The 107,354-nt window shown below is 41.2% G+C and overlaps 2 protein-coding genes and 1 long non-coding RNA gene across 11 annotated transcripts; 2 read left to right on the top strand and 1 right to left on the bottom strand.

Moving 5' to 3' along the window:
- Positions 1 to 363: 363 nt before the first annotated feature.
- LOC118494647 lies at positions 364 to 3,671 on the bottom strand. Its single transcript, XR_004896775.1, has 2 exons — positions 3,293 to 3,671; positions 364 to 771 (listed from the first exon to the last, which is right to left on the bottom strand). It is a non-coding gene; the product is annotated as an uncharacterized LOC118494647 (long non-coding RNA).
- A 2,964-nt stretch (positions 3,672 to 6,635) lies between these two features.
- Positions 6,636 to 51,753, top strand: rhobtb4 (Rho related BTB domain containing 4). Of its 8 annotated transcripts, none has more exons than XM_035994188.1 (13): positions 6,719 to 6,861; positions 7,229 to 7,541; positions 7,616 to 7,726; positions 31,413 to 31,614; positions 32,381 to 32,484; positions 36,324 to 36,509; positions 36,894 to 37,713; positions 37,898 to 38,117; positions 39,175 to 39,293; positions 44,783 to 44,933; positions 45,178 to 45,266; positions 45,488 to 45,593; positions 46,156 to 51,753. In XM_035994188.1, the coding sequence occupies exons 4-13, from the start codon at positions 31,423 to 31,425 to the stop codon at positions 46,332 to 46,334; spliced, it is 2,166 nt and encodes a 721-aa protein (XP_035850081.1). In that variant the 5' UTR covers positions 6,719 to 6,861; positions 7,229 to 7,541; positions 7,616 to 7,726; positions 31,413 to 31,422; the 3' UTR covers positions 46,335 to 51,753. The 8 variants fall into 8 exon arrangements, with proteins under 8 accessions (XP_031164937.1, XP_031164932.1, XP_035850081.1 ...); XM_031309071.2 differs by having other exon boundaries at positions 7,616 to 7,743; XM_035994195.1 differs by having other exon boundaries at positions 7,598 to 7,726.
- A 9,170-nt stretch (positions 51,754 to 60,923) lies between these two features.
- On the top strand, positions 60,924 to 97,971 carry si:dkey-40c11.2 (drebrin-like protein A). 2 transcript variants are annotated; one of them, XM_035994172.1, is made up of 17 exons: positions 60,924 to 61,288; positions 81,001 to 81,056; positions 81,318 to 81,430; positions 82,294 to 82,368; positions 88,100 to 88,243; positions 88,479 to 88,556; positions 88,731 to 88,882; positions 89,007 to 89,061; positions 91,368 to 91,442; positions 91,642 to 91,750; positions 93,065 to 93,598; positions 94,161 to 94,556; positions 94,733 to 94,831; positions 94,954 to 95,087; positions 96,613 to 96,664; positions 96,779 to 96,953; positions 96,988 to 97,971. In XM_035994172.1, the coding sequence occupies exons 1-16, from the start codon at positions 61,197 to 61,199 to the stop codon at positions 96,913 to 96,915; spliced, it is 2,301 nt and encodes a 766-aa protein (XP_035850065.1). In that variant the 5' UTR covers positions 60,924 to 61,196; the 3' UTR covers positions 96,916 to 96,953; positions 96,988 to 97,971. The 2 variants fall into 2 exon arrangements, with proteins under 2 accessions (XP_035850065.1, XP_031164928.1); XM_031309068.2 differs by having other exon boundaries at positions 96,779 to 97,971.
- Positions 97,972 to 107,354: the final 9,383 nt, after the last annotated feature.

Here is a 107,354-nt window from a genome sequence, read left to right as displayed (position 1 = left end):
GTGCCCATATATACACACCCACACACACTATTTTAAACTTTAATTGACTGGCTCTGAATTAATTATTGTCAGTTAATTGTTTTTTTTTGCTAAACTCCCTGGACATGAACTATAAATGACACCTTTGAAAAGTGTGCGTCATAGTATCATGTATCAGTACTCTCACATGGTGTATAAGAGAGCGAGGCTGGGAAAGAGTCTTGCCTCTGGCTCTGACTGTTATATTGGAACTTTTGTACTCTTTGTGCTTCATCTGCATAGGGTAAATCGTTTTAATAGAGGATTTAAACTCCTCTGATAATGCCAATAATGCCAAAACATTCAGAGAGGTTACTGTATGAAGGAGGTGTTTTAATATTCCTGCTGAAATTATAACATATTTAATCACAATGACAATGCTTAAGATGGGCAAGAAAGGCTGGAGGAAGAGAAGGATGATTATCATGAAACTCTAAAAGCAGGGATCTGTGTCAAACACACACTCTGCAGGAGATTAAAAACTTCAAAACCACAATACTGGGTAAAGGATGCAGCTTTTGAGTAAATCCTGTCTTTTAGTTTATTTTTATTAACTTAGTACCTGTCCCCTCCACCCATTTGGCCTCCTGCCTGCCAGCCAGGACACAGTCAATGATATGTGGTAAATGGAGCAGAAGTACAAACACTGCAATCTGCTCATTTGTCCTGAGAAAGCTGTCCGACCTCTGTGAAAAACGCAGTGATCCACTGTTCCACCCTTCCATTATGGCCAGTCACTCTCACACCACATGACTGCTTGGATGGAGGGAGGGAGAGGAAGAGAGAGAGAAGTTTGGCTATGAGAGAAAGTCAGAGGAGAATAGAGATGTGACAGACCTCTTGCTCGACTCACCGGTGAGAATATCATGACACACACACACACACACACACACACACACACACACACACACACACACACACACACACACACACACACACACACACACACACACACACACACACACACAAACACTTAATCCAAAGGAGACTTGAAGGACCAGACCGTGCATAAATATACACATCTCCACTTCATGGGTGTGCCCCTGTATTTTTCATTAGAAGAATGAGAACAACAAAGACTTTAACAGCTCATAAATATAAATCCCTCTGGATAGAATCTCAAACCTCCTGTTCCCTGCTGAGCGTCATAGTCGCATAAACAAGAGACAGAGAAACAAAAAGAAAGAAGGAAGGAAAGAAAGAACGACAGAAAGAAGAAAAGGGAGAAAGATGGGAAAAGAAAGACAGGAGCAAATAGAGAGAGAGAGAAAGAGATCAGAGTTTGTCTGAAAAACACAACCAATGGATGTCAGGGCAGAGGGAGCTGTGCTCGTCCCTGTTTCCATGGCAACCCAAATGTGCTGTCGTTGCAGTGACGCCAGTTGGGAGCATTGCGTTGCGGCCGTGCTGATATGAGCCACACGTGCCAATGTCCAGCTGACAGCACTGAGCATACGCCCGTGTCTATTCATAGCACCTATAAGTGACACTCGGGATGGACACAAACAGCCCAGAGTGTGGCCCAAGGAGGCCAGGTGCCCAAAACTGAGAGGGTGCCGGCCCAGGATTGGACAGCACCCCTTTATGGAGGTGGATGGATGCATGGAGAGGTTGAGGGATGAACTCATAGTAGGGGTTATGTCATCCTTTCTCTGATCTCTGTCCACACTGACAAAGTGATATCTGGCCCCTCAGTCATCACAAATAATTGCACAAATCCCTGCTTTTTGGAGGTCTCTAAACATATACGCACATGCAGAAATTTGTCATGAGGGGTCAAACAACATTTGTTTAAGGCCCAATGGTTCAGGGTTTAAGTTCAGCTTTATTTGGGGCAAGGTCCAAGTCAGATGCAAAAAAGTAGCATATGAAAATGCACAACATACTGAAATATAGACAACATAAGAACATGGTGCAGAAAACATACTAAACTTAGCACAAAAAGTAAGGAAATTTGTGTTTGGTAGATTATTTCTCTTTGGTAATAATGCTTTTTGGTAATAAAAAATAAATCTTAAACCGTTGGAAAGCCTGTTTAGTTCCCTTTCAAATAGTGCCCCATTTGTAAGGAACATGCATTTGGGTTGTGCCCATGAAGAATTTGCCAAATCTTCTCTGCCATTGTCAAACAGGTTATTTTGGTGTTGCTACTGACACTTGTTTTGAGGCTTGCCATCATTGGAGGCAATCTCAATGCAGAGAGATATAGAGATGAGATTCTACAACCAGTGGCAATCCCATATCTCCACAGTCTGGGATTGAACTCTATCCTCCAAGATGACAACGCTCGCCCCCACAGGGCGGGGTTTATCAGAGACTACCTCCAGAATGTGCGCAACCCACATACTCAACGCTGCTGCTCATCCCATGTTCCTTACAAATTACCATGGGTACCATTTGAAAGGGAACTAAACAGGCTTTCCAACGGTATAAGATTTATTGCCAAAAAGCATTGTTACCACAGAGAAATAATCTACCAAACACAAATTTCCTTACTTTTTGTGCTAAGTTTATATATGATGGTATCGCAGAAAAAATAAAAATACATAGCACCAATCTAGGAAGTATTAAAGCAGATAAGGAGGGTGTTGTAGAGTTTAAGGGGAGGGTTTTTCCAAACTGCCAGTTCCTGGAATAACAGTTTAGTGACCTGTAGTTGATTATTATTTAGGACTCTAATGACCCACCACTTCCTAACTCGGCAGAACACTGGGGTAAGAGATGGTTGTGCTTTCTCTGTGTATGACTCAAAGTCATTACTTCATTTTAGTCATATTTCCTGTTTTGTTCTGGGATGTGTAATTGAAAAAGATTAACATACAAAGTATTTTTCTTCTACGTGTTCTTGTCTTTTGTCTTCAGAATCATGTTTTGAATCAAATTAAATCAGCTTACATTTAATTGTGTGTAAATATAAACATCAAAAATATGGAGAGCAACTTACATTTTAATGCCCCTCCTCCCTTCAAAGCAGAGACTCAATGTACGAATAAAAGTAGAAAGAACTGTTCTTCTGACAAGATGCCAAAAATAATGCTACACTCACTCAAAATGTAACAGTAAGTACATTATTTTTTCTGACATGCACACAAAGTATTTAAATAATTTTGTATTTAAAAGAAATTTGATTTAAAACATATCCATTTTCTCTTGAGACTGTGGCTCAAATCAACTGGAAAATCTCATGAAATAATTGTTTACAAATCAATAACCATGCCACAAAGTGAAGTCGTAATCATCTTTCTGAGCACGGCTGAATATGATGCCAATTTACCTTCACACCACACAAATGTGGTACAGTTGGCAAGAGGGCTGGAAACACCAAGTCAGTGCCTCCTTTGTGAGCGATTGTTCAAGCTCAATTGATACTTCTGTGACACTGCTTTGTCTGAGAGATCAGGCAGAAGAATAGCAGAGGCTCTGAGGCGAAGAAAGGCCCATTGTGGTCAGTCAGTGTCCAAAGTTCGATGGCTGGTGTCGAAGGCCATTGTGACTCCTAACATGCCACAGTGGAGGTACAGAGTTGCTGAGTGAAATCGATCTGAGCGGGGACAAAGATCGCTGTTTTGTGTGCATGCGCTTGTATGTGTATTTGTATGTGTGAGTCTGTGCTGTGTGCTGTGTTTGTTTGTCGAAATTCAGCCGACGCAGGCCTTTCACTCCCCTGGGATCAGCAGTTTGCCCTCTCAGGAGAGAGACTGACAGAGAGAGGGGTGAACCATGTGGACGCCCCCATTATGCCCCTATTGTGCCCATGTGGCTGCATCAATAGTGCTATAGCAGAGGCCACTGGCAGTGGAAAAGTGCTGTACAAGACACTTTGAGATAAAGGTCCATTACACCTGTGTGCTGCATGAAGAAGAGAGGGGACAAAGGGCCTAATGAGAGCAGAGAAGTGGACAGACTGAATACACCCAGTCACATGACCGTCAGTGTGTCATACTGAATGTCAGCAGAACGCAGTAAACAAAGTTTGTAGAATTGAAATTAGGCATATTTTTTTTTTTAGCATTCACAGTAGTAGTTCATCTCAACGGTATCCATTTGATGGTTACAGCAGGATGTCCCACCACCCGTCTATACTAGTGTGTGTGCATCTGCGTGTACGTGTGATGAATCCTCCGTGCCTGCTGGCTACAGCCTGAGGATGGTTGCCTAGGACTTGCATGCACGCAAGTGAGATCAGAGCAAGCCTGGGCAGGTCGCTTCATTCCCTTCACAGGACAATGGCTATTTCAGACGCTTGGCTGAGCAGGAGTCTTAGAGAATCTTTGAGACACAGGAGGCCTCTCACAGCCCCAGCCTGACATTTATGTTTTTGCCAAGTTCAAGACAGAGTACATGCATACACAGAGAACAGCATTCTTTTTTTTTTTTTTTAGAAAGGCTAATGGAGGCTAATGCTAAAATGCTTTTCTGACAGCTCAAATAAAAAGGTTGACACTGAGGCCTGAATTAGAGTGCTGATTTTTTCTTGTGTCATTTTGTACATTACGTCCTGTTCCTGCCTGTTTCTAAGTGGAAAATGAATACTTTGTAATTTGATTAGATCTCCATAACTGAGTTCAGCAAAACCTTGAAAACACCAAAAGAGTCTATAAGCTTCACACAAGCTGTCTGGCTGTTGTTAGAACGTGATGACTGCAGAAGTCGCTCCATTCAAAGGGACCCAAAGGAACCCATACAGAAGGATGTTGTGTACTGCTGTCATGAGGCTGACACTGTTCCAGAGGAGATGCTGGGGTTTTACTGGGCATCTCCTGGGTATCAGTGTCAGAAGAGCCAATTAGGAATGTGTTCAAAACAATTAATCTTCTTGAATTTCTAAAATGTCTATATCTTGATTAGACTAAGCACAAGCTGGGAAACCAGTGGTGATTTTAGACCCTTTTTAGGGGGGCTCAAGACCCCCTAAATTTCATCTTAGCTCCCCTAAAAATTATAATAAAAACAAATTCTATTCTAATTTTTTTTTTTTAAATCAATTTTAGTGCTTCAAGTTAGAGTTCTCAAAGTTGTCTGTTAGTGACAGAGGACAAACAATTACAGGTTCAAAGGGCTTAATATCCTGTGTCGCTGTCACTAATGCTATGCACCTGTAACCCAGTCAAGGAAAGTTTTATTTTTTATTTAGTTATTGTTTACATCTCATTATCAATTAATTTGATTCTGGTAGTCCATAAAGGGACTTCCGTAGTTTTTTCACATGTTCAATATTTTACATTTATCCTCTGTTATAAAAAATAAATACATTTGTTGCTATCCAGTGAAATTACTGATTTAGCAGGGAGGGGGGACGTGTCACATTCTCATTAGGGGCTGAGCCCCCCTAAAGGTCTGATCCTAGAATCGCCCCTGTGGGAAACTAAACTGTCTGAATAACAGTCAGAACACACATCATTTCTAGTTATACTGGTACACCACAGTATCTGAACTGAACAATGGCTGTGGGCAGCATCCTCCCTGAGAAGGGTGGTGACCTACTGTACTATACAATAGCATTTTTCTAGACTTGAACATCCGCCCAAATAGATTAAAAATGAAATGAGTGGGTAGTTTTAAGAATAAAAAAAAGGTATGGAAATGCTGTTACGCAACCTTGCACAAACAGGCAGGTTCGGCAAGTGGACATGGTGAAGTCAGCAGTGTGGCTGACCGAGCAAGTAGGACCTGCTTTCAAGCTATAGAGGCGCTGAGCACCAGCCCATCTGAAGTGCTCTTGAGCAACATCACAACATCTTCCTGTAAATTTTCACACTATATTATGTACACATGTGTAATGATATTACAGTATATTAAGTGTTACATTATATTGTGGATAAGGCAGCTAGTAACAATTATTGTTGAGTAAGCCTACGAATATTTTCTTGATTAATCGATTCATTATTTGGTCAATAAAATGTCAGACAGCTATCACAGTTTCCCAAAGCCTAGAGCCTAAGGGGATGTCTTCAAATGTCTTGTTTTGTCCAACCAAAACTTAAAGATATTTTGTTTACCATCATAGTAGACTAAGAAAACAAGTGAATATTCACATTTAAGATAGTGGAAACAATAAATATTTGGCATTTTTGATTGATTGATTATCAAAATGTTCCATCACTAATCAATGAATTGTTTTCAAGCTTTAATTAAAAAGTTTAAAACATACACAGGTCGACTAATATAATGAAATTTAGCCTACTAATTACGTTACATTATTGCATAAAGCCTAAGCCATAATGTAGGTCTACATGTAGATAGCCGATACTGTAGCAGGCAGCTGCCACATTTCTGATCAAAAACACATGCTTGTAGTATCTGAAAAATCAAGGTTTTCATTCTTCTGAAAAATGACTTTTCAATTTCTTAAGATGATATGAGTCATAAAGTGCTACAAATATACTATACAATTCCTAATTAGAATATGAGACGCACACATAGTATGAGGCATATGTGGCACATGAGTCCCAAAATGATATCATAACCATTTTATATGTCCCTATAGGAATATGATGGATCTTCTACTAACTCCTTGCTGTGCGCACTGCCTGGCCTGGAGGCTGGCACTCTGTCTACTTTATGAATGGATGGGTGTGACACTGGTGACTAGCAATGAGGCTGTCGTCACTGCGCTCGTTGATTGGCGCTGGCGTGCAGCGGCTGAAGGCTGGTCTAAAGTGAGACATAACTGGGCTCTGCCACGGCATGGGAGAGACAACGAGAGAAGGAAAGGGGAGGAGAGGAAAGAGAGAGAGAGAGAGAGAGAGAGAGAGAGAGAGAGAGAGAGAGAGAGAGAGAGAGAGAGAGACAGCAGCGTCAGCCCACTCCCCAGCGAGGACTAAACTTCTGGCGAGAAATTTGGTGAGACAGGGGACTATAGCATAAAAACATGGGTGCGGTAGAATAAACGGCAAACTGACTTTTATTTTAGGATGTGTTATTTTTTTTTTAACATTAGAAGTAATAATAATATTAGCCTAATAAATATAAATAATTAGAGATGAGGTGAGATCAGACAGATGCGATAAGGATGCAATGCATGCGAGCTGATAGAAAATCGTGGGGAAATCCCTCGTGCATCTGTGATGTAAGGTCAGAGTCGAATCATTATTTAAGAAAAACAGACTCATCCAGTCATACCGAGCAAGCTCTGCTGTGTAAAAACAAACAGACAGACAAAAGAAAGTCGTGGTAAGGGCTCCCTCCTCCATGTGCTCCCTCCTTGTAGGTGTGACAGAAACAACAAAGGGACGTGGAAAAAGCTCGCATCAGGACCACAGGCGGACAACAGCCCAGACAGATCACAGAGCACAATTGCGGGGGCCCGCAAACAAGAGCATGTCTGCTGCTTTTTTTGCAATATGCAGCAGTCTTCATGTAGCCTAATTACATTCCTCCTGGCGTCTCTCGGCTGCAACAGTCGGGAGTCTTTTTCTTCTGTCAGTCCTGTCAGATCTTCAACAAACAAACGCATTTAGAAGCGAAGCCGATAATTTGACGACGTTCAAGTCCAGGCTGGGACGGAGCAAGTGTTAAAACATGTGAGTTATGATTAGATGTTATCATACAGAGATGAATGCTCTGAAGTGATGCCTAGTGTGTTTGTGCCTTGCAGGAGAAGCAAGAGACGAGCGCTTCCCTGAATAAACTGAAAGGAAAAGAGCAGCGGAGAGGTGTGAACTGAAAGTGGACGTCGAGGGGAAAGACACCTGAACTGATTCCAGAGGTGAATGTCTTTTGAAGGTAGGAGGCACGGGAATCATTGCCCTGTGTTTTAACTTGTAATGCTTGCAACAAAATGGTCTACAGCGCAGACCACATGTGGAGAGATAAGCTAAGGATTGCATAACGGTACAGATAGTTTGGGTTGTTCACAGTTTTAGCACTTATGGACCAACCATAGGTTGAACTTGCCTGATTTTTTGTAACTTCGGACAGAATTTGTTAACATGTTTGGGAGCTAAGACCCTAAAAAAACGCATGCTTAGACCATGATACAAACTAAAGTGTATGAACTCAATTAGGGTGTGTCACTTTAAGTCAACCCAAGGCAAAAATCTGCACATGTGACTTCTGACCTAAAGGGGCAGTTTTATTTTATGGCAAGTCAATCTTAATTGCCTTATATGCTTTTGTTCTTAATTCTTTTTAAAGTATAGAGATATTGAGTTAAAAATGACTACTCACAAAATGATATTCCAAAGATATCATACAATGTTACAGTGAGGAAAGATAGTGGCCTGGGGATAAATATGTTTTAGAAAAAGCCAATACACATGACTTTTTATAAAAATCAATGAGGATGTGATACTATACAGTATGCAGTCAATATTATAAGGGTTCTTTTAGAACAATGATACCAAAATACTTAAATTGCCACAATCTTAATACCATCTCACTGTAAGTACCTCACACTCCGCGTATTTCCCTGTGGGGATATTTAATAAAAGGTTGGCTAAGCCCAGGTCAGCTTTATACTACTATAATCAGGTTCTCTTTTGCGATACAGTAAACAATCAGTGAGTTAGTCTGTGCTTCGCAAAAGTTTAGTTTGCTTGGCTTGGTTCCAGAATCAGATATCTCCACCACCTGCAGCCTGGATGAGTGAGTCCAGATTGAAGGCATAGCTGAGGCGTGGAGTCACTCAGGGTCCACAGAGCCAAACAGTGGCTACTGTAAGCCAAAGAACACAAAGGCCAAAGCATGGGAGGACACTTGGTATCTCTGACTATGGCTCAAACAGCATCCATTATCAGCTCCACCAGCAATGCCCACAAGAATTTTTTTTGTTCCTTCCTTCCTCTTCATTTTTCTGACACTGTAAGCACAGAACAGATGGTGGGTGTGAGGGGATGGTCTGATAGAGTTGACATCAGTTCCTCCGCTCTGTCCCACTCTTCTGTGTTTTTCTATCAACTGTGGAATTTGAACCATTCTTCCTTTGGGGTGAGGCCTGTTCCTCTGTCTGCCCCTACTCAAAAGAATAGGGTTGTCTCCAGAGGGGGCTGTGAGCGAGTGTGTGTGTGTGTGTGTGTGTGTGTGTGTGTGTGTGTGTGTGTGTGTGTGTAACTGGGGCTTTCCAGGAGAGTTGCACACCAAACATTCCTGGCTGCTGGATGGCCATCCAGCAGGCCAAGTCCACACAGCTGGGAGTCATAGAAGAAGCTGTGTCTTTGTGTGAGTTTAGCAATATCGCTCACACACATTCGGTCACATGCACACACCTGCTGACACACAGAAACATACACATTCAGAGTCTGCTTCGAGCCCACACCTACCCTCAACTGGATCTGGAATGACTGGAGGCTGTGAGATGTGTGCTCGGGAAGGTTTGTATTGTTTGTATGTGCATGCATGTATGGCTGCATACTGTAAATGTACGCAAGGATGTGGAGTTGTGATTATTAAAATGCTCCAGCGATCCTTATTAGATTTCTCAAATGCACATTTTTGGATGCCAACACAGGCATTCACACTTATAAAAGGAAAAAAAAACTAAACTAACAGAGACTCACAGTCACTGTACAACAGTGTCTTCTTCTCTTACCAGCACCACATGATGTTTGTCCTCTTAAGTACGTTTTGGAGAGAGAGAAAAATCATGGTGGGGGGAGAGAGAGAGAGAGAGAGGGAGAGAGAGAGAGAGAGAGAGAGAGAAGCAAGTGATTGTGTTGGTGATGGCAACTGTGCAGTTTGTTTCTCTCTTGTTGGCTGCCTCTTTGGTTTTTTTTTTAAACAGGGTGTCAGTGAGCAAAGAATGTGTATGCAAGAGCAGAAAGCAGAGCAAGATAGCAATGAAAAAGTTAAGGAACATAGGCCTTGTGTGCTGGGAGAAGAGAAGCTCAAGAGAAGAGAGAAGAAGAGAAGTAGATTGTTTGAAAATGAATAAGAGAGAAAATGAGCTGTGGAGAGTAGAATGGAGGAAAAAGGAGTGCAGATCCTGAGGAAGAGGGACACGAAGGGGTTTTGGCTGAGGGGAAACTAGAGCAGAGCAGGCTGAGGGAGTGAGAAAGAGAGCAAGTGAGAGAGAGAGTATGTCAGGCGCTAGACTGACTGTAAACATGCTAAAACCTCACATCTTCCCACCCGCATGTTTAAATAGAAAAGCAAATTGTGAAGAAAGGATTTAAATAGAAAAAATAAATTAAATAGAAACAGTTACCCTTCCTCCTTCTTAAAGAAAGCGCTTTGTTAGCTTCTCAGAGCAAAAAAAAACCTCAACTCTTTCACAACCAATTCCACACTCTTTTGAACATCTGTCTTAACTTCCTCTTATGTGATCATCCGCTGCCCTGTTTCACTAACACTATCTACTTTTACTGTATGGTTGCAAGAGTGAGTGTGATTAGTTTTATAGTCCTCTGCAGCTGGTTTGAATTACAGTGAACAAACAAATGTCATCATTACTTTGGTCCATTTAACAATCACAGCAATATTACAGTAATATGAATTCAAATAACATGCATATAAAACACACCTTTAAAAGTCCAGACAGCTCATGTGTGAGGGAATGAGCTGTTTTGTGTGTGGTGAGAGACTTGGATAAGAAGGTGTCGTGTTGTCAGCGAGGACAGGACAGGGCAGGGTCGGACCAAGAGGGCAAGTGGAGAAAAGAGAGCCAGTTCATTTCAGGGAGGGAGTCTTCGACCATTCGTGGCCGCTCAGATAGCTCCGGGCTGGGCTGAGGCCAGGGTCTGACAGGGCGTTGTGGCTAGAGATCTAGAATGGCTGCACTGATAGGTGGGTGTATTACCCACACTCTCACTGTTAACAGAAAATGGGGAAAGAGTTCTGGGCCGAAGGTTTTTACAAAGCTTCATTTTTAGTCAATGCTTTCAGAATGTAATTAATGAACAGAATCACACAATTTCATTTTTGTATGTCATAATAGTTCCTTAAATCAACCCCAAAAAGTCAACTTTACTGGTTATTTCTTAGTGTCACTTTCTGTCCTTCAGGTTCTGTGTCTTTTTCTGTCCACCGTCACCTGTAGGAAACTTTGCCTGCTCACATGTTCGACGTTGTGTGGCTTCAAAATGACAGATTACCACAGGCCTGAGATAAGACAGGGTCAGGATCAAGGTCAGCTAGCATTCCAGCTGCTTTAAAGGTCCCATGACATGGTGCTCTTTGGATGCTTTTATATAGGCCTTAGTGGTCCCCTAATACTGTATATGAAGTCTCTTTCCCGAAATTCAGCCTTGGTGCAGAATTACAGCCACTAGAGCCAGTCCCACAATGAGCTTTCCTTAGGATGTGCCACTTCTGTGTCTGTAGCTATTGAGGAGGAGAGAGGGGGGGGGGCAAGGTGGAGAGTGGGGGTGTGGCCTTGACCAACTGCCACTTTGCTCGTTTGCAAGCCATGATGCCTCTCTCTCATGGGTGGGCCAAATTCTCTGGGTGGGCAAAGCAGAGAAAGGGGAGGTAACCTTGCTCCTTTTGAGGTCATAAGGAGCAGATTCCAGATCAGCCCATCTGAGCTTTCATTTTCTCAAAGGCAGAGCAGGATACCCAGGGCTTGGTTTACACCTATTACCATTTCTATCCAATGGGGGACCATAGGCAGGCTGGGGGAATGCATATTCATGTTAAAAAAGTGAAATTTTCATGCCATGGGACCTTTAAAATTTTGAGGCTGCTTTAAAATGGTTGGTGGATTGACTGGGCATTTCCTTCCTTTACCAAATCTATGCACCCTCCTGAATACATGTTTGTGAGTACTTGCACGTGTGTTCAGAAAGAGACAGCATGTTATGCCACAGACACCAAGAGGCACAGATTGGTTGCTTGGCTGTAGCTCCTTTCTATTTGTGTTCATGTTTGTGTGCGTGTACTTCCATGTATCATAATGGTGTGGATCACTGCAACATATATATCTTCCTGTGCACCTGCGTCATTATGCATGAATATCTTTGTATGTGTGCAACTCTGTATGCAATTTGATCCCTGGGTGTCTCTTTATTTAGCATCTGCTCCTCTCATTTGTGGCGGAAAGCCGATCCACTTGGGTGAATTGGCTCCAAAGTCATATGACTGAGGATATGCCAACTAGGTATTTAGGTGTGTGTGTGTGTGTGTGTGTGTGTGTGTGTGTGTGTGCTGAAATGTTGTCCTTTCATCCCCTACAGGAGGCTGACCCACACACTAACCACTTCCCATGTCTGTTTGGGACAAACAGCCCCATATGTCTGGCTTCTGTGTCGTTCACACACAGTGGTAATCGCTAGCCTGCAAGCCTCGGCTGTCCGTCTCTCTATCTTCCTGTTTGTTTTCACATCTTGTCTGCCTGTCTATCCACCTACCTTCCTGTCATAGCTCAGAATCCAATCACACACACTATTCAGTGGCTGTGGCTTTCATTAATTGATAATTAACAAACCCAAGTTAGCACCCTTAGCAAAATCAGTGATTGGCTGTGTTTGGGTGAGGGAGCAGGAGTTTGTTCACAGTTCCATTTTCTTGTTTGTCCATGAGAGACAGTTCTGGGAGATGCCACAGCATGCTTAAAGTCACATAGACATTTGCCCTCTTGTCAGTTTAGCACTGCTTGTTGGTGTTGGGACACTTATGGATGTGATGGAGAACAGTGGTTAGGTGGTTTCTTTAGGTTTTCCATGACATTGGGTGTTGCTGTGTTTTGGCAGTTAGTTGCTTTGATTGTACCCAGAAAGCATCTCATTTCTCTGGGTGCTCTCATAATACATTTTACTCTTGCACCACTCCCCACTCTGCCTTCCTCACACCCTAACCTAACAGCATCACAGGAATGCATTCAAAAATCTTCCAACACACCCAAACTTATACACACAGACATACATATACAGACACGATGACTCAGAGAAGAACATGAACGCCTGAACCCACATTTGTAAACACCTTCATATAGACATAAACACATTGACACACGCGTATGCTCTCTGCCTGTCTACTGCCTCTGTGTCTTCTCGCTGGAGGCTTTAAACTAATCTGTAGTGTGAGAAACCCAAGGGTGCCTGCTAATCAGGGTCAGGCCAGTTTCAGTGTTGGCAAGGGGACTCATGAAACCACAGGATTGTAATCCATAGTTGTGTTAAGGTTAAGGTGTTTCTCTGTCTATTTTTATACATTTGCATTGTTGTCTTTGCGCTCATAACACCCACATGCATTTGATTGAGCAATGCCCGATTTTTGCAGTTTCAGGAGGCTGATGCAACCTGACTGACACTCTCTGTCTCTGTCACACACACACACACACACACACACACACCAGATTTGCTAGATTTGCTGGATTTGAAGTTGCACATGAGAGCTCTGTCGTCATCCCAGTCAGTGTTTCTTCAGCAGTCTCTGTGGTTTGCACCTCATGGAAATCTGAAATTGACTACACTGTATATATGTGGTTTGGTTAGCCAGTTTCAGCTCAGATCTTGTTTCAGTCATTGCATACTCCAGGAGCCATTCCCTTACAGTAATCAAAACAAATTTAAGGAAAACGTTCATAAAACGTAAAAGTCATGTTTGGTTTTTGTTTTTCAATAAATGAGACTACAATGGAAATTAGAGTAAACTGATTATATGTCAATCAACTATTTGTAACTGTAAATCAATACAATTCAATGGCAACACACTGAAACCTGGTTATATTGTGTGAGTTATAGCTCGTGTATAGATCAATCTATATATCACTTTGTAAATCAGTCATAGTCATCTAAGGACAGACCATTTTCAAATTGTCATACAGGCAATACAATATCTCCCTCTTTGTTTCTCTCTCTCTCTCTCTCTCTCATTATATATAATACATCACATTTCAACATAAATATTTAATCAAAATCATTCCTATTTAATATCATGCGCTACTTAATACCGATGCATTTCTCAACAGAGGTCATGTTATGCAGACATATTGTCTTCCTGAGTGTTCCTATGCTCCATTATGGCTGTTATAGTTTTCTGTTTAATTGCTTTATACTTCCCCCTCGCCGCGATGATCAATAACACAGTAGAGGCATACTGTTTATTTAAACTAAGTGGTTAAAACCCATAAAGAATTGTAGATACGTAAATGTTACATTTTGTGTACAAATTCCCAGAGTATCTCAGTGTGTTTCATCTGAACAGTTCTCTGGTCTCACTGACCTCTGTTCACAAGTGGTTTGGATTAGCTGGGATCAACAGTAGTGCACCATCCAAAAGAGCTTCCACTCTGTTGCCCCTTGCCCTTATTCCAATGATTAAAGCCTGTGTGGCGGCGCTGCAGCTTGGCAAATGTATGACATGTGGTCACAGTGTGAGGTGACTATTGTATGCCAGTTGTATCACCAGGCCATGGCGCAGCAGTGCAGAAATAACTGGACACCAGTATAGATTTTTCCATCACACTATTTTAGGATGCCTGCTGTGCATAGTGTATCCGTTGTGTGTGAGCATGTGTTTGCATGCATGTGTCGTCTTGTTTCATAATATATTCCCGCAATTGGAGATGCATGTTGACCTCCATTTTTGCATTATATTTGTGGTATTGCATTCCACTGCTGTCAGGTGAAAATCATATCTTTGTATCTGAGGATTTTTGTGGCCAGCTGAAGGATTACATGGCTCCTCTACCGCCTGAGAAAATGCTTTGACCTTTTGGGGTTATAAAACCCACTCAAAGCCCTGTTGAATAAAATCCAAACTGCTTTGCCATTGAGATAAATGCGTTGCTGTTTTGCTGTTTTGTCTGTGAGATGCAAGGTTTTCACCTCACAACAGGTTTGTTTTTGTTTGTGCAAGTGCAATACAATATGAGGAACTCTAGCAGAATGGATAAACAACATGCAGGCTATTTGAAGTAAACACAACAAAGGACCTTCCTGTTATGCCTCAGCTCTCTGTAATGTGGTTTATATGCCTGTCTGTAATTTGTTTGCTTTTTAGACTCCTGTTCTTCTCCTCCCCTCCATTTCCTCCTCCTCTATTTCTCTTTTTCTCTCTATTTGTGAGCAACAGTGTTTTGAAATAGAGGCAGGCTGATACAGGATTTTTTTTTAGCTTAGATATGTATGATTAGTCATGTTGAAAAAGGACAACATATTGGTATATTAACAATTGACATTACCCCAAATCCCTGAAATTTGGTTATTGTGGTTATGACAAGATACAAATGTACTGAGTTAGTTATTTTAGAGTTGATACATTTAACTTAACTTATTACAGTTAAATACCACAAGTTATTACATTTCCATATCTTGCAGCATATACAGCAATACCAATATACTGTATCTTTAATACGCCAGTAGCAGCTGATTAAAGCAGCACACAAATGTAGCATTCAGGTTGTATTCAGGTTCATGGCCTAAAGATCAGTTCTTCTTAACCTGTAGGTCATTTCTGCTTTATTTCTTATGACTTACTGGATAAGTGTCTCTCTAAACGTATACAAGTTATTCAAATAAAACTGTAACTCACTCTTAAGTTTAACTGGTCACCACTTGTGGACATATGCAACCTGTGATGAGGGGTCCGAGGTAAACCAGCCAGGTAGGTCACAAGCCAAAAAGGCTGGGAATCTCTGCTATACGGTACTTTGCAGAGTTTGCTGGGTTGATGTACCAACTGTGTGATTTTTGCTTCTCTGTGCCAGACTGATGTCCGGAGGTGTTTGTCTTGGCTTCACTCTCTGTTTGATCAGGCTGTTCCTGGAATACTGACTGACCTGTGCCGAGGCCAAATGCATCTCTCTGCTCACAACGTCAGCATTTTACCCTTACTCCTGTCCCTTCTCCTGGTAACTGTTACATTGGCCAGAACTTTGCACAATTTCACTCCATTTAAATCATTTGTAAATAATTATAAATCTAGCAATATGACTGGGCCTGTATGATAATGCATTACCAGATGATTGCAACTTGGTGGAGGCCCCCCATTATATTAATTACTTATTTTTTTAATGGTGCCTGATGTGTTTTTAACGTTTGTCTTCATGTTGTTGTTGTGTTGTCTTTTTAAGTTTTGGAGCTGGTATTGCAAGACAAATTTCCGTGCCTACACTGTAAGAAAAGATACACCATATCTACTCAATAAAAATGAGGCAACAGATTACAAGAAATATTATTAATTACATTTCACATGGTTTGGTATTGAGTAAATATGAATTAAATGAGACCCTTAATAGTTATCCATTTAATATGAGTATATTCGAATAGAAAACAGTACAGAATTAATTATAACCTAAACAAAAATATTGAGTTAATTTGAAAAAGATAAACTCCCTAATGTGTAAATAGTACTAATAAAAATTAATTTAATTCTACATATCAATGATATATAATTGAGTAATAATCATCTACATTAATCTGCACATCGATTTGAATTTAATCGATGCAATGAATTAAATCTAAATATTCTTTCTTAGGAATAACTAGTCTATGGCCCAGAAAGTACAGAACTTAACAAATACTCAAATAAGAATTTTATTAGCAATTCACTTTTGTGCTTTCGACTCATTGTAGTAGTGCTGGGCAGTATACCAGTATACGGGTATTAATTTCCCATATAATATGAATTTTTCATATACCGCAATGCCACAGAGAACGCTACGGCCGAATTGATCTGCAAGTGATTTCAGAACGGGAGCCGTGTTAACTTCGTACCCTTCTCACTCATGGTTGTAAATTTACAACGACAATTAACCCACAACTAACTCTCTTTAATAGGATAAAACACCATAGCACACAACTATTTGTGACTTTAACAATTTCTAACACTGATAATTTTACATTTAGCCTACAAATTTACACAGCCGAACTGCATGCTGGGTAACATTATAGCTGCTAGCTAGCTAGGTTGACAGAAAGTGCTTTTCAATTAAAATTAGCCTGATTACATTGATTTGAATTAACTCAATATTCTCTATATTTGTGATTACATAAATATAATGCTTATGTTTTATTTAACTATAATGGGTGGATTTTATTCCAAACATTTTTATTTGAAATTTTATTAAATATTTGCCTCAAAATCAAAAACACAATCATATTGAATATATTTTACCTAATACATTAATTAAAATCTACATGACCACAGAATCATTTCTTACAGTGTATGGACAGTAACGTCTTATCTTACCTTAAACAAGCAAACAAAATTGTATGTCCTATGCTTCAGAGAGCTCCATTTGCCCTCTCTCACCTTTTCCTGTTTGTTGTCTGATGTCAACCCCAGTCCAAAGTTTACTCTGTTACATCCTCACCTGAGTGTGAGAGTGTTTGCGGACCTGTCTAAGGTTCATAGAGGTTACCTACATTCCCAACATCACCACAGGTAGTAGTGAGGTGTCAATGCCCAGGAATGGATTGAATGTTTATTTGGAAAAACCTCCTAGCAGATGACAAATTACAGTACTTTGTTGTTGGCTACCCATTGATCTGCCATTAATGGGCTGTGCAATAATGCTCTTAAATGTAGCTTATAGTATAAAGTGCTCTAGAGCATGATGTTAGCCATAATGGTAACCTATCTGCACTGAACAGAACCATTATCTGCTCTCTGCTGGGTCAGTAGAGGCGTACAAACATTCCCCATTAACACTATTAAATATTATCACAACAAACAGCAGTTTGCAATGTATCTTGTATTGTTGTTGTTTCGTGGCATATTCTCTTATTCCTGCAAATACATGGCCAAAGTTGTCATACAATGACTATTAACAGGGCATCTACAATGAAGTTTAATAGCAAATTGTTCTTCAGCTGCTTGACAGATGATCAGTAAACACCAGGCTTTTAAATAAAAGAGATGAGCTTTTATTCTGGACATTTTATACTCGCAAACAACTGTTATTCAGATAAACATATATATCATCATCGAATAGAAATAACCTTTTTAGGCAAATGCCACAATAGGCCATACCAACGTCAAAACTAGAAGAGGTAGGATGCAAAAAGGTGTGACACCTACACAATTTTGTTTTAGTTTAACATGTGAGGTGTTCTCTTTTACATTAAAAAGCTAAGAAATGTCTTTCTAATATCCCACCCATTTACATTTTCCTGGCTATCACCATACTATTACTGTAACAAGCTCCAGTAACAAAATATCCCATCTAAAACACTTTGCAGGTAGTCCATGATAAACTTCCCTATTATCCTGGCTGATTTACTAAAGGGCATATTAAGACATAACTGGGGAATATATCTGGTGGATTAAATCAATTTCAAACTGACATTGAACCCACGTTGTATCTGGGGAGTAAGTGTTATAAATCTAATCGGATGTGGCATAGAGAACATGTTCAGTGGATTACGCTTGTTAAACTTGTTAAAGGCATGATGTAGCAGAGATGTTTGACATTGTTATGAATTTGACAGAATCAGAATTCCACCATCAAGTACCAGTCCTAGGTCTACTCTCTGATCTTCAGTGTTCAGTGCTGTGCTTTGTATTTCTGCCATTTGGTGTGTAGTCCAACATCTATATGGGAAATGTACACTGAATTGATAACTACGGGATATTCTACATCTGTATACAGGTGCATTGGGGCTATGGTATTTAAATGATAAACTTTGGTATTTAAACACTCCCCATGGGTAACATTGGACCACCAAATGCTGATTTTAGCATCAGACATCAGACTTCCAGTCTCTCTCAATTTTCTTCCTATAGTCTTTAGCTGCTTCTGCAGTCCATGTCCTTATAGGCTATGTGGTGGTTCCCTTGCTAACCTAACTTCTGTCCTCAGCTTCCTAGGTTTACTCCATCCCTGGTCCTATATCCACTTCCTTCTTGACCTTATTTCCACATCTATCTCTGTCTCATTCCTCAACCTGATTCTTACACCTCACCTTGACGTCATTTCCCGCCAGACCTTTGACCTAAGCACCTAGCTGATCCTCATCCCCTATAATGCCCTAACCTGCACAGCCAATAAATCCACCAAGGCCCCTGACTGTCTTAGCACTCACTTCCCAATGCAATTAAAGTGATCTTTCACTTTGCTGGAGCATTAGACACACAACCTAGTATACATGTATGTGCCCTGTTATGAGTCAACCAGCCACTGTGATCTATACAGAATTTATGTACATCACTATACAGATATTTGTATCTTCACTCTCCAATGGGTTGCAATTTTGGAGAACCTATTCTAGTGTGAAACCCATACATATAGTATATATATCACGTAGTATTAATTGTGCTTTAACAGGACACAACTTTCCCCAACAAAAGGGCAACACTTAAGGTTTTAAAGATTCAAATGTGCCAGTTTTCCAGCACAGTGAACTATCACTTTAAGAGTTTGGACCAGCAGCTGAAGAGAGCCTTAATAAGATTAGCCCTGCCACTTCACAGCCACAGCTTAAGAGGCACCTCTGCTGACCTGTGTGCCTCTATCCAGCAGAGACTGTGTATTTGTTTGTGCGTGTATGTATTATAAAATGATGTTTGTTCATTGATGTTAGCCGGTTCATTTGTGTCTGCATATATGCCTGTCTGTTTCATTTGATGCAAAAATCAAGAGTCAATCAAGTCATGACTATTTTTGTGTGTGTTTGCGTCTGTACATGAACTTGGGCATAGCAAGACAAGCAAGATATGCCTTTGCAACATCAATCCCCTCAAGGCAGAAAAGGCAGAATGCAGACAGTATATTAGGCCTGTGGTATGCACAGTTTGTCTATATCACAGAAGATTTATGCCACTCAAGAATTTAGAGTATGCACTCATCCCTTCAACCTCTCAACCATCCCTTCCACCTTGTCTATCGCCAGGCACTCTAGGCTACTAGGCTGTGATTTTGGATGAAACAGGCTTAAAACAGGCAAGGATTTTTAACCAACAAAAAAACAATTCGTCAAACAAAGAGCACACAGAATCACTGAATTTTCTCTTCTTAGCACTCAGAGATGTCTCAATGACTGTTGGTGCTTGAGGCCATGCCAAGGAAACCATAGCCACAAGAAAGCTGGGGTAACTTGACACGGGCACCCTATGGGCTGATGGTGGCAGATGTGCTGTTGGTTGTGTGGTTGGGTGTGTCAGATGCCACATGGCTCTAAATGGGCAGTCTGAGGGCACTTTGCGAAAGCCAGGCACCTCACTGGGAAACATTTAAGTTGGCATTAATATCATAATCAGAGGTCTGTTTATTCTCAGGTGGACAGCAGGCAGTTAAGCAATCCCCCACAAAACTACCCCACCATACACCTTCACCAGGGCTGCCTTTCTCCTTCACTCATTCGGCCCTCCATTCTTCCCTTCTATTCAGCTATTCCGACCTCTATCCAGCCTTTGCCCCAGGACCTTAAGCCACTTTACATTCCAGACATGTTTCAGCATCATGGCCCATCATCACCAGCACAGACTTGACCTGATCAAACATCAGTATTATAGTCAGTGAACACTTATCTGCAGCCAGGGAGTCAGACTCACCAACTGACTGTCATTCCACATTCTGTAGCAACAGGGGAATAATAACTGATGACAAGTTTGTTAACAGAAATAGTTTTATCTTTTGTGTCCTGTTTGGGATGCTGCAGACCTTGGGAGTTTAATAGCTCATACATCTAAATCATACAGACTTTTACTTTGTATCCATGATTGGTTTTGAGGGCACAGCTAACTCAGTATTACATCTCGCTGTACAGGGTGCACACCTCACACACACACCCTTAAGGTCAAATTCATATTTTAATTATTTATTTATTATTTTTAAATGCTGCCCAGTTTGTGGAAATTGTAATCACTCAAAATGGACATTAGATTAAAAGCATTAAAAACATTTATGAATTTGGAAATTAATATTTGGCTAATTGGTTGATTTCAAAATTGGACAGTAATTTGGAGGTCTCTGGTCCTCTAAAAGAATGCAGAAATGAAGGTGATACCTATGAAACATGAGAGTTAGTCACCGGTCTAATTAAACATGTTCTTCAACAGCCTTTTTTGACATGAAATAAATTGAACCTGCATAAAAAAGGTTTTCTAAATGGATGTGATTTTACAAGACATAACACTTACGTTATGCTTATATGTGTCGCCCTAGAACGAAATAGCATTTAAGAATGAATACATTTAATAGCTTCTGACTAATGGGCTCTGGCATTTTACTCCATTGTAGTGTTTTTCTTTCTGTTGTGAGCAATGGAGTGATATGTCTTCATTAGGATATAATGAGGCAACAACAGCTGTTCACATACATGGAGCTTTCCAACTGACTGTAGATAGGACAATCTACTGATAACTTATTAAGTAAACAATATCCAGGCCTCTCTCTCTCTTGCACTCTGTCTGTCTGTCTCTTTCTGTACTTTCTCTCAGGCCTTATCTAGCGTTGAATGTTTTTCACTTAAACTCATACTCTGCTAACATGCCCATCACCCATCGCCAAATAGGCCGGCTGTTACAAAACACTCTGTTTCATGCCAAGGTGCTGGCTCTGGCAACACATCTCAGCCACCTCCCAATGTCGTGTGTGTGTGTGTGTGTGTGTGTGTGTGTGTGTGTGTGTGTGTATGAGAGAGAGAGAGAGAGAGAGAGAGAGAGAGAGAGAGAGAGAGAGAGCGAGAGAGAGAGAGAGAGAGAGAGAGAGAGAGAGAGAGAGAGAGATTAAGAGTGGAAATGAAAAGACTCCAAGTCAGAGATTGACATAGATGTCTGTGTGTTTCTGTGCATTTGTCAGTTGTTTACTGTTCTTCTACCCGGGATCATTTAGGAATGCTCATCACTTTCACCCTTCACCTTTGACCTCTGAATTTTCTTCCCAGAGGAACACATTGAAGTTCCTGTGTTGATGCATTTTTGTCTTGTTCCTCTGCAAAACAAAAATGCTTCATCCTGCCAAACAAACAAACAAATGATCTCATACTGTAGATCTGCAGATGCACATATGATATGTCATGTTTGTTCATGTGTATGTGTGTGTGTGTGTGTGTGTGTGTGTGTGTGTGTGTGTGTGTGTCCGGGCTGAAGGTAGAATTTAATCTTTGATACTGTTATCAGTTCCTTGGTGCTGAAGGACTGTTTGGAAGACCCACTGCAGCTCTGACCTACTTGTGTCAGTGCATGGGGCTGCATGTAGACTGTTTTCATTGAGTGTGTGTTGCATGTGTGTGTTTAATAGCGCTGGGTACGGTGTGTGTTTGAGGCGAACTCTCTGTGGATGTGGGGATTGTGAGAAGCTGGGTGTTTTGACAGCTTTAGAACAGTTCCAGTACAGTGCTGAGGCAGGGGGTGTGCGGCCTGTTGGATATTTGGGCGAGCTGTAGGGGTGAGAATAGGGTCAGTGGAGGAGTGGACACGAAGGGAGGAGATGAGGAGAGAGAGAGTTTCATACTAAAATGCTCTGTGTCCATAAAAGTGATACCCGATGTCCATTGCTTAATATTAAATAAACTTATGATTTTATCTGAAATTTTATCTGATTTAATCTGAGCCCAAAGATGTTCACTTTCACCATGATATGAACAGGTAGAGGATTTTACTGAAACACCAGCAACTGTTTTGTGAAAACAGGTGTCAGATTTTTTTTACGTAAAAAGGTGGATCGTTGATTGCCAAATAAAGCCCTTCTTGAATGTTTGATGAAAAGTGAGATGAAGGCATTTACAGAGGTAATATTAAAGTATTGCAAACATTGTAAAGGGTATCCTCAGGATACCAAATTGTGATGTAATGAGTCGAACATTGTTAAAAGTACAACACTCGAATTAAGTGTTTTTGTCTAAATAAACAAATTCAACCCTTCAACAAAACTCGAGGAGCATTGGATGGCGTTGAATATACTGCAGACTAAACGGAGTTTTGTCCAAGCAGCAGGACACTACTTGTTGAGGTAGTTATGCCAAAGAATGGTCTCAGCTCATTCTCCCAACTTGAATTTCACCAAAGTGTAAAAGCATTGGGAGTAGACTTCCCACACAGTTAATAAAAGAGCGATAAAGCATGTAAACAAAGCTGCTCTGTCCTTTCCATATTACTGTAGCTGAAAAGGCCAGACATAGGCTCAGCCTGTGCTGCTTGAGAATTCTCTCACAAGTACACCTCTCTAACAAAGGGGCTGCCTCTCCACATTTCTAAGCCCTCTCAGTGCCAGTGCTGTTGAACCCCTGCTTTCTCCAGCAGCATTCCAGCCCATCTTTCATGCTGTTTCATTTTGGCCATGCCAGCCAGGTCAAGGGTCAGAGTTTTCTCAGGGCTTCAACACTGGACAAATAGATATATAAAAAGACATTTCCACTTTGTTGCACATTAAACTATTGTTCTCTTAACTGTGGTGTTGTGCTATTGCGTGTGCGCTTTTGCATATTTTGTGCAAGAACATGCATAAAAACACACATCGTTATGAGTTTGTTGGGATAGACTGAGGAGCAGAAGGGTCAGGTAATAGATTTGTGGTTTGCTATAGCATTATCCTGCTTCATTAAACTCTTTCACTCTAGACATACAGACTGGCAGCCACTGCTGATCAACACTGTCACAAAGATGTAAGCTCTCTGTGCAGTGGCCTTCAGTGACAACACTGAGCAGAGAGTGCTTATTCCTCCTTTGTTTTCCGAGAGGTCAGTACCAAATCTTACCAGTAGATGTCTGTCTTCAGTCTCCCACAGTCATGAAAGGAAGTTGGTAGATTAGACTGTCCACTGTCCCTGTATGGCCAAACACAGCAAAATGTCCAAAATGAAATGTAAGATAAAATGTAATCTAATACAAATTCCACTTTGCACCTCTTATCTCAGCTTGCAGGCATGGCTGTATATAAAATATAAATGACTCAGAAGAAGGTTCCTGTCTTAAAAACATGCCTGGGCAAAGTCTTTAGCTGGATAACATCACATTAACAAAGCAATTTAAGTTTAAAGTAAAAATAGTTTTTGCTGGCAGAATAGTGACATATTTTACCTCCTACATGGCAGCATTTTTCTTCTCTGGTACAGCCTAACATTCCAGAAATGCATTCCCAGACATTGAGATCTTGGAAAAATGTGAAGGCCAAAAAAACCTTTTTTTCTTGGCTCCTGTATTGGCTTTTGTAGAAATACACAAGTGTTGCTATGTGGTAGCCAGTTGCTATGCCTGAATACCCAGAATAACCATAGGAGAAAAAAAATCTCTTCATTGCCTATGAGTAATAACTACACCATTGAATCATTTATCCAGATTTTTGTTTGCATAGGAAATTACCTATATGAAAGGATTAAAGGAGAGTTCAAGCTAATATGAGATGGATATTTAAAATATAATTTATATTTTTGGCACATTTTTATTTATATTAGTCTTGGTAAATATGCTTTATGTTTTATTTTTTTAAATGCCCAATCCCTTGTAATAATGAGAGTCATAATGACAGAGAGTCTACACAGCTGTGCTCAAGTGTTTCACCAACAAAAGACAGCATGCTTTGTGGGCTGTATTGAGTTAACCGGATGGAAAAGCACAGTTTCGCAGGATATGATTGGCTCCTGTGTCCTAATCTCTCATGAGACATTCAAGTGGTAATTTTCAGCTCCGTCATTCGACACCTCAAGTCTTGTATTAAATATCTTTGGAGTGTTCAGTCGCTTTTGTTGGGTGATATTTGTGTTAAGGGATTCTATTTGATTGCGTTTCTCTAGCTCTAAGTCTACCAGCACAGCAACACTGAAAATGCAAGCGAAAATGCAAACATCAAGGGTTCAATTTCATGTTGGAATGAATGCACAACCCATCCGTTTTATAATATGCCTATCAAATGTTCTTATCATTAATGTCTTCTATGCTTTCTATTCTAACCCCAAACATGTCACAGCCGTGCAGCTGGGGTAGCCTATATGTTACAGTGGAGGCTTAGGTGTGCCGTTCTACTCCAAATAATATTTCTTTCTGAGAGCGCCTGAACGCAGCACAATATCAGTTGGTCGACTTGTGTCGTGCCGCGCAGTCGTGGAGGCTTGCCTCAGAGGAAATCAGCTGGGGAAACACCAACAGAAGGAGGTGGCTCAGACAGAAATATATTTAGGCCGGCTATGTTTACATTTTATCCTAAAGGTGTCTGATAAAAAACACAACAGAATATCAGGTCTGCAGCAGCGAGTCGGTAGCCTACTTGTTGAGGACTGTGGGACGCTGGGTTAAGAAGGCAACGAGGGGAAGTAAGAGGAGAGGATGTGAAAGGGCAGAGGTTCTGCATGCTGCAGTTATATGCGCTCTCTGGCGTAAACAACGGGACCACCGCGACCACGTCTTCATTCTCCGCGCGTTTTTGTCCGGTTTGAGCGACCGGCTGAACCACCAGCAGAGTGGCATGTGGGTCAATTCCGGAACCGTCGGAAGGTAGGGACCCCTCCTGCAGCAGTACAGGTCACATGCTCCCAATGCCCTTCTTGTTGTGCACTAAGCAATCCACTCAGCGCTTAATTTTAATATCCGTTACTCTAAAGATTCAGAAATCATGAGCTGTATTTAATTCATGTCATGCTCATTGTCCTTGATGGGTTTTTAATCTCCCCTTAAATCTCTATAATGTCCCTGTAATAGTCTTACAGGCTCCTATATTTGACACGTTTTACATTATTTTAGCAAGACATGTTACAATGGAAGATGTTTTCTTTAATCCCACGCGTGCTGCACAGACTGCTTTAGAGCATTTCGATTCAGTGAGTGTTGTAGTGCAGCGGATGGGCTTGGCACATTACGCAAGACTTATCACCCCATCATTTGGGATGTAGGCTGATATCTACCTTCCTTTTACAACATCGATATGTGAAATACATCTTACCGCCGTGCTAAACGTGATGTCTAACCTGCATTTTATTTCCCCACACAGGGATACTGATGCAATAGTCTAGATTGGCCGATTCGTTGAATCGAATTCCCAAAAATATGAATGAGCCAGGTAGTTATGAATGGCTGCGGGGGAGAGGGAGCGCACGAGGTGCTTTTCATTGATGAGTGTAGTGATGCTACAGCACAGTATTTAGTGGAACGGCGTGCATTGCGGATCAAAAACTGTGGCAATAGACACCGTGCAGAATCTCAGTTTGTACGAATCCACACGCACTCGTGCACGCACGCGCATGAATAGACGCACACACATAGGCTACACACACTGTAAAGAAATGTAATGCTGATCCTGTGGGTATGACGTCATCGGGGGGTTTGTGTTACAGCAGGTGGCTTGACTGCTGAAGAAGTCTTTCACTATACCTGGAAATAAATGAAAAGAATATTGTACACCAGGAGTTTTTAATCTGGCCATATATTCATTTCCAGTCATCAGCAATTAATCATATCTGCAGGATTTGGTTACATAAACAATTTGGCACACTTCTCTTCCATCTTGTGCAATCTTTGTCTTTTGGCCAATATATTTTTCTCTTGAAAAGATGTCTATTACTCTAATGGCTACCCTGTGACTAAGGCTCATCCTTTTGTGGAAACACCAACTGTTATACATTGTATTATTTATTCTAGCATTACTAAATATTCTTTCCACATCCTTGTACAAATAATTTATTAGTCTTGGTTTTAGACCTTCTATTACTAGTTCTGTTAATGAATCAATGATCAGGGCTGTCATTATGTGTAACATCAGATGGATCTAGTACAGAGCTTCTTATGGTTGGTGATGATGCCCAACCAGTTTGTCTGTGTCAACAGCTTTGAGATAACATAGTGCAGCACTGACACACCCACATGGAACGGTCAGCCCGCATTATATGACGCCTTGAATGTTCTGACCCGTTTAACAGGCTGTAGAGGAAGGTAGTGAGGGATAATAGACCTTGAAATTATGTTCTATGTGTTTTATGCTTTATGTGTGTGTTCTCTTAGGTTTGAACCCAGTATTTTATAACATAAAAAAAAGTGTTGTACTTTTAACAATGTTCAGCTCTGTTTTTGGTAGTTTGCAAATGTACTGTATTGTATTATTTTGTTTATTTATTTTGTATTATTATTTTATGTTTGATAATTAGGGTCCAGGCTATTTTGAGTTGAAAGGACCAGGGCCTTATATTCTAGCCCATTTTTAAAATGTATTTTACATTATGTTTAAATCCCCTGTTACATTCCCGAAGGAAAATGCAGCCTGGAATATCGTCTTCCAGACAGACCTAATCCACCTCCCCTTTGATAAAGTTACAGTCATATTTGGGTCACTGACTGAGTCCTTTAGCTCAATGTTTAAGTATTCACAATTGCTTTGACTCATTTTAATAGACAAAGAAGAACACTATCCGAACATTTTATATATATATTATTTTTTTCCTGTTCTCCTTAGCATAGTCAAAACAGTCACAAAGAAAGTACTGTAATGTTCAGTGGCAAAGAGAAAGTGGAGAGGTGATAGAAGAAAAGGGATCCTGGGAGATACTGACCAGAAAAATGTTACATACTGTGTGCGGATACTGGAAAAAATAAGGGCGTGAAATAGAAACGAGAAACAAGTTAAGACAGCTAGAGAGATGGAGAGAAAGAGTAGGTGGAAAATATGGACAGGGGAGGAGGAGGAAGATGATGGGGAGGGATAAAGGAAATTAGGGCATCAAGAGGAGCCTTCCTGTGTTTACAAAGCATAATTGCAGCAGAGAGAAGAGAGGAGGAAGGCTTTCTTAAGCAGGCTGACATGCTGCTCCCAAAGACCCTCTCATTCATTAGGATTGAATGCTTACATATCGCTGTCTGCCACGGGCCGCCGCACAATAATACCAGTACCAGCATCTGCAGTGGGTGAGGCAAGTACGTGCCGGCATGCATGTGTGTATGCATGTCTGTGCTAGTATGTGTGAGTCTGAGGTCTACTGTCAGCCATCCAGGGAGCCAAGCAGAGGCAACAGACCAGGTTATGTAATCAGTCTGTGCCAGCTGTGCCTATGGCAGTCACTGTCTCAAACACCCACATAACACACACACACATGCTTTCACTCCAACACACACACACACACACACACACACACACACACACACACACACACACACACACACACACCTGAAAAGCATACACCAGTACGAATGGGTAGACTTTTTCTTTCATAGGAGCAGACGTTTGACAAAAAATAGTTAGAAAAGAATTAGGTTGCATACATGACTACACATGTAGCCATCATTTCTTCCAACAATTACACATGGACACTTTGACCATGCAGTCAAGCCTGTGATAGTGTAAACTCCAAAGCTCTGTGTGAGTGCGCAAGTGTTGGCCCATGGATAAAGTGGGTTGTTATTGGGGTCATTTTGTTTTGCAGTGCTGGGTGGAGGGAGCAGAGAGGCAGGCTGCCCAGACAGGGTGTTGGGGTGAACTCTAGCCCTAAGGAAGAGGACAAAAAAGAGGCGGATGGGGGCTGCAGAGAGCATTGGGATGAGCGGTTGCTGCCAGTGGATTGCTAAAGGTGTTGCATAACAGAGAGAGGGAGACAGAGCAAACTGGGCGTGGGAGAGCTGTCTGCTTAATGCTTCTCCTTGATTGCTATCCAGAAAAGTGTGAGGTCGTAGATAGATGGATGACGTCTAATAAAAGGGGCGAAGGGGGCATGCTGTTGGATGAGACAGAAAAAACTGGGAGAGGACAAGAAAGAGAGGTGATGGAGTGAGGTTACTCAAGGACAATGAGGGAAGTGAAGGATGGAATAACTGAGCTGGAGAATTACAATTGGAGAATGAATACAGAATAGGAAGGAGAGTGGAGGGAGTTTGTGAGCGGGTCAGAATGTGTGGTTGAGTGGGCACAGCTGGGAACAAACCAGACAGACCTAGACAGACAGAATAATAAATGAAGGATTAAGAAAGGAAGTGTATAAAAAAAAACAAGAGGTAAAGATGCCAGGAACTGTGCAATGAGGTAGAGCTGTAAGCCATATCCTTATGAAACCCCCTCTGGCCTTAAAGCAAAGCCATACTGAGATGCACACTATCCAAATTATGCATGAGCTTCTTTGTCTGTCTGGTCCTCCTGCACCGAACACGCACACACTTTCCAGAGTAAACCAGAAGGTTGGTGTTTGTGTGTTGAGTGGGCGTTTGAGTTCCTGTCACAGCGTTCCTATCACTGTAGTCTTGCCTACACCTGTCAATATGCCACTATAGGAGTCAGAAATACATGCACAAAAACTGGGACAGAATCTTATTCTCTCGTTCACACGCACACATTCTGTTGTTACATGCCAACACTTCTTGCAGCCTCCTTTGCTGCCTTGTTGGGAAGGTGATGAGGTCTAGACATCTGTGTGCAGTTAACTATAGGTCATTGGCTAAAAATGAAACCTGAGCTTTGCAGCTTCTCTTTCCACTCCTCTGAGCTGCTCTGCTCTCAAAGTCTCCGGCTTCTGCTCATCCCTCCGTCGTGCAATTAAAAATAATTGTTTGTGAAAGCTTATACAGTTTAAATATAAACCTGAGAGTGGTGCATACGTATCTATCAAGTGCAGTGGTGTGCGAGTAAGCAATTGTGTGTTGACTGACGCATGACCAGCGTCTCGCTCGGAGCGCGATGCAGAGCCTCAGATGGAGGATGATATCTGGAAGCTGGGTACTCTCTTGATCCCCCTGAGAAACTGTCCACACCACCACCAACGCCACCTCCCGGTTACATCATTGCTCACATCATTCCGGCCCTAAGCTCATTACCACACGCACACACATGCATGCACACTCACATTGCCCATATGCGTACAGACTTCCAGACCGGTCTGACTTCCAGGGGTCAGTAGTAGAGGGTGTTGAACTGTACTTTTGTCTCTTTTTCTCTATCTGTCTCTATCAGCCTTGGTTATTGTTGGTCATGCCCTTTTGATCCCAGTGGCATGACTGACTGATTCTAATGCTGGGCGGACAGTCCCTCTCTTTCTCTCTAAGGCTCTAATAATCCCCTCCCTGCCTTATCTCTCTTGCATTCCCCTTTGCTTATCTACTGCTGCATTGGAAACACTAGGAATTAACAATACTATGTATCCTCTCTCCCCCTTTGCCACATATTGTGAATATTACAGAACCAATTGTGTAGTATGTCAGGCTTCATACTTGGTCCTTCATACCTCTTTTCCTAATACAGCACTAAGAGGGCTGCTGTTTTGGCAGCTGCTGTGACCATTAGGCATATAGCTGTTAGATAAGTGCAAGGTTGTGGTAACTTTTTATTGCTTCTTCTATCTCTCTCCTCTACCTGTAGTACGTGTCTCTGAAGGTGTCGCAGCCAGACAGGTGGCAATGGGCAAAGGGTATTTATAACTCTGAAAGGCACAGCTGTATCTGTTCCATATGGACCATTCAGGAAACTGCCTTAACTTTTCACTCTTTTCTTCAGCTCAGATAGACAAAGGTAGGCTCTCTGTGCTTCCTGGCTTACAAAATTGGGAATCCTTTTGACAGGAAAGATGTCACATCATTGTCTGAGGTCTGTGGGGAAGAACTTAGTTCTATCTAGCAGCAGTGGTATTATGAACAGGTTGGAAGTGTGTTTAGACACAAAGAGCAGGTCATGGTTGATTAGCAGGGTGCACACATGGCTCATGTGTCCGATGAATAGATGCCATTTTTAGCTGCTGGTGTTTGTCAGTGTTGCAGTGGCATCCACGTCAATGGAATAGCAAGTGAAGGCCTTTATGAATGTTTCAGATGCTCTATTTATGGGGCCTTGGGGTGGGTCTTTGAACTAGTTGCTAGGACGGATGGACTGATTAGCCGACTGCAGGTCTTTCGGTGTGTGGGCTGGTTATGCAATACAGCAGATTCTTTCCGGAATGTTTTAGAAAATAGGTTCAGTATTAACATGTGTTTTGACATGTCAGAAATGTTTGTAAGCAGTTTATGGGAAGGGGATTTTGATAAGCTTTTCACAGTGATGTGTGCTTTTAAAAGAGGAAGTCGGTTGAGCTGTGTGTATAACCACTTCTGTCTTTTGCTACGGTTAAGTCCGGAGTTAACTGTTGGTCAAACATGCAACAAAATGTCTGCGCCCCCCTCTGTGTAAGCCTACAATAAATATCTTTGACCCCAACAGATGATGCACATCTCCCCCTGGGCTCCTGAATGACCTAAAAAACTAATTACAAATGCATTTGTGAGGGATTGGTGTCTTTGTATTGCTGCCATGTAGATGTATCATCACATTGCATTATGTTCTCTCTGAAGTGAAGATGCTATCAATAGGGGGACAGATAGGATGATCGACAGACAAGGAGAGAAAAGAATAGAGAGCTCAAGGGAGGTCTCTCTCTTTTCTTTCTCTCTTTGCTGTTACAGAAATAGCTCTGTGGTCCCTCCATTCCTTAGCCTGCGAACCATGTGTTCTGTTGAGGAGTTTGGCAGAAGCCTCTGGTCAGTGCAGCTACGGGGGCTTGGAGCCTTAACAACGCTTCCTGGACCGGGCCAGAGTTGCCTGGTGCCAGTTTCTTTCATTGCGTTATCAATGTGATTTAAATGTTCCATGAATGTTGAATTAACATCTTTTCTTCCACCCTCTCTTTTTACCTATTCTCCAGGGCCCTCTCCATGGATATAGACACAGACTATGAGCGGCCCAATGTGGAAACCATTAAATGTGTGGTGGTAGGGGATAATGCAGTAGGCAAGACCAGGCTAATCTGCGCCCGGGCCTGCAATGCCACCCTCACACAGTATCAGCTGCTTGCCACCCACGTGCCAACCGTCTGGGCCATCGACCAGTACCGTGTATGCCAGGAGGTGGGCAGACACATACACATAAACACACACAGCCAAACACAGTGTGGAATAAGCCACATACAGACAAACTCTGGTACACTTTTGAACAGCAAAATAGTCTTGGGAAGGAACTTATTTTGGTGGAACATTTGCACCTCTTAAAAGAAAACGCTGTTAACTGTTCACACAGTACAGTGATGAAGCTATTTAAATTAGCTGGATACATTGTTGATCTTACCAGTGTATCGCCATGTGTACTTTGTCCATAGCAATTCTGTCAACCGGCCCCAAAACATCCCAGTTAGATAGTAAATGCCTTAAACAAAAATTTAAATCTTTACAATTATTCACCAAAAGAACCAAGCAGAGCTGCCTTGTTCGCTCGCATGTCTGCCTGTTAACTTCCAAATTTTGTTCAGTTTTGAGAAAGGCAACATACAAAGAGCGGAAGGTGAGGGGCAAAGCCTGACACCAGGGTTTGATGTCAGGCTTTGTCCTGGAAATGTACTTCCGTTGATCCAGACTAAAGGGGATTAAGTCGCTTTTGGAGCCAGCCTCGAGTGGCCACTCGATGAACTAGTGTTTTTGGCACTTCCGCGTTGGCTTCATTTATCAGCACAGCACGCTTGGGAAAATATCAATTTTTCAGGCCTATGAAATACAACTTAATTCTAAAAACAATGCAGTTTGAAATTGTACTTTTTGTTTCTTCCCAGGTGATTGCAAACATCAAAATGAAGTTAAGACTTTTGAACCTGCTTACATGTTACATTTGTCTGTGTTGCAGGTGTTAGAGAGATCTCGTGATGTAGTGGATGAGGTCAGTGTGTCCCTGAGGCTATGGGACACATTCGGGGATCATCACAAAGACAGACGATTCGCCTATGGCAGGTGAGCAGATGCATACACAACGACAGACCGACACGCACGCACGCACGCACGCACGCAGGCATCCAGACATTCTACAAACCAAAACCTAGTTACTGACCCAATAACACAATTACTGGCTGACCCCAAGGTTAACTACATTGCAACACATTCCTCTTTCACAATTAGTGCAGCCAAAAGAATGCTTTGCTTTGGCTGTAGAATTTGTAAAGCCTTGACACAATTTCCTTGGACAAATATGTGACCAAATTCATTCTCGGCTCATTTAGGAGAAAGTAACTTACAATGAGAATGTAACTAATCTGTCACACCCACATAAACATGCCCACATAACATTGACTTACCCAAAAGTTGTTTTTTGTGTAATCCAGCTGCCACGCTTTTTAGTTGAACTCTCTGCCCTCAAGCTGTTACATCCTTCCTCCACCAGACATGATTGGATCATCACTCTATCCTCTTACTCCCCGTCCCTTTATCAAAGCTGCTTTATTGGCATGAATTGCAAAAGTACTTATTGCCAAAGCAAAACCAGCAAATACCAATTCACATGACAGTAACACAGAAAAGTGAAGATGCCTACATCATTAAATTAGTTCTGTTAATAGACAATTCATTATTAACCCACATATTTATCTAAATACGATCATTTTGTGTTCAATATGTTTTCTTTTGTAACAATGCTGAGACATCTGGCGCCACCGTCCAATTTTTTTGTCTAGTAACTGTAAGTCTATTATCGTTTACATATTTTTTATACCACTTTATCTATTTTATGCATATCTTTCATAATCGAAAGTGTCTCTTACATAGTCATACGCCATAACCAGACACAAACATCCACACACACATACATGTACATGTTACACTGCCATCTGTGAGCTCTCTCAAGGGTGTGGGTGGATGCACTTTGTGTAACATGTCACCCTGTCACCTTTTTGCAAGTGCATCTGCTTGACAGAAGGTCCATTTGTGCATTTGTAGGTTGCGTATAGTTTCAGTGTGTGGCTCAAATTCCCTCCCCTCTGTGGTGTCCTTCCACGTTCTCAGTGTCTGTACATCTGCACAGTGATCTGCCTCTCTTTGTGTGTGTTCTGGTGTGTGTGCGCTTGTGTGTCTGTCTGTCTGAATGTCCTGTATGCTTTGTCAGCCTGCAGTCAGCTGATAAAGACACAGTGCCAGCTCAGCTGTTTTCTGCCTGCCTGCCTGCCTCCCTGGCATCTGCAGCTCCAGGCATCAACCTCCCCTCCTCCTCTTCCAGCTCTGTTCATCCACTCATTCATCTGGACCGTGCCCTCTCCTCCAACCTGCCCTCAGACTCCTCTACCTCACCTTCACCTCCCCTCTCCCTCATAATCCCGTAATTCAACTCCCATCATTTGCCTCCTCCATAGACCCTTTCAATGGAATTCCATTGCTAGGCAACAACCTGGACCCTTGTTAAACTTCATGTCCAATGGTGTCATTCACATACGCTGCAACAGGAAATCACCTTCATTGTCATTTAGAATGTTTATGTTTACATAACTGTGAAATGGTCTTTAGCCTTGACACTTTGCTGCTCCAACACCCTCTCCACACCTTCCTCCACTCTCAGCCTTTTGTTGATATCAAAACATCACATTGTTAGACAATACCCAGACTGTCACATGCTTTGTTAGGAGAGGAACATTCTGGTTGGGAAAACATTCTTGGCCTGAAAATAGGCTAAGCCAAACTTAACCTGAGCCAACCTCAACTTAATTTTTTTTTCAGTCAGCAGAAATTTATTTAAAAAAAACAAAAAAAGAGCTGTTTTGCTTTTTGGCTAAATATGCAAAACAATATTATATTGCACCTGTAAGCATTTGTTCTTGTAAGCAGTTTAAGAGGTGCCCTATTAACTTTTATAATACTGTATAGTTGTGACAGACTTAATGACGATGAGGGGTGTCATGCCAGCCTGTGTGATTTCAGAGTGATACACGTATGCCTGCATAAGACCCATTTACCAATTTCTTTATTGCAACAGAAAATCTGATTATCTGGGACATCTCTGTTGTGTTTGTGCGTGTGCGAGGGCCTGTTTCCATATACTGTATGTGTCTCTTCTTACATAATCTGGCAGCTGATGACCTTTGTAGTTTGAATCCACCACATACACACACATGCACGGTCCGCGCACACAGAAAGCAATACATAACCAGTCACTGGTGGAGCTATTTATTATGCATTTGTGTTGGTGGTAAATAATTAGTGATAGAACAGTGGACAGGTTACATAAAAATACAATATGTAGGTCATGCGGGTTGACCTCCAGGTTGAACCTGGAAATAGCTCTGCAGTGCAAAGTAGCCGTACTAAAGGATTATTCTGGTGCTCATTTTTAATTACCTCACCTTCACTCTCAGACTTTCAAATAGCTGCTTTTTATAGATAGGTCAAGATCGGACAGATTTACAGTAAAAGCCTTCTGGGGCTCATATTTCAGTAGTGTTATGCTAACAACATAAAGTTATACTGGCACAAACAATGGCAATAAATCCTAGGTATGAAAAAAGAAATCATGTAACCATGCGAACAAAGAAACGTACACATAACATGATCTCAGTCTATGCCATGGTAATGATCCTTTGACAAAGTGCTAATGGGCATTCCTGTGTGTGTGTGTGTGTGTGTGTGTGTGTGTGTGTGCGGTGATGTAATGCTTTGGTGGTGTAGTGTTATGTTATGTCCTTGGGAGTATACGCTTTTCAGAGATTACATTAGTGAAAGTAAAGTTGGACTATGGAACCTGTGTCTACACTGTAAACATATTCCTTTGTAGAGAGTCATTTGATTTAGTGCTGTTTGTGCATGTTTGTATGTAAATTAGTGTAGCCTTTGTCTACTCAACAAATAGGCCTGAAAAAAGATAAGTGTTTAAGTGGGTTTAGGTTTAACATCTCACATCTGTTGGTGTATAGTGCATGCCTGACAAATGTCAAAAACAGGATTAGACATTTAATTATCTGCAGCCTATCAATGATGGTTAATGTAGCACAAAAGTTAAACAAGCGATGCTAATGCAAAATACGCCTGGTCTTGTGCTGCTGCGGTCAAAAGCCTCGTATTGTGTTATTTTAAGAAGTAGATCATTTAGGAATTATAGATTCTTACACTGTCAGCATTGTGCTGGTACTAAATGTTCAGTCTCACCGACACAGAGCTTGATTTTAACATTACCTAGAAACAGACATATGCACAAACATGCCACATAAGTATCAGCACCAGAGAACAGCTATAAGTACTGCTGTCTGCTTGCTCAAACACATTGGTTGAGGAAATTAATTGTGTGTGTGTGTGTGTGTGTGTGTGTGTGTTCTGATATATTCTTGGCTTTCTCTTGCCTTGGAGGGCTTAGGGATATTTACGTAAGAGAAAGAGAGAGAGAAAGAGCGATGGGCCACACAGATCACCATCCCAGAGGCCCAGATACACACACACACACACACACACACACACACACACACACACACACACACACACGCGCGCACACACACGCACACACACGCACACACACACGTCTAGTGACCCCAGCTCTCTCGATGGCACTGTCCATGCTCCCACAATGCCTTGGGGCAGCTGAAAAAGCTTCTTCCATACACACGTTTTAACATAAACTGACAAGATGTTCAGTGACTCAGTATTACCCCTTTTTTCTTTTTCTCTTTTCTGTCCCCTTTAAAGACCACTTGTCTTCTCTCTGCTGACATCTCTTGCTCATGACACAACACATCAGCTCTCCTCTGCTATCTTATCTACGATTTCTGTAAGGTTGTAAGTACATGAAATGAAGATTTTTTCTCCCCCTTCTCTCCCTGTAGGTCAGACGTAGTGGTGCTTTGCTTCTCTCTGGCTAATCCCAATTCCCTGCGCCATGTACGCACCATGTGGTTTCCGGAGATCAAGCACTTTTGTCCCCGGACGCCCATCATTCTGGTTGGCTGCCAGCTGGATCTGCGCTATGCCGACCTGGATGCAGTTAACCGTGCACGCCGACCCCTAGCCAAGTGAGACGCCTTTTTCACCAAGCATCAACAGACAAACTCAGATAGAACATGTGCCACGCTGGCTTTCAGTGAAGGTTGTATGTGGGTTGCTCCAGTTAATCAACCAGCGTAACTGTAACTGAATCACTGCAAACAAGACATTGACAATTGTGCTATGTTCATTGAGTGATGATGTGACGAAAAGTGTTTTGAGTCATTTTTTGGCTGCTATAGATTTAATTCATTACCTGTAATCCCAATTGTCCCATCATGTAAATAAAGTATAGATACATGTTGTTAAAATTTGCACTGATTTGGAAACATCGGTCTTGCTTTGTGTCAATTTCTAGTATTGTTGCTCAACTTCCTACTTACTTAACATCATTATCTCTCGCTGTCCTGCAGACCCATCAAACCAACCGATATCCTTCCACCAGAGAGAGGCCACGAGGTGGCAAAGGAACTTGGGATTCCCTACTATGAGACCAGCATTGTTGCTCAGTTTGGAGTCAAAGATGTTTTTGACAATGCCATCCGAGCCGCCCTGATCTCGCGTCGTCACCTGCAGTTCTGGAAGTCCCACCTGAAAAAGGTCCAGAGGCCACTTCTCCAGGCTCCCTTCCTGCCTCCTCGCCCGCCTCGCCCCATAGTGGGCATCCCAGACCCCCCTCCCACAGAGGGCGAGGGCCCTGATTCCCTTTTCTGCCAGCCACTGTGTACAGATGTTCTTTTCCTTCTACAGGGTGGTGGTACTCGCGTGTTTGCACACAAAGTATATCTGGCTACTTCCTGCTCCAAGTTCTATGACCTCTTCACCCTCGATCTTGGTGGATCATGCATGGGGCCACAGGGGGAGGAACAAGAGAGCAAAGAAAACTTGGAGAGTGGGGAGGAAGATGAGCAGAGCAGGAGAGGAGCTAAAGAGCAAGCTGGGCGCACTAAGAGCCTGGACATTGATAAAGATGGGGTTGATGGAGGAGTGCGGGGCCTGAATCGACCCCAGTTGCTCCAGCAGGGCTCTTTGAGGACTTCCCAGAGTGATAATGCACTCCCCTCTCGATCCCACTACTCCCTGGGAGCACTAGGGACTGGCCGAGCACTGTTAGGATGGGGAAGGGGGTTCCTGAGTGTGTGTCTGGAGCATGTTGATGATCCCATGACTGGACGACCACGACTCATGACTGTGGTAGCCATGGATGCGCTTATACAGGAAGAACCATTTAAGGTGCTGGAGTTAAAAGCGACAAGATTGCTTAAAATATTCACACAGTATTGCAGAAAAGAACATACATCTGTTGATGTTTTTGATTACGATTAGAAATGTTATGCATCATTACTGCAGGCTACAAGAGTTTTTTTTTTAATGTTTTCATCGTTGTTCCAAAGCTGTACATTTGTTGTGGTTTCAGGCGGTGCTTCAGTACCTGTACACGGGCAGTCTGGACGAGGGCCGAGGGGATCTGATGCAGGTGGCCACCATCGCAGAGCTGCTTGAGGTGTTTGACCTTCGGATGATGGTGGCCAATGTTCTCAACAGAGAGAGCTTCATGAACCAGGAGATCACCAAGGCTTTCCACGTCCGCAGAGCCAACCGCATCAAGGAGTGTCTCAATAAAGGGACCTATGCTGGTAAACTACTGTGCCAACCATCCAGCGCCTCAATACTTTCAATCGGTGTCATTGTAGATTTTTTTTCCACTTAAACATCAGTATGTGTTTGTCTGTACAGTAGGTGTGTGTGTGAGTGAGTGGTGGAGGATTATGCTTAAGCTAAGGAGGAGAATGTATAGAGAGAGGCTAATTTCCAGCATTCTCTTTCAGTCTTTGGAAATGTACACTTGGTGCACATTTGATCATATACATTGCCATTGAATATTTGCTATAAAATATGTGTTTTGTATGTTGTGGTTTACCTGTTTTCTAAAGTCCTTTTTAAAGTCATCAAGTGTTTTGATGACTGTCATTTGAGTCTGCTGAGTTTTCTTGTGTTTCGCTCTTGTGTGCTTCCTGTGTCTTGTGTTTTTGTGGTGTTGTCTGTCCCCCTTAGATGTTATGTATGCATGTTGTCACAGCATTTGCTGTCAGAGCCAGACATCAGCTGTCTCTGAAAAAAGCCTGTCTCACATTCACTTCTTTCTATCCTTTCTATGTTGTCTTCATGATTTTAACAATAAGAATCTTCCTTTAAATGCTTATATTGAAAAATGAAGCTATCGGAATAATTCTGCTTCATCCCAGTTATTATTCAGTGATTGAATTAAAGATAAATTAAGTCACTTGCTTTCTGATGTAGCCAATTACAACATTATTACACTAATATAGTTGCTGTGTTCCTGATCAACACCTTCTCCGCCAAAGCTTTAGTTTAGCTTTAGTCGTGAGTCCACACATAACTTACTCCTTGACCATACTACCCTGCATCTGCTCTCTTTCACCTACTCTGTGTCAAAAGCTGTTCTGTCCTTCTGTCAATTTATCTCTCTGTCTGTCTACCTGTGTTTATGTCTCTGTGTGGTTCTGTCTGTCTGGCCTTCTGCCTGTGTGTGTGTGTGTGTGTCTGTCTGGCCTTGTGGGTGTGTGTGGGTGTGGGTGTGTGGCCGTCTGCCTTGTCTGTCTTTCCCCCTCTGTAGCCTGGGCATCTGTTGCACACCACGAGATGAATGCTCTTTTCCCACCCCGGTTTTAGATGTGGTCTTCCGACTGGACGATGGCTGCCTCCCGGCCCACAAGCCCCTGCTCATCTCCAGCTGCAACTGGATGGCTGCCATGTTCCGTGGCTCTTTCATGGAAAGCTACATTGAGGAGGTGAGTTCAGACATTCCGGGAAGAGCCCGAGGATGGAGTTACCTTTAAGTTTTGAGCAGGGATTTGGTTTCTGTGTGCTGAATACTTGGAAGTAATCTCGGGCCAGCCTTTAAGGGCAACCTTGTCACACACCTGTACTCAACAACAGCAGTAACATCTGATAAAAGAAGAGATTAGGCAAAGGTGAATGGGTTGCTTGGATAATGTTTAGGATGTCTTACCTTTATGACATTGTACAACCTGCACATGTGTGCTTCCAGTATGTGACATGGTTGTAGTTTGGAATTTTCAGTTCGTTTTTTTTTATTTTAGTTTTGATTTTTCATTTTCATACGGTTAGTTTTCATAGTGTGTTTGCTTGTTTTAGTTTAGTTTCAGAAATGTTTAGTTTTAGTTTTTTATATATTTAGTTTAAGTTTGACTGTCCAGCCCAGGTATAACATCTCAGAAGTATTTAGCTACACATACATGGCTGGGGAATGGCCTTAGTTAAATGGGATTGACACTGGGTTGACATTTGTAGTTTGTACATATTAGCATTGCGATAGTTGTTTGAGTTGTATATATGATTTAATTGTTTGAGTCATGGAGAAGGGGTAGGACTGTATGTAAGTGTATACCTTTTCCTACTCCTTTTCTGACGTGATATTTATTTGTTGTTTACTTATGTTGTTCATAAGAATTTATATATTGAGACTTTGTTTCATAATTGCTGTTCATTTTATTATTATTGATTTTTTTTTAAATTATTTCATTCGAAATGAATAAATAGATCAAATCAAAAAATATATGTTTAATCTTGTGCTACTTTAGTGTCCGATATGAAGCAATTGTGGCACAGTGCCATCTCCTAGCATGTCAAGTCCATTCAGTTCCTGTGGTTCAATGTCATAAGAAATGAAATATTATAGCAAAAAATCTAAAACTGAAATTAATTTACGTTCCCTTTTTATTTATTTATTTATTTATATATATTAGTTTTTTTAACCAGGCAATATCAAGTTTTTATTTAGTTTGAGTAGTATTTTTTACTGCTTATTTTCGTTTTAGTTTCAGTTTTAGTTTAGTAAAATAACCCTGGTATGTGAAGGTTTTACAGTTCAGGATGTCTTTTGTCAGATTGACCTACAAACCGTTGTTTCACCTGCAAATGTAGTCTCTGCAAATACCACATCCCTGGAGGCCTTGCACACACAATAACCACATATAGAATTGCCTACGTGAAAATGTACATGTACACACACACACACACACACACACACACATAGACCCTCTTTTGAGGTCAGTAGCATCCTCCAAGTGGCAGGTCGGGTTACTTTAGATGCGCTCTCACCTGAGGTTCAGCTTCCGCTCGCTTGGTGTGTCTTCAGGGCCAGTGCCTGTGCACTGGACCTGACCTTATCAAAAATAAAAGACAGGAAGTTAATGTCTGTCTTTAAGTCAGGCTCCCTGTACTGTGTTGCAGAACCAGATCCCCTGGAGTATGGTTACTTTCAAAGTAAGCAGGGTTAGGTTAAGTAGATTCAGGCCCTCAAAAGGATTGGAAGTAATCAGAGAGAGACAAGGAATACAAATGACGTGTATGCAGTTTAGGTGTGAAATTCAAGGTTATAGAGGGCACGTTGGAAGAAAACTAAACAATTTTGTTTTTTTGTATTTCCCTAGCCTGGATTTTATTCCAGAACACACCATGTGAGTGGGTGTGAAAAAAAGCCTTTGCAGCTTTTGTGGACGGTGGTGAAAACAGGACATCAGCATCACTGAGGGGGCACAGTGTTTGCTGCTGATGTACTGCCGGTGTCTATGGTTACACTAAATGGTTCATGTTGATGACCATTGTGGCATTGTTTATGGCATGAAACTGGCACAGCAAAGAAAGCAGGTGTCTTTGAGACTAAGACTCAAAGACTGACTGCACAATGAAGCTGTCAGCACTTGAACACGTGCACATGAATTTTATTTTATATGTCAATGGCAAGCTGCAGTTACCAGATTGTCTGCTGGCTCCGGAAGTTACTTCCTCCCTCCTAGGACAGGCAAAGATAAAGCCCAAAAAGTGTTGCACAGGTTGCATTTCCAGAATTGCCATGCCATTGGCTGACTACAAATCGTATTCACGGATTTCACGGATACATGCTAGTTGAGAGGCAGTGTGAGTAGTAGGGAGCTGAAATGCTTACTAAAACACTGGTCTTTCAATAGAAGCAGAAGTTTTAGAGACCTCGACAGCAGATGGTCTACTTCTATTCACTTACTCTAAAAGAGAATCAATACTGGACAAAGAATTAAAGGTGCTGTAGATAGGATTGTGAAGATCCAGGACTTAGTCAAATAATTTGAACTACAACAACTTCTCAGTCCCTCCCCCCTTTCCGCTAAAGCCCAAAAAGGTCTCCTAAGCCCCTCCCCCCACAAGGGAGAATGAATGCGTGCGCATGAGCAGTGATTTACACGCAGTTAGACACCCCCCCGGCCCTGATCGGTGCATCTGAACAGGGAGCTGTGGATTTTTGCAAATCGCACTACAGGCTGTAGGTGGTGCCAGAGGAGGCAGATTTTTTTTTAAATTACCTGCTTCATGTAGTTCTACTCGAACATAGGGTCAGTTTCAGCAAATATGACAGAAAGTTAGTTTTATAAATCTTACCTACTGCACCTTTAAGAGTTGATGTTATGAGATTTACAAAAAAAGAAGTGGAAATCTAACAATGACAAAATGAGATCTGGTAAATCAGAGCGATTCATATTGTTCATTAACTTCCAATGGAATATTATCTACATGTTATAGTGGTTATACACCTATTTGAAGGTTATATGTTTTAGCCACCTAACTGAGTGAATGAGATGCAGCTGAAGGCTACATTTACATTGCTACGTTTTGGTTTTTAAGCGTATTGAACCAAAAGCGATCTCCGTGCACACAAGTGTTTTTAGCTCCAGTAGAAGAACTAATCTGCGTTTAAACTAACACACCCAAACCGCAAATCTCATCAACGTTCTCGTATACTGGGCATGCACGTTAGTAGCTTAGTCTCAGAAAACGAGACCCAATCAGGCGGCGGAACTTTGGCGTCAGTGTTGGTGCCTCAAAAGGTCTACTTTTGCGGTCGTACAGACGGCAACAGAACCCCGGAGATTCTAAAACGAAACGGGTCAGAAGTGTTTTCAAATTTCTCCCGTTTAGGGGCTCTGAAACACCAGAGGAGTGTGAATGCGAGGTGTCAACATAGCAAAAGATATTCGTTTTTAAAACAAAACGTAGCAATGTAAATGTACCCTTAGTCCGTTTATAAATCCAATCAGACTCACAAAGCACTCATTAATGTTAACAAATCAACTATTCACTTCATCCTAGTTTTACTCATTCACTCAGTTTTTATACAGGGGAATATTCTCAAACTAAACAAAAATGTTGATTTCCACAAAATGTATTAAATTTAACTGAGTGGGTTTTGGTAATGTCAGGACACCACATGAACAACGACAGAAATGGTTAATGGGTTATGTATATGAGCAGATTGTATCATCCTATTATTGTATTGCAACTGTTCTCTTGGGGAAGATCATTATATGAAAATTCATAGAACCTGTAACTATAACTGTGAGAGTAGCATGTGATCAGCCAGTGCTTTTCTATATCCATGTTCATGTCACACTTCCTTCTCAGTATTTTTAGGCTCACACATTTCAGTGTTCATGCTGCTGTGTGATATCATGACTATTCTATTATTATTTCTTGAATTACTGGTATACAATATTTTAGACACATCGTACAATGAGCATGCCTGTGACAAACTCCATGGACCATAGTTAAAAGATGTAATCTTTTATATAGACCTAGGAGTCAAAAACCATGAATCAAAAGGCAGGATTACTGGCTCTGTAGGCTGTTATGCAAACTTACCGCTGAGTGTGTCATGGTAAACCCCTGGATTATGTTCTTGGTGTGTGGTTTTGTGTTTACCATGTGATGTGCACCCCAGTGGAGTATTACAAGTTGTCTTTAAAACTCCTGTCTCGCTCAAGATAAACAGGGACAGGAATTCTGCAGAAATCTAACTTTTCTGACGTTGAAGTTTCTTACTATTTCTTACTCTCTCTTAAACTTTGTACCTTATCTGTGGTGGCGGCTGTGTGACTCACTGCTTTTTCCTCGCCCACACATTATTTTTGAATTTTGACTATAATGTATTTCTACACTCATTACGTCTTACATTTTCAATTCTTTTGAGGTGAGTTTTTTTTTTATAAGCCTTTTAGGGACTGATATGATATTAGATTTGATCAAATAAAACAAAGTTGCACTAAACTATTAATTGAACTCTAGGACGACAGACTGAGGGGACAAAAGAACACCTGTCAGTACAGCTGATGCGTTTTTGATCCATAAATGTCCTGCGACTGTGAATGTGTCCACTCGTTAATGCTTCCTGGTCCCAGCTGGGGCTTCAAGCTCTAGAGACCACCCTTGTCTTGGTGTTGTGACTTTTTAGTGGTAACGAGAGGTCGCGCCAAGCTGACATTCTCTTAATTGCCTATGGTAGTGGAGGTTGAAGAGCGTCTCAGTGGGTGCACTCAGGAGCTCCTGGAGGGGTCAGGTCATCACTGTCATCGGCATTCATCGTCATTCACCTTCCTTCCGTCCTTCCTGGGCTTAGACTGCATTACCTGCTGCTAAATTGCTGTTTGTCTGGTTTTCAGTAATTGGGCCATAAAAAGGTCTTGCTCTTTTTATGCATTTATGTATACAACTACCCAAAGTGGAATAGAGAGCTTCACTTAAACACAGCATGACCAGTGCCTTTAGTAGTATTGAAGATATGGCGACATCTAGTGGTCATTACAGGTGATTGTTTTTTTGTTTTTTTATATAGTGGACTCTGGTTTGGCACTTTTGCCCACTATAAAACATTGCCCTAATTGTTCATATGTTGTTTTACCCTAATGTTAAACATGTCTGGAGTAGCCCAGTCATCTTTAATTATCACATAAACATTTTGGTATGTCCCATGTTCATATATTATTTTATTTTATTATAAGAGCATCGTGTGCACAATGTGATGCACTGTCTTAGGAGAACGTTGATAGGCAGACAGGTCTTATTTGGGAAAAGGGCCTGATAGCAGGGTTGCCTGTGTGTGCTTTGGGGTCTTTAGCGTTCGCCATATTGCTCACATCACAAGCCCTCAGACAGCACTTTCATCTGAGCCTAGATCGAAGAGGGACCAGGGACCAGAGCATGTCCCTGACCTTTACCTCCAAATATCCACTGCACCGCTTTCATTTGATGTTACTTTTTTTTAATACACATAATATAGCATACCAATATATGAATTTGCTACTATAATATTTTGTATCTATTTGTATACTTGGAATATAATGTTCATGAACATTATTGTCTATATATATGCCCATTAATCTTCTTCATTGACTTTTAGCCTGTCATTACTTATGTTTTTTTGTTTCCTCTTGATCTGGTCATTTTCCAGGTATCCATTCCTGATACCAGTACAGCCTGTATGCGTGGGACGTTGGAGTTCCTGTACTGTGGAATGCTGACGCCCTGTTCTGGTCTGGATCCCATGGAACTAATAATTCTCGCCAACCGTCTGTGTTTGCCACGACTTGTCGCCCTCACAGGTAAAGACTCTCTCTGCAGTGTTAGAAAGGTTGCGAAGAGAACTACCTATCAACTTGAATGTCTTGTTCTGACATCCGTGGCACAATATGGTTTCAATAGAGCTTCATCTGCCTTGACAAACTGCCTTTTATCAATGACTCAACAGAGTTAAAAGGAGATAAAAATTTGGGCCCATGTCATGTCAGTGTCAGTGCATTTAAACAGTAATATTGACATGTTTATGTACATTTTCTGCCTCTTCAGAACAGCACGCTGTGGACGAGCTTCTCCAGTTGGCAGCGAAAGGAGGTGACATTGATGGACAAGTGTTGGCTTACCTCGAGCTTGCACAGGTCTGTCCTTGCAAAATTGTCCTTTTAAATAATGGATTTATAATTTATTAATATTAAATTCTAGGTTGTATTAAAACAAATGATGAATAGTAATTCACCATAGATTGATTTGTTGATCCTAATCTGTTCAAATGTTGTCTCTTATCTCACCTTTTAAATCTTACAGGCCTCTACTGTCGAAGCTGTAATAACGCATATCTCCTTTGTTTTCCCTTTTGCAGTTCCACAATGCCAAGCAACTATCAGCTTGGTGTCTCCATCACATCTGCACTAATTATAATAGCATCTGCCGCAAGTTTCCCAAAGACATGAAGGCCATGTCTCCAGGTACAGGCACCTCGCCTCTCTCTGCTCTGATAATCTGCCCCCCTTCCCAAACCCCTTTCACACATGCAGCTTTCCCCTCAGTAAAACTCCTGCAATATTTGCTTTGCAGTGCTAGGTTGAAAAAAAGTAAGTTTTCTGGGTTAAGCACACTGCTAAGGAATTATAGCATGCTGTGACTTGTTCATAGCATTTGGTTGGAGCGGGAGAGCTGATTTTCTTTGGTCTGGAACAACACTGATGCAAGGAAGCTAAAAAATAAAAATAGTATAAGGAGAAACAGATGAGCCTCTTTTGAGCTGTTTTTGTAAAAAAAATAAAAGATTCTGTCTTGCATCAAGTACATTATAGGGAACATACATCCTCACGTTTCATTAAAGATGAGAATATAATACATTTTACACACATTTTATACATAGTAGGTTGTAATGTGACCATATGATGTATGTATGACCATATGTTAATCTACAATCCCTCGCTGTGCAATAATAATGGTCTTTGTTGATTTTTCCCGTTTTAATTGGTCCTTTTCTTAATGTTTTTAACTTTGTCCCCCTCTCTGTAGAAAACCAGAGGCACTTTGAGAAGCAGCGCTGGCCTCCTGTGTGGTTCCTTAAGGAGGAGGACCGCTATCTGCGCTCTCAGAAGGAGCGCGAGCGTGAGGAGGAGATCTTGCGCAAGCAACACACCAAACGGGGCTGGTGTTTCTGGAGACACCCGTCCTCCTCTCCGCACATCTCCTAAAGGGTTTTCCACCACTGACTTCTTTACCCTGACCTGGGTCATCCTACCCACTAACCCCCCTGTAACGCATATAGAGGAGGTCCGCTTTAAATCCTCTATCAGTGGAGAAATGACTCTCAGTGCTACTATGCCTGAATGTCAGCATGTTTGGGGGAATGTATGTGCCTCTTAATAATTGTGGGTGACTTCATTAGTGTATTCTGGTATGCTTGTTTTGGACTTAGCTGAAGGGTATATGCGTGGATGTGTGAGTGTATGTTTGTGGTTGGCATGATTGAGTGATGCTTCCGAGTTGAGTGCTTCCCAGACGCCCTGATCTATAAGGGCCTGCAGCGTCGCAGTGCAGCCCCTTGTCCCCTCCACAAGAGCTCTGTCCCTCCACCAGCACTCACAGTGTCCAAGCCTTTGAGTGATTTGCCTGGGAGCAAGGGCTCTCTCTATCTCTCTGTCTCCTTCCTTCACATTGACCTTAATGACTATTACACATTGACCACTGCAGCTTCTCTCGGGGAGCTTACCTCTGCCTTCACTTCTACGCAGACTGTTAGCTGACACACACAGACCGGTGCAAAAGATCCACCCCTCTAAAACCAGCACTGGATTCCCAGGAACTGACACTTAACAATGTAATTATTGTTTTGCTTTTATTCGTCCTTTTTATGTATTTTTGCGCCCTTCTAGGACACTCTTATCAGGGGAAACTACACTACTCCCAGGAAGTGTTGCAAACTTTGATTGCCATTGCAATGATGGGACTGTTAATCTAGAGCCCAGGTTAGGGTGTAAGGGCAACCCTAAAACCATTAGCAAGTTGGGATGCTCCAGTCAGGAGGCTTGATCATAGTTATTAGCCTCCAGTCTAGTAGTGAAGTGGTTCTTGGTGTCCATCGTTCACTCCTGTGCATCCCACCCAGTCCTCCTGCACACCACGCGTGCAAAAAAAAACAAACACGCACGCTCTCCTTGATGAGATGGATTCACCAATCTGCACTTCAGAGACATTCAAAGTGACCAATCTATAGCAATGATGGAGATGAAGAGGGCTAGCCTTCCTTGATACCTCTGCCATTGAGGAACGATGGATGCAGTATGAAACGTCCATGACCACTTGGTTGCATTGAAGCACCTCAGCCAGCCTGCCTTTACTCCCCTACACCACTAGGGGCAGCACTGCTCAGGGCCCCGGCACTAACCTTCACACTAACAGGAGTTTTTGTGCCTGTGATTGCTTCACTCTAGTTTCAATTATTAAATCAGTATAACTTCAATCCTTGCAGAGTGTTAGGAGAAAGCTAAAGCACAGTGTTGTGATGAGTAAAATGGACTGTACCTGACGATTGAGTTTTCACCTAGTTGTGAATACCAAAGCTGTGATTCTTTTGATCTCTTTCTTCCTCACTTACTTTATTTCTGCTTCCCTGCTTCCTTTATGGGCAAGAGGGGATGTAGGAGAAAAGCGAAAGTGGCTTGTGGGAGAAGGAAGCAGTATGATGTAATATTTGAATCCCTCCTAGTGGTGGTGTTTTCAGTCTGTGGTGTCAGGAGAAAAGTGTCACTGCCTTCCATTCCTCTCGCTGGAATTGAAAATGCTGCTTAAGACACAATAAGACAGTGTCCACATGAACACAGACACTCGTGATTTTATGTTCACAGTTTAAGCGTCTGTCTAGTTGTTTCGTATTTGCCTGCAATGGACGTGCAGAATAGTAATGATGGTATTAAAATGTGACACATTTCTTAAACCTTAGATTTTCTTTGCCATATGCTTACAGTCTGTAAGCATATAGTCGTAATAGGTCACTCATTTTAGAATGTGTAGATTTTACCTACAGTGGTTACAACTTTGTGATGTCTTTAACTGGTTTTGAATTCAAAAAACAGTGTGGTCTGTTATGCTTCCTTGTTAACCAGGAAAATAATATTACTTTAGATTGAATTTGCAATTGTGATGTGTTGTCTCAACGGATTTGATATATAAGCTTATATGAGTGCAAATCTGAATTTTTTGTTAAGGGTGCTAATTTCTTTGGGCTTTAGCACTGAATGTGAAACTTTGTGGTGATGAGTTTTGTATTAGCACGTTGTTCTATTTGTGGGTTTGCGCCCCTCAGCTTTACCCAGGCAACTGTAGGAGATAGATAGATTGTGTGAAACATGTGGTGCATTCTGCCGCTCTCCATGGGAGGTGTGTTAAAGTCATGCTCGACTACCCAAATAGAAGTCAGATAGGATCTCACGAGACCCAAGTGAGAATTGAGCAGATTCCTCTCTGAAAAGAGTGAAAGTGGAGTAAAAGTGAACTCCGTCTCAGTCAGCATTACATGCAACCCACATAATTTGGAATTACGCCACGGAGATTTCAAAGTCATGCCAGTGCTTTGCTCTGGGAATTTAAAAATTAAATCCAAAGAGGTGAAAGTTGGGGGACAGTTTTTTTATGGACTTCCATGGCCTCCTTTTATTTTCCCATAGAATGGAGGCTAATAGATTTGTCTTATTGATAGTTGGTATGACCCTAATAAGCTTCTTATCTTAGTCTGTGTGCCTTATAGTTGGACAAAACTAAAAACTAGTTTGGGATTTTAGCAAACCTGCAGACAGGTTCTGCAGTGGTTGACATGATGGATAGAGTAGACAATCTCTATGATAATTTTAAAACTGTAAAACAGATTATGGTGTTGCTTTATGCACTCTCAGCCATTATCCTTCCTTTTTTTGAGCAAACTGGAGCCATGCCAGTGAAGAATCTTTAGGCCTGCTGCTTGTTTTTATGGACAGACAAATGGCCTTAAATAAAACTCTTCGTAGACTGTAGTACAGTAGGTTGGTCTAATCATATAGCCTTTTGTAGTATGTTTTCTACAGTGGGAATTATTTGGATGTAAAAGGACTCGCGCCTTGGTTCGGAAATCTCCACTGACCAGGTGATTTAGAGGTAGCAATTAAATTGACTAACAGGTTGATTCCTGTAATTTAACTTCAAAACCACTGACTTTGGGAAAGCAAAGCTTTTTAATGAGCACTGGCTGGCCTGTGTGCTGGGAGAGTGCAACCACTTTGATGAAATGTGGTAAATTTGCATGGTGGCCTAACTTTGTCATTATAATGACACTTGGTGTTGGAATGTACTTTCTTCTTTTTTGTTTATGACTATACCTTTCTGTGCTTAGCATGAATTGTTCCTTATGTAAGATTTTTATTTAAACCCGAAGATTGTAGCCTGATATTTCCACTTAGGTCTTTCAAAATTTCCCACAACTCAATAACATGAATAACATGACTTGTCCAGCTTCTTGTTTAAGGCCTAGTTGGCACTGAAGCCCACAGTAGCTCTCATCTTGCTACTGCATGCGGCTTAATGCACAACTCAGTTTGCTATAATCTCAGCACAGCTCAAGGTAGCATCACTAATTATACAACTTTAAATAATATGCTGGGATATTTGCTTGAAAAAGTAATGCAGATGATCTTTATTCTGTTACTGTAGTTATTACATTCAATCAAGCTTATTCTTGGGATTTTTAAGATATTGGGAACAGGGCATGAAACTGAAAATTATAAAAAAAGTTACTACTGCTATTGTAATGAACATATTTTAAGAATGTTATAAATGGCTGAAAGCCAGGTGTAATGACAGGGGAATTGGGTAAAGCATGATGCCTGTTTCTGGGGTTACACAGAGGCTTCTGAATATCCAGAAGTGTGTTCAGTGTTTCTTAACCTTTGGTTGGGACCCTATCTGGGGTCACTTGGAATGCATATGGGGTGGTGGGAAATAAAACTGAAATAATAATATGTATTACATTAAATACTGTAGGTTTTAAATATATGTCCTAATCGCTATAATACTTATTTGGATATTTGAACCTCCAGTTCACGACAACTTGAGTATTCTCTTATTATTGGTGTAAATCCTGGGCCGGAAAAGGTTGAGAAACCCTGATATACAGAGAGGGGGAGATGGAGATGCCAAATTTTGAACCCTGTTAGCTTTATTCTTCCCTCAATATTTGCTCCACGCTGACCCCAACAGGCCAAAGTCACATTCTGATGTAGGATGTAGGGTTGTGTTATTCATCTGGATTGTCTTGTTCTATCGTATCACATCCTTTTCACTGTCACATTCTCCTCATTTATTTGAGGTGGAGCTTTTCTTCCTTTTTTCAGCAGGCCTGACCTTCCTTTTTAAATTTGAGGCCTAGTGACTGAGAGAACACATTGTTTGTAGTCGTTGGTGTCTCCTTTCCTGTGCCTTCAGTGAAATCTCACTCTTTTGGCTCCGTACAGGCTGGTGGCAATGCACCTGCAGCCTTCTGTGTTTAAAAAAAAAAAAAAAAGTTGATTAAGCCAAGAAAATACACAAGTGAGCACAGAAATAAAAGTAGGCAGCTTTCGTTAATGTACAATATCTCAGCATAGTTACTGGCTATTTGGGTCATAGTGATAACTTCCAATGATAACGCATAACGTTCAGTATGTAATATCATCTATGCTAAAACTACGCAACTTAAATTATGAAATGACCAAGAAACCCAGCAAACCAGCAGTTTTAAAACAATGTTTTCGCACTCTTTCAGGTGCCTGCACTTTCTATTATGTAGCCTAATACAACGTTTTTGATACGTATGCTAAGTCTTTATATTTACCAGTTTTCTTGATCAAAAGTATCTTATCAATTTTCCAGTTTCTCGTGATCTGTTTCTCAAATTCAATAGTATACCCTATTGCTTCCACTATTTAGCTGCAATGTATTCATGCATGAAGTCAGTGTATTCTAAATTGGGGGAGCAACATCTGGGGACTACTGGTTGGATTAAAGGCAGATATTAGCTGTGACAACTATATATATTATGCTTTAATGAAGATAGTTGTATATTATTTGAGAAAATTTGAGTCACAGCTTGAATAACCTCTCACAATAGAACTGCTCACCCTGCTGTATCTATTTGCTAGGCTAGTGTATACATAGGATTTTATGCGTAAAGAGGCCCAGGACAGGGAGAGTGTTCATATAGAGATACATGGTGTGATTAATCCCTGGTCTATACTGTAATTTTTAAGTGGATCGTATATACTGTATAGTATTGTTATGCACTTTTGTTTCCTTTGACTCATATGAGTTTTATTAACATTTACTGCTCATGGTATCGTGTGTATTACAATAAAAAGGCAAAAGAAAGAGCACATCACACTCACAAACTATTAAGGGCTTTCAAGAAAATACACAACAATCAGAATGTTTTGCTGCTGTTGCAAAAACTGTTTAGAAACTAAAAGTTTGTAATATTTTTGAACCACTGTGATTTGTACAAAATTAAAAAAAAGTTAAAAAAATGTTTTTTCCTTTTTTTTTTTTTTTTTGCCATTTCAGTATTTTGATGTTTGACATGGATTTTATTAAAACTGTTAATCTTTTGAACTTGTTTCACAAGTGTGTTATTGTGTTTTTCTGTAAAATTCATAGACTTAAAAATATATGTTTGTTCTTTGTTCCACTTAATGTTTCTAATTTTCCAGATGCAATTACATTGCAAAGAGATGGTCATCTTTAATTTATTAAGGAGAAAATATAAAATACCACTGATAGTTCTGCATGAAAAGATGAATTCAGTAACATTGGAAAAAATATCTATATTCAATATAAACATAATTTGTTATGAGTAATCTAATGATGGATTTTTTTCCACTAGGTTACCATATTGTTAAGTCTCGCTTTGCCAGACCATCCGTACGCTGCGAAGCGGACGAGGGGCTGGCTAGTCCACCCAGCATTCCGGGATGGGAGGAAAACGTGCTCTGGTTTATTGGCATTTCTTTAAACCAATCACAGTCGTCATGGGCGGTGCTAAGCTCCGCACGTAGCCGCTACAAAATAGTTGTGCGAGAGAAAATTCAGATTGGACAGATAGACTAGCTAGCTGTCTCAATTTATCATGCAGAGATCTGAGGAGCCACCACAGTCCATAGTTAACCATAGTCCTCATAAATCCACCAGAGTTTAAAATTCCAACACAAAGAAAGCGGAAGGAAATAGACTACCATATTGTAGACAGGTCAACATAATTAAATTTTAATAGAATGAGAAGGAAAACAAAAAATACAGTTGCTTCCATTCTTTCTGTGTTTTTCGTTTGTCTCTCTCAACCCTTTGTCTCACACAATGCATGCAAACTTACACACACTGCAAGTTTGATGCAACTATGCCACCTAGTGGTAGAAAAACAACTGTGCAACCTTACTGTGTGAGATACAGATTTATTTCACATGGGTTAGGTTGAACACCTAGGTCTTCTAGCAGGCTCTCAATGCTAAGTGGAGGATTCTTTGTATGATTCACGAGACCCAGAGTTAGGTTGGGGCCCTCGGACATGCCAAGGATCATGGATATTTACTGTTTCAAGGCCAGGACTGAGCTGCTGTCAGGAGTTCCCAGCATTAACTCATGTTGAGCAGCACACTGAAATATGCATGTACACCATTATCCTTTATTGGTCTTGAAATATATAAACTAAAATAAACACCTCAAACACCCTTACAGATTTTCCAAACACAATCAACCTCTGTCTCATCATTAATGCTTTATTTGATCAGTTTCAATATTAAAAAACTTCTTCGTCTTCCAAATCACCAGGCACTTGCTCTCCTTTATATTCTTTTGACATTATCTTGAAACTTTGGATGAAAGAAAGACTGAATCAGCAACTCTAACCCAGTGGCTCCCTGAGTACATGAATCATCAAGATCTAATGCAGTGAGCTGTGACTTTTAATAGAGTGTGCTGGTAAAGGATCCCAGAAAGCCACAGAAACATGGAGGGGAGTGGGTTGAGTGTTGCCATGGTGATGTTAAGTGATGTGGCTGATGATGAGTAACTTTAGAAGAGTGACGAGGGAAGGTGGCGGTTGCGGGCAGTGGAATACGTGTGTCCATGTGCCATCTTGACATGTGTGTCTGTGCATGTGTGTTACAACCAGACTCTTCTAGGAAAACACAGCAGTAAAGCTGCCTGCCATGAAACTCTTAACAACCAATGACGTACACCAGTTTCCCTCTTATTCTCTAGTAAATGGAGGAATTTACTAGCGTGCTTTTTGCAGCAGAGACCTCAGCGTCATCTATGGTCACGAGCATCAGTTTGAACACTGATTACAGACCTTTATGCTGTGTCAGCTGTTTGATCCGTAGGCTGTGTTCAAGTTTCCCACCAACCATGCCGCTGCTCTCGCACCGCAGCCTCGTAGAACACAACTTGAGAGTCACAGACACGCGCTGACATCATCACATCTGGCTCTCATTTTCCAGCAGGGTTCCCTCGGGAGCAGATAAGAAGATCTGAATTTGAGAGCAAAAGACAAAACACTGTCTTACAGTTGAGAGGAGCTCTTCATGGACCATACATGTATGACATAAGCTGAAATAATCAGATAGATGAATCTTTGCTGATGCTTGAGGCCTTGAGGAATATGATGGAGGGGTGGGAAGAAGCTTTAAATCTCTGAGAGGATGTATGACTTGAACAAACCTTGGACAGCACTATTTAATGTTCACAGTCTAAGCTGATCAGGGGCAAGATCATTTTTTCAGAGCTTTAAAGCTTTCAAGGATACAATAACACACACACACACACATACACACACACACACACACACACACACACACACACAAACACACATACACACACACACACACACACACACACACACACAACACAAGCATGCACATGCCATGGATATTTCCAAAAGAAAGTGGACCAACAAGTAACAGCACCGTACAACAGAGGTCCATTGCTTGAGGAGTGACAGACACATTCCTCCGTATATTTCACCCTCCTCCAAGAGTCATCTCATGTCATCTACATGTTATTGGTCCAGACCTCCCGAAGGTCTGCTCCATAAACAAAACTCCCCCCCCCCCCCACACACACACACACACACACACACACACACACACACACACACACACACACACATACAAACATGCATACACCTCTAAATCAGGGCCTCTCAAAGCAAAGTTTATGAATACTTTATCATCCTGACACCACGGTCTAATTTCAGGCCTGTTTTGTATGGGAAAGCAGACATGGAGCTCCTTTTTTTAACAAAGATTTGTGGTCTATTTTTGTTTCCGCATAACCCTGCTGTTTGTTTATGCTTGTCATATTTTACTGAAGCACGGCAACCTAGAAACCATGAGGAAGTCAAAGGCTTAGGTTTATTCAGTTTCAATAAGTAAAGGTGAGACAAAGTGAAGAGAGAAAGAAGCAGCACGCTGATTTTTAGGTACTTGTTTGTGTTCACTGAGGTGAGAGTGTGCTTTCAAATTGCACACAGCTCACGCATGCACACACTCTCCCACACTCATGTACACACTGAGGCTCAAGGGAAAGATATCTCAAGGTTGTTGTGGAGGCCGTTTGCAGAGCAGTGACCTCACCTGGAAACCCGATGAGAAGACACTCAGATTCACAGAGAATGTGTAAATCTCTCTCTCTCTCTCTCTCTCTCTCTCTCTCTCTCTCTCTCTCTCTCTCTCTCTCTCTCTGTCTCTCTCTCTCTCTTTCTCTCTCTCTCTCTGTCTCTTTCTCTCTTTCTCTCTCTCTCTCTCACACACACACAAACACACACACATACACATAGGCAAATGTTATGTTTGACTTTGATGTGCATTCATGCACTCTGTCTTTCTCTTTCTCTTCCCAGCAAGTGCCTTTTGTTTCCAATTTTGCCACATATCTCTGATGTTTCCTTCTCGTGTCACGCCTGTCTGACACCTGCATTGACCTCAATTGTCTTTCAGTGCTAAGTCATGGTGTTGTTAGCAGCTGATGGTAAATAAATGTGTGTGCACCACATCATATTACTAGTGTCTAACTACTATCATTGCCACTTGTAAGCCTCTCCCACATCCACCTCATTATCTCCTCCAGGAAAAGCAATAACATGACTCCTCCACTGAGCTCGCATTACCATGCAGGAGGAGTTCTTCATGTCTGCTGAAGTAAAAAACACATATATTATCTCATCTTTTGCCACAGTTAGTTAATAATGTTTTTGTGCGGTGGTATTAACTTGTTGGTCCACACACAAGTGCCCACCAGTCCACATGGACTTATAAGACACCAAAATACCGGTAAATGTGAAACATTTGTCAAGCAAGAACACAACTTCTCACATAATACCATCACATTGCAAACATGGAACCTCTGTCCCAAGCTTGACACATCAAACCTGCCATAAAAAAGATTTCCCTTCCTATTGTAAAACACAGCTCATTCACTCAGAAAAACAGGAAGCAAGGACAATTTAAGTGTAGCCTTAAAATCCTCATATAATGAGCAATATAAAATGAAATGGTTTTCTATAGCTAATGTTGGTTTACACAAGCTACAGTGCTTGATGGCTTCCATGGAATAAATATAAATGTACAGCAAAGGTCTAACTTTTAAAAAATACAACTGGCACAAATGGCACTGAAAAGGTTGGACACATTCCAGCAAGACAATGGGATAATGTCATAGGAAAGGCTATATTTACGACAACTTGAACAAAAGATTACAACCACTGCAACTGTTCATACACAAGCAAATATGACAGCACGTTCTCACACATAAGGAGTTAGGTAGATCCTGGCCTTGCACAACATGCAGAGAGGAGCAATGGAAAACATATTATTAGTGAAGTGTAGGGCAACAGGAGGACACAGCTCAAGCTGTAACCCCTGAACTCAAACACATCTTTGACCTTTTAACACCACCCATCAGGTCTGAGCACACGTAAACCTGCCAGGCAAGCCTAGCACCAGGAAAACAGGATTTGGACAAATTCATGCCTACAAGGAAGTGGCTTGTTTAGTGGCACACATTTATTTTGTCCATTCAGAGGAAGATCACATTTTGCATTTCATGAAATGCCACCGATCATTAGACAGTGGAACAGTCGCATGTACAACAAGAACTTGTTAAAAGTCAATGAATTCTCTGAGAGACTTGCTGATGAATGAAAGGGGTCGGGATTTAAGAGTGCTCTGAGAGACTATGAGAGGATGTTGCTTGTGACTGGACCACTCAACACTCTGTCACCCACACTCTGTTAGTTTAGACTATGTCAGGAAGGCAGGAAGCTGAAAAAAAAGCCTGTGACAATTAGAGGAGTTTCAGTAAATGAGGAGAAAATCCCTATGCACACACACACATACACACACACACACACACACACACACACACACACACACACACACACACCATCTCCAACTCCCCACTGGACATGCAATCATTCCCACATTTAGACCCCATCTCCAACAACAGCTGCCATCGCACCCCTGCAGAGGAAATGCCAAAGTCCTCTGAAGTGGAGCATAACAGCACTGCAATTCACATCCACAGTGAAGCAATGAGAGGCTGGAAGGGCAGGAGAGCCTCTAATAGCAGGAAGTTGTAAGAATAATAGCGGCATGGAGATGTCTTGCCCCTTGTCCCTCTGGCATGCAAGCTTTGGCCCAAACAGCATGGGTCCGAGTGTGCTGCATGCTTTCTTTACCCTCTGGGGTCTAAGCCATTTTCCCCCCAATACTTGGGTCGCCTGGTTTCCTTGTGTAATAATGCTTGTGTAACCTCAACCCTGCGATGCACAATCATTTTTTTCAGGACAACCTGGGCTAAATGGAAATTGAATCTTACAGAAATGTATTGACATCACATAGATAACAATGATGAACAAGATTTTAGGCTTCTGAAAATTGTTCTCCCAGGTCTTGGAAATCAGGGGAAATACTGTAACTAACACAAACAAAAAAACTATTTCGATTTTTTTACCAGCAAAGTCCATACGCTTTTATCCAAAAAGTTAGTTGTGTCATCTCTAATACATTTCCTGTCTGCTATATGACACATTAGGAAGCCAAATCACACTCATTTACACATCCAGGGCTGCCTGAACGACCTGCAGCTCTGCTACACACACACACACACACACACACACACACACACACACACACACACACACACACACACACACACACACACACACACACACACACACACACACTACAGGCCATCCTACTTGTATCAGGTTAGGGTTATTGACTGAGCGAGCTGCCTTTCTCCTGAAATCACTTCATGTCCATTTCTCTGTTAATAAGTCACATAAAATATGTAAAATGGAGATAAAAGCAAATGATAATGTAAGCATTATTAATTGCATTTACATTATATCATAATTTCGGCTCATTCGTTCCAGGTTTAGTATATGAAGCAGCAAAGTAACACAGTAAGAAAGTGGCAGCATCTGCAACACTGCAGCTACCGACTGCCATAAAACACCAGAGAAGAAGAAGATAGTCAGGAAGTCAGCCTTGGACTGGTCAACGCACTCAACTGACAACATTCCAAGGGGGTAACCGTGCGTTCATGGACATCGGAAAAATGTTTTTCCGAGTGAAAACGTCATCATTCACGTCCCTTCCTTCCAGTTGGTGACGTGTTGTTGACAACTGACATTTGATGTAGGCGACTTTGGTTCACTGAACATATTTCAATGACAATAAACTGTTTATTGTGTACAAACGCCTCTGCTGAGAAACATACACAGACATAACATGTTTCAAATTATTCATAAATAGGCCCTTGTATAAACAAACACACCTTATCCGTGTCCTTTCCCGTTCGTTGTCCTGCAGATAACACAAACACCTGACGATGTGATGTTTCTATGCTCGCATAAGAAAACAGCAGCAAATTATTGTGGCCTCCATGTTTTCACCATGTTTTCACACACCTGATGCTCTAGGCTACGCCCAACAGTTGGTGGCAGTCATGCAACAAGTTGTTATGCTAAATGCCAATATAACAGAAGAAGAAGAACACGCATCCCGACATGTGAACGCTGGTAGTCGGAAAAACAACGCAATCACGGGGTCGGTCCCTGTCATTCCGAGGTGGCATGAACGCGCCATTAGCTTCTCCTCGGAACGCGTAGCTCCTATGGCGCCATTTTGATGCTAACAAGCCATCACCTGCCGTTAGCATTCCATTGACTGCCATTCATTTTGGCGCCACTTTGACAGCGAATAACTTTACATCTGAAGCGTTTAAAGACTTCATTTGTCCATTGTTTATTTCTAAAGAAACACGACAATGTATAAAAGGCTCCACTACTTTGTACCTCACGTTATTGCTCTGTAGTAGACGTTTTTGTAAAAATAGGCTAACGATTGTGTCATAACCACGCGACTTACTGTCGCATAGTAGAGGAATTACCGTATAGTACAGGAGAAGCTCGCAGGCAGTTTCAACTTACATTAGCTGTTTAAGTTTCATTACTAATGTTAACTAGCATTTTAGTTAGCAATAATTAGCCTGTGCCTATGTTATCTCCTTACATATACCTACGCTCTCCATCTCTGCAAGATTGGGAATGACTGAGATTTCTCTTGGCACAGCTACCAGAATACCGTCACATTTACGTTGTCTCTCTCAGTTGGAGGCTGCGCAGTAACGCTCAGCCATCACCGGAAAAGTGCTTCTAATATTCTTCACTGGTCTCCGTCCAGAGCAACGGGATCTGTTGGTCCATTTTATATATGTCAATGCAACATTCTAGTAAAGATGGCCGTGGCTAACACCATACCTTTTCATCTAATACATCCATGCTTTTCATACGGAAAGATGAATAAATTCCATTCAGTTGTGGATTTATCGTTCTGGATTTATTGTGCAAAGTCTCTGTAAAGACACTGCAGTTCCAGGCCGGAATATAAAGCTTATGGAAGGCCAAGGATCACACAGAAGACGTCTTTGGAAAGGCCAGAATGTCATCCTTCATGCTAAACAATCAGAACGATACCCACTTGAAGCGATGTGGAGATATCAAACATTACGCAACTTGATTTATGGATTCATCATTATGGATTTATTGTACAAAGACACTGTAGTTCCAGGCTGGATTAAAAAGCTTCTGGAAGGCCTACGATTTCTCTGCTTCTAAATAAAAACAGTATGTTTCTACAATGTATTGATCTGGAAATATTGAAAATGACATGTGATGAATATGACAAGTATGTATATGATGTGTAGTTCGATGTTGAATAGTTACAGTAAGGGTTTTACCAGATGTGGGCTATTTAGGGAGAAATGTATACTTTGCCAAACAAAGAGTGATGAAGTGAGGCTTTCATGCCAGATTTATGTCACTAGTTTTACTACTTCTTTAAATTATGGCAATTTTATTATGCATCTGTAACACCAGATTTCACAGTGGCTTGCTCTTTTCTAATGTAAATACTGAAACTGTTAAAGTATATTGTATTTGAATTATAGACTTATTAATCATTTCTGTGACTCTGGCACCATTGGAAAAAAAAAGTTGCAACCCTAACAGTGAAAAATGTACCCAAGGAAGAGGACTACAAACATTTAAATAGAAACGTATTGCCTTAAAAGGATGTGGTTATTTTCACGAGTCATTGTGTCGGGTGACTGTGTCAGTCCAATATTCACCATGAGCCACTGTAAACTGTTTCCAGATCAAATCTTAGCAGTGAAAAGCATGGCATGGCATATTAAATGTTAGGAAGGTAAGGTAAGGAAGGTTAGGTCAAACCCACCCTGAGCCTGACACATTACAAAATAAAAACTTGTGACTTTTATCCTCTACATCTGTCCTGGATTATCTAAGAATGGCTGCTAAGTAAATTAGAGAGCTCAGGAACATTCCCATAATCCAAGATCTTAAACCCCCCACGCCACTGACCCACAGTCGAAGACCAGTACATGAGTGTGTATGTGCGTTTGCATGTCAGGCGTGAGTTTGTCTGGAGTTCACTGCATGTGTGAGCCATCAGTGCATGGCAGTGTTTGTGTGTGATTGTGTGGTTAGTTTGTGTATGTGTGTGTGTGTGTGTGTGTGTGTGTGTGTGTGTGTGTGTGTGTGTGTGTGTCACACTGTTGGGCAGCCATTGAACAGACCCCCAGCCGTTCTTAAACACTGAAACAGCCTCTTTTTTATGTGCAGCCTGCTTCAGACTCAGTTCCCATGAAATTGGCCCTTCTTCGTCTCGTTCAGAGATTGCCTGCACTGTAAAGGGCTTCTCTGGAGTCTGCCAAGGGCCAGTGGGGGCTGACTCAAAGACAAAAAGAGACAAAGAGAGACTGACAGATCCAAAGCTGCCGCACTGCCCCTGTAGCCCCTTTAATCAACAATTCATATTATGGACTTTAGCTCAAACAAAAGCTAAGCCATCACAATTATAAAAAATACAAAAAAATCACAACAATTGTGTATATTTTGGTGGATTGTTCTATGCTGTTGACCCTCAGCTATCATTCATTTGCTAGCAGTATTATGTAAATAGTGGTGATGTGGTGCAATAACCCCAGTGCTCTGCTTTGCTTTAACACAGTAACGTTTGTCACTCAACTAAAAAAGGCAGGCAAGTTGCCCTATAAAAGACAAGAGTTACTAAGTGAATATCAGGATATGAGGATGCCCGAGACAGTTATGATCTGTAGGTAGCTGTGCGGTTGCGTTTCCTCCAAGTGACCCAGCTAGTGAAGTCATTATGCTTTCCACTCTCTCAACGGGAGGTGGGGCTTTATAGTGAAAACGTATTCTACCCCTCTGCACAAAGACCAGTGTGCAGTCGCAGTCTCCTCCACGCTGTGAGTGCGCAGCGCCTGCACAGATCGCTCCACTTTTGGAACTTAACCACATTGCTTGAACCTGCATACCTTTACTGCTGTTTTCTCGGCCGTGAACGACCCTCAGTGTTCCGCTGTGGCTGTTTTCCAGCAGATACTCCGAGCCCGAAAACCGTCGGGACCAGTGAAGAGAGAAGCTGCGGAGTGGTCTGGAAACTTTTGCCATCATGAGCTCGCAGACGGTCAACCTTGATACCTACAGCCTGTCGTTGCTCACGGCCAAAGAGGACATCCTCAACCCCCGTTCCTCCACCAACTGGTAACACATAGTGCTCCTGAACCAAAAATTACATAGCTGCCTTCCATACCAGAATCCTATTCTTCTGCATCTTAACAACAATATTACATTTCTTCATTATGCTGCGTCAATATGATGCGAAATTACGAGTACGAGTAGAGTTAGTAGCTTTCATGAAACTTTCAGGTTCTCCATCTTGTTTTACTGAGTGAGTCGTAGCTGTTAACGCATAACCAGGTTGGCTGTTGCATAAGAAGAGGCTTGATTTCAATTAATCCAATGAGGGATAAGGAGGTGGCCAGCACAGGGGCAGCACGCAACCTGGACTATAGTCCAGTAATGGCAAATACATGCATGCTGGTTTAGTAGCACAGGGTTGTTATTGACTCTCCCCATCCACTTAGAGCTGATGTGAGGTGTGGATTGCCGTCCATTACGCACGCCAGGCGGCTGTTGTGGCTCCAAGCGCAGCACCTGGCCGGCGGGCCCGCTGCCCTCACCCGGGCTTTGCGCACCGTGACTTTGCTATTCTCCCCCAGGAGCTGCAAGGCTTCATTCTTTGTGCTGAGGATCATGTTTCTGCTGATGTGCTGACCTCTGACAGGGGTTGTCTTTCAGGGAGAGGCTCTTTAATTTGACAGCATAGTATGCATGCATGAGTAGGCTACCATCCACATGACTAACAAATAATAATGATTAAAATGTTCAGCAGTTACTAAGATGTGTACAATAAGCTAAAGTTATTTAAGAACACAATATTAAAGACCAACCAGTATAAGCAAACACAATGAAGTGTTTTACCAGAAGAACTCACTGTTTGAAATGTAAATGTAGACTCTAGATGATTTTAGACACATGGGAAGTTGAAATAATTCATTCATTCTGCTTTGGCATATGTGAGACCACGTCATGCTGTAACCCGACCACCTAACACCTGGCTAATTTCTTGTGTCACAGAGTTTGGCTGGTCTGTAACTATGGTGACCTATCCATCTTTTCCAAACAGTAGCATTCCCCCTGTCTCATCCTCTTTCTCCATATTTTCTCTTCTCTTATGCTATGTGGTATTGTCATCTCCAGCGACAGACATGTTGTCACTGGCTATACTCAGCTTGCACAGGAAGAATTAGATATACCATGGCCCAGCTCTTTCCACATATACACCCACTTCGATGAAGTTATAGTTTAGAGAAGTAGGCCAAGGCCCAAGCCCACACACGTGTGCTCATGTGGAAGTTAAGGACTGATTCTGTCCATCTCTGTTTCATCTTCCTCTGCCGCACATCTCTCGCTGCCACAGCGTTTCCTGCCCACTTTCTCCCCTACCTTCTTCCTGGCTTATCATGACGCCATGCAGACTTAAGGAAATAGGATTCAGAACACTATGAGTTAACCTTGGCATGCTGAAATCTGACATCTTCATGAATGGGGTGGAAATAAGTTCCCCATCCAGGCAGAACATGCTCAGTTTCCATTCTTCCTTGCATTTGGAAAATCTCTAAAAGTTTCCATGTTTAGTATCACCATGGAGGTATGTCCACCTCCACATTGATACTTCACTGATCTAGCAGTTTCTCATTGGAGAGTATTTCCCTAAAGTTTTAGTGAACAACATATCCTGATTGTATCTCTGCCAACCCACTGCCTGTCAAACAATCACAGACACACACGCACGCACGCATGCACACAAACGTGCAGATGCATCTTCACTGCATATTCACAACAAGCACGTGTTTGGTTGAGCTTACAAGAGAATTAAAAGAGACAGAAAGAGAAAGAGAAATCCTTCAGCATTCACTGAGCCCATTTTAGAGGGCTAAATAACTCTGCTGTGACTGAATACAGAGGTGGGAGGGGGACATGATGATGTCATGATTCCCACTGTCAGTCCACAGAAACAGACACCCACATCGCGTGTGTGTGTCTGTGTATGTTGAAGGGATTTTATGTGAGTTTGCATGTGAATATATTTGTCTCTGGATGTGCATATGCGTCCTGCAGACTATTAAAGTGTGTTGGGGGTGTCGAGAAGTTTACACAGAGAGGGGTAGGAAGCTTGTTTTGTTGAAAGATCCCGCCCCCACTGTGTGGCCTTGAGGTTCCTGTGTGTATTATCTAATGACCTTGTGTCCTGAATGGGAAACAGACCCTTTTGTGGGAGAGACTCTGAAGAAAAGAGGAGCAATTTCAATGCATCCTTCATTCAGACCTCTCTGCTCAACATACAGCCTTGGAGCTCTCTTCTCAGTCTCCCAGACCACTGAGGACTACAAAGTGTCTCACTCGTAGGCTGGAAACCTGCACTGTCTGCATATGTTTACTGTTAGTGTGTGCTTTGAGAGACAGAAAGAAGGGGAAACAGTGATGAGTGTTCCCAAGGATATCGTCTAATCCTCTGTATAGGAAATACTTCTAATTCTTAGCAGCAGAAATTATGATTTATGTCCAGTTAACACCAAAATAAGTGGCTCAAATAGACACTTTAGGTAAGGTCAATGTAGCCATGCACAAATGGAAATGTTCTTCCTGTAAGCAACCATGCTGACATCTTTCATACAAGCCTTTGCTTTTCATTTTGTATGACATGATGACACATTGTAGTAGCACGAACTCAAAGATGTTTTTTTTTAATTTATTTTTTACAATTCCATAGAATACCTCAGTGAGTAGTTTGTTTTGCACATTTTACACATTTTCAACCCAGCCAATAATAAGAGCAAAGCAGCATGCACTACCAGAGGTGTCTTCCTGCCAAGTATCAAATTGAGTGCAGCACCAGCTTAGCCAAGCATGATAAAGAAGGGGGGAGCAATCAATTTAGAAAAATGTTTACAGCATTGATTCAGCCTTGCAAAACATATCAGATGTGAATTCCTATTGAGCCTCTCTCTATTCATCAGACTTGGGTGTGGGCTGTATCCAGACATATGTGGTTCCCTGGTGACTTTGAACCACCTTCTTCATAGACTTTTTTTCTTGCTGTCCACACTTTGATGCTGTGTGCCGTGTTAAGTGTTTCACTATGTTCTCTTGCAGGGATTATCACAGTCCACAGGCAGTGACGAATAAAGTAAATATCTGATTCCATTGTAGTAACAGAGTGATTCAGTTTAGACAGAGTATTCAGAGACCAATCAATCTTGTCTTCATTCATTCCAGGTTGAGAGTCTAGTTCTAGAATTAGGTCAGCTGTTTTATTTCATTTGTATGAATGGAATATACTGTACTGTAGCCATACTAACAGAAATAAAACTGCTCAGAATGTGACATTACAGATTGTATTAATATATTATTTAGGTGGCATATATAATTGTTCCTAGATTGCTGAAAGAGACACTCAGTTTACTTTACCAGGTTCCTCATTGATTGTGTAAGAATTTCCCGAGAAGTTAAGACAAACTTACAGTTGAATGATGTAAGGCCTTCACTTGTAATTTTTTTTTTCTGGCAGATTGGTAGCTGCATATTGATTTGTCACCAAATGGTAATGGTCATGGAATTCCAGATATTAAGTTTCAGTTTTAACGTTGTTTTGAAATAAAATGTCACCTCTGGCAACACTTGTTTTTAAAAAAGGCCTCCACTTTATTTCAGTAACACTCTATAAATAATATCCAAATTCTTTTGTAGCTGTTAGAAAATAATCCAACATGGCATTTATTCCACTGAATGAATTAGTTATCTGGCTACAGATCATTTCTTTTTGATTTCACCTTCATTGATGTTTGATTTTGACAGTCTGTGGCAAACTTAATCACTCTTACCCATTTTCATTTAAGAAGCAGCACACTATCCTCTCTTCTCCAGGCCTCTGATCTCCTACGAAGGGTCTTCTTGTTGAGAAATGGAGGAGCCTTTATTTCAGCATTGGCCTGGGGTGTTTGTGCTGCTGCTACTTGCCAGAATTTCCACAGGCTCATGCATGATTAACCAAGACCTAAAGAGTTCCTGGGTCTAAAGTTACGCACTGCATGAAATACACCTGTGGTTGTGGGGAGAGGACGGGAGGGAGGAAGGCAGGGCTGCCATTGTGTGTGGATGGAAATGTGTAAGTGCTACTGCTTGTGTACAGTATTTCCTGACTCCAGAGCGAGATTATATGTGCAGCAAGTCCGCTATCTTGTTTGTAAAGATAAACAACCATTACCATCACACTGTTCATCAAGAAGTTACTCACTGCCTGAACTACCTTGCACTTGGTTCTGCTTTTTGTTCAGTTCCTTAATTATCCCCAAACACCCACCTGTCAAAACGAGACTGGATGGCATATTAATGCTAGCTGTCGACATCTGAGCTGTTGTGTAATCCTCGTCTAGCTTGGGAAAGGTTGTCATAGCTTTTTATGTTGAAACAAATCCTTCTGATAACCTGAGCGTGGAATCCTGCAGACGAAAAACAAGCGTTCTGGTTGGTTTCCTCTGTCTTTTGAGGATAGGGCTTCAAAGGCCACACACCGTGTTGTTATCAGGCAGAATCATGACAGGACATGTTTGATTGATCCTTAATATAAATAGCGGTATACTGTAAATGGGAAGTCAAAGGGCAGTTGCAATGCACCAATGCCCAGTCCACTCTCTCACTATCTCTCTCTGTCGCCCTGTCTCTCTCTCTATCTCTGCTTCCTGTGTAATACTTTTCATAACTGTCTGTGAGACATAGATCTCAGCTGGTTTCCAAAGACACATGCATCCTACCTATACAGTGCCTCATCACACTATTGTTGCTGCGAGAACCTTGCAACAAAAACACCAGTGTTGGTGTATTTCAAATAATGCATTGGTCCCAATATTGGGGCTGCCTTTCACACCATGGTGTGCACAGACTCTGTGAGGGGCAGCAGTGAAAATTTAGGATAAGGATTAATTGTACCCTAAAGGTCACGTCACCGTGGCAGGAGCTAGCAGGCCCGACGAGAACTACTTTAATTCTTGGCTGGATACTGTGGCACTTGAGCACTAACTTGTGCTGACCAGAGTAGTGCTTGGACAATTCAAGGACTTCTAGTGTGACATTAGGGCAGACATTAAGCATATAAGTGTCCCATTAGGCCACAGACATATCCTGGTTAACTAAATGTTTTTTAATAAACTATTGCATACCATCAACATAGTTTTAAAAATGCATGGTTTGCACCTGACAAGAGACAACTGTGTAGGTTATGCCTTCTGCATATGAGTACCCTTAGCTTAGCTAGCTGCTTGTGTGAGCGTGTCTGTGGGTGGCATGTTGGAAGATGATGACAATGATAGCTAAAATGGCTGTTATATGTATCTCTGTTTTGATGGACTTGATTCTAACAGTAATTACTAAACAACTGCTTACTACTCCTTTAAACATTGTTTAGGTTCATATGGGGTCTAAGATGAAACTGCAGAGTAATAGTAGGTCTCAGGCATGATGAGGCATGACTGCATAAGGTTATACTGCGTGTGTGTGTGTGTGTGTGTGTGTGTGTGTGTGTTTGTGTGTGTGTGTGTGTGTGTGTGTGTGTGTGTGTGTGTGTGTGTGTGTGTGTGTGTGTGTGTGTGTGTGTGTGTGTTTATGTTTGGGTTCCTAAGCGTGCAAACTGTTGGGTGCCCGACCACAAATTGACACCGTGTTAAAGTGTGACTTGTAATTGCCCTATAGAAGAGTCAAAAGGTTGGTACTAAATGTTTCATTACTTGGTGGCACTGCAAGGCTATTCTTCTTCTCAGTGTCAGTTTTCTATTGTTAACAAAATAACCTCAAGATAAACACAAAAAAGACTAAACTTGAAAAAGACATTGTTTCCAGCAGGTGTGGCATCTCTTTTCCTATTATGGTAAAAACGGTATATAAAGATCACTGGGAACAATAACCCTCAAAGTATATGTCAGTCATCCTCTCACCTGACCTCTCTATCAAATCCTCCTTTTGTTCAGTCAAGTGCCTCAGTCGGAGCAGTTGAAGTTAATCCAGATGCCCTCCGCATTGTTTCCACTGGAATTCTTTCCTTTTTTATGCCTACAGCAGTGAACACAACAAACAAGTTATTGTTTCCCTTTGCAGTTCAAGATCAAGGCTGAGACGCTGTGCTGGAAATCTTTGGCTGTGTGTTTGTGAAACTAGATGAATTGTTCGTGCAAATGATATAAAAATAGAAGCTGGATTGAGGTGGATTGCTTGTTTAATCTAACTAATTGGTCTTGAGTGTAGAAGAGAGAGTGGTATTTCGAAGGGTGTGTCAGAAGGCTGTCTAAAAACATCTGTATTTTAGTGTTTCTTTAAACATCGGCAAAAGGGTGTGTGTGTTTGTGTGTGTGTGTGTGTGTGTGTGTGTTTGTGTGTGTGTGTGTGTGTTCTAACCCAGCTAGGCACTTTTAAGGGATGACAGAGCAACAAAATGATATCACAGTACTGTAACACTATAATAATATAGTAATAATATATATATATATATATATTTACTTGTATCTGAGACCGCAGAGTTTGCCAAAGATATAATCTGTAAAACCAAGCCATTGTTACTGAAGTACATGGCAATTTATATTCTAGCATTGCAGATATGAGAGTGACCTATCTATCTTAATATTGTTGCTGCACTTAGATTGCCAAGTGCTGAAGCAGGAGGTAGTGAGGCCATAATGTTCTCTTGTGTTGCTCCCACATGGTCCAGAGTAGCTCCCACACAGCTGTGTAATTGCTAAAAATCTGAATCTGGTCAAATGAGCATAATCTCTTAAAATATGTTATGTTATATCTAGAAAATGCTCTACTTCTTAGAAAAGTTAGGATGTCTTCTAAAGTCCATCACTAAGATCATTCTGGCATCATTCGCTACTGAATTAGCCAGAGCATGAAAGTTGTAAAAGGAGTAACCAAGTGCACGCTGAAATGTCTCGTCATGTTCTGTGTTGCTGAGGCTCGTCTTTTTTGTAGTACAACACCAGCAGTGCCTGACAGCCACAAATCATTTGACAGACAATAACATTTATTGTTATTTTACTCTTAATTACACAGTTATGAGATCATCAGACACATTCATACGCCCTGATTGATACTTTCATACACAGTTATTTGTAAGTGTGCATTGACACATGCAAGAACATAAACACAGACACTGGGCCACTTCACCTTCTCTCATTCCCATAGCTGTCCTGATGCTGTGAGGTATCATCACAGCGTTGCGGACAATTTCTCCCACTTCACTATGGTTACAAAGGAGGACCGTGGTTATAATCATGACATTCTTAGGTTTAACTATTAGCATCTTGCAAAGTCACACTGCAGGGCCTTGACTGGGAACTCCACTTTCCTTTTTGCTGTCTTGTTTGTTCACTTGCTGGTGGGTGGAATTGGGTTGAGTTTGAGTGAGGAGAGTCGGGGGGCTCTGTTGTCCTGACGACCCTGGTGGGAAAGCTGGGTTGTTTGTTAAGGGAGACTGAATGAGGTGGGGGAGATGGGTGGAGAGGGACTGAGAAGGGTGGGAAAGGGTTGCAAATGAATGAGCAAGAACACTTTGTTAGAAATATAGAGGAATAAGGGAATGAGAAAGGACAACACGTGATAGGAAAGAGAAATAATTGCAGTGAGTGAAGACAGATTGAGCTTGGTGATCTTGACAAGAGGTTGTTGAAAAGCAGAATGATTGAAGTTGGGGGAGTGACAGAGCTAAGAGAACGGAAATATGAGAGGACAGGTGGAGGGGTTAAGAGGAATGAAAGGAAAATCAAAGCATTAAGAGAGGCAGCAGAGAAGACGGGCCAAATGAGGTCTAAGTGGGTATGTGATACTTGAAAGAGTTTACTTTGTTTAACTACAGGAAATGGTTGGCGATAAGATGCCATGATGTTTTTAATGATCCCATAATAATCGTGATATAGAGGCATGAGGTTATTCCTGTGTGTGTGTGTGTGTGTGTGTGTGTGTGTGTGTGTGTGTGTGTGTGTGTGTGTGTGTGTGTAGCAGTGTGTGTAGCAGTGTGGGACAGCATGCACAGGAAATGCCAGAGTGATCCCAGTGGACCACAATTTTAGAGGATTTATCGCCACTCATTCCTCTCCTCTCCTCTCCTCTCCTCTCCTCTCCTCTCCTCTCCTCTCCTCTCCTCTCCTCTCCTCTCCTCTCCTCTCCTCTCCTCTCCTCTCCTCTCCTCTCCTCTCCTCTCCTCTCGGGCTCTCTAAACAAACCATATACGTCCCTGTAAGAGTCATAACAATTTACCCCATAGAGACCCCTGTAATACTTCCATCAAAACACTTGCCCCCAATAACCACATACTCTTCTGCCCCCTTGGAAACCTCCAATACACTCTGGCTGTTTCCCATTGTGCGCCATTGTTAAATGCGCCCCTTTTAGCCTCCTCATTTATAGCTATCTACATCCCCTGGTGCTTTTCATCGTTTTCCCCAGTGTGAACCCTATCTTTGAGTGGTTTTTCGCCAAACTGAAAATAGCCCTCCCTCTGATACACCCTCTCCATGTGCCCCATCACTCTTAAGCACACACTCTTGTGTCAGTGAACTTTATGTTTCTCTTCTTATGTTTTCCATCTTCTATTAAACCCTAAACACTGATTTCACCACTGTTTTAGCCCCAAGCTCTGCTGTCTTTTCTTACGCAACAAGTATGAAAATTGGGCAACACTGAAAATGCTATATCTTACTTTAGCTCACTTTAAGTACTTTAAGTCTCATGGAGGGACACATTGGCGATAATGTCAGTACTGCTTACTATTTTTATTCAAAGGGGTAACACTTTACTATACAGTAATAACAACATAGCTAGTATTTGATAATTTTAACTTCAAATGCTGCATTCTATGATGCAAATGCTTAGGTTGATATATAAAAATGGGAAATGATGTTGAAAGCACAACAGCAATGATCGACTACAGTACATTTGTATTTAGTGCTGTGTCAGTGTTAGACCTTGCATCCTCTCTGTTATCAGCTGACATACGTAACACACAACAGGAGAGGTCTAGACTGTTTCCTCTTGCTGAATTGATATATGTCCTATAGCTTTGAGAAAGAAGAGAGTGTGTGAATTTCTGAAAATCTCTTTAAAACCAGTGAGACTGAGCTTTTTGACGCGATGGGAGTGGGAATAATAATGTTGGGAAAATACATACAGACATTAGGACATTAAGACAAGTACAGTAGAGTGATTTATATTGATTTGCGAGGTGAGGTGTGGCTAGTGTTGTGATTGAATCACAAAGATTAAATTATTATTACTTAATTATTATTACTTATCACTTCTTATCAGTGTTGGGCAAGTTACTTTTAAAAAGTAATTAGTTACTAGTTACTTCTTCCAAAAAGTAACTAAATTAGTTATTCAGTTACAAATTATGAAAGTAACTAGATACTTCAGAAAGTAACTATTGCGTTACTTTCAAATCAGTTTTTTAATGCTCGTATGTGACAACACCTCCGCCTACCCCTCTTTAATGGAACTTAAAATACATGTGCATGTTCAATTATTTATGATACATCTAAATGTTATAATGAAATGGACACTTAATACAATACATTATTAACAGAAACAATGCACACAAATCTAAACTATTTTAATGTTGCTGTGGGACAAAGTCTAGACTAGCCCCCAATCAAATGCCATGTATGTAGATATTATGTTTATATAGTGGATTGATACAAATAACACAACACCTCAACAGGCCACAACTGGGCAAAATTAAATTATGCTTGTTAAGCACTATACCAAAAATAAATAACAAATATATACAATCTTTGTAGTGCAAATAACGCAAGTGGCCTGATGTTTATACTTGTGCACTGGTGTGTGCGTCGAGCTGGCATGTGTGTGTGTGTGTGTGTGTGTGTGTGTGTGTGGGGCGAGTGGGTGATAGAGCGAGGGAGAAGTGAGAGAGTGACGGCGATTAGCTTTGGAGTGAGTAGCGACTCGAGTCATAGAGAAACAAAGTGTCTCCCCTGTTCTTTCTGACCATGGTGGAAAATCTGTAGCAGGAAAAGTTAACCCTCTTCTTGATTTCATAACGCCATACCTGTCTCTCTCGTTGACTGACTAGCTTGTGTTGTTCTTGTGTGTCCGACTATGCGTGCTTTCGAACACCCGCCCAACTCTACCTCTGATTAGCTTACCATGACATTTTACTCAACCTCAGCCAATCGTCAGCATTTATGCGCTTGCGTCGTGCACTGCCCACTAACCAAGGAAGAACAGTAAAAAAAAAAGGTATTTGCCTCTCGGCTCAGACTCAGTGATCTAGTTGATCTGATGAAAAAAACAGCTTCAAATATAGTAACGCGCCGCATTTTTTGGCAGTAACGGTAACGGCGTTATTAAGATGGGAAGTGTAATCATTTGGATTACTCGTTACTGAAAAAAAGTAACGCCGTTAGTAACGCCGTTATTTATAACGCCGTTATTCCCATCACTGCTTATTATCCCCCATGCCTTGTCTCTCTCCCTCTTTTCTTTGTCATTAGCCATCTTCGTTACAAACAAACCTCATCTTACAGTACATGTCATGCCACAACACTTGCCTTTCACACGGTGCAGATTATATTACACAGAGAGAAATGTGGTAGCAAAGTAATTAGTACATGTGCAGCTCTGTTTACACAATGGCAGGCTAGTGTTATCTGTGGATTAACTCATGGCTGTAACACAAAACCAACTGTTGTCCATGCAGTCCCAACACTACACGCACAGTTCATCACAACACAGTGTTCACTCCTGTTCAGCTGTGTCATACCCCCAGTCTACGTGTAACTGAAGTGTTTTGTCAGTATTTGTTGTAATTTTGTTGTTTTGGGACATTTTGAATTGACACACAGCAAGCATACTTTTTCTCTCTCTTTCACTCTTTGTCCATCCCCCGCTCTTTTTTCATCTGCCTGAGCACAGAGAGGGCTGTTTTCTCTCACTGGTCCTTGGCACTGATTTAATTACTTATTTGTTTAGTTTGTCATATTCTAAACTTCTATGGCTCCCGTGTTTTGCTGAGAACAGACATTTTCCTCCCTCCCCTCCTCCTGTCAACATTCCATCCAGTCTCTCCCTCGGCCACTCACTACCTCACCCCCCAGTGACTCATATTGTATGAACTTTTTTATTGTTTTAAATATCTTCTCTCTCCCGTTTCTGTCAGTTGTATTTTCAGACGAGAGTGCGACCCGCCTCCTCCCCTTCTACCTCCAGGCATTGTCGACGGTGTATCGGTCTTCTCCCGGCTGACGGCCCATTTTAAATCTCGGATTTTCTCACCACCACCACCAGTGTCTAGATTCCATTGGGGGATGTGTTTGGTTTTCCTAAACATTAGTTGTATAGATCCCCTTTACAATGGAGTCTAATCTCCAAATAATTGTTGTACTTGTTTGGTTAATTGTTAGTAATAAATGTTTGCATATCTGCAACGAAGTCTCTCCTGATTGAATTTACCGTTCCCTCCAGGCCAAATACCTTCAGTGGTCTGTAATAGTCTCCAGGGGAGTCTGCTGTGTCCTCCACCCAGTCAAATACTATACAGATCAGTCAGTGTTACACAGTGGGTGGATCTGAGCAAGTACTCTTATGGGTCAAATAGGCAGTCAACTGATACTTTAGAAATTCACTTGCAAAGCTCTCTTTAAAAGGGGAGTTAAACATGATTTATTGTCAGTATGAGCATCACTCCATCAATGCAAAATAAAAAAGCAAATACATATTTTGATGGAGACAAAGTACATGTTACTTGAAGTTGTCCTGCTCAATACATGCATGTAGAAACTGACACTTTTAGAGTTTTCTTTTTATTCATGTTTGCATGAATAGCCAAAGCAAGATGAGAAAGGACACAACACCTAAGAATACAAAACACAGTTGAGACTTTGGACTAACAGGTCACATTTCTAACCCAGCATGTCTAAACATCCTGTTGTCCAAGTATTTGAAACATGCAAAGCAAGCAGTGTTTTTTGCATTACTTTGTTTGCTCTGGAGTCACTGGAGGTTTCTTGATTGGTAGATTTCCATTCATACAATTAGACTTTTTAGAAAAGTAAAAAAGAAAAGCTTTGGCAGTTAATGACAATACAGAATTCTATGAGTAATACTGTTATGTTATAGCTTCAGCAGTACCATGGTCCTAAAAGTACATCAATACTATTAGCTCAATAGCAGAGCTTCACATGGGACAGTGTTTTCATTTCACTTCTATCAATTGAAGTATTAATATGGATTCATGTTTGATCTGAATGAACGGTTTTGTGTTGATCCGAATTGTCAGAGCATAAGATGAAGCTTTTCAACAAGGTTTCTGTTTTTTGCCATTATAGTAATATCACTGCAGGTGCTTGGATTAAACACAAGTTGAAGATCAACTTTTTTTGTTTGTGGTGCAATGTCACTGAAGCGTTGTGGCTTTTACAGATGTATTGGTCCTTATGTTGCATCATTTTCACTATTAAAATGGAAAATTCTAGAGTTTATTCTCAGAGAATATAAGGCTTTCATCTACAGTTACATTGCTACAATTTATTAAACCTAATTTTAGGCTTTACTAAATATGAAGCATTGCCTGAATCAAACTTTGTGTGTGTGTGTGTGTGTGTGTGCGTGTGTGTGTGTGTGTGTGTGTGTGTGTGTGTGTGTGCGTGTGCGTGCAAATGCTATTGATTGGGACTTGTCATGGTTTGGTTATTGTTAGGGATCGACCGATACAGTTTTTTCAAGGCCGATACCGATTATTAGTAGTTCATGAAACCAATAACTGATATTTCCAACTGATATGCATTTACAGTGAAAATGAAAATCTTTAAGTCAAAATTAAGATTTTGGAATGTTACAAACTCCAACACAACACTTTGTTTAAATGCTTTAAGTAAGTATTTAATAAATTAGAATCTTTTAACTTAATACACAGATAGTCAGATAGTGTTGTGGGCGGGACATTAAGTCAGACTCAGTGGTGAGTGAAACCGAAGCAGAGGGACAGACACAGAGCTGTAGCGGAGCCAAAGTAGAGCACTTCTTAGTTAATTAACTTTATCGGTTATCAGGCAAATAAAACGCAGACACAGATAATCTGCCAGGGCCGATAATCGGTCTATCCCTAGTTATTGGATCAAGGTTTCTGTGCTAGGCACTACCATAACATCATAAACTAAATGAAGAGCTTCTGCCAGCGGTTTACATAAAGCCTTTCCCTAAGCCAGCTTTACTTCTGACACAATAATATTCATGGAGCAGACCAGATGCAGACTGGAGATTGATAGTATATGTTTTATAATGAAAATATCATTATTTCTTGCATAATTAGGGATTTTTTTGTACACTGCCCTTCTCATGGGGCATTACTTGAATCCCATCTCAGTGGGAGAGGGAGGAGCATGTTAAGTATTGTCTTCAGTTGAAATGACAGCAAAGGGATATTACACCTTACTTCATAAACCCTACACTGCTTTAGGATGTTTGGCTTGGTCATGTGACACCCCACATCATTGTGGGGATCAACAAATGTCCCCTTAGCTATTGTCTTTGGTTTTTGTCTGCACTATGCCTTGTGACTTTATCAGCACATCGACATTGTTTTCCAATGAGCAATACATTCAAATAAAAATGTATTTCTCTATTTAATTAATAACCAAGATGCATTTTATCAGTGGCAAGTAGAAGAATATTACTTTACTAATATAATTTTAAGTTGTCCTTTAGGAGACTTCGGTGCCGTGTTTCAACTGTAGGTTTAAAAACTTTTTTAAAGCAGCCATATTATGCTCATTTTCAGGTTCATAATTGTATTTTAAGGTTGTACCAGAATAGGTTTACATGGTTTAATTTTCAAAAAACACCATATTTTTGTTGTACTGCAGTGCTCTCTCTCACTGCTGCAGATCCTCTTTTCAGCTGGTCTCTGTTTTAGCTACAGAGTGAGACCTCTTTTCTTCTTCTTCTTCTGTACTATCTTTGATTGCACTGCACATGCTCAGTAGCTCAGATGTAGATCATGTCAGCTAGCTAGCTCCATAGACAGTAAAAGAAAGGCTGTTTCTACAACTTCGGTCAGTTACAAGGCAGGATTAGCTGGGAGACTTCTAAATGAGGGCGCACATGGAAGTAGTTCTTTTGTAGATTATGGTGAACTTGTGTGTGTTGTAGCAGTGCTTTGCTATTGAGAACGAGGTAGCATGCTAGCGTTAGCATGCTAACGTTAGCATGCTAACGCTACGAGCTAATGGTTGCGGTTAGCCTGCTCGTTTCAGCTTGTGACGTAGAAAGCCGTGCCGATTTTGAACAGCTCACCCAGAGACTGAAGGCAGGACACATTTAGAAACCATATCTCACTCTAAACAGCACTGATGGATTTTTTTTCAAAGTTTGTATGTGTGTGGAAGCACCAGAGACACAACATAACAGAATCCCAACAAATCCCAACAAATCCCAGAAAAAGTGATTTTTTTCATAATATGGGCACTTTAAACTGACTGTAGGGATTACAGTGGTTACAGCCCACTCTCTGCAGGGCACCTGACTAAACCCTCTGCAGCAAACCATGAGTATGAGGGCCAAGACTATCCCTTTTTGTGTGCTTTTCCCTTCTCTGTTGTCTTTGCAACTTTCCTCTTACCTGCTTTTCAAGAGAAACGGTCACATCTCTTCTCTCCTTTGCTCCCTCCTAACCCTGTCTCTGTTTTTCTAGCACTCAGTTCTCTGAGTGGGATATTTACTAAGCACAGAGAGGTGTTCATATAAACACCATCCCTCAGCAGCCGCCTACATCATTTTGACATCCACGTTTCATCACTTAATGAGGGGCCAAAGAGAAAAAAATACTGATTGGGTCACAGCAGTTTTAATTACTTTATGGTGGGATATGATGATGGGCAATCTTCATGCTTTGTGTAGGGGTTTCCTAACCAGAACAATATAAAACCTAATTAAACTTTTTTTTATTTAAACTGTGTATGCTCCCTGGCAACATCTTCTACCACATTCAAATTTGAACGTGCCTGTGGTTTACCATGCCACGTTTTTCAGTTATACTGTATGCATCACCTTAGAGCACACTGTACCACTCTGTACAAGCCAGACAGATGTAGTGGCATTCTCTCTTTTTCCTTTCTCTCCACTTCTTTGGCTTTGATGTTCTATCACTCTCTCATTCCGTCACTTCTTCTCTCTTACTCACATTTCTCAACCTCTACCCATAATCTCCACATGTCTCTGCAGTCCAGACGGACGGAGGAATTTGCACACCACTGGGGTCGCCGTGTGGACACTATATGAGTACCATGCCGGACGGGGGGGGGGGACTTTTTCAGCAGTCGAGTCTGGCTGGACTTTTTTTGCCCATGTTTGGCGAGAGGAAATGAGAGCTGTGCGCTGTGGGGACGTCTCTGAGTTCCCCGCTCCAGCACAGACAGAGAGGTAGACGGAGAGACTAAAAATAGCACTTGGAGCCCAGGTTAACTTTGAGAAAAGAGTAAGAAGATGGGGGGCTGATGGGGGAGGGGACAGAAAAAACATATGATGTAAAATGAACTGAACAGAAGGTAGCTTGTGGAAAAAGTAGATGAAAATACAAACTTGAAAGAAGTTAGAGCATGAAATAAGCATTGAAAAGACTGCATTGTTAAAATCACAGGTCTTGACAAAAGCCTTACATGAGAGTTGGTGGGACCACTGGGGATGTGTGTGCAATTTGTGGAACAGCAGGGGCAAAAGGAACGAAAGAATGACCTGATGGAGAGCATAATCTGGGCAGTGAATCCTGGTGGGAGCTCCAAGCCTCTCATCCATTTTCTCATATCTTTCTCTTCATGCGCAGTTTATCATATCGCAACAGCATGCATAACCACAAATCTCTCATATATCTCCCCCGCTGGCAAAGATGGAATAAATGACCCACGAGCCCACAAGATCTTCCTGTCAGAGGGACACAGAGGGAGGGAGTGTGGAGTCGAGGGAGAAAAAGATGAGGATGAGATATTGCTTTTGTTTCTGAAAGAGGTATGTTGTGCTACAGGAATTAAAGTAGGAGGGAAAGAAATATGTTGTATGAGACGGGGGTCAGAATAATGATTTTAAAGTAGTAATGATGGGGAGATATTAACAGAATATATGGAGAGAGAGAGAGAGAGGGAGAGAGAGAGAAGGGATGGTGAGGTGAATAAGGAATATGACAAATGATTATTGGTTCTGGGGCTCAAAACGTATTTTCATAGGTTCATTTTGCTTCGTCTTATTGTATTACAATGCAAAGTACAATGAAATGCATTCCTTGAGAACATCAAAACTAAATTGGATGATAGTGCAAGGGAAGAAAGTCTCTTTAGAAATGACAATACAAGAGTAGCGTGTATTTGTGTTCATATTACCACACTGAAATGGTTCATAGTTTAGCCTGGTGTAGCGGAATGCCAGGATAAGTGAAAACAAGGCCTTCTGCAGCACAGCTCACCATCTGCTTCTGTTATGTTCATCTTGAAATGGTAGAGCGTAGCATGTTTGGAGGTATAACAGAGGCTCTGGTAGTCCAAAACAAACAATCCCTATTGTTACTGGCTCAGGCTTACAGTATATTTTGTGTGTGTGTGTGTGTGTGTGTGTGTGTGTGTGTGTGTGTGTGTGCATGCGTGTGTGCATGTCTGTGTTTATGTACTGTATGTATGCCTGTGTACTCTGAGATGAATGGCTGTTTATTTGTTGTATAGCTGCACTGAGTGGTTGGCTGTGGTAATGATGCACAAGCATTCCTTATTGTAAATTACTTTAACAAAAAGTTTCAGATTATGCCATCATTGTTTTTTTCTTTTCTTTGCCTCACCCTCTCCCCTTTTCGTGCCCTTCTCCCCTTAATGATGGCCTCTTTTCCTAGATTTCACATGTCTCTTCTCTTCTCTTCTCCACCGTCCCTCCCTCCCTCCCTCTCTCAGAGCTGAGGTCATAGCTGGCTGAGTCTGGAGGTGGGCTGGAGTACCGACATAAGAGAGTCTGTTTTTCTCATCAGTCAGTGTAGCTGTCCAGAAACCTACATGGGTGAAGGAGTGGGGGTCTATCTGCTCTGTTAGTTAGGACAGATTTTTCTACTACGAATACTCCTGCTATTACATTACAGTAACAAAGATGATCAAGAAGAGAGAGAGAAAAGGGCATCTGGATATAGTGACATATCATGGGTCAGCTACAGAAGAGTGTCCATAAAACTGTGTTAGACACTTCAGCAGGGTATACACTTGTAATGTGAACCTGAACCTTAACCATCTGTGTAGTGTGCATAGAGGGAGAACTGTCCCCCAGGAGTCACATCACCACACTGCTGGCATATCCAGATTATCCATCAGTGGTTTACCACAGGGTTTAACATTATCCTCTGTTACAGTAAACGTGTAAAAACATGTAATATCTAGAACCGGGAACTATTGCAGGCCTTCTCGTCAAAGATAATCCACTCATTTCAGGTCAACAACAAGGAGTCACTCAACCATGGAAATACTGTGTAAGCAGGTTTCATTTCAATTTCAACCAGGCAGATACTCTTTTAATAAAACCATTGAATGGGGCGTCCTTAAAATGAGACTTTAAAAAAAAAAGTAGAAAAAGGTTCAGGATGGTAACTTGATCCCCTCAATAAACTGTATTGTGCCAATGCATTATGTGTTTTTCCTGAAGGCATAATAATAATGTTTATTACAGTAAAGGGATCACCCTATTTATACTTAAAAAAAAATTATTTCATAGATTTTGATCATTTCTTACTTTGGTTGCTGGTAAACCCCTTGACCTTGTTAGTATCATAGACAGAGATTAAGTAAAGTCTTAAGGAGAAAAATGGCTGGAAATAGGATTTTGCAAACTCCATCTAAGTAAAGGCTCTGGCAGAACAAAGAGTCTCCCACAGCACACAGTGTAACCTCATGTGCAAGCCTGCTCCCTGTGGGCGGAGAATTTGCCTATGCAATTAAGACTCCTTCAGAGGCACAGTGATCTGTGAACTTGACTGCTCGTGAATGGTGACCTTTGGGAATGTCTCGAGGACCAGGCATCAGTAAATGTGGATTGGTGTCTAAGTTCTGAATGCTGTTAAGACTAATGAGGGAGTGGAGTGGAGTGTGTTGTTCATATAGTCATCGTTGCTAGACTAATCCCTAAAGACATGTATGTGAATGATCCGGGTGACACATATAATGCTCACGTAATGCTGGAGAGCCCTGGAGAATGTTTCCACGAAATTCTTTATATTCTGACAAAATGTTATTGAACAATACTTTGTTTGGCTTGGTGACATGATAGATATACAGTAAACACCTGTCAGCATTATCAGCACATCAGAACAATGAGAGAATGGTTTCAGCCTGCCTACTCACACATGCAGGGCCAGCATGCAGATTGCTCAATAAAGGGCGCACAATATGGTTATTGTGTCCTCAGCACACTCACACCCATACCGATTGACTTTTGTTGCTCTTTGGTCTTTGGAAAGACAGAGACTTGTTGTATCAGGAAAAAATAGCAGAGTGACTCAGAAATGCTAACTGAGTTAGCTGGCCTGTTGTTAGTCTTTATGCCAAACTGCTGCTGTTTTTACTGTGGACTTTGTATAGTGTGCCAAAACGTTATGCTGAACTAATACTTTCTTTTTCTCTCTCTGTCTCTGTGTCTCATTCTCCCTGTCTCTCACTCACTCCCTCCTCCCGACACACATCCGCAAACACAGACCATTCACCTTTGGCCCGTTGTAATAGCTGCTCATGGCCTTACACTCTTCCAACCCAGCTCCAGATGTTATTGACACACCCCCAGGAGTCCTACAGAGAGAAATGTACACAGACACACAGTCAGAGACACAGACACATACACACACTAAAGCTTTGACAATTCATCTCTCTGCAGGCCACCTCGTAAAGTCACTTACACTTACACACATTAACCCCCAGTTGTGCTTCAAATACACATAAATCAGGATTATGTTAGAAGCATGTCATGTCAAATAGCACATGGGTATCATTTTGGACTCTCAACTACTGGGATAGATAACAGCCAGGAGGATGCGTAGCAATACAAGTACCAAAGTAAGAATCCAGTTTCTCTTTTGGTTTGTTTGTCTTTAGTTGATTAGGAAGTCACACATTTCTGTTTGGGAGATTCTGCAACAAAGCTAACATTTCAAAAACAATCACTGCACTTAGTTTGTTCAGCTGTTGTATCTCACTGGTCTCATGAAAACACACCATGAGTTGTTGAGTTGCCACGGTGACTTGCAGTTTAAACTGACTAAAGGGTGCAGTAGGACAGGTTTTCACCTGCAAAATGTCAAAAGCCCCGTAGCTGTGAACAGCACTGACTATATTTATTTCACATAACGTGCTGCTGAGTGCCTTCCTGTTTTACGCATGTACTGTAAAGGCCTCTGGGAGTAAAGGCTGTGACACAAGTGCATGTATCACAGCTGAAGATCATTCATTTTTCTTGGTGCATTGTAGAGATGCTTTGCACTGCAGGGAAGCTTGTTATGGTTTAGACAAGTATGGGCAGTAAAACATCTGGCTTTGCATGTGTGCGTGCCTCTGCGTCCCCTGTGCCCAATGAGAGACTGAACCCAGCTGTCCACACACTCATGCTTGGATATGAAAGTTTTGGATGAGCCTTGGGCATGCAGAAATCAAACAAGTAGTCATTTAGTCTAGCAAATCCAACCTGTGTTTTGTTGACACTCATCATTACAATTGCATTTGTCATGTCTGTGTCACCCACATTTCTCAGAAGCTGACCTGTGTGTGTGTTTGTCTGTATGTCCACAGGGCAATATTCGCATATGATGGAGTCACCAACAAGCTCAAACTGGCTGACTCAGGAGGTAAGAAGGACTGTCATATGTGGTATGTTTGTTAGAAATGCAACATTTGAATGTTTAAGCCCTACAAACAATGCAACTTGTCAGCTTCTTCACTTTGGCCTAAAAGGAAGTCACATGTCCTCTGGCGTTTAGAGAATATTCTAACATTCTTACAATTTGCTATTGAGAGAAAATGTAGCATTTCTGTTGTCGAACTCTTCATCAGTCTCCTTTTTCCTTTGTTGCCCCAACTTCTCCTTATCCCTCACTCCTTTCTAACAGCGGGTGGTGTGGCAGAGCTGGCAGGGAAGTTTCACATCTCCAAGCCTCAATATGGACTGTGCAAAGTGGGAAGTGTGGAGACAGGAGGCCCCCGGATTGCAATGATCAGCTGGGTGAGTGGCAGACAGGCTCATGGGGCTTAGCTCATGTAAGCACAAGCTTATCATGCTAAAGAAACAAACCTACTAGCAAAAATGACAGAAACACATGTAAGCTTTGCACTTACATATGGAAATAGCAGGTACACACACAGACTTGCATTAATTTAGATACAGCAAAATAATGTGGCAGGTCCAAGATAATTTAACATCTTAAGTGGTCACATACAGACAAATCTATGCACTGATTCATCTGTAAAATGCGCTGGAGAAAATCCTAAACTGCTTGACTTATTCACATTCTATGGTCCTGTTTTGACACAGGCTTATGTGGCATCTGACATGTTGGAAAATGCTGTGAGCATGTAGCACATACCTCATTCTAATAGTATACATAAAATTCTAAAACTTTATGAATCACAGGGCATGTCTGATATTTGTCAGACAGTTGTGGAGCTCTGTTATAAACAGGCAGGTTGCCCCTACCTCTGATTGTTTGAAATCTGGCCATGAATTAGTCCAAGAAACAGAGGCTGGGGGAATGTTTACAATGTTGCTGTTCTGCAGTCATGGTGGGATCGTGTTACATCTGCAGCCAGTCGAATATTTAAAAAAACATATGCATTTTTTTATATTAGGTTTATAAATATGCAAAATAATGCTGCATAGTTATATAATGATATGCTGTAAATTGTACTTCATAATTAATATTTGAGCTTTTATGTTTTCACTGAATCATCTATAAAAATGGTGAAACACAGATTATACTACAGCAATGTGAATCCTATTTTACCTCAGCTTCTCTTCCTCCTCTTTTTAAGTCCTCTCCGAGAGGTATGATATGAATGTAAGTGTCTACATCCTGTGTTTGTCTGCAGGTCGGCCAAAATGTGGATGACTTCCGAAGGACAGAATGTGCCAGCCACATTCCAGCCATTAAAAGCTTCTTTAAGGTGCAGTAGATCACAGTGTGCTTAATCACAAATCACTAACTTTTGTGCACTTTATCCAGTAGTTTGTCTATTTTATATGTTCCCCATTAAACCATGCATTAAAGATGATATAGTTCAGGCTGTGACATTTTTAGCATTGAGGAGTGGCAGACGCAGTCCAGTATATTAAAATAGCCTGGCACTCTTTGTTTTCGCAAAAAGCCCTGCTATAGTTCTTCCTCTTCAGTTTTTTTTTTGTATCTCTGGTGGACTTTGTGCTCTATATTTACTCACAGCAGTTTACTTTGTATTGTTTTGAGTTTCCTGTCCTCAGTCCACTTCCTGTTCTATTGCGTTTGGTTATGCGATTGGTCTATCTGCCTTGTCGCTACCAGGGAGAGACAGCTAAGTTTGGGCTTGAAAGCTCCATTGTTTGTGGTGCAACCTGAAGTCACATCACATTCTCTAGTGGTGCTCGGAGAGACAGGATGTAGAGGGAACAGAGAAAAGGGAACCTCTGTTTTTATGATTCAGGTGTGTATACGGTATAACAGCAACCTCATCCATCACCATATTAGCTGCAGCTTCTCTCCATCTGTGCCCCTCAAACTGTGTTTATTTAGCATTTCAATCTTACTAGGAGAGGGTCAACTGACCTATTATAGGTTTACTAGTTTCCATATAAAGGCATCACCCAGTCAACTGCAGAAGCATCTGTGGAATGTTTGTTGTTTTTTTGTCTCTTTTTTTTAAACAGTAAATGTCGAGTCTGGGATTTTGTGAGCCACTGTCCGAAAGGGCCTAACCCCTCTGTGAGACTGTGTGTGTGATTGTGTGTGTGAAAGAGCACCATTGGGCCTGTGTACATATTCATAGGGGATTTCAAAATTGTGGAGAAATGATTACATGGTCAATATGGCGTGGAGTGAAGAAAATCGTCTCTCCTTCTGAGAATTGTGGGAAAATTGGGAACCCTAACCTTAGCAAACACACACACACACACACACACACACACACACACACACACACACACACACACACACATTAAAGGCCTGCCCTGTGTCACGACTATGCAATCAACTTATGGTCTCTACTGTCAGTACTAAGTCAGTTCTCTGTGAATAATGACAAAAAAGGGAACAGAAATTATTTATTTTAGATCAAGACCAAACTGTTGTTAGCTTGAACTGTAATAATTAGAAAAATAATCTAAGTTTATGTTTCCTTTTCACAGCAGTTCAGACTTAGATGTATTAGTTATAGCTGGGTCAGACTAAAAGAGAACATACTGTATCTGCAACATGGACATCATAGCCAAGCATATGGATTTCATTTGCAAAGACTGTAGTGATGATACGTAACTGTGCTATCCTGTCTTCTGTTCATTCTAACTCTATATGATGGCCATGTAATCGTTTTATTCATCTTTCCTATCACATGCATTATTCATGAACAAAAATATTTTTTTTATAAAAGCTGACTTCATATGCTGGCAAAGAATAATGCAAACATCATGGGGAGCTTGTAAAACAGCACAGCAGTCTGCGTCATACCTCTGTCTGGGAAATCATCTGGGTTTGGTGTGTGATAAATTCCTGAAACCATTTTGTTTTATAGTTTCTATTAATCTTCACAAATATTTCACCATGCCTTGCAAAAAACAGCAGTCCAAGAAGTGAGACTGTATAAAAATTAATATTTATACCAACTGATACCATAGTTTGTATCTGTGGAGACCTCAAAAATGTGTAATCATGTTTCAAGGATAACAAGCACCAAATTACTTCTATCCCAGGCTCCATACATTGATTCTGTGCCCATTCAATTTGAGTGGCAATGTAATGTTGATTAATCAATTAAGAGTCGATCAATCGATCCGTCTGTGGGTGCTCATTCACAATTCAAAGGTCTCTTTTTAACTGAGGAAAAGTTGTGAGCTTGTAGCTTGTAATTTTAATGGATTTTTAAATTGAGTATAGGATATGCAAACTTTTTCCACCAATGCTAATGCAAAGTCAAAGATATGGCATTACATAATGCATTCATGAAAACTCATAGGCTACCTGTTTTATGGTCACCTCTCTCGTTTTGATTCTTTTGCAATCTAAAACAATATGTGACTGATTTGACATTGTCTAAGGGGACCTAGAGGGCTAGTTGTTTTTAGGAGAAATGAAATCAAAATAGTAGGAGGTCGTAGGATAGCTGCTGATGTTACCTATGCTACCAAGGCAAGGCAAGGTTGAATTCTGTCCATGTTAATCAGAAAATCAACAGATGCCGCAGCCTTAAAGAATCCTGACTCTCAGCTAAATTCCTATTTGACCTTGCGAAGACTGGGAAACAAAACTACTGAGATAACCCACTTACATAAATTGAGTGACGATAATAACTTGGGGCTCAGTTAGCTTGTTTTCTTAGAATCTTGGCTTAAATTGCCATGGATACAGTAAGTTAGAAATTCCCTCGGCACTTTGTTAGTTTGTATTTGTTATTTGCTTCTTTCTTTCTCTTTTTTCCTTTTTTTTCTCTGGCTTGCTACGCTGCATGTCCCAGCTGGCAGTGAGGGGTTTTTTGTTCAGGCGAGTCTGCAGCAGCAGATTTGGGTACGTTACATACTGTACTCCAGTGTGGTGTTAAGTTATGAAAACTAAAATATGAATAGGGTACAGATGTGTCCATTGTTCTCTGTTTCTACTGAAAGAATAACAAATAATGTGAGTCAGAAGGGTGTGTGTGTGTGTGTGTGTGTGTGTGTGTGTGTGTGTGTGTGTGTGTGTGTGTGTGTGTGTGTGTGTGTGTGTGTGTGTGTGTGTGTGTGTGATATACAGTAGTTAAATATGAAATGGTTGTAAAACTGGAAATGAAGACACAGGAGAATTTGAATCTTTTCTACCTTTTAATTTGATAATTTAATTTAATTAATCAAACGTAATATGAACATAACTTTATTTGGTGATATGACAGCCTAGCACGATGCCAAATGTCTTTTAAGGTGGAGCAGGAGATTTGGATTGCAACAAAGAACAGTACGTCTATTGTAAATATGGAATATAGCAACATGTCTGGGTCCATTCACTAAACCCTGAAGCACTTTAGATCATTCACGTCTGTCATCTCGCCCTGACACACTTCAGAACAGAGGACTTCCTTTCATATCAACCAACATCGACCTCTATTGTTACTTCTGTCTCTCATTAGGAACTCTCATTAAATGGCATGAACATAAAAGGCTAATAATGCAACAATAATCTTATCTTACAGTTTATGAATCAACTAACATAATATTTTACATTTAAAGAAACTTTTAAATCAGTAATAATTTAGCTAACAGTAACACAAAAGACTTTATTTGAAGGGATGTGCAAAAGACTGACATGACACCGTCATAACCATGACATGACACATGTCATAAACATAAAGGAGTCTTTAAGAATGTTTTTTATGACTCTTGTCATTAAGTGTCATGCAATGTAATATTAATGTATGTATGCAAATTTAGCATTGTTTGAGATGTTTTAGTTTTTTGGACAACTTGACATTAACCAAGACAACAATGTCTGTGTTATGACAACTTGACATTAGCCTAGACAACATAACCTGTCATAAATATGTCATAGCAGGCCTAATTATCAAACTTAAAGTGTCTATTTAAAACTGTAATAAGTGGTTGGTTTGGTACATTGGCTGTCATGCTACCATTATAATTGTGTCATGAATATTTTTCCTTGACCTCAAGTTAATTTGGACTTGTCATAAAGTTTGATTTCACCATCAAATGCTTTTATAACGGTGTCATAAATAATTCCCTTGACCTCAAGTAAAGTGGAACCATTTGGACTTGTCATTAAGATGCCATAAAAGTTATAAGACCATTTTGACGACAGTGAATACAGTACCAAGGTGATTTACTGAGTTTTTTTTGTCATGTCAGTCTTATGCACACCCCTTAAATTAAAGTGCTACCCAAAATTTTAACTCAGACTGATACATGCGAATATTAACATTGATTATAAGTGAACCATCAATTAACTGGGTCAGACTTCGCTTAAGTATCTCCACATCCACCTACTGCTTCTCACAGTCTGAACAACTCAGTCTGAGTAGGAGAGAAACTGTATGATGCAGATCCAGAGCAGACAGTTTTTGCAGAGTTGAGCACAATTATATCGAGCTGGAAACTCATATCCTGTCACATCACCTTGGGCTCTTTTTCCTCCCAGAGAGGTTATATTCTTACACCCATAGTACGTTTTCATCGCCGAGGTCATCAATGCCCAATGCCACCAATCCTAAAAAGATAGTTGGTTCGCATGCAACATCCCACTTGGACGTTATACTGGGATTTTCCCATTGACATATCTAGGGCATGGATAGGGGTAATCATGACACATTTGCCTAAATAGAGCAGTTTACTGTTGAAACAGTACTATGAGCTCACATAGAAAGAGTAAATTGCTAAAGCTATCTGATTTACAGCAAAACACATCTTATGTGTTTGAAACAGGTTGAAAAGAAGAGGGAAAAGAACAAGGAGGGGAAGGTGAGAGAATGAGAGGAGGTCTCAAACACTCTAGTTCTAAGAACACAGTTTTTCCTGAGAGCAAACTGTTCTGTTAGCCGTTTAATGTGCAATAGGTTTGCCAGACTGTTAAAGTCGCATGCACACAGCTGTCTGAACTGTATGTGTTAAATAATATCCACTTGCTACTGCTTTTATATGAACTACCATTAAGTATAGGTGATACCATCGCTAACCCTGGCAGGTTTTGTATCTCCTGTGCTTATTTAAATACAGTATAAGGCTGTCATTAATGGGCAAACATTGTCTGCTACTGGGAGCTTTTGTTGTAGATTGTGGTTCTGTCTGTTCCCATGATTTCCCCAGCATACCTGGCAGGACTGTGGACTGCTTGTCTGGTCTGTGTGTGTGTGTGTGTGTGTGTGTGTGTATAGTTGGCAGTGACAGCTAGAGTGATATGGATTATACACTGTACTGACATGTATTATAGGTCACATTGAATGCTCTGTTCAGTGTCAGTGTCAGCGTTGTCACTCAGATAAAGCTGTGGTTTCCTGTTGGAGGCTGACAGACCTGGCCCTCCATCAACAAGCCTGGATTTACTCTCCATGGAAATTATTCGGAGGTCCTAGCCACATACAAATCCCTGTATACATGCATGGGTTCAGCTCATGTTTAACACCTACCTGTGTCATAGAAATAGCAGCAGTGGAACACTATATTCTGGTTTTGTGGTTTTTGATTTTGATCTATCAATAGTCTTTTTTTCATATCTCTAAATCCCCCATAAGCTTGACTTCCAGGTAATGAGGAACTGTTGCATGATAAGTGAGGGCCTCTCACTATTTCCTTTTTGTTAAAACGCATGCTTTCACACTCTTTTTCTCACTCTCCCTATCTTACGCCCTATTTTTTATTTTTTCCCATCCCCCCTCTGCCATCCATAACCATCCAAACCATTGCATTCCTGTCCTCACGCTAAAGCCAGGGAGTATTTTTGTTCTCTCACAATCCTTGAAACTGAAGCAGTTGCACAACTGTTTGGCTTCAAGTTTGCATAACTCTAAGTCAGACCAAGAGAAAACCACCAGAGGGACTGTGTGTACTTGTGCATGGATTTATCGCTCTGTGTGTGTGTGTGTGTGTGGCAGTATGTAAAGGGGGATTATATTCACATTTGCCTTACTCTACTTGCCATCTTTTTTTCATTCCCTGACCTCCATGTTTCAGGAAGCGCATGCGTTCATTAGTGCAGAGAAAGTGGAGGATGTGACAGAGGAGAAGATAAGAGCAGAGCTCAGCAAGGCCCAGGCCCATACTCCCACACAGTGGGTGAGAAGGAGCTCCAGGTCTGCAGACAAGGAGGACTTAGTGGTGAGTCCACTGCAATACCTCATCTGCCCATCAGATGGAGACAGAGACTTTCATGTACACATTGTGACACTTTTGATTCCAATATATTAATTCAGCCATGCTCATGAAAATAATGAAATACATTTGAAAAGGTTTTAAGTATAGTGACTGAAAACGATGCAATTAAGTGACAAATGCCGCTCTGTGCATTGGAAAGAATTTGTGGCTCTGCATTCACTATTACTTTTTCTCACAGGGTACAAACTACAGAAAAACTAATGCTGCAATGGAGATGAGACGAATAAACAGAGACTCCTTCTGGGCACGTGCAGAGGTACGCCAGAGTAGCCTTCTCTCGATTTGGCCACATTTGAGTGGCTAAAATATAGTTCAGCAGGATGTTTACTGCTGTTTACATTTGGAAAGCTTTGAATAAAGATAGTTTTTGATTTGAAAGTAAAATGAAAGTATAATATATTCTACCATTATTTCCCGTTGTGTGTGTCAGCGTGAAGAGGAAGAGAGGAAAGAAGAGGAGAAGAGACGAGCAGCAGAGGAAAGACGCCGCCTCGAAAGAGAAAGAATTTCAAAGGAGCGGAGGGATGCAGAAGAGAGAGACAGAAAGATGAATGAGAAGCTACAGATGATTGAGGAGCAGAGGTAGGCGCAATGTCTGTTTCTAGTCAATAGTGCCCTCCAGTGGCTCTATTTTGTATAGATTTGGAAGAACAAAGACTCATATACACAGGAAATGCACTAATATTGATTTTTGTCTGTCTTGCAGAAGAAAACAGGCAGAGCAAGAAGAAGAGCTGCGCAAAAAGGAGAAATTCAGATGGGTGAGTAAAAAGATGTGTACATCTTGCTAGACAGCCTTTGCATGTAAAATGGTGCAAAGTGGCCAAGCCATGTTTTCATGGGTTTTACCTTGTTAACAAATGGACACCTGACCTGCTGGCTTCTGGCTTTGTAGTTTGGTCAGACTGGCCTGAACTCACTAAACCCTGCGTAAGACCTGGATTGACCTTTGGCTGAGAGGTCTGATTCTAAAACTGTAATTGTTTCTGAAGACATTATGACTGACCCTTCGATCCATGTAGGGGCCACTAGTGTCTGCCACAACATCTGCTGATGTGCACAGACTAATGGATTTACTGCTACATGAACAAACAGTGGACTGATTTAAATTTACAGGGATAGGTGAACTATGTACCCACTGCTGATCATTCCGTTTATAATGCCTTTTTTAAGGGACTATATAATTGATAAGATTGCTGTGCATAAGTCCCTTGAAATAGCAAGACATGATAGATTTCATTAGCCTGGCTCCGCCCTCCTATGTACTTCCGCTCGTTTTTAATTTTCCTTCAGTACTCCGTCTGGGTTTGCGGTATATTGTTGGGTTTTCTTGGCGGTCCAATCAGCGAACAGAGGGAGTGGCTGAGAACGATGACGTTGAGGACGTGTGCTAGAAAGATGCGTGCGACGCCATTCGGTCCGTTGTGGCAGCAACGCTGCCTAATATCCAGAAGTTAAAGCCCGAGAAAGAACAATATTTGCTGAGTTTTCTTGGTGGCCATGATGTTGTGGCCCTCCTCCCCACAGGGTTCGGGAAAAGTTTGATTTTCCAGCTCGCTCCGTTCATGGTGAAGGAGTTGACTAAGGCTAACGCTAGCGATGCTAATGCTAAATATAAGCCGATAGTTGTTGTCGGTCTCCCCTCTTGTTGCACATGCGCATGACATACGTCATGACCAAACATTAGCGATTGGTTATGGCAGATCCAGAGTGGCTCTGGGCAGATCCAATAGTTTTAAACTTCAACAGAGTACCCGCCTTCAAGGAAGTTAACCAAGGGGGTAAGCTTCTCCGCGGACCGCGAACCTCCTATGGCGCCATTTTAATGCTACAAAGCGATCACCCCCCGTTAGCATCCCATTGACTGCCATTCATTTTGACGTCACTTTGACAGAGAATAACTTTACATCTGAAGCGTTTAAAGACTATTTGTCCATTGTTTATTTCTAAAGAAACACGACAATGTATAAAAGGCTCCATTACCTTGTACCTCACGTTATGGCTCTGTAGCAGACGTTTTTATAAAAATAGGCTAACGATTGTGTCATAACCACGCGACTTACTGTCGCATAGTAGAGAAATTACCGTATAGTACAGGAGAAGCGTGCAGGCAGTTTCGTCTCACATTAGCTGTTTAAGTGTAATTACTAATGTTAACTAGCATTTTAGTTAGCATTAATTAGCCTGTGTCTATGTTATCTCCTTACATATACCTACGCTCTCCGTCTCTGCAAGATTGGGAATGATTGAGATTTCTCTTGGCACAGCTACCAGAAGACTTACAACTTTCAGACACGTTGCTCACGTCACATTTACGTCGTCTTTCTCAGTTGGAAGCTGCGCAGTAACGCTCAGCGCTCACCAGAAAAGTGCTTCTAACGGCCTTCACTGGTCTCCGTCCAGAGCAACGGGATCTGTTGGTCCATTCTTATATACAGTCTATGAAGTTAACACTTGTCAATGGAGAGTGGCCAGACTCTCTGTACAAATGAAATGTACGAGAGTCTGGTAGGACCAGGCTTAGACTTCATGGAACTTTGACATACAATCATACTGAATGCTGAAAGCACAAACACTCAGGGGTTGTGGCTACCATGTTCAAACTGGAAGACTAAATGATGTGATTTCAAATTGTAGCTAAGACACCAGACATTGTAAACGAGAGGAAGAGGGATGTATGTATGACCATGGTTCCTCACTATGGGTTACGAACTCGAGGCTGTCCCTAAGCTTGTTTATGAGTGCAAACTGCTTACAGCATGTTAGTATTTGTGAGATGTGAAGGTTAAGGTGGTTATACTCATGTGTGTAGTGAGGGGTTTTCAGATGCAAGGTATTGCTTTCTTTGCCATATTCAGAGTGGGCACTGATTTTTTTGTATAATTAATTAGGGCTAAATGTCAGAACACTTAAGTTTCACAAGTCTCAAGTGTTTTGTCATCTACTCAAATTGTTCTATTTTAAATGAAGATTAAAAGCAATAAAATGTGTGTGTGTGTGTGTGTGTGTGTGTGTGTGTGTGTGTGAATATGTAAATGTGATTGCTGCTGTGTTTTTGCACTGACAGGATCAGGACCAGAGGGAGCATATGGAAGATATGAGGGCTCGTCTGAGAAGGAGTGAGTCTATAGAGAAAGCAGCAGTAAGTGAATCTTAGACTTCTATAAACCCATATAGCAAACATTACTTCATATTGCTTTGAATTAGCGCTTCGTCAAAAACCTAATGGGACACACGTTTGCCATCAGAATGCTAGATTTTTTTAAACCAGCTTCAAAACCTAAACAGCCTGTTTAATCATTTCAATTTCTTGCCCATTCTGTACTGTACCTGACCTGTAGGAGGCAGCAGCATTAGTGTCCCAGCGCTCCATAAACCCAAGGGAGTTCTTCAGGCAGCTGTCATCATCATCATCACAAAGCCCCACCAGCCCCGGATCCTCCCGCACTGGTATGTACCAGTAGCTTAAACAGAGAGTAATGCTACCATGTGTAGGGCTGGGTATCGAATTCCATACCGACCGAATTGCCTCTAAAGTATTGAGTATCGAAAAATGCCACGTCATTCAATACCCAATTTCAATACCTAAGGAATAAATCTCATCAGTGTCAGTGAGCCAATAAGCATGCAGCGTGCTTCTACCAAGATCTAATAATGTTTGTGATTGGCTGTCTAACGTCACACGTCATAGAGACACGCAGGAAAAAACACTACGTTACGCACAGAGATGGGGCTAACGTAGCAGTAGCTGAAAAATAAATAAAAATATTTGTGTCGTAATCTGCATCAAAGTCGCGGTATTGGTATCAGTTCCGGTATCGAATATTTTTTAACGATACCCAGCCGTAACCATGTGTTCACTTGAAGGTCCTGACGAGCTCATTAAAACAGCCCTGGATTGCAGTGCATGCAGTTTTTGGATACTCAGCAAAAAAAGAAACGTCCTCTCACGTTCAACTGCTTTTATTTTCAGCCAACTTAACATGCGTAAAACTTTGTATGAACATAACAAAATTCAACTACTAAGAACTAAACTGAAATACCTTTCACAGACATGTGACTAACAGAAATGGAAAAATGTGTCCCTGAACAAAGGATGGTAAAAATCAAAAGTTGCAGAACATTACATGGAAGAAATCCTCCTCCCTCATGTGGTCCCCTTCCTGCAGGCTCATCCTGACATGACCCTCCAGCATGATAATGCCACCAGCCATACCGCTCGTTCTGTGTGCGATTTCCTGTAAGACAGGAATGTTAGTGTTCTGCCATGGCCAGCGAAGAGCCCAGATTTCAATCCCATTGAGCACATCTGGGACCTGTTGGATCGAAGGGTAAGGACGAGAACCATGCCCCCCAGAAATGTCTGGGAACTTGCAGGTGCCTTGGTGGAAGAGTGGGGTAACATCTCACAGCAAGAACTGGCAAACCTGGTGCAATCCATGAGGAGGATATGCACTGCAGTACTTAATGCAGCTGGTGGCTACACCAGATACTGACTGTGACTTTGGATTTTGACCATCTTTTGTTCAGGGACCCATTTTTCCATTTCTGTTAGTCACATGTCTGTGAAATGTTGTTCAGTTTAGTTCTTAGTAGTTGAATTTTTTTATGTTCATACAAAGTTTTACGATGTTAAGTTGGCTGACAATAAAAGCAGTTGAAAGTAAGAGGACGTTTCTTTTTTTGCTGAGTTTATATATATATATATATATATATATATATATATATTTGTAATTACTCACAAACGGTTTTCTTTCTCTCCAGGCAAACCATTCAGACGATACCAGCGCAGCCTGACAGATACAGCCTTCATCTTCTCTAAAGCAGAAGACAGCACATCATCCTCCCCTTACAGTTCACCCCTGGTCTCCCCCTTCTCCCGGGCTCCTCCTTCCCCTATCTACCGCACCACGTCGCCCCCCACAAGCCCCGATTTCCGCCCCGTCACCTCTCCACAAAGGCCCAGAGCCCCCATGTCACAGCCTACATCACCTCTTCGGCCTGCCCCTCCAGCCTCGGCCCTGCCCAGCGTTCCACAAACTAACAACCAAGAGCAGGCTGAGCCCAAACCACCGTCACCCACACAACCTTCTGCACCTCCAGCCTCCCCTACTCTCTTGGCTTCCTCGTCCCCCAGTTTAGTAAATAACAAGCTCTCTCAGTCACATCCAGAGGCCCTGCCCGCCTCGCCCCCAAATACACCAATCCAGCCAGAGCACTCTGCTTTCTGCTTCGAGCATGGTGTAGCTCCACAGGCTCCAACAGCTCCTCTTCCAGAGAAACCACAGCCAAACACAGGTAGGGTGGAACAGGACACATTAGTTATATTGGGAGGTGATTATACAATGTTATTATTTTTTTCCTTTTTGAAATAATTGGCAGAGATCGTCTCATTATCGCTAAAACAACAAAATCAGGGTGACGGTGCAATGTGAAGATGAGCATATTACTCTGCTTATTACTTTGACAAAGACATTGATCGTTTGACATTAAGTAGTGGTTATTCATTTTTTGTATTACAGGTTAAAGTGACTTAGGTGCTTTTGCCAAAAACTACTCCCACATACTCCAGACTGTGTAAAGCAGGCCAGGAACTATGAATCAGTGCCTTGTTATACAGAAATAACAGAGCTCAGAATAGTGTACAGTCCAGTCACAATTAAATATTCCCAAAGTAACCACATACTTTTAGTCATGCCGAGTCTAACTGGAATGTGCATCAAGAGAACCCGACTTTTGCATGCTTTATAGTTCAGTTCTTCTACCACAGGCATACACAGTCTTCGTGGGCTCTTTTACAACATTTAAGCTTATCAAATTCACAGTTGTGTTTTTAATTATATCATTTTCCACCCAACAGACCTCAACACATCCACTCATGTGCACACTGAGCTGGTCTCAGACGTTGGCTACAAAGTGCAGGCTGTACTGGTGGAGGAGGACGAGGAAGAGGATGTGGAGGAGCACGAGGAGGAGACGGCTGAAACACAACCACAGCCTTGCACTGTTGCCACAGAACCAGTCCAGGCCGAGGCAGGAGAGCAGGACAAAGAGGAGGAGGAAAAGAAGAAGGAAGAGGACAAGGAGGAAGAGGAGGAGGGATTAAAACAGGATGCTGAGCATGCACTACTTGTGGATCCAGTGGAAGTGGTGCAGGAGGAAGAGGAGGCAAAGGAAGATGGAGAGGAGAATGACCAATCAGGAGACAGTCAGGCCCACTCTGAGCCTGCTGAGTTTGCTGAGTCAGCAGTCACTGGTAGCCCTCTTGTTCTTGTGTCCTGTTATTTTGACTTGATTGACATGTTTACACTGCATTGTTACACTGGCACACGCCATTTATTTTTAAATGATGTACTGTAGCTTTCTAAAAGTTCAAAAATACATTTGATTATATGTTGCACAATGATAAAAGATCACAACCATTCCTTTCAGATGCCGAACCAATTTGTCAAGTAATCAAACACGAGACTGTCGTCCTGTCAACCAATGGGATTACCAATGGAGAGGACATAGAGGAAGAGAATGGCATAGGTTTGGCAACAAATCATTTTAAACAATATTGCACAGAGTAGCATTGTTCAGTGAAAATACATTAAAACATTAATTCTCTGTGGTTGGACTGTGATGAATGATTTTCAACTGGTCTTCCTCAGAGCGATCTTTGAGTCCATCTGACACAGAATTCAGCTCACCAGAGCTGGCTGGCTGCTATGATCTTCATGGCACAGCAGAGGAGGATGACGTTGTTGAGGATAAGGAACAGATGATCTCAGAAAATGGACAAGAGGTACCGTAATACATATTGTACTTGCACAGTGTCTTACACCAAGCCTTTTAGTCCAAACATTTTATTTTCTTCGGAATTCTAAATTAAAAAAGAAATATTGTTGAATATTTGTTTGGGTCCAAAGGTCATCGAGTCATCATATTTTTTTCTTATTGTCAACAAATCCCACGAAAAGACCAAAACCAACAATGTGTTAGTCTGTCTCTCAATACTCTCCCTGTCTGTGGCTCTCAGCCCCAAGCTCATTGGTTCCTCATGAAGATGTAGATCTTTACCATAGACTGTTAATATTAATGGACAACGCATCCGGTTCGGCGAAGTGCTGCAAATGCGGAAGTGCCTTAAACCTGTATTCTATCTGAATTCCAGCAGGGGGCGACACGTGTGGTTGTAAAAGGAGGTTAGTTTCTGTAGAAGTCTATGACAAAGTGACCTACTTCTCGTTCTTTGGTGTTTTTTGCCCCCAACATCTCCTTCCAGGCAGCGCGGCAATGGTTATGTTTAGGGTTAAGGTTAGGGTTAGCTACCTGGAAGGCACCGCAAAAAAACACGATCGAGCCCACTTCTCACTTGATTTATTACCACAGTAAACAATTTCATAATGACTTTATGGTCTCAATCGCCAGTTTTAAGTCTTCTGCAATACGGAATGATATTTATTTTTTTAATTAGGGTCTCGTTGATTTTAAAATCGGCGATAAAGCAGAGGGTGTGGCTATGATGTGATTGCCAGTGAAAGTGTGTAACGTAACGTAGAGTGTAAACAGCTCCTCCCTCACTCCCTCTCGTCTAAAATTGTCACATCCGCAACCAGGATGGCTGCGCCTGTAACGGCGAACTCGACTGCTCATAGCAGATGTCCACAAACCAATGGGTGACGTCACACATGCTCTGTCCACTAATTTACAGTCTATGATCTTTACACAAACATACTGTTTCATTTTAAAAAAAAAAAAAGGCTCAGTAATTTTCTAAATAAGTTGGGTACTGTCGTTTTCAGCAAACATTACTCAAACAAGAATAAATAATAATAACGATAGGAATAAAATAGTACATTTGTTGGGGACTATATTCAGCATTGGATTAATTCACATTCAGCTTACCAGTGAGTATTTACAGCAGCAGGACAGCGTATGTGGCATTTAAAATAAAGTACAATGTTCATGTTCATAGTAATGTAAGAACATGTCACCCAAGATAAGGGTGTTGCTGAGTGATAAGCTGAAGCTAAGTATTTTTAACACGTTTTGGACAACAATTGATGGTTATTGCAAAGAGAAATAAGAGATATCAGGCTTTGGCTACACAAAGCTCTTGTTAGTAGATCAATTCATTGGCCTTTCATGGGATTTGGTGACAAAAATGTAGAATATTGCCAGCCTTAACTTTTAAAATTAAAGTTCATATGAAGAGAGTTTCCATGAAAGTGACTTCATTATATTCTGTCTTGTTAATTTTAGTTTAACAAGACATGTATTTCATGATCATTGCCTTTCTCTGACTCCGTCTTCCTTTTCCATTTCAGGTTTTAGCCGAGAGACAAATGTGCGTCCGAGCTCTTTATGACTACCAAGCAGGTAAGCTGTCATTTAGAGGATAATCGGCATGCATGTGCACATGAAGTGTCTCCACTTACAGTAATTACACTGTGATTAGTGGGTCTTCACCATGTTATCTTGTGTTTCCTACAGAGGACGAATCTGAGATCTCTTTTGAGCCCGGTGACATCATCAAGGACGTGGAAACGGTGGACAAAGCCTGGTGGAGGGGATGGAGCAAAGATGGCCGCCAAGGCTTGTTCCCTGCCAATTATGTGGAGACCATATAGGCAGGCAGAAACACACTAGCACACACAAACACACATATACACACACACACACACACACACACACACACACACACACACACACTCAGGGATGCCATCTCCCCTCACATTTGTGCATGTTTTTTGTTTTTTTTACCTTAATCCTCCCACTGAAACTTTGTACTCTCTATTTTGTAGGAAGGATAAAGAAAAATGTGACTCCCTGTTTTGTAAAAAGCATAAAGGAAAGTGTGACTCTCTATTTTGATGTTTTGTTTTCAGTAAAACAAAATAGTCTCACAAGTATGCAGAAATTACCCAGCCTCATTTTCTTGGATAAAATAGCAGAGACCTTTTCCTGGACCAAAATAACTTATTTCCTTTTGAGATACAGCAGGAATGTTGGTGGGAGGGATCAGATCACGATGACAAAGGATCACAAACTTGCTTTTATTGTGAGAAACACAAACAGATTTTTATAGTGTATCGTCTTCTTTTTGATCCACACATATAACAAGCATCCCATTCTGCTCACCGTTTGCTTTGTGTGTTACATTGCTAAAAAAAATTGTACTGCTCTTGACTGGTATATATAATCAAGATACATGTATCAGCCATCCTCTTATAATCATCTTCCTGTATTTCCTGAGTTATGTGTCACACTTTTTAGTTACTGACAGTCTCACTGCACATTTTAATGACCAGAACAGCAGCATAACAAAAGATAAACAAGCAGAGGAAAAAGGCACCTGTATCGCTCTATCACACTTTAAGATAGGCTGTATTTTGTTCATATGGTGACGGCCTTTCACACATTTTATGTCATCTTAATTTTTCCTAGATTTTACGGAATTAAAGCATTATGTCGACACAGACATGAAAAAAAAATATCTTCCTATTGTAATCTTCTGTAATATCTTAATAATCTGCACTGTATATAATAATGTATAAAACAACATCAAAGATCTTCTCCTTTTCTATACTTGGCTTGTGTTTGTATGCTGTATGCTTGTTTGATGGAATGTATGTTCTTTGTATTTACTCGAAAACTTACAAATATATAGCATCTACGAACTCAAAGTGCCTTAAACTGTTTGTCTCCTGTTTGATTCTTCATGTTTATGGTTTTAAACAAACACACATAAACTGTAATGCTATTATCATTATTGACAGCTGTTTTTGAGTGTCCACGTTCTTTCAAATTTGAATTTATAGTGTCTCTAATATTTCGTCATGTTAATGGCCGTAGTCGTGTGCTTGTAAATAACAACAAATGCCCCAATCAGACATTTTGTAGGAATTCTAAAATTGGCCTATGTTATGTATAAATACGTCAGAGTTATTCACTACTTTTAAATGAAGCAATTAAAAAAAATAATTATTAAATGTAATATATATATATATAAATAAAGTTGACAAACATACCTATAACAGTGATCATGAAAAGTCTCAGAGAATTATGATTTTTGTCCCACGTAAGAAGAGTTGAAATGTAAATATTTATTCCTTGACAAGAGCAGATTTTCAGAAAGAGTTTAACGTTTTTTTGTATGCGTGATATTGGAGTTTTTCCACGACTAAACTTGATTTCACGAATACATTTTTCTTATGCACTTAACTTCAGCGGTGGAATGTAACTAAGTACTGTACCTAGTTCAACTTTGAGGTAAATGTATTTCTATATTTCCACTTTATTATACTTCTAGTCCACTACATTTCAGAGTGAAGCATTGTACATTTATCTGACACAATTAGTTACTTAAAAGATTAGTAATGCATCATATATTCCACTGATACATTGTTCTATGATATTACAGGTTAGGCTAGCCAACAGTATATAAAGTAATATACATAATGTAAATGTAGCCTACCAATAATTATGATACAATATGATTCAGAAATAGGCCATTATGCGTAACTAATAATATAGTAATGATAATCATATAATTGGTACTTTTACTTTTGTTACTTTAAGTATATTTTGTTGCTAATACTTATACTTCAGGAGGATTTTGAATGCAGGACATTTACGTACTGAGTATTATTGCTACTTCAGCCACCACTGCCCAAATGCATTGTGTAGAAGACATACAAGTTATATACATACATTATACATACATGTTATTTGCAGTGCTGTATTTAGACCTATAGGTGGAGACATTGCCTTTTCCAATACGTCAGTGAAACATTATTGAGAGAGAGAGCTCCCTGAAATGAACAGATTCCTCAGGACAAAAGGCAAAATATTTTGACAGGCAGAGAGGAGGCTCATTGTTACACACATTTTAGAAGTGGAATTTCCAGACATTTGCAAAGCTAAAAATTGCTAATGCTGCTACACCACAAACAGGATTTTCCCCTAGGGCAATAATGATTGATTCAACATGACATTAATATTTGTTAACCATACACCTTTAATATTTATGTGAGGGCTAGGTTACGCTCTTTTAGTGCCAGTTGAATAACAGTGTTTGGCAGATGGGCCTCTGTTCTGAAATAGAGAGGTAATGTTTGACATGGGTCTCAACCTTCCTGAACTGATGCCTGTTGACAGACTGACTAAATCTATCCAGGAGACTATTCTGCTGAGGTTATCCCAGAAGGCTAATCATCAGTGATATGTGTGAAAAGGTGATGAGCCTCTTATGAAATACTAATTGGGTTGCAAGGAGAAGACTGTGAAAAGCTCAAATGAGCAAGATTGAGAGATTTAAGTTTTTAAGCAGGCAGAATAAAAAAAAAAAAAAAAACGATTAACATTAATCATATAACACCAATGTATGTACTTTAAAAATTGGTGTGCATGAGAAAGATAAACAGTGAGTGAAAGAGAGGACATCTGTGCACAGGGAATGTGAAGGCAAATTGATCTCGACAGTTGTGTTCCCTCTTCTCTCGCATCGCCATATCCCTGTTCCCATGGTCATCCCCGCAACTCAAGAGATCCCTTGTCTCTTCAGATTAAGCAGAGTGATTGGGAGACACCGGCTAATGTGCCAGTCAACTTTCCCTCCCCCTTTCCCTCTGTCTTTAGGCAGTGCCTTCATTCTGTGACCCTCATCAGTAACAAAAACCCTTCGTCTAGGGTGCTAAACTAACAGAGAACACACCCACCCCCCCTCTCCCTCCTCCTGACTTTCCCTTTATCTCTTACTTAACTGACAGACCCTATCTGACCGGTGGAGGACTGACAATTGTGGGACGGCCGAGGTGAAGTGGCGGTAGGGAAGTGCCACTCAATGTAGTGTTATCAGCACAAAGGCCAACGACAGACACCTAATCTGACCTGGCTGCTGATGGCTCGTGGCTTATTGGCTGGGTTTCAGATTCTGGCAAACCTTGGAGGGGAGGATAAGCACAGACACACACAAACGCATGCACATGGGCACGGACACACACGTGAAACACACATTCATGTACAAACAACCGCAGACGCCCGCTATTCTTAGCCTCCATTTCAGAGGCAGCCTTCCCTCTCCTTGCCACTCCTCAACCCCTGCCTGTCATCGTCTAACTAATAGTTTACTGCAACTTTTTTGTGATTAATTATGTGTTTGGGAGAGTGTCAGTTTACGGAAGACAAAAATCTTACCACAGCAGTCTTGTAACTCTGTGTTCAGCCTTCTGTCTTCTCTGTACTGTAGCTGCAGGCACCTGCATGCAAGTGTGAGCAAATGGGACTTGTTTTCTTTTTGGCTCATTCTGCAGAAGGAAGCATGAAGGACAGGGTCACCCCGTCTGTCCTGAAGGCTTCAGGTTACCTTACCAATATGTGTGCTAGAGGACCGCCCGGTTGGATCTTCCTCACTCCAAAGTGCTATGAAAGTTACAGTACCCACAGTGCTCTGCTTTCGTAAAGGTTTGGCATGCAGAGCTCAGGCATGCAGTGTTATTTTTAAAAGACTTAAGAAGCTCCTGTTTTTTCTCTTCCCTTGCTGAAATAAGGATCAGTGTTTGTAAGCACCTGTACGTAAGAGCACTCACTCAGAAAATGGGTCTCATTCTCTTCTTCTTGGCTCGTTGTTCTGAAGGGGCAATAGTTACCACAGGCAACATTTCATCCATCGGATCAAACATTACCCGTCGGCAATGTAAACTCCACTGAAACCCTTGGTGCTTTTATCAAAACGTGAATCCACCACTGATGCTGTTTGCTTCTGAGACGATCTCAAGGCTACAGCTGTTATCTGGGAAGAATTTCTCTAAACTATTATGCTTCCTCAACATAAATCAGCTTTAGCTTGGTGATAATTCCATCTGGCGTAAGTCTTGATTAAACCTTTGCTTTTAGACATCTCTCTTGTTCTTGATATTGTCATTTTCTGTTTTCCCTTTAAAGTTAATCTTCAAAACCGCTGAAGTAGATAACGCCTCGGAAGCTCCTGATGGCTCCAGCCAAGATTTTACTGTCAGCATAGAAACCGGCCCATTAACTTCTGAAGCCCTCTTTGGCAAAGCTCCCTTTCCCCTCCATTGCCATCAAAAAGCCATTTCCCTCAGCCAGTCTCACACAACCCTAACAATGAACAGAGGATTATAACATCTCTCTGTCTTGAAGCAAAAAAAAACGTCATTGGTGAAGACTAGTTGGCAGCATTTCCTCCACGAGATTTTTCCTGACATGATTCCCAAGAGGCGGTTTTTGCTTTTACGATACAATTCCTGCGCTTACAATCAGCCAACATGTGGCATTGTGATCCAATCACAGAGATTTTTTTTCTGCCTCCAGTTTGTTAATGGTTAAGTCTCTCAGTCTATTGTGAAGGAATCTTCAAAGTGGTTGGAAACCACAGGGGAACATTGGTAGTTGTTAATTAATGCAACAGATTCTGTGCAAATGCTTTATTTTCCTGATTGTAAAGATGAAAAAAATATATCACGCTTTAAATCTAGCAACAGGCGCGTCCAAATCTGTTACCTCATCTTCAAGCCGTTATCCTGGACAATGAAATGCTGTTGTTTCTCTGAAAACCATAAGTGATTTTTATTAACGCGGCTGTGGTTCCAGGAGAAATATCTCCCTTTCTGGTTTAGGTTTATTGGATTTTTCTTCATACTGATCATTTATATTTCCATTCAGTAAATTGACGTAAAATGCTTAAATGATCTTTTCTGGTCTTTATGACTGTCATTGAATTTGAAAGAAATGGGAAACATGACAGAGGTTGTGGTAACCAATGAAAGGCAACTAAAGCAAAATTGGCTAAGATGAATGACGGGTAATAGGGTTTAATCTTAAGATTTTCTAAATTGCTTTCAATCCAGTGAATTACTTTAAATGTTTTGGATTGCTTGTGATTGTACACATTTTCATATTTTTTTAATGAAATAAATAGTAAAACTTCTGTGAAGAATAGTGAAATATTGTTAGGTAAATCATGACCTCAAACTGAAGACTAAATTGTTTTCAGAAGTTACCAGTCAGCATATAAACATGAAGTCCTAGTGGTCAATAATGGGGTGAGCTGTCCCTAAAGACTAGCAGGAGTGAAAGCACGCGCACACACGCGCACACACATGCACGCGCACACACACACACACACACACACACACACACACACACACACACACACACACACACACACACACACACACACACACACACTGCCTGTGGCACCACAATCACTGCCAGATGCTGTGACTTTCTCTCAGACAATTCATTTCACAAGTATCTCTGAAGGAGCGATGCCGATGGTGGATTTGAGGGAGACAAATGTACATAAGCATGTGTGTTAGTGAGTGATGCGGATATGCCGGTGGCAGTGCGTGAAAAGGACACATATGAGATCAGATAGAGTTAAGACTAATTCACAGCCTGGCCTGAGGACATTAAGCAGGATAAAGTGAGACATCTTTTCTCACACCATTCAGGCTAAGCCCATGGGGACACATTGTTTATTTCTTGGCTGAAGTACATAACTTTAGGCTATAAGAGTGGTTTTGAAAAAAAACATGGCATCATTTCATGTAGCTGCAAAAAACAACAAAGGCAAAAAAAAAGCTTGTTTTAATGCAAAAAAAATAAAAATGCATCTAAGCTAACCAGTTCAAATTTTTTTAACCCTGCAATAAGACAAGAACTTGTGCTTAACACTGCTGTTCCAATGATTGTGATGTTAACCGTGCAGATTTATAGTGGATGAGACACCCAGAGCCAGCCCTTGGCAGGCCAGGCATGGTGCCCGCCCCAGGGGAGGTGGATGATGGAGAGCAAACAGCTAATAATTAATACCATGATTACACAGGCTGTAACAACACAGGGAGACAAACCTTCACACACACACAGGCAGGGACCTGACCAAGACTGATAGCACAGGAGCATGCAAGTACACACACAGATGCACAAATATACAGACACAGGCAAGCACGCACTGTATCTGTCTCTCACACAATTAATACCACAGCATCTAACATCTCTTTGTTCACACTAAGATCAAATGTGAAAGCCACACTGGAGCATTAGAGCAATAAAAACTGTAATTTTATAGTTCTGTTTAGATTTTACAAGGTTTGTGCAGCATGGAAATTAAAGCCTATCTTCTATTCTATTCCGCTTTGCTAAGATGAACCACTGGTGTTTGGTGTTTCACTGTAAACAGAGCGCCAGTCGCTCTGTGTCAGTTTGGCTGCTGTGAAACATTTAAAGTAAATAAATCCAGCGTGCTAACCATCCACTAAACCCTACCTGCCATGTGTAGAGCTGATACTATAATTCAAAGGCTAAAAAGACCATAAAAATGTTTAGGCTGTAACAATACCGCCCATACCCCCCTGTGCATCTGTGGATGAAACCTCCCATCCTATACAGCCATTACCTAAGCCACACAGTAGGATAACAACATAAAAACGTCACGGTCACCCTCATTAGCAGCCGGGCTGGAGTTCCTTTGATTTGTACGTGCATGCACGAGGTCTGCAATGGCTTCCATATGGGCACCCCTTAATTTTTTTATATAACCAGCATCACGTTACTCCGAGATGAGGTGATCCCAATTTCTCCAAAACCTCAAGTATTTTTCTAAACGTGCTCGACATGTCCAGGATTTCCTACCATTTGAAGGGAAGCAGGGGCGGTGTGTTTTTTTACTGCAGTGTGGCTTGCGGAACTCCCTCGTAATATAGTGTATGTGTGTGTGTGTGTGTGTGTGTGTGTGTGTGTGTGCGCGTGTTATAAATCCAGAGAAGGAGAGAAAGACAGGTTGTGCGCAGTAATGTGTATGTCTGCATGAGTATGTGTGTGCGTGTGAGTAAAGTAATGCCAACCATGGAGGGGCCATGCAGGGCCCGGGGCCCACAGCCCTTGGCCACCACTTCCTCCCACTCAGTGCCACATTGACTCTGTTTCCATTACCACAGTGGAAGGAACAATAAAGGGCTGATGTGTGGATGTGTGGTCTACTAGCACAGTCGAGGCTTGGACAGCCCAGGACGGATTGGACTAAGCTAGTGAGAGCTTTGTGTTTGTGTGTGTGTGTGTGTGTGTGTGTGTGTGTGTGCATACTGCATGTGCTCTACCTGACAACAGCTTGTCAGACACAGGAAAGTAGAGGATCACTGCGGCAACTTAGGGCTCCTGCACTCTGCCTGCGTGGCGTGAGCGTGGCGTTTCTGTTGCGTGTCAGTTGCGTTGCGACTGCGTGGCGTTTTCTATGTCTTTACACACCAGAAACGTGTCTGACGCGGCGCTGCTGCTGCTAGCCTTGTCTGTACACATGTAGATATGTTTCCCATTGATAAAATGAAATAATAGCGTGTTCTTCAACTTTATTTTGTCAATGTTTTTGTGTTTGTACATTTGTTTGCACATATTTCGATATATATATTTTTATATTTCAATTCCCTTTCCTGAGATAATAAAGTCCATGTTATTGTTTTATCAGAATCCAATTGAAATACAATTTTAAAAGGAGTTCAACAGATTTAGCTAAATTGTTAAAATGTTAAAAGCATAGGCTATCCTATCCTTTACTGCACTCAAGCAGTAGTATACTTCATGTTAAACATAAATATATACTGATTTGATTAAAGCAAAGACAACGTCGGCAGTATTGACGGTAAAATAGGCTACAGAATATTTCATTCTGTATTGACAGGTGCAATATTTGAAAATCGATATTTATTATTATTTTTTTAAATTACATTTGTATCTGCATTTATGTCAAAACCTAGAGACTTTTAAACATCAAAATGTCATTTATTAAATGTATTCATGTCAAAATGACATATAAACATCTTTTTGTATTATATTTTGAGTGGAAACGCTTCCAACACACTTGCGTGTGACGCAGGCAGTGTGCAAACCCTAACCTGTTAACATGGGAGCCGAAATAAAAACGGACGCAGCTGACACGCTCACGCCACACAGGCAGTGTGCAGGAGCCCTTATACGTTTTTGCCCCAATCTAATTTTAAAGCAACACCAAAGCACTTTTCCTCTTCGGTCCCCCTACAGGTTGGAAGCGCAATTGTTCATTACCGCTGTCGTATGTCTCATTCGAACTACAGATCTGCTACCCGATCTGGGAAACTTACATAGTGTGGTTATAGCCAAGTGCACCCTGTTACGAGTTGATGAACCACTGAAATTATTTTGGAAACATTATTTTAAGGTACAAAAGAATCTTTGGTGTTGTTTTAACACCTCAGTCTGCTCGGATCAGGTAATAATTTACCCTACTGTACCCTACATATTTGGTTTCAAACATGCGGCTGTAGATCGAAAGAGCTAAATCATGGTTGAAACTGAAAATTAAATTAGATGGAAATTTAAACCTGGCAGTGATAACAAACAAAAATTAGCTTATGGTACGCAAAAGAGTTTCTCATCTCTTTGTTTCTTTCTTTGAGGAGATGATGACACATTTGATCCTGTCTCGCAGTGTCACATGTCAACCTCCTCATGCCCTGTCACTCTGACAGCTCACAGCCCGCGAGGCAAAGGATCATGGGTGCTGTGTAAGACACAGCGGGGAGGTCGGAGGAAGGCAAGCTAAATGCATGGTGTGTGTTTCTGTGTGTGAGTGTGTGCGTGTGTGTCTGTGTGTGACTATGTGTGTGTGCATGTGTGTCAGTCTAAAGGGATGGATGCATGCCAAAGGCGAGAGCAACACCATGTCAGAGTGCTAGCAGACGATGCCCATTTCAGATACACTAATTCAAACAGTCAGCTCAGCCATGAAACCATTTCCTCCCATGATTCCTCCACTCCTTTCCTCACTGCTCCATGTGCATCAACAGGGTATTGCAAGGTGTAGCAACAGTCATACTTCAAATGTTCTTACTTTAAGATTATCAGGTTGTAGCTGCCTTCAGGAGCGTAGATATTGAGCTTTAAAGTTTTAAGAATCAGAATGTGCTTGACAGAAAGCTAATTAAAGTCTAAACGTTTAAAAACTAGAAATAGGACCGACGACTATTTTTCACACGACACGCAAGCGTGTTGGAAGTGTTTACAGGCAAAATAGAATACAAAAAGATGTTTATATGTCATTTTGACACAAATACATTTAATAAATGACATTTTGATGTTTGAAAGTCTCTAGGTTTAACTAATTAAACTTTTTAAACAGTTTTTAAAGTATAATTCATAATAGGGGAGAATATAGGACTAAACTGTGTGTATCTGTGCATAAATGTTTGGTGACCCATGTCAAACAAATAATAATGTTTTGTCGTTCAACAGTGATTGCAAAACAATGTCCACGGAAATTTTGTCAACATGAGTGAGTTTTGAAGTTTTGATGGCAATTCATTTTACTACTTTATTTTAAACTTAGAGTTTTGGTGGAGCCTGCTGCTGTATGTCTCTCTCTCTCTGAAGCTCCACATGCTTATCAATGATGTGGGAGCCCCCTCAGTGGATAACCTATCAAAGCTACTGGTCATGACACTCTAAGTTGATAGGGTCGTGTAGGGGCATTGCATTTTTTGGCTTCCATTTGTATATGTACCCTACAGAAGGCATTTCCCCTACAGCAAGTAGTTAATGCTGTGTAGTTAATGTTTTTTCACATAATAATAGAGGAATGGATTTAACAAATAACTGTTTAGCAGAATAATATATATATATAATAAGTGTGAACATTTATTTATTTCCATATTTGTCATCCAAGTGTGTTTCACCTTCTATGTAAGGAACCCCAATCTTTAAATATACTAAACTGTGTATCATGAAGTAATTACATTTCTCATCTGTCAGTCAGTCTTAAAGGGGCGCTATGTAGTTTTGGCCATTTCTTCTCGCTTTTTGCTCGCATGTTTCTCTATAGAGCTCCCCCTATAGCTTCGGAAAAGATATTTGGCAGCTCCTGTGTTTACTTGTGTCTGAACTCCTCGCTCGGTCAGTCTGCCGTTTCCTCTTTCTCTGTTCCTCCGACAATGCTTTCCTAGCTTTCTGCTTCTTTTTTGCTGGCTCAGCCATGACGATAGTGTGAAAAACTTCACCGCTACCTTGTTAGTCGGTT

This window comes from Sander lucioperca, chromosome 2 (assembly GCF_008315115.2).
Source record: "Sander lucioperca isolate FBNREF2018 chromosome 2, SLUC_FBN_1.2, whole genome shotgun sequence".
Classification (NCBI taxonomy): Eukaryota; Metazoa; Chordata; class Actinopteri; order Perciformes; family Percidae; genus Sander; species Sander lucioperca.
Note: the sequence above shows the minus strand (reverse complement) of the source record. Positions and strands in the feature narration are given on the sequence as shown.

Coding starts and splice junctions, on each gene's coding strand:
- rhobtb4 (XM_031309070.2), top strand. CDS start 25,241: ATGTGGGTCAATTCCGGAACCGTCGGAAG. Junction 39,294..44,782: donor TGGAAAGCTACATTGAGGAG/GTGAGTTCAGAC, acceptor GTCATTTTCCAG/GTATCCATTCCTGATACCAG. Junction 45,267..45,487: donor CTTACCTCGAGCTTGCACAG/GTCTGTCCTTGC, acceptor TCCCTTTTGCAG/TTCCACAATGCCAAGCAACT.
- si:dkey-40c11.2 (XM_035994172.1), top strand. CDS start 61,197: ATGAGCTCGCAGACGGTCAACCTTGATACCTACAGCCTGTCGTTGCTC. Junction 61,289..81,000: donor CCCCGTTCCTCCACCAACTG/GTAACACATAGT, acceptor GTATGTCCACAG/GGCAATATTCGCATATGATG. Junction 91,751..93,064: donor CCCCGGATCCTCCCGCACTG/GTATGTACCAGT, acceptor CTTTCTCTCCAG/GCAAACCATTCAGACGATAC.